This window comes from Hyla sarda, chromosome 9 (genome assembly GCF_029499605.1).
Source record: "Hyla sarda isolate aHylSar1 chromosome 9, aHylSar1.hap1, whole genome shotgun sequence".
Classification (NCBI taxonomy): Eukaryota; Metazoa; Chordata; class Amphibia; order Anura; family Hylidae; genus Hyla; species Hyla sarda.
The window spans coordinates 167,483,588-167,627,766 of record NC_079197.1 but is presented as its reverse complement, the minus strand read 5'-3'; the positions used below and the strand labels follow the sequence as shown (position 1 = coordinate 167,627,766).

The 144,179-nt window shown below is 46.3% G+C and overlaps 2 protein-coding genes across 15 annotated transcripts in view; one reads left to right on the top strand and one right to left on the bottom strand.

The window, feature by feature from the left end:
* BAG6 (BAG cochaperone 6) overlaps nt 1-26,288 on the top strand; it is an 88,801-nt gene extending 62,513 nt beyond the window's left edge. For 12 of the 13 annotated variants that reach the window (XM_056540939.1, XM_056540934.1, XM_056540935.1 and 9 more), the window contains 4 exons: nt 12,466-12,615; nt 21,274-21,381; nt 24,428-24,574; nt 25,549-25,760. In XM_056540939.1, coding sequence (XP_056396914.1) covers nt 12,466-12,615; nt 21,274-21,381; nt 24,428-24,574; nt 25,549-25,644 — 501 coding nt within the window. In that variant the 3' untranslated portion in view covers nt 25,645-25,760. Of the gene's footprint in view, nt 1-12,465; nt 12,616-21,273; nt 21,382-24,427; nt 24,575-25,548; nt 25,761-26,029 lie in introns of those variants that run through there. The other variant, XM_056540928.1, reaches the window with a different exon arrangement.
* A 19,048-nt stretch (nt 26,289-45,336) lies between these two features.
* On the bottom strand, nt 45,337-130,802 carry PRRC2A (proline rich coiled-coil 2A). 2 transcript variants are annotated; one of them, XM_056541040.1, is made up of 32 exons: nt 130,608-130,802; nt 122,490-122,627; nt 103,990-104,167; nt 99,932-100,031; nt 92,461-92,533; nt 91,105-91,248; nt 90,836-91,020; nt 88,130-88,209; nt 87,864-88,003; nt 86,523-86,607; nt 85,912-86,134; nt 84,356-84,641; nt 84,024-84,253; nt 82,911-83,214; nt 81,523-81,724; nt 79,457-81,415; nt 77,757-77,968; nt 76,844-76,935; nt 76,603-76,714; nt 69,699-69,784; nt 69,456-69,617; nt 61,133-61,255; nt 59,220-59,294; nt 58,991-59,114; nt 57,431-57,471; nt 57,246-57,313; nt 56,916-57,144; nt 55,351-55,446; nt 47,866-48,027; nt 46,853-46,935; nt 46,711-46,774; nt 45,337-45,723 (listed from the first exon to the last, which is right to left on the bottom strand). In XM_056541040.1, the coding sequence occupies exons 2-32, from the start codon at nt 122,599-122,601 to the stop codon at nt 45,598-45,600; spliced, it is 6,156 nt and encodes a 2,051-aa protein (XP_056397015.1). In that variant the 5' UTR covers nt 122,602-122,627; nt 130,608-130,802; the 3' UTR covers nt 45,337-45,597. The 2 variants fall into 2 exon arrangements, with proteins under 2 accessions (XP_056397015.1, XP_056397016.1); XM_056541041.1 differs by lacking the exon at nt 122,490-122,627.
* Nucleotides 130,803-144,179: the final 13,377 nt, after the last annotated feature.

The window sequence follows — 144,179 nt, the reverse complement described above, 5'->3', positions numbered from 1 at the left end:
TAGCAGTATATAGAGAAGAGGGTTGCATTGACAATCCAACACAATGGGCAGCACATTGAACACATTTTATAAGTGGTCAGAAACTTGTAAATAACTCGTGAAAGAATAAAGTTACGTTAAAACCAAGCACATCATTGTTTCTCTTGTGAAATTCTCAATAAGTTTAATGCGTCACATGACCCTTTTCCTATTGAAAAAACAAAAGTTGGATTCAAAATGGCCGCCATGGTCACCACCCATCCTGAAAAGTTTCCCCCTCACATATACTAATGTGTCACAAACAGGAAGTTAATATCACCAACCATTCCCATTTTATTAAGGTGTATCCATATAAATGGCCCACCCGTGTGTATGTATGTGTGTGTGTGTGTATATATATATATATATATATATATATATATATATATATATATATATATATATATATATATATATATAATATTATTATATACACACACTGCTCAAAAAAAATAAAGGGAACACTTAAACAACACAATGTAACTCCAAGTCACTGACATGCTTCCTGGCTGATGTTTTGGTCGCTTTTGAATGCTGGAGGTGCTTTCACTCTAGTGGTAGCATGAGATGGAGTCTACAACCCACACAAGTGGCTCAGGTAGTGCAGCTCATCCAGGATGGCACATCAATGCGAGCTGTGGCAAGAAGGTTTGCTGTGTCGGTCAGTGTAGTGTCCAGAACATGGAGGCATTACCAGGAGACAGGCCAGTACATCAGGAGACATGGAGGAGGCCGTAGGAGGGCAACAACCCAGCAGCAGGACCACTACTTCCGCCTTGCTGCAAGGAGGAGCAGGAGAAGCACTGCCAGAGCCCTGCAAAATGACCTTCAGCAGGACACAAATGTGCATGTGTCCACTCAAACAGTCAGAAACAGACTCCATGATGGTGGTATGAGGGCCCGACGTCCACAGGTGGGGGTTGTGCTTACAGCCCAACACCATGCAGGACGTTTGGCATTTGCCAGAGAACACCAAGATTGGCAATTTCGCCACTGGCACCCTGTGCTCTTCAGAGATGAAAGCAGGTTCACACTGAGCTCATGTGACAGAGTCTGGAGATGCTGTGGAGAACGTTCTGCTGCCTGCAACATCCTCCAGCATGACTGGTTTGGCGGTGAGTCAGTAATGGTGTGGGGTGGCATTTCTTTGTGGGGGGCTTTACAGCCCTCCATATGAGGTAGGTAGCCTGACAGAGGTAGCCTGACTGCCATTAGGTACCGAGATAAGATCCTCAGACCCCTTGTGAGACCATATGCTGGTGCGGTTGGCCCTGGATTGCTCCTAATGCAAGACAATGCTAGACCTCATGTGGCTCAGTTCCTGCAAGAGGAAGGCATTGATGCTATGGACTGGCCCGTCTGTTCCCCAGACCTGAATCCCATTGAGCACATCTGGGACGTCTCGCTCCATCCACCACAGACTGTCCAGGAGTTTGCGGATGCTTTAGTCCAGGTCTGGGAGGACATCCCTCAGGAGACCATCCGCCACATCATCAGGACCATGTCCAGGCATTGTAGGGAGGTCATACGGGCACGTGGAGGCCACACACATTACTGAGCCTCATTTTGACTTGTTTTAAGGACATTACATAAAGTTGGATCCGCCTGTAGTGGGGTTTTCCACTTTGATTTTGGGTGTGACTCCATATCCAGACCTCCATGGGTTGGTAAATTTGATTTCCATTGATAATTTTTGTTCGATTTTGTTGTCTGCACATTCAACTATGTAAAGAAAAAGTATTTCATACGATTAGTTCATTCCTTCAGATCTAGGATGTTATCTTAGTGTTTCCTTTATTTTTTTGAGCAGTGTATATACAGTTGTGGCCGTAAATGTTGGCACCCCTGAAATTTTTAAGTATTGAAAGTATTTCTCCCAGAAAAGGATTGCAGTAACACATGTTTCGCTATACACACGTTTATTCCTTTTGTATGTCTTGGAACTAAACCAAAAAAGGAGGAAAAAAAAGCAAATTGGACATAATGTCACCAAACTCCAAAAATGGGCTGGACAAAATTATTGGCACCCTTAACTTAATATTTGGTTGCACACCCTGTGGAAAAAATTACTGAAATCAGTGGCTTCCTATAACCATCAATAAGCTTCTTGCACCTCTCAGCCGGAATGTTTGACCACTCTTCCTTTACAAACTGCTCCCGGTCTCTCTTATTGGAAGGCGCCTTTTCCCAACAGCAATTTTAAGATCTCTCCACAGGTGATCAATGGGATTTAGATCTGGACTCATTGCTGCCACTTCAGAACTCTCCAGTACTTTGTTGCCATCCATTTCTGGGGGCTTTTTGACGTATGTTTGGGGTCATTGTCCTGCTGGAAGACCCAAGATCTCGGACACAAACCCAGCTTTCTGACACTGGGCTGTACAGTGCGACCCAAAAGCCATTGGTAATCCTCAGATTTCATGATGTATTGTACACATTCAAGGCCCCCAGTGCCAGAGGCAGCAAAACAACCCAAATCATTATTGACCTCCACCATATTTCACTGTAGGTACTGTGTTCTTTTCTTTGTAGGCCTCATTCCGTTTTTGGTAAACAGTAGAATGATGTGCTTTACCTAAAAGCTCTATCTTGGTCTCATCTGTCCACAAGATGTTTTCCCAGAAGGATTTTGGCTTACTCAGGTTAATTTTGATAAAATGTAGTCTTTCCTTTTTATGTCTCTGTCAGCAGTGGGGTCCTCCTGGGTCTCCTCCATAGTGGGGTCCTCCTGGGTCTCCTCCATAGTGGGGTCCTCCCCCGTCTCCTCCATAGTTTCATTTCATTTAAATGACGACGGATAGTTCGCGCTGACACTGCTCCCTGAGCCTGCAGGACAGCTTGAATATCTTTGGAACTTGTTTGGGGCTGCTTATCCACCATTCGGACTATCCTGCGTTGACACATTTCATCCATTTTTCTCTTCCATCCATGCCCAGGGAGATTAGCTACAGTGCCATAGGTTGCAAATTTATTGAAAATGTTGCGCAATGTGGACAAAGGCAAATCTAGATCTCTGGAGATGGACTTGTAACTTTGAGATTGTTGATATTTTTCCACAATTTTGGTTAAGTCCTCACAGTTCTCTTCTCCTCTTTCTGTTAGTGTGGCACACACAGACACACAATGCAAAGACTAAGTGAACTTCTCTCCTTTTTATCTGCTTTCAGGTGTGATTTTTATATTGCACACACCTGTTAGTTGCCCCCAGGGGAGTTTAAAGAAGCATCACATGCTTGAAACAATCTTATTTTTCCACAATTTTGAAAGGGTACCAATAATTTTGTCCAGACCATTTTTGGAGTTTGGTGTGACATTTGGTGTCCAATTTTTCCTCCCCTTTTTGGTTTAGTTCCAATACAAAGGGAATAAACATGTGTATAGCAAAACATGTGTTACTGCAATCCTTTTCTGTGAGAAATACTTTATTTTCTTGAAAAAATTCCGGGGTGCCAACATTTATGGCCATGACATGGATAGATAGATAGATAGGATAGATAGATAGATAGGATAGATAGGATAGGATAGGATAGGATGGATAGGATAGGATAGGATAGGATAGATAGATAGATAGATAGATACAAAGAATAAGTCAGCCAGCACTTTAGTTGATACCAAATTATTATATGGACCTGGCCTACAGGTGCACGCTACTAGGCTAGATATACAGCAACAAAAGAATACAGCAGCACACTGCCAGCACAAAGATATAGATGAAACATGAACATGCAGATAAAACATGGAGAGCTATACAGCTATGGTGTAATAGATGCAAATGTGAAACTATAAAATAGTGAGGCACTTAGCTCGCAAATTTGTCTCCGCCGGCGGTCAAATAGCTTGGACCGTCCCACCGCGATAAGGTGGCCTCATTGCGACGGACCCTACACTGTGAATATGCCTCTGTGTGAACAGTTCAGTAAGCATGGCAGGGTCTGGAACATCCAAGACACCTTATATACACACCTGATAGCTGGCTGACTTATTCTTTGTCTGTATTGCACATACGGGGGAGTGGCTACCTCCATGTTGGCCTTGCACCCCACCCACCTCTATCAGGTGTGTACATAAGGTGTCTTGGATGTTCCAGACGCTGCCATGCTTATTGAACTGTTCACACAGAGGCATATACACAGTGTAGGGTCCGTCGCAATGAGGCCACCTTATCGCGGTGGGACGGTCCAAGCTATTTGACCGCCGGCGGAGACAAATTTGCGAGCTAAGTGCCTCACTATTTCATAGTTTCACATTTGCATCTATTACACCATAGCTGTATAGCTCTCCATGTTTTAACTGCATTTTCATGTTTCACCTATATCCTTGTGCTGGCAGTGTGCTGCTGCATTCTTCTGTTGCTGTATGTAATATATATATATATATATATATATATATATATATATATATATATAATATAATATAATATAATATAATATAATTTTCTTTTCTTTTCTTTTTTTTTTTCTACAGACTTAAAGGGGTACTCCACTGGAAAACGTTATATTATTTTAGTCAGCTGGTGCCAGAAAGTTAAACAGATTAGTAAATTAAAATGTGGGTTTGGAGAGGCTCTTGTCAATCAAATAACCATACGACCTGGGCTACCCAATTGAATCACCTATACCCAAGTTGATGAATTAGTTAAATGTAAAAAGAAGGTAAATTGGGGCTCAAGGTCTTGAACAAATGGCCATAGAATATAGTTTGATAAAAAACAGTTTATTAAATATATAAAAAGAATTAGTGGAGATGGGTGTACCACAGGGCCCTTGTGATAACACCACTCCAACAAGTAAAACAATAAAATGGTATAGTAAATGAAAATGTAAAATATAAAAATGTGTCCACTGTAGGAAGGTATCTAAATTCCTCTAAATAATGCGCTCGTTTTTTTCTATTGGCGCAATACTATAAAATAGCAACTTGATGGCTGTAACCCGTAGCAACCATATGCGAGACTGTCAGCCGGCAATAGTAATTATTAATAAGTTCCTTCAGTCCTTAATCAACGATAGATATGAGGAAATGGATATATAAAAAAAAAAGGATATAGAAAATGCTGGCCAGCATAAATATTTCGTTTCAACACGTACTTTAAGTTCAAGTCTCTCGCATAGTCAATTTGTGACAAGTTGTGCAGACTTAACCTGCTGCAGCAAATGAAGTCTATGATGTTTGTCAATTATGCATGAGATACTGGCAGTTTATGACAGGTAATTTTGTATCTCACCACTCCCGGGTATGTTCGGTGTCGATCACCTCTGCGATCCCTTCTAAGATGCAGTCCTTGCAGTGTATTGTATACGCATCAGTGACGGCGGATGCCGGGTCGCGGACCTGCAGCGCCTGCAAGTGGCGTCAAAACAGCGGTCTCACAGCTCCCACGTCCGGACAGCAGAAGGTGGCGGAGATCGCCAGATGGTGAATCTCCAGATGGTGAATCCGCAGCACCGCCGACAGCAGGTAAGTGGCAATGCTGGTAGCGTCCTCGTGGTAGCGAGGCGCGCGTGGAGATAGTGGTTTGATTGACAGGTATCTCCGCTACTCTCTGGTTGCTTTAGAGATGGAATGTAGCTTTATCAATTCCATATACAAATGGTCTCAGTGGTCTCAGGGGGACGCTGGACGCGTTTCAGGACTGTCTCAGTCCTTTCTTCAGCAGCTATGTATATCTAATCTAGGTACTAAGTGTCGGAATATATACCTATAGCTCCTCCTCTACCGTTCTATGACGTCAGATCCAGAGTAAACATTATAGTATTTAGTAGATTTATCAATGAAATTTGTCAATGATATTGTTAGAGACTATACAGCTTCAGTTACAGACAATATAATGTATATATATAAATAAATAAAGCGTGACAGATGAGATTATGTTTTTTCTTTGAAATATAGAAAATAATGAAATATATAGAAACATAAAATTATATAAATTATATAAACTATGTTAAATAGTGGTTGTGATAGTGTGTACATATTACTATTAATATAAAATGAGTTTTGGTTGTGATTGTATACGTATATAATCAAATGTGTAATCAGATCTGTCTATAGAGAATGTTATGGCCTAAAAATTAAACTTTACATATATTAGACTAAGGGGTAATTTTATGTGAACATACAAATAATATTAAATTAATATTAAAAGGAGTCTATGCATTTTCATGATATCAAATATCTTCTATGTGTATATAAAACCCACATACATTCCTGAAGAATAAGTTGGTATCGGAATGTGAACTACAAATCATAAAAATCCGAACTATCATTAAAAAATTTTTATAAAATAGAATCCAAGTTGGGGATGATGAATAGGAGAGAGCCCGATAAAGGGTCCGTCGAGGTGCTGATAGACAGCCAGACCTCGACGGACCATCCAAAGGGACCTCACACATTTTAGTCCAAGAAGCCAAACAGTTCAAGATCATTATTCAGGCCCCTGGGTGCCAACGAGCCAAACTCAAAAATCTTGCGGGATTCTGCTCTTGACATCCTGCCAATAAAATTGCCGCCCCTCCAGTCTTGATGTATCCGTTGCAGTGCTACATATTTTAATAGGTTAGGATTGCCCTGATGGAAAAGTTTGAAGTGTGCCGACAGGGGATGTTTCTCATTTTGCTTTTTAATGTTGTATCGGTGTTCAAGGATCCGTGTTTTTAATGCACGTGATGTACGCCCTATATATTGTTTATGACATGGGCATTCTATGAGATAAATCACACCCTTGCTGGCACAATTCAGAAACTCTTTGATGGAAAAAATATAGTCATTTGATGTGGATTTGATGGTCACTGTTCTTTTTCAAACCTAGTGGATTTACAATTTGGACAGTGGCCACATCTAAAAAAGCCCTTTAGATCCACCAATGTTGAATCTGATTGTGTGTTTTAAATTGGAACGTACCGTGGGGGCTATTTTGATGCCTAGATTTGGAGCCTTAGTGTAAACTATGGGGGGCTTATCCGGAATAAGGTTGCCTATTATTTTGTCTTGTTGGAGTAGTGGCCAGTATTTATTGATAATTAGATCTATTTTGCGGTATTGGGTATTATACGGGATAATTAGTTTGGCATTGTCTGTGTTTGTGGAAGTGACCGATATTGGGGTCTTGGGCTGAAAAAACATAGATCGGTCAAGTTGTCGGACTTTCTCAAGGGACTGCTTTAGATGTTCAGACGGATATAATTTATCTACAAATTGTTGTGTTAGGGCTTCAGCTTCTAATTCAAATTGATCATTGTTGGTACAATTACGTTTGAGTCTACGATATTGACTAGTTGGCACATTGGTCAGCCATTGTGGTAGATGACAACTAGTATGGAGAATGAACCCATTTTTAGCCACCGGTTTATGGAATGTACTACAAATTAGTTTGTCAATATTAGTGGTTATTAGTAGATCTAAAAATTCCACTGAAACAGTGCTGATGTTGGGGGTAAATTTCAGATTTAGATTGTCATTAAGTGAATTGATGAAGGTCTCTAGGTTTGCTTGTGTCCCTCGCCAAATGAAAAAAATGTCATCTATGTAGCGATGCCATGACACCAGGTCCGCCCCCAGCTGTGGTGTGGATTGGTCACAGGTCATATCAACCACGATACCATCACAATTCCAATTTTTATCCACAAAGCCCTCGGTCACCATACCCATCACACCCTAATTGGAGACAACCCAGAGCTTATGCCCCCATACAAACCACGATATCCACAACAAAAATACTCACACCAACACTCAATCCCTCAACACTACCACAACAACAAACTCCAGGAACTAATGTCAATTCCGAATCGCAACCAAGCCCTAGAACCACGCAAAATTATAAAGACAGTAGAGACAGTAGCTCAAATTCACCCGACACCATCCAACAATCTGGTACTACCAACCCCCAACAGAAAAAGAGAACACGCAGAGGACACCATAGAAGAAATAGAGATACCAAAGTCCAAAGTGAGCAAAATATAAAAACAACTGACAGTGCCATTTTTAATCTCAGCTCCAAAACTCTGAACCCAAATCAATTGAAATTACTAGATAAAGGTTTAAAATATGCACCCAGTCAGCCCTTAGATAAATTTGGGGTATATATAGGAATAGAGAAATACATACGAAAATTATGTTTAAAAAAATATTTCATAAAAAACCCCATCCCAATATCCAAAAACAATAAATCAATCTTTAAACATACATCTCTAAAAAGTAAATCCAATTTTTTTCCTCATCAAGAAACTAGTATTGATATGTTATCTTTTAAGAAGGCTATTGAGAGTGAACTAAGGAAAATAGAAAAACCTAAAAACACATGGAATAATCTTTCACAGGGAGAAATTAGAGCTATAAGACAATTTCAAGAAGAATTGTCCATCACCATAAGGCCAGCCGACAAAGGGGGTGGTATAGTGGTGATGGATACCCCCATATACACAGCCGAATGTCTTTCACAACTAAATTAAAAGGTGATCCCACGTCTGAATATTTTGAGGAACTACAAATATTTTGCACAAAAGCGAAGGAGCAGGGAATTTTAACCAATCAGGAGTTTGAGTTTATCACAAATACACCAAAACGTCTTCCGGTATTTTATACCATCCCCAAGATCCACAAAGATCCCACTAAACCTCCAGGCCGCCCGATAGTATCGGGAATAGGGTCAATTACAGCAAATTTGTCTCAATATATTGACCAATTTCTTCAGCCCTATGTTAAACAAACACAATCTTATATACGAGATACCACTCAGATTGTGCAAATCATTGAAAATATCAGATGGGAACAATCATGGATCTTGGGGACACTTGATGTTAGCTCACTTTACACAGTTATCAATCACAAACAGGGAATAACGGCTATTCAATCCATTCTGAGCACGAAACCTGACCTACAGCCAGAACAAATTCAGTTCATTCTTGATGCAATATTTTTTATACTGTCACATAATTATTTTTTATTCGAATCAGATTACTATGTACAGACAAATGGGACTGCCATGGGCACCAGGTTTGCCCCCAGCTATGCCAACTTGTTTATGGCAAGTTGGGAAGCTGATACCATCAATCCACAGCTGGGGGCGGACCTGGTGTCATGGCATCGCTACATAGATGACATTTTTTTCATTTGGCGAGGGACACCTAGAGACCTTCATCAATTCACTTAATGACAATAATCTAAATCTGAAATTTACCCCCAACATCAGCACTGTTTCAGTGGAATTTTTAGATCTACTATTAACCACTAATATTGACAAACTAATTTGTAGTACATTCCATAAACCGGTGGCTAAAAATGGGTTCATTCTCCATACTAGTTGTCATCTACCACAATGGCTGACCAATGTGCCAACTAGTCAATATCGTAGACTCAAACGTAATTGTACCAACAATGATCAATTTGAATTAGAAGCTGAAGCCCTAACACAACAATTTGTAGATAAATTATATCCGTCTGAACATCTAAAGCAGTCCCTTGAGAAAGTCCGACAACTTGACCGATCTATGTTTTTTCAGCCCAAGACCCCAATATCGGTCACTTCCACAAACACAGACAATGCCAAACTAATTATCCCGTATAATACCCAATACCGCAAAATAGATCTAATTATCAATAAATACTGGCCACTACTCCAACAAGACAAAATAATAGGCAACCTTATTCCGGATAAACCCCCCATAGTTTACACTAAGGCTCCAAATCTAGGCATCAAAATAGCCCCCACGGTACGTTCCAATTTAAAACACACAATCAGATTCAACATTGGTGGATCTAAAGGGCTTTTTTAGATGTGGCCACTGTCCAAATTGTAAATCCACTAGGTTTGAAAAAAGAACAGTGACAATCAAATCCACATCAAATGACTATATTTTTTCCATCAAAGAGTTTCTGAATTGTGCCAGCAAGGGTGTGATTTATCTCATAGAATGCCCATGTCATAAACAATATATAGGGCGTACATCACGTGCATTAAAAACACGGATCCTTGAACACCGATACAACATTAAAAAGCAAAATGAGAAACATCCCCTGTCGGCACACTTCAAACTTTTCCATCAGGGCAATCCTAACCTATTAAAATATGTAGCACTGCAACGGATACATCAAGACTGGAGGGGCGGCAATTTTATTGGCAGGATGTCAAGAGCAGAATCCCGCAAGATTTTTGAGTTTGGCTCGTTGGCACCCAGGGGCCTGAATAATGATCTTGAACTGTTTGGCTTCTTGGACTAAAATGTGTGAGGTCCCTTTGGATGGTCCGTCGAGGTCTGGCTGTCTATCAGCACCTCGACGGACCCTTTATCTGGCTCTCTCCTATTCATCATCCCCAACTTGGATTCTATTTGATAAAAATTTTTTAATGATAGTTCGGATTTTTATGATTTGTAGTTCACATTCTGATACCAACTTATTCTTCAGGAATGTATGTGGGTTTTATATACACATAGAAGATATTTGATATCATGAAAATGCATAGACTCCTTTTAATATTAATTTAATATTATTTGTATGTTCACATAAAATTACCCCTTAGTCTAATATATGTAAAGTTTAATTTTTAGGCCATAACATTCTCTATAGACAGATCTGATTACACATTTGATTATATACGTATACAATCACAACCAAAACTCATTTTATATTAATAGTAATATGTACACACTATCACAACCACTATTTAACATAGTTTATATAATTTTATGTTTCTATATATTTCATTATTTTCTATATTTCAAAGAAAAAACATAATCTCATCTGTCACGCTTTATTTATTTATATGTATACATTATATTGTCTGTAACTGAAGCTGTATAGTCTCTAACAATATCATTGACAAATTTCATTGATAAATCTACTAAATACTATAATGTTTACTCTGGATCTGACGTCATAGAACGGTAGAGGAGGAGCTATAGGTATATATTCCGACACTTAGTACCTAGATTAGATATACATAGCTGCTGAAGAAAGGACTGAGACAGTCCTGAAACGCGTCCAGCGTCCCCCTGAGACCACTGAGACCATTTGTATATGGAATTGATATAGCTACATTCCATCTCTAAAGCAACCAGAGAGTAGCGGAGATACCTGTCAATCAAACCACTATCTCCACGCGCGCCTCGCTACCACGAGGACGCTACCAGCATTGCCACTTACCTGCTGTCGGCGGTGCTGCGGATTCACCATCTGGAGATTCACCATCTGGCGATCACCGCCACCTTCTGCTGTCCGGACGTGGGAGCTGTGAGACCGCTGTTTTGACGCCACTTGCAGGCGCTGCAGGTCCGCGACCCGGCATCCGCCGTCACTGATGCGTATACAATACACTGCAAGGACTGCATCTTAGAAGGGATCGCAGAGGTGATCGACACCGAACATACCCGGGAGTGGTGAGATACAAAATTACCTGTCATAAACTGCCAGTATCTCATGCATAATTGACAAACATCATAGACTTCATTTGCTGCAGCAGGTTAAGTCTGCACAACTTGTCACAAATTGACTATGCGAGAGACTTGAACTTAAAGTACGTGTTGAAACGAAATATTTATGCTGGCCAGAATTTTCTATAATCCTTTTTTTTTATATATCCATTTCCTCATATCTATCGTTGATTAAGGAGTGAAGGAACTTATTAATAATTACTATTGCCGGCTGACAGTCTCGCATATGGTTGCTACGGGTTACAGCCATCAAGTTGCTATTTTATAGTATTGCGCCAATAGAAAAAAACGAGCGCATTATTTAGAGGAATTTATATACCTTCCTACAGTGGACACATTTTTATATTTTACATTTTCATTTACTATACCATTTTATTGTTTTACTTGTTGGAGTGGTGTTATCACAAGGGCCCTGTGGTACACCCATCTCCACTAGTTCTTTTTATATATTTAATAAACTGTTTTTTATCAAACTATATTCTATGGCCATTTGTTCAAGACCTTGAGCCCCAATTTACCTTCTTTTTAGATTAGTAAATTACTTCTATTAAAAAAAAATCTTAATCCTTCCAGTACTTACCAGCTGCTGTATGCTCCACAGGAAGTTATTTTCTTTTTGAATTTCCTTTGTCTGACTACAGTGCTCTCTGCTGACACCTCTGTCCATTTTAGGAACTGCCAGATTAGGAGCAAATCCCCATTGCAAACCTATCCAGCTCTGGACAGTTCCTGACATGGGCAGAGGTGTCAGCAGAGAGCACTGTGGGCAGACGGAAAGGAAATTCAAAAAGAAAAGAACTGGCAGGATTACATTTTTTTAAATAGAAGTAATTTACAAATCTGTTTAACTTTCTGGCACCAGTATTTTAAAAATAATAATAATAATAATGTTTTCCAGTGGAGTACCCCTTTAAAGGGTCCAGACACATAGCAATGAATGTTCCATAATGAATTTTATATTTATCCATAATGTGATGTCATTCTTTTTCACCACCTCATGTTAGTGTCTCTATCTGTTCATCAGCCAAGTGCCTCCTCTCCAGCTCCCGCCACCACAGTGGAGGAGGTCCTTTTCTTGCCTGCCCAGAGTTCTGCACCAGCTCTTTGCCCAGACTCGGAGATTCCCCCACAAGAAGAGGCTGGATCTGAGCCTTGGGCCGCGGCGGTGCCCCCTGTGAGTGCCACTTGCATGATACCTTCTACTAGTCTCTAACTCTTCCTCTTCTACTCTTTGTTCTTTTATGGATCTATGTTCCACCAATGTCATCACTTTTATGCTCCCTGAACTATGGGCAATTATAACAAAAAATACCCCAGTGGAGAAACAGTTTCCAAATGTAAACATCACAAGGTCCCTAACCAGGGATCATTTATACACTTTTTTTTTTATGACACTAAAACTTTTATTTGTGTTTTAGAAACATTAGTGATATAAGCAAAAAATGTAAAACACCAGTACCGCCAGTTACTGATAGCTATGTATTATCACTGTACAGTGATCCCTCAACTTACAATGGCCTCAACATACAATAGTTTCAACATACGATGTTCTTTTCTGGACCATTGTAACTTAAAACCAAACTCAACATAAACAATGGAAGGTATCCAGCTTCACAGCAAACTGTTAAAAGGTTCAAGCTTTAATTTATTCCATTAAAAAACATGGTGATACGTGGTAAAAAAAACTGTGCCGACGCGTTTCGGACCTATAAGTCCTTAATCATGGCTATGATTAAGGACTTATTATAGGTCCAAAACACGTCGGCGCAGTTGTTTTTACCACGTATCACCATGTTTATTAATGGAATAAATTAAAGCTTGAACCTTTTAACAGTTTGCTGTGAAGCTGGATACCTTCCATTGTTTCTCCAGTTTGATACACGGGCAGGTGACCCGCTTCTCCGAGCTCCAGCGCTTCTGAAACTTGGCATCTCCCTACAAGAACTTTACTGGGCTATGTGGTGAGTGAGCTTTTTTTCTTCTTTCAAACTCAACATACAATGCTACAGACAGTCCAGATCTGTGAAACGTGTCAATGGCTGGAAGAACCGACCAATCAGAATGGACATTCACTGGTAAAACCCCTGTATTACTGAAGTGTATGCACTGACTGGTGTCTGGTAGCGCCCCCTACAGTACAGGGAGGTATTACATGTTCTGTACTCTTTACCTGTATTACTGAAGTGTATGCATTGACTGGTGTCTGGTAGCGCCCCCTACAGTACAGGGAGGTATTACATGTTCTGTACTCTTTACCTGTACCATGGTTAGCTGCTCCTTAGGACACCAGGTGAGGGGCCACTCCATGTTAGGCTGCTTTCACACTATGAAAAGTACCCGTTATATAATGCCCGTTATAAAATCGTGGGCGATCGTGGGGTTAAATGGCCATTACAGAATCCCTAACGGACTGTAGAAAATCCCATCATAGTCTATGGGTTTTTCTAATAGCCGATTTAACCCGTTGTCACCCGTTATTAATAACGGACGTTATGCATGCACCATTTCTTCCGTTCAATCACCGTCACAAAATAACGTCCGTTATTAATAACGGGCGATAACGAGTTAAAACGGCTATTAGAAAAATCCCATAGAATTTAATGGGATTTTCTAACGTCCGTTAGGGATTTTGTAATGGCCATTTAACCCTGCGATCGCCCGCGATTTTATAACAGGCGTTATATAACGGGTACTTTTCATAGTGTAAAAGCAGCCTTACTTTTTTAGGACACTGTGTGTTCTGTACAGGACCCTGAAGAAGCTCCTGTCCTCTACATAGACAGTGATTACAGCTCCCAGCAGATCTTTATTACTTTTATATGTAAGGACTTGCTTTATCTATATTAGTTATCTACTTAATATTGTTTTATCCTCACTTTCTCGGTCGCTCTTCATTGGGGGAGACCTATACTGATGGGTATATAAAAAAAAAAAAGTCTGCTCCTCCCTGGCAGGATAATCCCGCCCACTGGAAGTGAGGTAATCAGTTTTAGCTAGTGTCAGTAGGAGGCAGACACAGGTGTGGGAGCTCCCCATACCATGTCTTTTTTTAAATTATTTTCTAGTAAGGGATGTTTAGTTTTTTTTTTTTCTCCTTTTTTGCCTTTTTCAAGTGGGGGTTCAGGAGCATGATGCTAACTGTTCCCCCATATGCGACAAAGGAGCACGGAACATAAGAGTATGGGCCATCAACCCCTTATCGCCAACGTCCAGTGCCTGGAGGTTGTACCCTAGGTCCGGGTCCGCCACTTGCCCCTGCTCGCCCCGCTATCTTAGCCTGGTATGATGCAGCGTGGCCATAAGCTGGTTGAAGACTTCAGGGTGAGTATAAGAAGATGGAGCCGAGGGTGAGTATGTTCTACAACCCCCCTTCCCCCTCTTGCTCATCCAGGGGTCCCCTTCCTCTCATGTGCCCAGCTCCTCAGCCGCCATTACACGGGGCTGTGCTGGGCCAGACCCCTCATGGCCTCTGGCGCCATTCTGGAGGGGACAGTCCGGTGACCCTTCCCTCCCCCTCTTTGGGCCATGCATTTCCAGCCCACATGTATTGCGGCCAGGCGCAGTGCCCTAGCCACGTTATTTTCACTACCGGTCGGAGACTCAAAGCTGCTGCCCCAGCGGGGCAGCGGGTCTCCGGTCCCGCACTGCTGCCTGCTTACCACTTTGTGCGGCAGTGTCCTGGCCGTGTTATTTCTTAGGCTGACTGGAGACCTACAGCTGCAGGCAGCGGGTCTCCGGTCTCACTTGGCTGTCCCCCTTCTCAGTGCGGGCACACCAGCCCGCTTACTCCTATCTGTTGCGGCCAGGCGCAGTGTCCTGGCTGCATTTTTATAGACTGACCGGAGACTTTACAGCTGCAGGCAGCGGGTCTCCAGTCCCAGGCTTACTCCATCCTTGCGGCCAGGCACAGTGTCCTGGGTGCGTTCTTTATGGGCTGACCGGAGACCTACAGCTGCAGGCATCGGATCTCCGGTCCCACGTGGCCAACTGAACTCAGTGCGGGCACATCAGCCTGCTTACTGCTCCCTATGCGTCCGGGCACCAGCCCGTCTTTCAGCCAGTTCCCCAGCCCCCTTCCTGTAATGGCTGCAGATCGTGCGGCCGGCGCCTCGGTCATGCGGCCAGGTGCCGCATCCTACCACAAGTCTGGTCGGGTGCCCTTGCAAGAGTTATTTTTTTTTTTTTTCTGCATTCCTGGCAGACGCTTTGTCAGGTCCACCGGTCACCCATCATGGGGGTGTTCTGACATGTCATACAATATGATTCCCTCCTCTACAGGCTGCCGCTTCTGTGGCTAGGGCTCTGGATCCTCCCGTCTAGTGTGAGGTCTATATAGGTGGAGTACCTGGCTGGGCCCTTGTTTTTTGCTGAGAGTAATCAGCGGGGCTACGCACTTTTGCAGCCTGGCTCTCTTCCTTTTTCTTGGTTATCTACTGCTGCACATACAGACTTGGGACTCTCCTCTGTTGGAGGAGTTTATGCTCTCATGTATGGCTCGGCGACAGCCAGTCTAGCACTTTCTGTTGTTTGGGTCCTGCCATTGCTCTCCTCCTCCCTCGGTGCAATCTCCCTGGAGGGGTTTGTTCCTCCTTCCTTGTCTGTGTCAGTTGCGCTACACTGACACTACAGTCTTCTGGAGTAACCTTCCCTTTTGTTTCCACCTCCGTTCCGGTCCTGATGGGATGTTGCTTCGGTCCGCTCAGACCACTGGGGTTCATGTCTGGTTAGTCTCCGTGTCTTGGACACTATCCTAGGATGTTGTGGCGTGTCTTCTTTTCTAGTTTGGCCTTTCTGGTTCTTTGGGCCTTAGTGATGGTTTTGGTCTCGGGCAGGTTCTCCGCGGTCCCGTTTGTGGGGTGGTCATTCTGTACCGTACTACTTTATCTAGACGTAGAAGTTTGTCACCGGAGCGTTTCGCGGACGTTGGGTTTACCTACTCTTCAGGTGTAGGTCTTCCAGGTGACTCGGGAACCTCAGTTTCCCATATCGGACGTGCCGGTGTTCCGAATGCTCCCTTTTCAGGGCATTCTGCTCCCTTTTTGGCTCAAAGAGTAAGTTATGTGCCATCCCTTGTGAGGGGGAACTTTTGTTTGGTTCAGGCCTCTCTGATGTATTAGAAAAGGCAGGGGATAGGAAGAAGGGGTTCCCAGCTTTCCAACCCCCTAGACAAAATAGGCCTTTCCAGTTTAAAGGGAAGAGAGGTGGTGAAAATAAAAGTAAGGATCACTCTTATGAGTGGAAGTTTTCTCGTAAGGGGAGTGGTCTTATGTGTAATCAGCCTAGTACTTCCACCAAAAAGTTCTCACCTGACCAGTCACCTCCCCTCTGAGTGGTGTTGGGCGTGCCCTGGCTTTCTCTAGAGATCAGGTCATTTGTTATTCTGGTATAAAAGGTGCAACATGTATCATAATAGTTATCTCCATGACGAAAACTTGTTAAGTCGAAACACGTCGGAGGTTTTTTCTTTTGTGCATGTGTACTTTTAACCTATTTTTGTGTTTTGGATTTTAATCATGGATCAATAAAATGTTACTATTTTTTTCTCTTATGGGAGCCGGACTTTTTTCACCTTCCTTTTTTCTGATCCTTCCACCAAAAAGCCTGACCCCCCCCAATGACTGGATCCACGAGTAGGTGGCAGTTTTAAGAGTTTTTTTTCAAGAATGGGGAAAAAAAATCTGGTAGTTCTTGGTTAATTCAAACTATCCGTGACGGTCTCCGTCTGGATTTTGTTAGTCTGCCGCCTACTCAGTTCCTGGTCACTAGATGTCTCCCAGGACCTTCAGGTCAGTCTTCTTTACAGGGAAAAGTGTTATCCCTAATAGAGACCGGTGTTTTGGTCCCTGTGCCTCCACAAAAACAGGGTTCAGGATTATATTCAACTCTTTCTTGTGGGGAAACCAAATGGAACGTTCAGGGTCATTATTCATCTCAAACCTCTGAATCGTTACTTGATTTATAATCGTTTCAAGATGTAAACCATAAAATCCACCGTTAACCTGTTTAAAGAGTAGCTCCCACCATCACTTTTTGTATATTTTTTTTTTTTTTTTTCCTGTCCCTGCCTATTACCCATCTATCCCTAACCCCCTCCCAGCCTTTAATTTATTTTTTTTACATATTAAAAACGCCTTTTGTCTGCCTGGCAGTGTGCTCACTACCAGGCAGACCTCCCCAGCAGGCACCACGTCACTGATGCCTGCTGGGGCCGGCACTTCCGCCCGTAGTTCACCTATACAGGGTGCCTCCAGCTGTTTCCCCACTGCAACTCCCAGCTTGCCCTGACATCTACTGGCTGTCAGGACATGCTGGGAGTTGTAGTGGTGAAACAACTGGAGGCACCCTGTATAGGTGAACACCGGAGCACATACCGCTCCCCGCCGCGCAGCGTATTAAGTGTTTTAAAATCACTTTTTTTAATCAAACTATATTAGACATATGTTGTAGTACTTAAGTACTACAACATATCAATTTTTTGTTTTCATGACAGTGCCCATTTAAGGATTGTTCCATGTCGTCTCTAGATTTGAAAGATGCTTTCATGTCCCTATTCACATAGATTATCAGAAATATTTAAGGATTGCAGTTTTTGTAAATTCTCAACTCCTTCATCTACAGTTCTGCGCCCTGTAGGGCTGGGCGGTATGACCAAATGTGTGTATTGCTGTACTTTTTAAACTTTTGGCGGTTCCACGGTATATAACAGTATTTCCTAGATATTTCCTACTCTCATATCACCTGCAAGCGCTGCCCTCCCCGTCCTGTTTGTTGTGGCCGCCGGCGCTGGCACTCTATACTGTGCAGTATCCCTATGCCCGGGCTGCAAAAGGTAAACAAAGTAAACTTTAACACATGTTCCGACGTCGGCCTTACGCTGGGGACGGGAACGATGTTCCGGCTTCTTACATGACAGTGGGCTCAGCCTGTCACCGGCCAAGGCAGAACATCGCTGCGGCCCGTGATAGGCTGACGGCTGTCCAACGTTCCTGTCCCCAGGAAGCAGATGAGGCCAGTACCGGACCAACGGCAGGAGAGTTAGTTTATTTTGTTTTTTTTGCAGCCCGGGCATAGGAATACCGCACAGTATAGAGCAGTGGTCTTCAACCTGCGTACCTCCAGATGTTGCAAAACTACAACTCCCAGCATGCCCGGACAGCTGTTGGCTGTCCGGGCATGCTGGGAGTTGTAGTTTTGCAACATCTGGAGGTACGCAGGTTGAAGACCACTGGTATAGAGTGTCGGCGCCGGTGGCCGCAACAAACAGGACGAGGAGAGCAGCGCTTGCGGATAACATGTGAGTAGTACCCTGATGGGGAGAGAGCAGCGCTGGGCTGATAATTAATGGGGGGGGCAGAACAGCACTGGGCTGATAATTAGAGATGAGCGAACTTACAGTAAATTCGATTCATCACGAACTTCTCGGCTCGGCAGTTGATGACTTTTCCTGCATAAATTAGTTCAGCCTTCAGGTGCTCCGGTGGGCTGGAAAAGGTGGATACAGTCCTAGGAAAGAGTCTCCTAGGACTGTATCCACCTTTTCCGGAGCACCTGAAAGCTGAACTAATTTATGCAGGAAAAGTCATCAACTGCCGAGCCGAGAAGTTCGTGACGAATCGAATTTACTGTAAGTTCGCTCATCTCTACTGATAATACATTCATTCCCGAGGGGGAGGGGCCAAACTGGTATTGCGGTATGGGTTAAAATTCATCGTGAATATTGGACTATAATATCGGCCAAACGGATAATCGGTCGATCCCTAATATGTTATGTGTATAGTATTGTTTTTGCAACCTTACGTAGGATGCTTCTTAGGTCTCGGCAGAGGGGGATGTGCATCCTTTTTGTACTCTGTTTCCTGTTCCTGGAGGAGGAGTCCGTCTCTCTGGCGGTACGGTTGTGACTACGAGGAAATAGAATTAGCGGTGAATAATTACCGGCTTTTTCCTAGTGTCAGCGCCTCCTAGTGGCAAGAGCATATACCCATCAGAATAGGTGTCCCGTTCCCCCCCCCCCCCCCCCCCCCAATGAAGGCTACGAGAAAGAGATTTTACGGTAAGTTCAATGACCTTTAGGTGGCTTCAGAACCAATTACCAGGTTTCCATAGAGTTCTGGTCTCAACATACAATGGTTTCAACTTACAATGGTCGTCCCGGAACCAATTAATATTGTAGTTTGAGGGATCAATGTATTTGCTATCACTTGGACTCACGGCCCAAAGATATAAAAAACGTGCCTTTACATTATATATCACCATTTTTTGGATGCAGTCTAAACAGTTGATAAAAATGGACCGGCGACGCAGGCTCATTAAAAGCTCCGACACGTAGCCCCCCCCCCGACATGTTTCAGTCCTCGGAGCTTCATCAGAGGTCTGGGCAATAATATTGGCTCTGAGGAGTGAAAACATGTTGGTGATATAAGGGTGGGGTTTACACCACAATTTTACTATACGGTTTCGGCATACGGTTTCATAAAAAAAAAAAAAAAAAAAAACGTATGCAACCGTACAGAAAACCGTACTCTTAGACTTCCCATTCAAAGCCGTATGCACCATAATGTATACGGCTGTCGCCGTTTTTCAAACCATACATTTTTTTTGCCTTTTTTTTTTTTTTTTTTCCAGACAGAGAACCGTGGCCTACCACGGTTTTTGGTCCGGGTCAAAAACTGTATTTAAGGTTGTCAATGGGAACCGTACAGAACCATATGCGTATGGTTCCATACGGTTTTTGGCTTTGCTTAGTTTTTTTTTTCTTGGAATTTCAATCAAACAAGTAAAACTTTATTCATAATGGAATTAATTTTAGTTCTACTGGTACTGTTTCTAAAACACAAGTTGTTTTACTGTGGGGATATAAAGAACTGAACCATGGGCAGCATAAAAATGGGACAGGCTCCCTTGTTACAATGGTTTATAATTCACTCATAGTTATCAAAACTGACAAGAAACAGGTTATTGGGGTGGTCCCCAGTGCCATCTTTTTGCCTCACCGGCCTTAAAGGAGTACTCTAGTGGAAAACTTTTTTTTTATTTTTTTTTTTTATCAACTGATGCCAGAAAGTTAAAACAGATATGTAAATTACTTCTATTAAAAAAATCTTAATCCTTCCAGTACTTATTAGCAGCTGTATACTGCAAAGGAAGTTGTTTTCTTTTCTGTCTGACCACCTTGCTCTCTGCTGACATCTCTGTCCATGTCAGGAACTGTCCAGAGCAGGAGAAAATCCCCATTGGCAAACATGCTGCTCTGGACAGTTCCTAAAATGGACAGAGGTGTCAGCAGAGAGCACTGTGGTCGTGACATAAAAGAAATCCCAAAAGAAAAAGAATTTACTTTGTAGTATACAGCTGCTAATAAGTACTGGAAGGATTAACAATGTTTAACAGAAGTAATTTACAAATCTGTTTAACTTTCTGGCACCAGTTGATTTAAAAAAAAAAAAAAATTAAAGTTTTCCACAGTAGAATCCCTTTAAGTGATAGATCGATCAGTCAAAGCTGACTGGGTGGGGAGAAGGTGGGGACCATCCCAATGACTTGAGTCCTCTAAAATTAGTGTTTCCCAACCAGGGTGCCTCTAGGTGTTGCAAAACTGCAACTCCCAGCATGCCCGGACAGCCTTCGGCTGTCCGGGCATGCTGGGAATTGTAGTTTTGAAACATCTGGAGGCACCCAGGTCGGGAAACACTGTCTCAAACGCTGCAGTGTTTCCATTTTAATAAAATTTTAATAAAGTTTTGTTGTTCGGGCAGTATGAAAGTGATGACAGGATCCCTTGAACTGGGCCCCATGCTTCATTCTTACGGTTTATTCTCTTCTCTATGACAAGGAATGGGTTCCTGTTATCAGGCAGGACATACAGAGCCAAAGGAAGATTAAGCAGCAGCCCCCTCTGAGCGACGCCTACCTGAGCGGGATGCCGGCAAAGCGACGAAAAGTGAGTACAGAGAGAGTACGGCGGCCCCCACTGACTCCATACGCATACAACATAAGATTGTTATTTATGTGAGTACGGTACAGCTGTATTCTCTATGCACACTATATGGCGGCATTATTTATTCTGTTAATAAAGTCACTGTGTCTGTTCAGTGCGTGTACATCTGTATGTGTGTGTAGGATGACAAAAACAAAAAACATCTGTATACAGGATCGTTTCTTTTATTTTTCAGAGGCCTTTTTAAATAATAAAGAAGCGATCTGATTGGGTGCTAAACTATGCTCTGCACAGGTTTTAATAAAAGGGGTTCTCGGGTGGAAAACCTTATTATTATTATTTTTTCCTTTTTTTTTTTTTTTATTTATTTATTTTTAATTTAATGAACTGGTGTCAGAAAGTTAAACAGATTTGTAAATGACTTCTATTAAAAAAAATCTTAATCCTTTTAGTACTTTTTAGCAGCTGTTTGCTACAGAGGAAATTCTTTACTTTTAGAATTAATTTTTTTGTCTTGTCCACAGTGATCTCTGCTGACACCTCTGTCCGTGTCAGGAACTGTCCAGAGCAGCATAGGTTTGCTAATGGGGATTTTCTCCTGCTCTGGACAGTTCCTGATATGGGCACCAGGTGTCAGCAGAGAGCACTGTGGAAAAGACAGAAAAGAAATAAAAATAAAGAATTTCCTCTGTAGCAAACAGCTGCTAAAAAGTACTGGAAGGGTTAAAAATTTTTTAATAGAAGTCATTTACAAATCTGTTAAACTTTCTGGCACCAAAAAAAAAAAAAAAAAAAAGTTTTCCACTGGAGTACCCCTTTAATCTTTCTGTGTATAGGTTGTATAAAATGTATGTATTTTTCTGCTCTTAAAGGGGTACTCCGGTGGAAAACACTTTTTATTTTTTTTAATTATTATTATTTTTTTTTTTATATCAACTGGTGCCAGAAAGTTAAACAGATTTGTAAATGACTTCTATTTCAAAATCTTAATCCTTCCAGTACTTATCAGCTGCTGTATAATACAGAGGAAGTTCTTTTCATATTTGAATTTCCTTTGTCTGACCACAGTGCTCTCTCCTGACACCTCGACCATTTTAGGAACTGTCCAGAGTAGGAGCAAATCCCCATAGCAAACCTCTCCTGCTCTGGACAGTTCCTGACACAGACAGAGGTGTCAGCAGAGAGCACTGTGGTCAGACAGAAAAGAAATTCAAACAGAAAAGAACTTCCTCTATAGTATACAGCCGCTAATAAGTACTGGAAGGATTAAGATTTTTTTAATAGAAGTAATCTAATAAAGAAAGATTGGTGCGGCTTACAAATAGATAGTTAAACAGTCTATATAGGGTGAAGTGATATTGGTTAAATGTCCATAAAAGTTATTGTAATATTATTTGGATATTACCCCTTCCTGATTTTGGTCTCATGCTGTGATGGTGATGTAGCTGAGGAAGGGGTCGGGAGTGAAGTACCTTGAAACGCGTTTAGCTCACCACCACTTTGAATATTCTGCCAGCCTACAGTGTGTGCCAGCTACTGTGAGCCAGGAATCTGTATATTTTATTTTATCATCATTCACCGTTCCTGCAATCCACCTACTTGGAGATCCACTTGCCATGAGATCCTCCGTGCTGATCTGTCTCTTCGCTACTACCAGTGATCCTGTGATCCATCTCCTGTGATCCATCAACTGCGGCGAGCACCTCCCTGGCTGATGTCAGATGCCGCCGCCACGAGCATAGCTACTGTGTGGCATATACCGGGTCCAGCGCAGTCCGGACCAGCCACACTCAACGCCTGCCAGCGCTCACCGATCAGCGAGAGTACTGTACGGACATCACCATTAGAGATGAGCGAACTTACAGTAATTTCGATTCGTCACGAACTTCTCGGCTCGGCAGTCGATGACTTTTCCTGCATAAATTAGTTCAGCTTTCCGGTGGGCTGGAAAAGGTGGATACAGTCCTAGGAAAGAGTCTCCTAGGACTGTATCCACCTTTTCCAGCCCATCGGAGCACCTGAAAGCTGAACTAATTTATGCAGGAAAAGTCATCAACTGCCGAGCCGAGAAGTTCGTGACGAATCGATTTTACTGTAAGTTCACTCATCTCTAATCACCATCACAGCACGAGACCAAAATCAGGAATGGGTAATATCCAAATAATATTGCAGTAACTTTTATGGACATTTAACCAATATCACTTCACCATATATAGACTGTATTAATGGGGTACTCCGGCCCTGAGACATCTTATCCCCTATCCAAAGGATAGGGTATAAGATGTCTGACCCCTGGGGACCCCCGCAATCTTGCATTCGGTGCCGACCACGGGCCGGAGTATTGGGACGTCACGACTCCGCCCCCTGTGATGTCACGCCCCGCCCCCGTTATGCAAGTCTATGGGAGGGGGCGTGACGACAGTCACGCCCCCTCCCATAGACTTGCATAGCGGGGGGGGGGTTGACGTCACACGGGGGCGGAGTCGTGACGTCACGATACTCCGGCCCGGTGGTCACCACCCGGCTGTTTGTGAGCCGGCACCGCGGCGTGCAGCTCAAACAGGTGGGTGGCGAATACAAGATTGCGGGGGTCCCCATCCTTTGGATAGGGGATAAGATGTCTCAGGGCCGGAGTACCCCTTTAACTGTCCAGTAGCTGAACCTGCAACACACTTTTTGTTTTATTTGGTTGATCTTTTATACTTATTTTATCATTGTTATATGTTACATCTGCCAGTAATTTTTCCTCCCACAAGGGCTGTGTGTGAGGAATATGTGCAATTTAAATGACTTTTTATCAGAATAAAAAAATATAAATATATATATATAAATATATATATATATATATATCTCTATATCCCAAAAATACATTACATCCTACTCTCCTTGAAGTTTGGGCTATTTTTTTTTGTACAAAATTTTATCATTTACAAATCTGTTTTAACTTTCTGGCACCAGTTGATTGAAACAAATTTTTTTTTTTCCCAGCGGAGTACCCCTTTAACCTTTTTATCCTCTTTTTTTTATTAATTTTTTTATTTTTTTCCAGACTATGCAAGGTGAGGGTCCCCACCTCGCCCTCTCAGAGGCTGTAAATCGAGCTATGAGATATACGGGAGCCAAACCTGAGACCAGTGCAGAGAGTTTGCGGAGAGAGCTGGACAACAGTGAGGTGCAAGTGCGTTATAGAGACCAGGTAAAGAGACCGTGAGGTCATGTGTAGTTGATGCATCGATCACCTAAAGGGGTCTCCCGAGGTTCGTCTCCTGCCGGTCCTTTACTGACGCCGCTTAATGACTATTCATATGTGATGCCGCTGACCTATTTCCTTTAATATGCAAGCGGAGAACCTGTACATATCACAGCTCAGGTTTTGTACATATTACCGTATTTATTGATGTAGAACACGCACCCTAATTTTTCCAAGGAGATTTGGGGAAAGGTTTTTTTTACCCAAACATCCATGTTAAAGTGAGGGTGCGGGTAAATACAGGTATACCCCGATAAATCTTTCTAGCCCCCCCCCCCCGAAGCCGCTGTTGTTCAATAATTTAAAACGCCCATTTTAAATCCTGTAACTGCAGCAGCTTCTTTGTGCCCAGGGTCCCGCCGCCCCCGATTCCCGTGTCCCTCCCCCATCCCTGGCTTTCATATTTACCTCTCGGCATCCTGCACTGTCGTGTGATGTGGCATTGAGGATGTCACTCGTCAATAAGCAGCGCCCAGCGACAGCGCAGGAGCCTGCAGGACGCCGCCACCAGGTAAATTTGAAAGCCAGGGATGGGGGAGGGACATGGGAATCGGGCGTTGGCGGCGGGACACTCTGGGCACACAGAAGCTGCTGCAGTTACATGATTTAAAGTGGCCGCTTTATATCATTGAGCCAGAAAGAGTTTATCGGCGTAGAACACACAGGCTTTCAGCTTAAAATTTTAGTTTAAAAAAAAAAAAATGCGTGTTCTACGCCGATAAATACGGTAAATTCAATGAAATGGGGGCTTCAGGCTGAGAAGTTGTTGTTTTCTGCACTGATACAATGTGTCTTGTTACATTGTATCAGATATTTGCGCTGCTGCTGATGTATTTAACTTTCATTTGCTTTGTATACTCTGCCTGTCTGTAGAAAGCTTCTTCCCCTGGTTAAATGATATGTCGTCTTTTTTCTTGTAGCTTTGTCAAGATATTCAGAAAATCCTTCAAGATAATGAGTCCTACAGTCCCCAAAGATTCCCGAACACACAGAGAGCATTTCAGGAAGACCCCTAGACCCCTCATACTCCTCACTGTGAGCCTGAACGTCCCCCCTTAAAGGGGTATTCCGCTGCTCTGCGTTTGGAACAGGGAGTCGGGAGCTCGTGATGTCATAGCCCCGCCCCCCTCATGGCGTCACGCCCCGCCCCTCAATGCAAGTCTATGGGAGGGGGCGTGACGGCCGTCACGCCCCCTCCCATAGACTTGCATTGAGGGGCGGGGCGTGACGCCATGAGGGGGCGGGGCTATGACATTGTTTTAAACGCAGAGCAGCGGAGTACCCCTTTAACCCTGTGTATTTGGTTTCTATGTCAGATTCATTGTATGGATATTCCTTCTATGACTGTGTATTCCAGATGTGTCTCCTGGAGACTGATATATTATCATTGTGTTGCCCAAGTAAATGTCACTGTCATGAGCTCCGCTGTGCCGCAGGGATGATGGCGGCCGGAGCCGGGATCCCAAAGCTACGACACAAATCCCATAAGTCTGTCTCTTGCTTGGAAATCCTATCTAGTTATGGAGGAAGCCGTCAGGAATTGTCTCGTCTAAGATAAAGCAAGTTGTATCCGCCCTTTTAAACCGTAAGCAACGCACAGTCCTGCTGCACCCCCCAAACTCTGATATCTTTAATAAAAGTCTTAGACCAACCAATCGGACGTGTGACATCTTGTGCTGTCTTTACTGTCAACTGCGACATGAATAAACCCGTATGGCTTAACCCCTTAACGACGCCGGACGTAAATGTACGTCCTGGTGAGCTGGTACTTAACGCACCAGGACGTACATTTATGTCCTGTACGTTACCGTGAGCATCGGAGCGATGCTCGGGTCATGCGCGGCAGGTCCCGGCTGCTGATAGCAGCCAGGGACCCGCCGGTGATGGCGGACATCCGCGATCACGCGGATGTCCGCCATTAACCCCTCAGATGCCGTGATCAATACAGATCACGGCATCTGCAGCATCGCGGTCACTAAATTGGATGATCGGATCGCCCGCAGCGCTGCCACGGCGATCCGATCATCCAGCACGGCAGCCGGAGGTCCCCTCACCTGGCTCCGCTGCCTTCCGCGAGTCTTCTGCTCTGGTCTGCGATCGAGCAGACCAGAGGAGAAGATGACCGATAATACTGATCAGTACTGTGTCCTATACATAGCACTGAACAGGATTAGCAATTGAATGATTGCTATAAATAGTCCCTTATGGGGACTATTAAAGTGTAAAAGTACATACAAGCGACTTCGCCCCTTACCTCAGACGCCTGGATGAACGGACTTGCTTGGGTAATATGGTTTTGTTTTTCTCCTGTGCCACTCCCGTTTTTCTCTTAGTGGTCGGGACGCTTTCCAGTTTACAGAGCCTCTACTGACTCTTCTTGTTTTGCTTAACGAATCCCATTAGCATTATTGTTGCCTATACAAAAGCTTTAGTTCGGGACTATGTTTATACATCTTACCAGATCTCCCGGGAGGGAGTTATATGCTAACTGTACTCTCTCTCTCATATTTTCGGGACTACCGTGGTATCCACCTTTCCTTTATTTATTGCATAGTGACTCTCACCACGGTCTCTCCTGATATCGGTTACCTTATTTTCTATTTTTTGTTTGTTTTTTCACTAGTGTAACGGGCTAGCCCGACGGTGGATTAACATGTTGCCCTACGTTCTGAGGCTCTGGTGGTTACGGGGGACTATGAGCCCACTGGGGTCCTCCCTGACTACCTGCCTTAGACATGTATTGTTTTTTTGTCTGACGGTTTATTATTTTGTTCCCCTTGGTGATGTCCCCTGTCGTTTCTAGGTCCATACGTGGTGTGTTCCCTTGTCTTCTTCCTAACCCTCCTTCCCTTCTTCCTGCACTCTGTCTCATCTGCCTTGCTTTCCTATCTGCTTTCCCACTGCTTGCCTCAGCCTTCCCCTCCTTCTTTACCATGTGTCGTGTGATGTCCCACAATGTCTGGGGATTCAACTCCATCCCCCCCCCCCACCCCCCCCCCCCAAAACGCAAGAAGGCCATGATTGACTACCTCAAACACAAACCTGATGTTCTGTGCTTACAAGAATCCCGCTTGATCAGGTGGGGTTCATAGTAGGACGCCAAGCCCCAGACAATATCCGTAAGGTACTGAATGTGATTCCTTGGGCATCCACTACTAATACCCCCTTGACGCTGTTAGGTCTTGATATTGAAAAGGCCTTCGACACGGTATCATGGCCTTACATGTTTGGAGTCCTCCGGACGATGGGATTCAGTGGCCCATTTGTTAATGCGCTCCATTCCCTGTATTCCGCCCCTCAGGCATATCTCGTATTACCTTCCCCTACCCCATTACCTATCTCAATAGAAAGGGGTACTCGCCAGGGATGTCCTCTCCCTCCTGCATTATTTGCATTAGCTATGGAGCCCCTGGCGAGTATCCTTCGTGGGAATCCAAATATATCGGGGGTTGATATAGCTGGTGGAACTTACAAGGTAAATCTCTTTGCCGACGATCTGTTATTGACACTAACTAGACCTGTTACCTCTCTCCCTAACCTTCTCTCTGTTCTTGATAGCTTTTCGGCGATCTCGGGCCTGGTGGTTAATAGGAACAAGTCGGAGATATTATTTTGCAACACCCCCCCCCCCCCCCCCCCCCTCAGTACAAAACCTGATTCAACTTAATTTCTCTCTCCAACCCTCTACTTCACATCTTCCCTATCTGGGGGTCTCTCTTCCTACTCAACTCACTTCTCTCTACAAACTCAACTATCACCCTCTCTTCAAATCTGTTCGGCAGATCTAGCTCGATGGAACCAGCCTCATATTTCCTGGTTGGGACGCCTTCATTCAGTTAAAATGGTGATACTTCCCCGCCTTCTCTACTTCTTTCGTACCCTGCCTGTTCCTGTTCCCGGTTGGCTGACATTAAGGCGCTCCAAGCGGACTTATTCAAGTTTATATGGCGTGGTCTGCATCCTAGAATTCCCCGGAATATAATGTATTTCCATAAAGGTGTAGGGGGTATGTCAGTACCTAACCTGAAATATTATAGAGCTGCCCGCATAGCTCAGTTGGTAATCTGTAATATGGGTTCTTCAGGTCCATGTTGGTTGACCCTTGAAAATGACATGTTGTCTCCCTATACATTGAGCGCTCTTATGTGGTCGTCCAGTCCAGTTTGCTCCTTCCTCCCCCCTTCTGCTTTACTGTCCCGCTACTCTCTTCTGGTATGGCGCTCAGTACGTTTTAAGTTAGGACTCCGGTCACCACTCTCTCCAGCGATCCCTATACTTGGTTACCCCTCCTTCCAACCAGGCCTCTGCCCCTCACAGTTTAATTGGTGGTACACGAATAAACTTACACGACTCAACGACTTCCTAGTGGGTAGGAAAATTATTACTAGGGATGCATTCTTATCTACTTTCAGGCCCCCGATTTCAGAAACTTTTAGGTACACACAGATTTTTTTCTCAATTCCTTCCCCCTTTCTCCTTCTACCTTTAACTCCACTCCTATAGAAGCTATGGCAATCTATACCCCTATGCGCCTTGGGGCGCTATCTTGGATTTACTCCTTACTCAACAGTCCCCCCCCCGCTGATGTCAAACTGAAGTTCATGACTCAATGGGAGGAAGATCTCCGGATATCTATGCCTCTGTCCGACTGGCACGAAGGCCGTTCTCAGCTTAGTAAAGAGAGTTATCAGGTATCTGTGGTTGAGACAGCCCTGAAAGTATTGCATAGAACCTATTATGTCCCTAGCAGACTGCATGCCATATATCCGGAGGTCTCTCCTCTCTATTTTAGGGGGTCTATGTTACATACGTGGTGGTCGTGTCCTAAGGTAACAGCCTTCTGGTCTGAGATCATTACTATAGCTTCTACGGTTATTGACCGTGAGTTACCTCTGACCCCAGAGGTTTGTTTGTTGGGTCGCAGACCTCCGGGTCTACCCTTTGCACCCTTTAAATTAGTCCAATTCATCTTACTAGCGGCACATATACATATTACCTCTAAGTGGCGTTCCACAGATTTATCTATTCCTATGGTAGTGACTTGGATTAATAGGATCATGGTCTCTGAAAAACTGAATGCACTTAGGGCAGAGACCATGGAAACATTTACTACAGTGTGGGACCCTTGGCTCTCTTCTTCGTATGCCCCAAACATGTCTCATTATTTATCCCTATGATATGGCCTAATAGTCTAACTCAGGTGAAGGTATAACACTATGTGAGAAAAAATAGTGGTAGGGGAGGTGCTAAATAAAACTTAACATTTATTAATGTCCTGATAAAATATAAAATCACGTGATAGTGATGAGTAATTTGATCAGCTGGGTACAGTGCCAACAATGTTTAATAGAAAGACACTGTTAATATCACAAGTTATCTCCTAGGTTTATCCAGGAGAGTAGAACCCCTATTGAAACCACACTATTCCCAACGCGTTTCAAGCCGGCATTTCTGCTACTGCAGGACGCTGCGCTCCCGGAATGTAACCAGGAGAAGATCAGCCTAATCGTACAGCACTTCAGGGCTGAGTACACAGCAGTAATTCTGAAGGCGCTGGCTGGATCTTGTAAAATATTTGGAGCCCAACACACATGTAGCAAACTAGATACAACTGAATATTCTGTTTGGCTGCAAAGTAGATGGTGTATGGGCATGTGATACCCCCCTTTAAAATTCCCCTGAGGAAAGCGCTACACCAATAGGGGCGCCAGAAACGCGTTGGGAATAGTGTGGTTTCAATAGGGGTTCTACTCTCCTGGATAAACCTAGGAGATAACTTGTGATATTAACAGTGTCTTTCTATTAAACAGTGTCGCATTGTTGGCACTGTACCCAGCTGATCAAATTACTCATCACTATCACGTGATTTTATATTTTATCAGGACATTAATAAATGTTAAGTTTTATTTAGCACCTCCCCTACCACTATTTTTTCTCACATAGTGTTATACCTTTGTTTATATTGCGGGGAGTACCACCTAGTGGGCCGGTACCAGGCATTATTACCAATTGGTACACATTATATTTTTTTGTACTAATAGTCTAACTCCCCTAGTCTATGATATATGAAGGTTTCACTTTATCCTTTTTATTTTCCACTTGTAATTTTATTATACCAAGAGGTAACCCGTCCTTTGACTCCCCTGCCCCTACCCCCCCCCCCCCCCCACTCCATGTACCCCTACTTACATGTCCAACCGTCACCCTTGGAAACTGTGGTTCAGTTTGGCTTTGATGCTTGTTATATTTGACTACCTTTTTCTAATGGTTGTTTATCATTTTTTTTCTTGTTACTATTAGAGATGAGCAAACTTACAGTAAATTCGATTCGTCACGAACTTCTCGGCTTGGCAGTTGATGACTTATCCTGCATAAATTAGTTCAGCTTTCCGGTGGGCTGGAAAAGGTGGATACAGTCCTAGGAAAGAGTCTCCTAGGACTGTATCCACCTTTTCCAGCCCACAGGAGCACCTGAAAGCTGAACTAATTTATGCAGGATAAGTCATCAACTGCCGAGCCGAGAAGTTTGTGACGAATCGAATTTACTGTAAGTTCGCTCATCTATAGTTACTATCACCCTGCGTGGTGTACTGTACCTATTGTTACTGTACTGCTTACTTTTGCTGTCAATAAATATATCTTTTGACACTAAAGTGTAAAAGTGAAAAAATTTGAAAACCCCCTCCCCAATAAAAACGTAAATTGTCCCATTTTCCCTATTTCACCCCCAAAATGTGTAAAAAAAATAAATAAAAATGTTTTATACATATTTGGTATCGCCGCGTGCATACATATCCGAACTATTAAAATAAAATGTTAATGATACCGTACGGTGAACGGCGTGAACGTTAAAAAAAAGAAATAAATAAAAAAAATAAAAAAAAATATCTGCTTTTTAATAACATTTTATTCCCAAAAAAATTTATAAAAAATGTATTAAAAGCTTTATATAAGCAACTATGGTATGAATAAAAAGTACAGATCATAGCGCAAACAATGAGCCCTCATACCGCCGCTTATACGGAAAAATGAAAAAGTTATAGGTCTTCAAAATAGGGGGATCTTAAACGTACTATTTTGGTTAAAAAGTTTGTGATTTTATTTTTTTTTTTAGCGCAACAGTAATAGAAAAGTATATTATCACAGGTATCATTTTAATCATATTGACCCAAAGAATAAAGAACATGTCATTTTTACCATAAATTGTACGGCGTGAAAACGAAACCTTCCAAAATTAGCAAAATTGCGTTTTTTCTTTTTAATTTCCCCACACAAATAGCATTTTTTTGGTTGCGCCATACATTTTATGGTAAAGTGAGTGATGTCATTACAACGGACAACTGGTCGCGCAAAAAACAAGCCCTCATACTAGTCTGTGGATGAAAATATAAGAGTTATGATTTTTTAAAGGCGACGAGGAAAAAACGTAAAAATAAAATTGTCCTTATAAATCCCAAATGGCCTGAGTTCTTAAGTGGTTAAAGGGGTACTCCGGTGGGGGAAAAAAAGCTGAGAGCACTGTTGTCAGACAGAAAAGAAATTCACAAATTTCTCTGTAGTATACAGCAGCTGATAAGTACTGGAAGGATTAAGATTTTTTTAATAGAAGTAATTTACAAATCTGTTTAACTTTAAGGCACCAGTTGATTTGGAAACATTTGTTTTCTGCTTGTTTACACCGGAGTTCCCTTTAACCCCTTAAGGACCGGGGGTTTTCTGTTTTTGCATTTTCGTTTTTTGCTCCTTGCCTTTAAAAAAATCATAACTTTCAATTTTGCACCTAAAAATCCATATAATGGCTTATTTTTTGCGCCACCAATTCTACTTTGTAATGACGTCAGTCATTTTGCCCAAAAATCTACGGTGAAACGGGAAAAAAAAATCATTGTGAGACAAAATTGAAAAAAAACCCTCCGTTTTGTAACTTTTGGGGGCTTCTGTTTCTACTTTAATACATTTTTCGTTAAAAATGACACCTTCTCTTTATTCTGTAGGTCCATACGGTTAAAATGATCCCCTACTTATATAGGTTTGATTTTGTCGTACTTCTGGAAAAAATCATAACTACATGCAGGAAAATGTATACGTTTAAAATTGTCATCTTCTGACCCCTATAACTTTTTTATTTTTCCGTGTATGGGGCGGTATGAGGGCTCATTTTTTGTGCCATGATCTGAAGTTTTTAACGGTACCATTTGGATTTGGATTGATGGGACTTATTGATCACCTTTTATTCATTTTTTCATTATATAAAAAGTGACCAAAAATGCACAATTTTGGACTTTGGAATTTTTTTTGCGCGCACGCCATTGACCGAGCGGTTTAATTAACGATATATTTTTATAATTCGGACATTTCCGCACGCGGCGATACCACATATGTTTATTTTTATTTACACTGGTTTTTTTTTATGGGAAAAGGGGGGTGATTCAAACTTTTAATAGGGAAAGGGTTAAATGATCTTTATTCACTTTTTTTTGCAGTGTTATAGCTCCCATAGGGACCTATAACACTGCACACACTGATCTTTTATACTGATCATTGTTATCCCATAGGGACCTATAACACTGCACACACTGATCTTTTATACTGATCATTGTTATCCCATAGGGACCTATAACACTGCGCACACTGATCTTCATCATTGATCACTGGTTTCTCATAAGAAACCAGTGATCGATGATTCTGCCGCTTGACTGCTGATGTCTGGATCTCAGGCACTGAGCAGTCATTCGGTGATCGGACAGCGAGGAGGCAGGTAGGGGCCCTCCCGCTGTACTGTAAGCTGTTCGGGATGCCGTGGCTATCCCGAACAGCCCACTGAGCTAACCGGCATACTTTCACTTTAGATGCGGCGTTCAACTTTGAACGCCGCGTCTAAAGGGTTAATAGCGCGCGGCACCACGATCAATGCCGCGCGCTATTAGCCACGGGTCCCGGCTGTTGTTAGAGGCCAGGCCCGCATTATGGATCAGGAGCGGACACATGACGTTCCAGTACGTCATGTGTCCTTAAGGGGTTAAGCTACTTGGCCAATCACAGAAGTCAAATCACTTGTGATTTTTAAGGAGTTCACAATTATGGTCTTAATAAATTGTAATTACATTTAGGATACAGAAGGCATGTAACCAACGTGGGCAAATATACCCTAAAAGAGGTTGTGTATGTATTCATTTACTGAATAACCTTCTAAATAGATTACTATTACTGATCCTGAGTTGCATTCTGTATTATACTCCAGAGCTGTACTCACTATTCTGCTGGTGAGGTCACTGTGTACATACATTACATTACTTATCCTGAACTGATCCTGAGTTATATCCTGTATTATACTCCAGAGCTGCACTCACTATTCTGCTGGTGAGGTCACTGTGTACATACATTACATTACTTATCCTGAGTTATATCCTGTATTATACTCCAGAGCTGTACTCACTGTTTTGCTGGTGAGGTCACTGTGTACATACATTACTTATCCTGTACTGATCCTGAGTTATATCCTGTATTATACTCCAGAGCTGTACTCACTACTCTGCTGGTGAGGTCACTGTGTACATACATTACATTACTTATCCTGTACTGATCCTGAGTTATATCCTGTATTATACTCCAGAGCTGTACTCACTATTCTGCTGGTGAGGTCACTGTGTACATACATTACATTACTTATCCTGTACTGATCCGGAGTTATATCCTGTATTATACTCCAGAGCGGCACTCGCTATTCTGCTGGTGAGGTCACTGTGTACATACATTACATTACTTATCCTGTACTGATCCTGAGTTATATCCTGTATTATACTCCAGAGCTGTACTCACTATTCTCCTGGTGAGGTCACGGAGTATATACATTAGTGACCCCCCCCCGAGACGATGGCCCCGACATACTATATATATATATATATATATATATATATATATATATATATATATAGTGACCCCTCGACCTATGATGGCCCCGACATACGATCATTTCAACATACGATCACTCTCAGAGGCCATTGCATGTTGAAGGCAGCATCAACATACGATGCTTTTGTATGTCGGGGCCATCGCATAAACAGCTATCCAGCAGCACTGACTGCTTCAGCTGCCGCCGGATAGCCGTTTACGGTGCCCCGTGTGCTCTGTTGATGGTCTCCTACCTGTCCTCGGGGCTCTGGCGTGTCCTCTTCGGGATCCCCTGCATCGCCGGCGCTCTCCATTGTCGTCATCACGTTGCCGCGCACGCTGTCCCGTCATGCAATAGGAGCGGCGTGCGTAGTGAGGTGATCCCGGGCAGCAGAGACATTCCGGAGCGACGGGGACGCGGTGACAGCGATGGAGTGCAACATCCAGGGCAGCGGTGACGGTCCAGAGCGGCGGGGACAGGTGAGTATGACTTCCTATTCTTTACATTGTTGAAACCATCGTATGTTGAGGGATCCATGCAATCGATGGTTCATTTGGAACGGATTACCATCGTATGTTGAGGGATCACTGTACATTACTTATACTGTACTGATCCTGAGTTATATCCTGTATAAACTCCAGAGCTGTACTCACTATTCTGCTGGTGAGGTCACTGTGTACATACATTACATTACTTACCCTGTACTGATCCTGAGTTATATCCTGTATTATACTCCAGAGCTGTATTCACTATTCTGCTGGTGAGGTCACTGTGTACATACATTACATTACTTATCCTGTACTCATCCTGAGTTATATCCTGTATTATACCCCAGAGCTGTACTCACTATTCTGCTGGTGAGATCACTGTGTACATACATTACATTACTTATCCTGTACTGATCCTGAGTTATATCCTGTATTATACTTCAGAGCTGTACTCACTATTCTGCTGGTGAGATCACTGTGTACATACATTACATTACTTATCCTGTACTGATCCTGAGTTATATCCTGTATTATACTCCAGAGCTGTACTCACTATTCTGCTGGTGGGGACACAGAAATCATGGGTTTATGCTTCTGCCTCTAGGAGTGGGAGACACTAAAAGAAAAAAGTTTGGCTCCTCCTCAGCAGGATATACCCGGCCACTGGCACTGACCTAAACCAGTTTTAGTGTAAACCAGGAAGATGATGAATGAAAGGATGCACTCACCGGGAAGCTTGATAGCAGAATACTTTATTCAGAAGCCGGTACAACACATGGGCGGGTAGACGCAGAGGAGCGACCTCGCAGCAACAGGCTGTTTCCTGCGCACAAGGCGCACTTCTTCGGGCTGCCGATCTGTGCCACCGATCACAGGTGCGTATTTAATAGACAATCACGGGGTTACCATGGGGATTAGAGATGTCGCAAATTGTTCGCCGGTGAACAGTTCCCGGCGGATTTAGCATGCTCGCGCTCGCATCGCCGGGCGAACATATGTGAAGTTCGATCCGCCCCCTATACTTTAACATTGCAGCAGAGTCTGTGAGTCAGAGTCAGCAGACACATTACAGCCAATCAGCAGCAGTCCCTCCCCTTCCAGACCCTCCTACCTCTTGCACGGACGCCATTTTACCCTCATTCGGCATGCTGCAGGCTTAGGAAGTGGATGGTCAGAGAAGCTGCTCCTGCTGTATAGGGAAAGTGATAGCTAGGTTGCTGCTAGGTGGTGTATTCAGGGTCCAGTTTACTCCTAAAGCACTAGTGTAACATCTGATTTAAGGACAGCACCCAAAAAAGCCCTTTTTTAGGGCTGAAAGATATCAGTCCTGGTTGGGAGGGAACCACTGGTTAAAAGGGGTACTCCAGAATCAAACTTAAGTTCCTTCAAGCAACTAACTACTACAGTATTCAAAGGGCAGAAATATATCAGTCCATGTGTTTTGCAACAGCTGGAGGCACCCTGGTTGGGACCACTGCTTAAAAGGGGAACTCCGCTGGCAAGCTTTTTTGCTCATTGTCACACTAGTGCAAATCACATTAGGTGTGACAGTTGTGCAAAAAAAACAAAACAAAACACTGTTAAATAAAACCAGTTGTCACTGTCAGTTCACGTCACAGTTGCCAGTTGTTGCTTTTTTTTGCCTGCAGGGCAAATTGTGTCACCCTAGTGCAAATCACATTAGGTGTGACAGTTGTGCAAATAAAAAAAAAAATACCTTTTTTGGCTGTTAAATAAAACCAGTCATCACTGTCAGTTCACGTCACAGTTGCCAGTTTTTTTTTTTTTTTTGCCTGCAGGCAAATTGTCACCCTAGTGCAAATCACATTTGGTGTGACACTTGTGCAAATTTAACCCAAAAAATGACAGGCAGAGGAAGGCCACCCCGCAGGGGCCATTGTGGTGCTGGGATTCCCTTTGGCCCTAGAATAGCCAGTGTTCAGAGGCCACGTACCCTGAACCCCCAAAGTTCTGAGGACTTAGTTGACTGGCTATCACAAGACACCCAATCTACTACAGCTTCTGCTCGGAACCTTGACGCACAGTCCTTCTCCTCTAGTTTAGCTTTGGGCACCTCTCATGCTACCACTTGACCGCCTGCCGCCACCACCAACACTATCACCGCAGCAGCTTTACTTGATCCATCAGAGGAGTTATTTACACATCAGTTTGAAGACATGAGTGATGCGCAACCATTATTGCCAGAGGATGTAGTTAACAGGGATATGTCTCAGTCAGGCAGCATTACACACATGGACGTATGGTGTGATAATGATGTTGTACCTGCTGCTGCTTCCTTTCTTGAGGTGTCAGATAGCGGTGAAGGTGATGATGATGACGACAATGTGTCCGTGAATGCCACGTGGGTGCCCGCTAGAAGAGAAGAAGAGGGGGAAAGTTCAGATGGGGAGACAGAGAGGAGGAGGAGACGAGTTGGAAGCAGGGGGAGGTTGTCGCATGGAGCTAGTGGCACAGTCAGACAGCATGCATCGGCACCCGGGGTCAGCCAGACGGGACGCCAATCAATGCATGCTGTTGCCATCATCAGAATGCCGTCATCGCAGAGCTCAGCAGTGTGGCATTTTTTGTGTGTGTCTGCCTCTGACAACAGCGAGGCCATTTGCAACCTATTCCAGAAGAAACTGAGTCGTGGGAAGTCCAACACCCACCTAGGCACAAATGCTTTGCGAAGGCACATGATGTCACATCACAAACGCCTATGGGATCAACACGTCAGTACAAGCAGCACACAAAGTCAAAGCCGCCATCCTCCTCCTGGTCCAGCATCTTCAGCCAGGTCAACCACTGCTGCCCTCCTTGCCCTCTCTCAACCATCCGCCTCTCCATCTCTCGCCTTGAGCAGTTCCTGCTCATCTGCCCACAGTCAGGTGTCTGTCAAGGAGATGTTTGAGCGCAAGAAGACAATGTCTCAAAGTCACCCCCTAGCCCGGCGTCTGACAGCTGGCTTATCGGAACTGCTAGCCCGCCAGCTTTTACCATACAAGCTGGTGGAGTCTGAGGCCTTTAAAAAATTTGTAGCCATTGGGACACCGCAGTGGAAGGTACCCGGCCAAATTTTTTTTGCACAAAAGGCAATCCCCAACCTTTACTCCATTGTGCAAAAGGAAATTATGGCATGTCTGGCACACAGTGTAAGGGCAAGGGTCCATCTGACCACTTATACCTGGTCTGCAAAGCATGGTCAGGGCAGGTATATCACCTACACTGCGCATTGGGTAAACCTGGTGACGGCTGCCAAGCATGGAATGTGTGGCTCTGCAGAGGAGTTGGTGACACCGCCACGACTCGCAGGCACGCCTGCTGCCACCTCCTCTACTCCTCCTACTCCAACATCCTCGGCCGAGTCCTCTTCCACTGCTGCGTCTTGCTCCACATCACCGGCACCCCCCCAGGTGCTATTCCACATCCCGGATACGGCAGTGTCACGCCATCTTGGGGTTGACTTGCCTCAAAGCGGAGAATCACACCGCACCAGCGCTCCTGTCGGCCCTGAATGCACAGGTGGACCAGTGGCTGACTCCGCACCAACTGGAGATCGGCAAGGTGGTTTGTGACAATGGAACAAATTTGTTGGCGGCATTGAGGTTGGGCAAGTTGGCACATGTGCCGTGCATGGCACATGTGTGTAATCTGATTGTACAACACTTGCTGCTCAACTACCCAGGCTTACAGGATGTCCTGAAGCAGTCCAGGAAGGTGTGTGGCCATTTCAGGCGTTCCTACACGGCCATGGCACACTTGTCAGATATCCTGCGGAGATTCTTTTGCCACGTTACTGGAGGCTCATGCGCAATGCCTGTAGGCTCATGCGTCCTTTTGAGGGGGTGACAAACCTGGTCAGTCGCACCGAAGGCACCATCAGCGACATCATACCGTTTTTTTTCTTCCTGGAGCGTACCCTGCGAAGAGTGCTGGATCAGGCAGTAGATGAGCGTGAAGAGGAAGAGTTGTGGACACCATCACCACCAGAAACAGCCTTATCAGCATCGCTTGCTGGACCTGCGGCAACGCTGGAAGAGGATTGTGAGGAAGAGGAGTCAGAGGAGGAATGTGGCTTTGAAGAGGAGGAGGAAGACCAACCACAACAGGCTTCCCAGGGTGCTCCTTGTCACCTATCTGGTTCCTGTGGTGTTGTACGTGGCTGGGGGGGGGGGGGGGGGGGGGGGGGTTACTGCATTACATCATTACAGCAAGGCGGAAAGGATTCAGCAGGTCCAAAATAAATTAAGTGAAGTATGCTGTACACAGCGTATAAGGGTCATGTCACAGCACAACAGCGATCTAACAGGAGAAGAGGTGAAAGTAATCCTCCTCCTCCTCCTCCCACGAACACGCCGGTAAGGACAGGAAGCTTTACAGACATGCTGTTGATGGAGGACATGCAGAGCTTTTTAAGTCCTATACATCGCCACAGCCCTTCGGGGTCCACCATCAGAGAACGACTTGACCGACAGGTAGCAGACTACCTGGCCTTAACCGCAGATATCGACACTCTGAGGAGCGATGAACCCCTTGACTACTGGGTGTGCCGGCTTGATCTGTGGCCTGAGCTATCCCAATTTGCGCTCAAACTTCTGGCCTGTCCCGCTTCAAATGTCCTGTCAGAAAGGACCTACAGTGCAGCAGGAGGTATTGTCACTGAGAAGAGGAGTCGCCTTGGTCAAAAAAGTCTGAATTACCTCACCTTAAGATGAATGCGGGATGGATCCCAAAGGGACTGACACTGGGCGATACATTTGACTGAACAAGGCCTGATCAGATGAGCTGCCTTGGCCTAAAAATGGTCCACAAGCTGCTGTATTTAAACTCTGAATGCCGGATGACTTGCGTGACTTATCCCCCACCAAGTAGGGTTCAAGCCGCAATGTTTTAGGGCACTTTCTGCATGGCGAAACAAACAGAAATTTTTCTGGCCGCTGCTACAATACCAAATTTTTCATCCATGTGTACATGCCTAATTTTTCTGGCCTCTGCTGCTGCACTTGTTATGGTGCTGTAATTTTTCTGGCCGCTGCTACAGAAGCGGCTGCAACAATACCAAATTTTTCAGGCATGTGTACATGCCTAATTTTTCTGGTACTCTCTGCTGACATCTCTGTCCATTTTAGCAACCGTGGATATTAGATGTATGCTAAGGGTAGCATGGTGGCTCAGAGGTTAGCACTGCTTCCTTGCAGCACTGGGGCCTTGAGTTCAAATCCCAATATGTGCTGCCTAATATGGGGGAATCTATGTGCTGCCTAAAGGGGGGCTCTAACTATGTGCTGCCTAATATGGGGGAATCTATGTGCTGCCTAAAGGGGGGATCTAACTATGTGCTGACTAAAGGGGGCTAAAGCACGTTATTCCAAACCTTTTAGGAATAATAGGTGATTTATGCCCTTTATGGATTAAAACCAGACTCTGCATCAACTATGTAATTTTCCATGGGAGTTTTGCCATAGATCCCCCTCCGGCACACCACAGTCCAGGTATTAGTCCCCTTGAAACAACTTTTAAATCACTATTGTGGCCAGAAAGAGTCCCTTTGGGTTTTAAAATTCGCCTGCCCATTGAAGTCAATGGTGGTTCGCCCGGTTCGCAAACTTTTACGAAAATGTTATGTTTGTGACATCACTAATGGGGATGTCTAAACAAATACAAACGGCAGTGCAAACCGAAATAAAAACCAATCACAGGAATGGACTGAGATCATTCCAATCATTCAGACCGGCTGGTCCCAGAGCCTCCAACCTGAGTATCCAGCGTGCTTCGCACTGAATATGCTTTTTGTGACTGTCCCCTCCATTTTTAGGACACTCCACTTTTTCTAGTCCAGCAAACTTTAAAACTGTTCCATCGCTGCCGTGGGATTCGTTTATGTGAGAAATAAGTCTCGGGGCACCTTTTCCAATCTGAATGGATCTAAGATGCTATGAAAAGACCTCTGATGGTTTTGCCTACATAGACGAATCCACAGGGACACACTAGAATAAACACTATGGGGTCCTGGTCCCCCTCCTGCTTGCCTTAGCCCTGGTATCTGGCATGATGCAGCGCAGCCTCAGCTCCCTGAAGTCTTTGTGGGTAATTGTGCATGACCCTCTCCTCTCCTCCCCCCCCCCCACTTCTCTGGATCTTCTCCCAGGACCCCGCTTGCTCATGGGCTCCATCCTTCGAGGGTTTCTGTTACTCGTGGGCTTCTCTTCTGTGGGTCTCCTCAAACTCCCTAGGAGACTGGTACCTCGCTAGGGGTCTCCTAGGTGTAAGTGCTCTGGAGTGCTGCAGTTAGCGATTACTTCATCATTATGCAGGCAGCCACAAGAGGCCGAACATCCCTTCCTCTGCAATCCAACACATGATTTAAGTTATCATCAGAAGAGAGGCCGCTTCCAAACACATGACTTTGCTTGGCCATCCAGAATTCCCGCAGGGCAGTTCCTCCTCCTGGTTACCTGTGATAATGTAGAAAAAGAGTAGACCACGTACGGCGTCTCGTGTATTACCCAATGCAAAGGTGGTTCTACAGTAGTTACGTATTCAGGTCCCTTCTAGGTGGCCGCTCACCTTATAGCAGAAAGTTAGGAGCACATCACCTCCTGCTGCTCAGCCGGAGGGTCTTCAGGGGTCAGCGAGAGCTGTCCTGTGGTAGGATGCAAGGTAGATAGGTAAAATAGACCATGGGCTCCAGGCGCCGCTGGCTCAAACATCAGAGTCACAAGCTTTCTTGTAAAAGATCCACATGTGGATCACTTATTGTATTAAAAAGAAAATAAAAACATTATAGAGTGGATGATGCATTTTGAGGGTATCCACCTCTTTTTTGATACAATAAAAGTGATCCACACATGGAAATCTTGTGACTCTGATGTTTGAGCCAGTGGCGCCTGAAGCAGACGGTCTATTTTCCCTATCTACCTTGCATCCTCCTGGTTACGGCATTGGGCTACTAAGGGTGCAACTACAGTGGGGTCGCTCATGCATGTGGATAGAAGGTGGCTTACAACCGGGGAGATGCTTAGTTCTTAAGGGCTCCCACAATCTCATGTCCTCTATGCCAATCAGGTATTCCCATTCTGCTCTTCCAGGCTCGGGGATCTCCCTCGGGAGGCACCACACACACACGTTAGATGACATTAAAGGTGAGGAACCACGGAGAGCATCAATCTCTCTGCTTTACTCAGCTTTTTGCAACCACTTCTTGAAAATTGACCCTAAGAAACTTCCATACCTGGGTGATGCTGACATTATTGAGGAAGGTTTGTAAAAATGTCATTTATGAGTGCTGCATTGTACGGTTTTAATATTCCACCCTTACCATCCTTCCCAGATAGGATCACTAGCTGCACCAAAAGTCAGGCACCACTTACAAATCTGTATCATGGGGTTTGGGACAGCTCACACACATCTGCATATTGGAGGATGGTGAGGACATACATCGGGGACCACGGGCAGGTACTCCCAGGAACAAGCAGACCGCCCTGACCTCAGCGATCCAAATTCTTCATCAGCCATCTCCAACCACCTTTGCTTTTGCATGAGAATGTTGGGCAGAATGGTTGCCTCCATGGAAGCAGTGTCGTTTGTGCAATACCATTGTTGTCCTCTTCAGCTGACCATTCTCTCTAACTGAAACAGGTCCCCCCCATTTCTCTCCTCCCTCGGGTCCATCACTCTCAGGATTCTTCTGCACGTTCTTTCCTGCCAATTAATAGTCAGGTCTTAACCACCAATGAGAGTCTCCTCGGCGGGGGGTCTTTTGTTCCAATACTGCTTAAGGATGTCTCAGGGAGCCTTCCTACCCACCAATGTTGGAGCTCAATCACCAAGGTAGTACTTGCAACAAATCTGCAATGGTGGAAGTGTAAAAGATCCTGGCCTGAGCAGAAATCCATGTCCTGACCATCTCCGCAGTTCACATCCCCAAAATGGAAAACTAGGAGGCAGATACCGTATTTATCGGGGTATACCACGCACCCTCATTTTACCAAGGATATTTGGGTAAAAAAAGTTTTTCACCCAAATATCCATGGTAAAATGAGGGTGCGTGTGTGCGCGTGTATACCCCGATACACCCCCAGGAAAGGCAGGGGGAGAGAGGCCGTCGCTGCCCGCTTCTCTCCCCCTGCCTTTCCTGGGGTCTAGAGCCCTGCTGCCGGCCCTTCTCTCCCCCTGGTTATCAGCGCCGCTGCTCGTTCTGTCCCCCTGACTATCGGTGCCGGCGTCCGATTGTCGTCGCCGATAGCCAGGGAGAGAGAAGCGGCGCCGACAAACAGGGGGAGAGAAGGGGCAGCGGCACCCATTGCCGGCGCCGCTGCCCCGTTGCCTCCCCCCATCCCCGGTGGCATAAATACCTGGGTCGGGTCCGCGCTGCTCCAGGCCTCTGGCGTGCATCCCCTACGTCATTGCTATGCACGGCGCGGCGCACTGACGTCATGCGCCGCACAGCGCATAGCAACGACGAAGGGGACGCACGCACGCTGGAGGCCTACAGCAGCGCGGACCCGACCCAGGTAATTATGCCACCGGGGATGGGGGGAGGCAACGGGGCAGCGGCACCGGCAATGGGTGCCGCTGCCCCTTCTCTCCCCCTGGCTGTCGGCGCCGGTACCGATAGTCAGGGGGACAGAACGGGCAGCGGCGCCGATAGCCAGGGGGTGAGAAGGGCCGGCAGTAGGGCTCTAGACCCCAGGGAAGGCAGGGGGAGAGAAGCGGGCAGCGACGGCCTCTCTCCCCCTGCCTTTCCTGGGGCGGTATCGGCGTATAACACGCACATGCACTTTTTAGGCTAAAATTTTTAGCCTAAAGTCGGTGTTATACGCCGATAAATACGGTACTCTGAGTCCAAAAAAAATGTACTCAATGAGTGATTACTTCACCCGAAGGATTTTGCTCAAATCTGTGATCGCTGTGTACTCCAGAAGTGGATGCTGTTTCCGCCCCTTCCCCTTTTTTCCAGGACCATGTCCCTGGTACGCGGATGTGGTCAACCTCTTTACAGACACACCCCCTGTGTCTTCTGGACCTGCTCTCTTAGGGTCCTCTCTTCCACCCGAATTCTCAGCTACTACATATAAGAGTTTAAACTGCAGTCTCCAGCACTATGCTCCTGCCCGTAAGCCTTCTTCCTCCAGAATGTTACTTCCAGTGGTGAGGACAGTAGCTTTTCTCCTACGTTATTTTCTTTCCAAAATCCTTTCTGTAGTTGGGAGAGCTGAAAAAAAGACTCTCTTCCAGTCTCAAGAGGCACTCTACATAGTCTTCTAGAGGCCTTTGGCTTCCATCTCCCATGTTTAGACCTTCTTATCCTTGAGGGCATTCTCTCCACCTTTCCAGCACTCTGACTCTTTTTTGGAAGGGCGGAAGGGTACATTACTTATCCTGTATCCTAAGTGCTGGTATTGTATAAAAGAACCTCATGGGTAGCACAGGTTTTCCTCTGAGGACAACCAAATAGGAATCACTACCTCAGTCATCCGGGGTTGATGACAATCTCCCAACGTGTTTCTGTCGCTTTTTTTTTTTGCAACGTCCTCAGGGGAGTTTAGAGCATAAGGAGTATATCATAAAATACAGTATCAGGGTCTGTGATTTAACACACTTAATAAACCTGGAACCAAAGATATAACTCAAGCAAAGTGATACTCAAGATAAGTTATTGTGTACAAATGCATAGTTAACTCTTACTCATACTAATAAATATATTTTATTTATTAGTATGAGTAAGAGTTAACTATGCATTTGTACACAATAAGTTATCTTGAGTATCACTTTGCTTGAGTTATATCTTTGGTTCCAGGTGTAAGGGTGTTAAATTACAGACCCTGATACTGTATTTTATGATATACTCCTCATGCTCTAAACTCCCCTGAGGACATTGCAAAAAGAGGCAACAGAAACACGTTGGGAGATTTGGTCATCCCCCGGATGACTTAGGGAGCGATTTCTATTTGCTGCTGCTTTCCTAATGAAGGTCAAAATCCCTATATTACCCATAACACTTTCCTTTTTTTTTTTTTTTTTTTTTTTGGAGCTATCGCTACAGTCCGCAGTAATACATTCAATCTTGTGGATGGCAACAGTCATTCAATTGTTTAAATTAATCTGATCATCGCTTCAAAAAGTCGCAGTGTAAGCCTTAGAAGGGAACTGGGATCTAGGCTATTACCTTTTTGATTCCCAAAGGTTGTCCGGGCATGCTGGGAGTTGTGGTTTTGCAACAGCTGGAGGCATCCTGTTTGTAAGACAATGCTGTAAGCAGTGAATCAACGAGTGCATATTACTTCTGCCTTCTTATTTCCAAAACCAGGAAACCGGGCACATACTGGGAGAAAATACTCTTTATTTTTCAGAAAAAAGGGGCAAAATAAAATAATAATAAGTTGCTTGAGGTTTTTGGGGTGAAAGAAAACAATAAATGAGGGACATAATTTTTTCTTTGTAACATAGATGGGGAATAATCGAATATAGGAATCCTTATTTAGCCAACGTCTGTTAGCTGCTCGCTTGCCCCCTCATCAGATAGGGATGGGGAAGTACACTGTAATTTCATATAGTGGGCAGTGAATTCATAAATAGAAAGGGGGCGGTCAGGGGTTGCGAGACGCTGTGCTCCCCTCACTGCGGGAATCTCTTGTATTCTGGGAATTGCCATCTCGAGTCTGTGGTCTGTCCCAGGATCTCGGAGTCCAGCGTGAAGTGTCAGGAACGACCCCCTGTGAAAACACACAACAGCGTCAAGTTCTTTTAAGAGATTTGAGTCTATCCCTCGAATTTTAAAGGTGTTTTTTAGCCAAATCTAACTTATCCCCTATAGACCGTAGCTGTTGGCGGGTGGTCCCCCCATCTCAGGAACAGAACCCCGGTTTTCAGCAAAGAGTGCATTCCGTAGACGTCACGCACTCCATTCATTCCTACTCGAGACCCGAGTACAACACTCCTACATCTCCGGCGCTCCCATGAGAAGATGTGAATATTAAAGGGGTACTCCGGTGGAAATCAATTTTTTTTTTAAATCAACTGGTGCCAGAAAGTCAAACAGATTTGTAAATTATTTCTATTAAAAAAATATTAATCCTTTTCAGTACTTATCAGCTGCTGTATGCTCCAGAGGAAGTTGTGTAGTTCTTTCCAGTCTGACCACAGTGCTCTTTGCTGACACCTCTGTGCACGTCAGGAACTGTTCAGAGCAGGAGAGGTTTGCTATGGGGATTTGCTCCTGCTCTGGACAGTTCCTGACATGAACAGAGATGTCAGCAAAGAGCACTGTGGTCAGACAGAAAAGAACTTTCTCTGTAGTATACAGCAGCTGATAAGTACTGGAAGGATTAAGATTTTTAAATAGAAGTAATTTACAAATCTTTAACTTTCTGGCACCAGTTGATTTAAAATAAATTGTTTTCGACCGGAGTACCCCTTTAATATGGTGATATGTTAAACATTGTGGAGAATAATAGAAAAACATGGATGCTTTCTTTCCAGTCCCATGTCTACTGCAGTGTTTTCCAGCCAGCGTGCATCGAGCTATTGCAGAACTACAACTCCCAGCTGTCCGGGCATGCTGGGAGATGTAGTTTTGCAACAGCTGTAGGCACGCTGGCTGGGACACACTGATCTACTGACTTGTATTCAAGTGAATTAGCAAAGATGATATACCAGACACAGCCCAGCCTGACGCTTTTTATTTAACCTTTGCGACGTACCTGCTGATAAACCTCAAAGCGCTGAGCTCTGGCAGCTCCGTAACTTGAATGTGGAGGTTTTGCCCTGGACAAAAAATAATAATGTATGAGATGTGGTAGAAGAACAGCGAGCCCCGTCACTCGTTCATGCGCTTTCACTTACCTTCCTCCTGATACTGGCATAGACGCTTCCGCTACACTTCTCTGATCTTCATGCTGCTTCATGTCAGCCGAAAGTGCAGGACACTGGGAACACAAAGTAGGACGTGTTGGTAATCCACCATCTTTATCCACTTAAATACATTGTTTTCCACCAAAGTACCCCTTTACATTGGTGGAAAACAATTTATTTGAAATCAACTATTGCCAGAAAGTTATACAGATTTGTAAATAACTTATATTAAAAAATCTTAATCCTTCCAGTACTTATCAGCTGCTGCATGCGCCACAGGAAGTTCTTTTCTTTTTGAATATCCTTTCTGTCTGACCACAGTGCTCCTTACTGACACCTCTGTCCATGTCAGGAACTTTCCACAGCAGGAAAAGTTTGCTATGGGGATTTGCTCCTGCTCTGGAAAGTTCCTGACATCCCAGCTTGTCCTTACTGACAGTAGCGGGACACAAGCTGACAGTGGGAGGATTTTTCCTCCAGCTCTGAGCCCTGCGCTCACAGCTGTCAATCAAGGAAGTGTGTCCATGACATAGGTGATGATGCATGGACACAGCAGGACTAGTATGTGTCCAAGCAGGCTGGAGGAATGGAGCACCGATAACACTGATCAATGCTGCTCTATGGAGCAGCATTGTTCAGTGTTTGCAATCAAAAGATTACATGTCCCTATGGGGACTAAAAAATTGTGAAAAGAAATGAAAAAAGCAAAAAAATTTATCATGTGAATAAGGCCCTCCCCTAATTAAAGTTTGGTTTTCCTTTATGTTTTACGCCATTACTTCATTTAAAAAAATGGGAATTGCGTAAATTTTGATCACTTTATATACCAGAAAAAAATAAAATAAAAAGCAATCAAAGAGTCCCATCAAAATAAAAATGGTACCGATAGAAAATACAGATTACGCTCTCATACAGCCCCGTATACGAAAAAATAACTGTTCTGGTTAATTTTTCAAGTGGCAAAAAAAAAAAAAGAAAACTATAAAAATATCAAATAACCTTACCTCATTTCGGACATTGTGCGAAAGTGCTCGGCCCGCGGCAGAGAGCTGGTGAAGCGGCTGCAGTGTTTGACCTACTGGGACGAGTGAGGGCTGCGGAGCTGCAGATGACAGGGATCCAAATCCCATTATTGGGAGCTGGGTGTCCACCATTGAAAGAAGAACCTGACAAAGAAAATGGGTTCATCAAATAAGTGGTGAAAATGGAAAAGGCAAAAGCTTCAGCTCACCTGGTATCTAGTTTGCGCAGACCGTGCCCCAGATATACAACCAAACAACAAGAAAGAGTCCCAACACTTTAGGATGCAAATAAAATCCTAGAAAACGATTTCACAGCAAGATGCAAAGTACAGAACAGTGAAGCAAAGGGATAACAAAGCCAGAAAAAAAATTATACGTAGGGCAAAATGGAAAAAATATGGGATTGCAATTCCAATTATACTAAATTTGGATAATTTTTTTAGCTCGAAAAAAAAAACAAAAACAAAAAAAAACACAACTCAGAGACCACTAGGAGGCGCTGACACAAGGCAAAAAAGAAGCCTTTTCCCAGCAGGATATACCCGACCACAGGCACAGAGCTAATCAGTTGTGTCACAAAGCAGTAGGAGAAGCCAATGTTCCAAGGACACCAGAAAATAACGGGAAAGAGACAATCTGACCAGGAACCGTAAATGGGTGGGTGCTGTATCCCCCAATGAAGGCTATGAGAAAGAGATTTTACGGGGAGTACAAAAAAAAAATCTTTTCTCGGTCACCTCATTGGGGAACACAGAGACCATGGGACGTTCCAAAGCAGTCCCTTGGGTGGGAAAAACAACCGCCAGAGAAGGGAAGGTCAGGCTAGAGACTGAGCAATAACCAGTCGCCCAAGAAAGTGGACGAGGCCAAGAGGAAACTGGAACTCGGCAACCAACCATCCGGAAGCCCCGTAAAACATGAGGGGCGAGGCAGGACCCAAAAGGAAGGAACTGTGCTGAGACTGGGGTCCAACAGCCAACTAAATAAGACAACAAATGGTCACCCTGGAGGCCTGCCGGGCCAAACCCCGCCTGACAGGAGAGCAGAAAACACCTCTGATGAAAAGACATAATACTCAGGACCACCGAGGCCTGGCCCAAAGACGAAAGAGAAATAAGAGAACCCCTAATGCAGATATTTGTCTAAGCAAAGCAAACATGGCGAGGAAATGCCACTTCCAGAAGAGAAACATGCCGGGGAGGCATGAAGGGAGAGTCCTGAAAGGAGGCCAACCGCAACCGTAGGACAGAGGCTGAGGAGAGAAAATGACAATAGAAAAGCAGCTGAGCACGCTCAGCGAGAAGTCAAGACTCAGAAGGTGGATACCAGAGCCGCTAGAATGGGACGAAGAGAGAAATAAAGCAAAACTCATGTACAGTCCCGAGCGCATTAAGAAACCGGCCAGGAAGGCGGCTAGGGCAAGCTGCACCCGCCGACCACCCGAACCGAGTGCTCCAGACTCAATTCCTCAATCCTAAAACCACCCCGCGAAAAACTGGGTGGAAGATAACCCAAGAGTACGCCGCATAGCCAAGAGAGTGGGAAATAACATGCCAGACTGGGCAACCAGGACAACCGGAAGCCCCTATCCCAAGACCCTACTATGCGGGTCCCTCCCACTCCGGAGGGAGAAGGAGGAACGCAAACAGTCCGGAGGGAAGGAGCAGAGCTATCCACAACGCCGGAGTTGCCGCCCAGAGAAAAGGAGGATCCCAGATCCATGAAGAAACGGAGCGACCCTGGAGTCCCAAACCAAGAGAGGCAGAGAACCTCAAGGCCACCATGAAGAGAGCCCAAGGCAATGAGAGCCAAAAAGGTCAAAATACTGAGGGAGAGGGACCAGAATGACTCTGGGGCTGCCAGGGAAGGGTGACATACCCTAGGAAAGAACAGCGGCCATGAGAAAAAGGCACCTCAACCCCTATGGGCCAGCATGCCACCCGGCACTCGCACACACAAGAGACTAGGATATAAACAAGGCCAATCAGGGCATTCCAATGGCGGGACAGGCTGGATGACCAAGAGTGTAACATCCCAGAATGACAGTCGCCGAGAGCAAGACAGAGGGGACCCAGCAAGATGTCAACCTAACCGAAGCAACAAGGTGAGGTAAAGAAGACATGACCAGGGCAAGCACAGTACAATTGACATACTCCAAAAAGGAGGAGGGACTTGCCACAGTCTAGATTGTCGAGGAGCCCCAGGGAGCCAGAGGCAACCTGAACAAAAAGGCCATAAGTGGAAGACCTAGAGACACTAAGCAGAAAGATCGCTGAGAGTACGAGCAGAGAACAAAAGAGCCTCCACATCCAGAAGGAAGAACAAGGACCACCAGGATGACTTCCACGCTAGACGTACCCAGACAGGGAGAGAGGGCAGCGCGAGGGGCTGGAGAAGCCAGGGTATGGACCTGGCAAGAACCGAGAGAACCCTGCCCAGAGGAAGAGGGGAGAAAACAGGAACTGCCCAGGCAGGACCAACAAGTGCCCCAAAGAGGGTCAATGAGAAAGCTTGGATGGCAAAAGCTGCAACTACACCATATCCAGCAGAACTCCACCAAAAAGGGAGAACGAGGGCAGGAGCAAAATAAAGAAACCCTCTGATACTGGGAGGTCAGAGGGCAACGGTTGCTGCAAGAGCAGGAACCGTACAAGGGCCATACAACCCCTAGAAGAAAGGGAGGCGCGAAGGCTGAATCTCGATAGTAGACACCCACTAAGCTACACCCAAGCCAGTAGCAAAAGGGTTCAACGAGATGGCTGAGCCAGTCACAGGAGGACGTACAGAAAACTGACAGCACTCCGCCTAAAAGAGGAGGGGAAATTCAAAGACCGCCCGCGAAATAGCAGAAACCTAAGAAACTCCACCCAACTCCAGGGGGGGAGGGGGCGCCAAGACGGTATGAGCAATGAGAAGCATCCCATAGGAGGCAATAGTAGTGCATTGCCAGACCACTAATACCACCCATCCATAGTAGGAAAAATGAGCCGGATAAAGTAGGCTAGGCCTACCTAGCCCACTAAAGCGCCACCCCTAGAATGGGTAATGTAAACGTGCCAGAATTGGAACAACTAAACCTTGACACGAATGTACCTCAGCAATGGCAGGAACACTGCAAACCACTCCACCCAAATGGAGGGAAAAGAAACTGCTGTACTGATTAGAGCAGGGTCCCCGCCACTGACCCTGTGCTGTGTAAACTACAGCAGGTAACACGTGAACCAGTAGCACTGGAAGGCCAATGATACTCCCCCCATTTCAGAGAGTGCCCTAGTAATAAGAAAGGTCACCCACTGAATCCCTCGTACTAGAAGCCGATCCTACCGCAAACCAATGGGACATAACCCATGTAAGCGGATGCTGCTGCCATAGAAGGTCCATTGCACCTGCAGGGACACAATGTTTGGTTGTCTCCCACCGGAGGCAGGGTCCAGAATTCAGCCACAGATGTGGTGGAAAGCACGTTCCCTGGACGTTGGGGAAACCTGGGTGCATGGAGGGACACCCTCCTGACAACATCCGCATGCCGTGGTGCAAAAGGACTGAAGCCGTGGATGCAGCAGATATCACATCCTCCATGGGCATTGCAGAGGGTTTAAGAACAACAGTCTGATATATAGCAGGGATTGGAAGCGGCAATCGCGGATGCGGCAGACGTCGCAACCTCTAAAGGAGGGTGTAGAGGGTCCATGGTACAAAGGTTAACTCTCACTCACAGTGGAGTACCAGAATAGTAGCTGCGGTAGACGACCCAACCACTATGGATGATGTAGAGGGTCCATGGTACATCGGTCAACTCTCACTCACAGTGGGAGTACCGGAATAGCAGCTGCGGCAGACAGCACGTCCTCCAAGGGCGTTGAAGAGGACCACGACCACCGACGAGGAGTTCGCAGAGAGTCCATTGCCCACACAGGGGTACCCCCGTCAGTACCTTCACCCAGGAAGTGGAACAATGGGACTGCCGTCGCAGATGCAGCGGACGCAGTAAGGGTGGCCGGTGGAGAAGGGAACAGGCTTAATTTTACTCCCTGTGCAAACATGCAGAGAACATCCATGCTGATGTTGTCCTTGGTGGGATCTAAACCACAGACCCAACAGAGCCACCGTGCAGCCCCTGGCGAGCAATGCAGGTTACTGTCCCAAAGTCTGAACCTTCGTTAAAACTGCATACTAGTGATCGACCGATATCGATTTTTTTTAGGGCCGATACCTGATAACTTATACCGATATTCCGGTATATGGACGCATGCCGCAGGGGGTCCCGACACCACTGCTACACTGTCCAGCCACGCCGGACCGCTGACTAAAGAAAGTCCAGCCTGCAAGGTAACAGCATGTGGCCAGCTTACGGAGCCTAGCTGCAATCAGACAGATGCGGCAAGAGCAGGGAAAGGAGGAATTGCCGGAGGGGATAAAGCTGGCTGCAAAAAAAGTGTGGCAAGGGGATATTGGCCGGGGTGGGGGGAATGATGGACAGTCCACTAGGCTGTGCCCTCCATGTGGCGCCGGAGGCCATGAGGGGACCGGACAGCACAGCAACGTGCAATGGCGGTGCACTATGGAGAAGGGGGACCCCCTGGGATGAGTACAAGGGAGAGGGGGAAGGGAGAGAGAGGAGGGAGGAGGGGGCTGTGAGGATGAAGTTCATACTCACCCACGGACTCCATCTTCCTATACTATTCTAGAAGTCTTCAGTCAGCTAAAGGCCACACTGCATCACGTCAAGCTGGCAAAGCAAGTGGGGGACCCGGACCCAGGGTACTACTGCCAGGCGCTGGCGAGAAGGGGTTGACGGCCCATTCTTCTATGCACATGATGTGGGCGATCAGGTAGCGTCATGCTCCTGTTGCCCAACCTAGAAAAATAACAAAAGGGAAAAAAAAAAAAAAACAGACATCCCTAGCTAGAAAATAAACAGAAAAGACCAGGTCTAGAGAACTCCAGACCTGTGGCTGCCTCCTACTGACACTAAGCTAAAACAGATTAGCTCTGTGCCTGTGGGCGGGTATATCCTGCTGGGAGGGGCCGACTATTTTGCCTAGTGTCAGCCTTCTAGTGGCAGCAGCATAATACACATGTGGTCTCTGTGTCCCCCACTGAGGCGACCGAGAAAAATATATTTTCAGTGTTCTGACCCTTATAACCTTTTTAAATACATTGCATAGATCTATGTTATCTGCGCTCCATTGCTACAACCTGCCAAAGGCAAGCTGCAGCAATCACTTAGCCAGGGACAGGTAAAAACCCTAAGCAATCCATCGGAACCCTGCAATTACATGCAGACACCAGGGTTTACTGGCATTTAATGTTTAAATTACATGATCACTATTGATCACAGGATTCCACCATTTAAATGACGGAAACGGTAGCAATCTCTGATGTCTATAATTACCGGCAGACATCAGCTGCTGATAGCAGTGGTTTTAACATGGACCCGCATCATGTTTCCCTCACCGAGTCGGGAAGTGGTAATTAAGTTGTCACAACTATGTATATGCATCTAAACTAGAAATCATGACAGGATAAATCTGCACCAGGCTGAAGTCAACTTAAAGTGTAGCTGTGGTCAACAAAAACTTTTTATATAATGTAGATAATACTATTATATGTATATATTTGTAATATACATTGGTTAAAAAATTTGTATATTTTTGGGTACCAAAATGCTGTCCCTGCAGCTATTGTCTGTGTGTCTCTGAGTCCAAAAACAGGAAGTGAGGGTAGGAAGTGAGGATCTGTGCAGACACCTGGCTTGTCATTCATCCTGATGTATAAGCCAGGAGAATGTTATACCTTCCGTTCACCAGAGACCGCGCCAGACATATGGTCCATCCAGGATGTAGGTCATCTGGTGGGGCTTGTCCTCGGTGCACAGAGCCCCGCTTGTCCTCGGTGCACAGAGCCCCGCTTGTCCTCGGTGCACAGAGCCCCGCTTGTCCTCGGTGCACAGAGCCCCGCTTGTCCTCGGTGCACAGAGCCCCGCTTGTCCTCGGTGCACAGAGCCCCGCTAGTCCTCGGTGCACAGAGCCCCGCTAGTCCTCGGTGCACAGAGCCCCGCTAGTCCTCGGTGCACAGAGCCCCGCTTGTCCTCGGTGTACAGAGCCCCGCTTGTCCTCAGTGTACAGAGCCCCGCTTGTCCTCAGTGTACAGAGCCCCGCTTGTCCTCAGTGTACAGAGCCCCGCTTGTCCTCAGTGTACAGAGCCCCGCTTGTCCTCAGTGTACAGAGCCCCGCTTGTCCTCAGTGTACAGAGCCCCGCTTGTCCTCAGTGTACAGAGCCCCGCTTGTCCTCAGTGTACAGAGCCCCGCTTGTCCTCAGTGTACAGAGCCCCGCTTGTCCTCAGTGTACAGAGCCCCGCTTGTCCTCAGTGTACAGAGCCCCGCTTGTCCTCTGTACACTGAGGACAAGGGGGGCTCTGTACACCGAGGACAAGCGGGGCTCTGTACACCGAGCCCAGCTTGTCCTCAGTGCAGAGCCCCGCTTGTCCTCAGTGCACAGAGCCCCGCTTGTCCTCAGTGCACAGAGCCCCGCTTGTCCTCAGTGCACAGAGCCCCGCTTGTCCTCAGTGCACAGAGCCCCGCTTGTCCTCAGTGCACAGAGCCCCGCTTGTCCTCAGTGCACAGAGCCCCGCTTGTCCTCAGTGCACAGAGCCCCGCTTGTCCTCAGTGCACAGAGCCCCGCTTGTCCTCAGTGCACAGAGCCCCGCTTGTCCTCAGTGCACAGAGCCCCGCTTGTCCTCAGTGCACAGAGCCCCGCTTGTCCTCAGTGCACAGAGCCCCGCTTGTCCTCAGTGCACAGAGCCCCGCTTGTCCTCAGTGCACAGAGCCCCGCTTGTCCTCAGTGCACAGAGCCCCGCTTGTCCTCAGTGCACAGAGCCCCGCTTGTCCTCAGTGCACAGAGCCCCGCTTGTCCTCAGTGCACAGAGCCCCGCTTGTCCTCAGTGCACAGAGCCCTGCTTGTCCTCAGTGCACAGAGCCCTGCTTGTCCACCCTCATAGAGACACACCGGCAATAGCTGCAGGGACAAAATTATACACATTTTTTAACCAATGTTTATTACAAATATGGTAATAATGGTATTATCTAAATTATATAAAAAGTTTTTGTTGACGACAGGTGCACAATTTTTGCAGCCTACCTTCCGTTTACCAGAGACAGCGCCAGACATATGGTCCATCCAGGATGTAGGTCATTTGGTGTGGCTTCACCAGATGGGGAAAAAAAACAATCATGCAGTGTTTGCTTGACCTGACGGAAAGTATGCCGGATCACCGGACATTTTAGATCTTAGATGTACTTAAAAAGTAAAGAGCATTTGTAGTAAGTGTACTGGTGGCAAAGGTCACATTTTGGAGCACTGAAGGGACCTGCATGGCAAATTTCAGCTTTGCTAAATTCCCTCTATGTGTGAATAGACGGGAAGATCATCGCAATACTGTGCACAATGGCTTCAGGGTGTACTCACCTGCTGGGTGGGAGCGGTTGTGAGGTATCCGCTCTGTCCAGCATGATGAAGAGTAGTAGAGTAGTAATCGGATGCAGACGCCATATCCTGCCTGACCTGAGGGGAATAGTAATTGTTATGAGAAGATTGTAACTTTTCCACCACCATGACAGAAAGCAGTATAAATGCCAGGAACAAGTCATCTACTCAGGAGCTCCCAGGTCTGATGAGATTAATATACAGGACACCCTGAACATGGCGGACAGAGGTCCATGGCAACATGAACATAAGGAAACATCCGCCAGTTCAGTCTATGAAACAGTCCGGCTTAAATGCAGCCAAAACTAATTCCACAGGATAGGGGATAAGTAGCAGATCATTGGGGGGGGGGGGGTCTGACTGTTGGGACACCCCACAATCTTTGAAACGAGACCCAGGCTCTCAGTGAGGAGCGTGCACGGAATGCGCTCCATTAATTATTATGGGAGCGTGTGTAAATAAACACATTACGTTGGCAGAAGAGTCCAGTGAACGCCGGAATTCTTTTTCTTTCCAAGTTTACAGCTTTCCACATGCACCACACTGGGATCGAGTACCGACCCTTCCAATATTTTTTGTTTCCCAACCAGGGTGCCTCCAGCTGTTGCAAAACTACAACTCCCAGCATGCCCGGACAGCCGTTGGCTGTCCGGGCATGCTGGGAGTTGTAGTTTTGCAACAGCTGGAGGCGCCCTGGTTGGGAAACACTGCCCTATCCTGTGGATAGGGGATTAGTTTTGGCTGAAGTTCTCCTTTCATGGAGTTGATCATTCTCAAAATGAAGACCCTGCAGCCATCAGTATACTTTATTGTATCAGGTGATTTAAATATCTAGTCATAGACCAGTGTTTTCCAAACGGTGTTCCTCCAGCTGATGCAAAACTACAACTTCCAGCATGCCCGGACAGCCATGAACGCAGGGCTGAGCATGCACGTGTAAGGATGGATGGCAGAAGATAGTTTACAGTAGAGTTTCTCAACTAGTGTGCCTCCAGCTGTTGCACAACTACAACTTCCAACTTAGGGTGGGTTCACACTACGTTTTCTCCCATACGGCAGGGGGGAGCTAAAACCTCGCGCTCCCATATGCCACCGTATGCGCTCCCGTATGTCATTCATTTCAATGAGCCGCCCGGAGTGAAACGTTCGGTCGGCTCATTTTTGCGCCGTATGCGCTTTTACAACCGGACCTAAAACTGTGGTCAACCGCGGTTTGAGGTCCGGTCGTAAAAGCGCATACGGCGCAAAAATGAGCCGACCGGACCGAACGTTTCACTCCGTCCGGCTCATTGAAATGAATGACATACGGGAGCGCATACGAAGGCATACGGGAGCGCGAGGTTTTAGCTCCCCCCTGCCGTATGCGCTCCCGTATGGGGAAAAACGTAGTGTGAACCCAGCCTTAGGCTGTCCAGACACGCTGGGAATTGGGGTTCTGCAACAGCTGGAGGCACCCTGGTTGGGAAGCACTGGGTAAGAGGAAGGTATATTGCCTAATGCCCCCTCTGCTCTACAAGACAGGACGCACAGGATGATCTCAAGCATACCTGCAACATCTGCTGTTGTTGGTCAGTACTGACTTGTGCTGGGCAGTAATGGCCGCTGTAGAGGAACGTGGGTGCCTGGTACAGTAAGCTGCCTGCAGGCATTTTGCTCAAGTCGTTGAACTCCAAGTACTGGCCTTTAAGGGCGATGCCAGAGAGAAGAGCGGATGTCGGCAGCAGAGCAGGAGCTGAACCTGGAGACGGAGCAGCATGCAGGTACAGAGGCTGGGATCTGTCAGAATGGAAGACACCGTTTAATCTCACAAGGCAGAAATAATAGCAGAGGACAGAGCGGCAAAAGGAAAAAGATGTCTGGTCAGGAAAGTCTCTGACCTGTAGGGCTGCAGAGAAGGGGTCCCAGGTCTGTACCCACTGCCCGTGCTTGTGACATGGACATCCACCTGACACAGAATACAAGCAATGGAAATGATAAATCCATATTACAGAAAACCAATTCAGCTGATAACTGTGAGCGCCGCAATCTTCTCAGTGATGAGTGCAGTTAATGTTCTTAGTACCTGGTAGTATTGGTTTGGATACACTCTCTGACTTCGGTCATCTGCAAACAAACAGAAAAAAAAATTATTTATATAAAAATATATAAAAAATAAAAATGTACATATAATATAATAAGCTGTAGTTATTCCTATACAGAGCGTTATGTAACCAGGGTGCTTGCAGCTGTTGCAAAACTACAACTCCCAGCATGCCCGGACAGCCTTTGGCTGTCCGGGCATGCTAGGAGTTGTGGTTTTGCAACAGCTGGAGGCACCCTGGTTGGTAAACACTGCTATACAGTATTCACAGACTGCAGGGTTGCAGTCTGCCCCGGCCGCTCTGACATTGCAGGGGAAGCTCATTGAAAATGACCTGAAAATGTATAAAAAAATATATATAAATTTAAAAAAAATTAATAAATAAAATAAAAAAGGATAGTACCTATAGTATTGAAGGTGCAAAACATCTACAAGATGCAGACAATGGTTCACTACAACCAGTGGAATCTCAACCAGGGTGCCTCCAGCTGTTGCAAAACTACAACTCCCAGCTGTCTGGGCATGCTGAGAGTTGTAGTTTTGCAACAGGCACGTTGGTCGGCAAACACGGCTATAAAAGTTCTATGTGGTCACATTGTCGAGGCCAATTCAAGCTTCAGCTGTGGGCACTGAGTGATCTTCAGAGTGGAAGCATTTAAAGTTAAAGTGGTACTCCGGTGGAAAACATTATTATTATTATTATTTAAATCAACTGGTGCCAGAAAGTTAAACAGATTTGTAAATGACTTCTATATAAAAAATCTTTACCCTTCCTGTACTTTTTAGCAGCTGTATGCTACAGAGGAAATTCTTTTCTTTTTTTTGTCTTGTCCACAGTGCTCTCTGCTGACACCTCTATCCGTATCAGGAACTGACCAGAGCAGGAGAAAATCCCCATTGCAAACCTATGCTGCTCTGGACAGTTCCTGACACGGACAGAGGTGTCAGCAGAGAGCACTGTGGACAAGACAAAAAAGAGAAGAATTTCCTCTGTAGCATACAGCTGCTAAAAAGTACTAGAAGGGTAAAGAATGGTAGAATCTGTTTAACTTTTTGGCACCAGTTCATTAAAAAAAATAATAAAAAAAAAAGTTTTCCACAGGAGTACCCCTTTAACACTTTTTGGTACTTCAAGTTTTTGACCAGAGTTTTGCTTTAAAGGAGATCTGCAGTGTTAGACACTTATCCCCTTTCTGCAGGATCAGAATAAGTGTCTGATCGCGGGGGGGGGGGGGGGGGTGTCCGTCTGCTGGCCCCCCCCTGATCTCCCATACGGGAACCCCGCTCTGCCGCTATGGGAGAGGGGGGGATGCACAAATGCTGCATCTCTCCTAGAGAGGACGGAGTCATGCTGCAGCCCACACGCCTCCGTACAGGAGACCGCGGGGGTCCCAGCGTTCGGACCCCCCGATCAGACACTTATCCCCTATACTGCGGATAGGTGTCTCACACTGCAGATCTCCTTTAAGTTACCTTTCTTTTATTGGTTTTGTATATAACAATTTACATGACTGGCTGTCGGAAATCTCTACGTTGAAGTACCTGGCAGTTGCGATCTGGTTCCCTCTGGGTGGGCAGGTGACAAGTTGAGCTGTCGAGGGTCCATGTGGGGTTCAACCGTAGCCAAGCTGGGAGGGAGATCCCAGGACTGTGTTGAGGAGCCTGTCTAATAGTGAATATGAATGGAGGCAAAGTACAAATTGACAACATAAAAACAAAGGAGAGGTAAAGGGATAGCACTGCAGGCAAGAGCGGCAGCAAGTGTTCTTACCACGCAGGGAGGCTGGCTTGCTGTGCCTTGTGCGTCTCTGCCCTGCTTGGTGCCATCAGAGGAAACACACGGCCCCTTTATAAAAATACAAACAATTAGCAAAACAAGACCAAAAAGTGAAGGAAAATAAGATAAAAGAACAACCTAACGCTGAGTAAAAGTAAATAGTTAGGTCGGGTTCACATGGCCGAAAATGTGCACAATGTCCGCTCGGATGGACATTACACACATTTGTACGATCCGGCAGGCACTAGGACCGATCGGAATTGCGCTGTCTCATAGACGGCAATGCATTTCTGAGCAGAAGCCGCAAAAAGAATAATTTATATAGGGCACACAGAATCCGCAGAACTATACACTCAAATTAGTCCCTGTGGACATGGGGGCCCACAATGTAACCCTATCAGTATGTTTTAAAGTGTGGGAGGAAACCCATGCAAACATGGAGAGAACATACAAACTCTTTGCAGCAAACTCGCCACGTCTATCCTTTCTACGGACACCAGAACTTGGATTTTCCTCGTGTGCACAGTGCAGCAGAATCCCATTGAAAACTATGGGACTGCAGAATGTCCGTGCGGGATTCTGCACAGACATTCCACCGTGTGAACATAGCCTTAAGGCAGTGGTCCCCAACCAGGGTGCCTCCGGCTGTTGCACAACTACATCTCCCAGCATGCCCGGACATTTACACACGTGGCGATACCAAATATGTGTATTTTTTCATGTTTGTAGTGTTTTATTTACAAAATGGAAAAGGGGGGTGATTTGAATTTTTATTAGGGGAGGATTTTTTTTTTTATATTTTTAAACATCTCCCGGTCATGACGTGGACCCGACCCATGACTTACAATGTATGCCATGAGTTGGGAAGGGTTTAAAGGGGTACTCCGGCGCTTAGCCATCTTATCCCCTATCCCAAGGATAGGGGATAAGATGCCTGATAGTGGGGGTCCCGCCGTCACGCCCCCTCCCATAGGCTTGCATTGAGGGAGGCGGAGCGTGACAGCAAGGCTCCGCCCGTGTGACGTCTGGCCCCATGATCGACAGTAATCAGACCCGGAGTGAACACGCTCCGGGGACTAATTATAAACGTGGTGCGGCGTGCAAGATCACGGGGGTCCCCAGCGGCGGGACCCCCGCGATAAGGCATCTTATCCCCTATCCTTTGGATAGGGGATAAGATGTCTAAGCGCCAGAGTACCCCTGTAAAATTATGAACATAAATAGGTTTCAAATGTAATAGAAAAAACGGCCACTAGGTGGCTCTGTGCTGTTCCCTGTCACAATGAATACAGTGAGTTTGGTCTCCTCCCAACCTGGCAGGAGACCGAACTAAGGATGTGTTTCTCTGCACTGAGCTTGATTGACAGCTGCACAGAGCTGAAAGCTGAAAAGAGCCTGAGGTCTTCTATTCATCACAGCACTGCAACCATGTGAGGGCAGAAGTGGTCCCCCGGCAGGCTTCATTTATTTCATGCCTGCAGGGAAATGCCCACTTTCTCCTGCTGGAAGATTGGACTATGTGAGCAAGAATAAAGGTAAGATACACAGCTTTTTAAAGCTCGGAATTTTTTTTTTTTTTTTAAGGGTGGGAGGAGTGTTAGGAGTAGTTAGGAAACATAGCCTGAGTTAGTTTAGAAAAGTTTATTTGGTGACAAGTACTTTTTAAGTGTTGTAGTACATTATCATATTCTCCACTATGTGTATTTTTTGTGATTTTAAATGTGTATGTATCTAAATTTTAATGTGTATTGTTTTACAATCTATATGGGTATACATTATAGTTGCCAGCTTTATTTCTTTCTTGGATACTGTTATAATTTGACAATTTGTTGCATTCTTTTATTATTCGCAGTGCCCGTATTTTCGTCTGGTTTCAGGGTGTAACACTGTCATGCACAAAGGTTTACCTTAGAACTAGGGGATGGAGGAGGCGAAGAGAGGCAGGAGGTGGTGCTGGTCACACCAGGACATTCGGAGGAGGACTTCTGGGCCCGCTCCATTCCAATTGGATCAGGGGGATGTCCTACCAACTATATAAAACATAAAAGGGTACGTAATATATCTCTTTGCCACACGTCTGCAAATAACCTCAAGGTAAATACATGAGAAATAGAACTTAAAGGGGTATTCCAGGAAAAATTATTTAATTTTTTTTTTACATATCAACTGGCTCCAGAAAGTTAAACAGATTTGTAAATTATTTCTATTAAAAAATCTTAATCCTTCCAATAATTATCAGCTGCTGAAGTTGAGTTATTCTTTTCTGTCTGGCAACAGTGCTCTCTGCTGACATCTCTGCTTGTCTCGGGAACTGCACAAAGTAGGAGAGGTTTGCTATGGGGATTTGCTCTTACTCCGGACAGTTCCTGAGACAGACAGAGGTGTCAGCAGATAGCACGGTGGTCAGACAGAAAAGAACAACTCAACTTCAGCAGCTGATAAGTACTGGAAGGATTAAGATTTTTTTAATAGAAGTAATTTACAAACCTGTTTAACTTTCTGGAGGCAGTTGATATGTAAAAAAAAATACATATTTTTTTTCATGGATAACCCCTTTAACCCCTTAAGGACCAAGCCCATTTTCACCTTACGGACCAGAGCACATCTGACCACTCACTTTAATCATTAATAACTCTGGAATGCTTTTACTTATGAATTTGATTCCGAGATTGTTTTTTCGTGACATATTCTTCTTTAACATAGCAGTAAAATTTCGACGATACTTGCATCATTTCTTGGTGAAAAATTCCAAAATTTCATAAAAAAATTTGAAAACTTTGCAATTTTCGAACTTTGAAGCTCTCTGCTTGTAAGGAAAATAGACATACCAAATAAATTATATACTGATTCACTTATACAACATGTCTACTTTATATTTGCATCATAAAGTTGACATGTTTTTACTTTTGGAAGACATCAGAGTTCAGCAGCAATTTTCAAATTTTTCACAAAATTTTCTAAATCAGAATTTTTCAGGGACCAGTTCAGGTTTGAAGTGGATTTGAAGAGCCTTCCTATTAGAAATACCCCACAAATGACCCCATTATAAAAACTGCACCCCTCAACGTATTCAAAATGACATTCAGAGAGTGTGTTAATCCTTTAGGTGTTTCACAGGAATAGTAGGAAAGTGAAGGAGAAAATTCAAAATCTGCATTTTTTACACTCGCATGTTCTTGTAGACCCAGTTTTTGCATTTTTATAAGGGGTAAAAGGAGAGAAATCCCCCCAAAATTTGTATCCCAATTTCTCTCGAGTAAGCACATACCTCATGTGTCTATGTAAAGTGTTCAGTGGGCGCAGTAAAGCGCTCAGAAGGGAAGGAACGACAATGGGATATTGGAGAGTGAATTTTTCTGAAATGGTTTTTGGGGGGCATGTCCCATTTAGGAAGCCCCTATGGTGCCAGAACAGCAAAAAAAATCCACGTGGCATACTATTATGGAAACTACACCCCTCAAGGAAAGTAACAAGGGGTACAGTGAGCCTTAACACACCACAGGTTTTTAACGACTTTTCATTAAAGTCGGATGTGTAAATGATTCTTTTTTTTTTTATTTCACTAAAATGCTGGTTTTCCCCCAAATTTTACATTTTTACAAGGGGTAATAGGAGAAATTGCCTAACAAATTTTTTTGGGGGGGGCTTTTTCTCCCGAGTACGAAAATACCCCATATGTGGCCCTAAACTGTTTCCTTGAAATACGACAGGGCTCTGAATTGAGAGAGCGCCATGCGCATTTGAGAACTAAATAAGGGATTTGCATAAGGACGGAACCGGATGCAAGAATTACACTTCCGATACCAAAAATACCCTATGGCAGTGTTTCCCAAACATGGTGCCTCCAGCTGTTGCAAAACTTCCAGCATGCCTGGAAAGTCAATCGCTGTCCGGCAATACTGAGAGTTGTCTTGCAACAGCTGGAGGCTCCGTTTTGAAAACAGTGTCATACGAGAAATTTTTTATTGGGCTGTGTAGGGGTATGTGTATGTAGCGTATTACTTTTTAATTTTGTGTAATGTAGTATAGTGTGGTGTTTTTAGGGTACACCCACACGGCCGGGGTCTATAGCGAGCTTCCCGCTGAGAGTTTGAGCTGCGGCGGATAACTTGCTGCATCTCAAACTTGTAGCAAGAAGCTCGCTGTAGACCCCGGGTACATTCACATGGGGCGGGGGGGGGGGGGGGGGGGGGAGGGGCGCAAACCTCCAGCTGTTGCAAAACTACCACTACCAGCATGCCCTTTGGCTGTCTGTGCATGCTGGCGTTTGAAGTTATGCAACAGCTGGAGGCACACAGGTCGCAAAACACAGAGTTTGTTACTTAACTGTTGCAAAACTACAACTCTCAGCATGCAGTGACAACTGAGGGCATGCTGGGACTTGTAGTTATGCAACAGCTGGAGGCATACTACTAACACTCCCAGCATGCTATTTGGCTGTCCGTGCATGCTGGGGGTTGTATTTATGCAACAGCTGGAGGCACACTGGTTGCAAAACACTGAGTTTGTTACTTAACTCAGTGTTTCCCAAAAAGGGTGCCTTCAGCTGTTGAAAAACTACAACTCCCTGCATGCCCAGACCACCGAAAGACATGTTGGGAGTTAGTTTTGCAACATCTGGAGGGTCAGTGTTTGGTGACCACTGTGCAGTGGTGTCCAAGCTGTAGCCCTCCAGATGTTGCAAAACTTAAACTCCAAGCATGCCCAGACTGTCCAGGCATGCTTGGAGTTGTAGTTCTGCAACATCTGAAGGGCCACATGTTACAGAACTACAACTCCCAGCATGCCTGGACTGTCTGGGCATGCTGGGAGTTGTAGTTTTGCAACATCTGTAAGAGCACAGTTTGGAGACCACTGCACAGTGGTCTCCAAACTGTGGGCCTCCAGATGTTGCAAAACTACAACTCCCAGCATGGCCAGAAAGCCTTTGGCTGTCTGGGCTTGCTGGGAGTTGTAGTTTGGCAACTCCTGGAACGCAGCAGTGAAGATCACTTACCGCTGATCTTCACTGCAGCGTCCGCCGCTGCCTCCACCGGTCCCGCGCTGTCTGTCCGGATACCGCCGCGGGTCCGGACACGATCGCCAGTCCCGGGACATGATCGCTGGTCCCGGGACCATCCGACATTTTCCCTCCGCTCTGCCCCGACATCCAGGGGTGGGGCAGAGCGGGGATTTCACCTCTAACCTCCCGCCCCCCTCCTGCCATTGGTCGCTAGTCCTAACGACCAATGGCAGGGGTTTAGGAGCGAGGTGGCAGCTGCCACCTCGCTCCTATCACTCAGGATGGATCGGAGCGGTCTCTGACTGCTCCTATCATCCCTATTTTCCGGGCGATCGGGTCACCAGAGACCCGATCAGCCCGGAACTCCGCAAGTCCTTGTCATTAGTCAGTGACTAACTGACTGACTAATGACAATGATCTGCAGCAGGGAACCAGTCTGATTGGTCCCCTGCTGCATAGTGTCATCGGTCAGCTGTCCAGGACAGCTGAGATTACGTTTCTATCACCATGCCAACGGACATGGTGATAGAAAATGTATTGGACGTGTATACACGTCCATTTGCGGGAAGGGGTTAAAGGGGTAGTCCAGTGATGAAAAACTTCTCCCCTATCCTAAGGATAGGGGATAAGTTTCAGATTGCAGGGGGTCTGACCGACCGCTGGGGTCCCACGCGATCTCATGTACGGGGCCCCGGTCCGCTGGCCAGATAGCGGGTGTCAACCACCGCACGAATAGGCGGCCGACACGCCCCCTCAATAAAGCGCTATAGCAGAGCCAGAGATTGCCGAAGGCAACGCTTCAGCTCTGCCATAGAGTTGTATTGAGAGGGCGTGTAAGCCGCTGCTTCGTGCGGTGGTCAATACGCCCCCTTCCCGCAGGCTGTCAGGGCCCCATACAGGAGATCGCGGGGGCCCCCAGCGGTCGGACGCCCCCGAGATCTGAAACTTATCCCCTCTCCTTAGGATAGAAGATACGTTTTTCACCACTGGATATCTCCTGTAATGAATTGGCAGCTGTGGAATTCTGGGATCTATCTGAATATAAAAGTCACCTGGTGTCTGTAGTATACAAAACGTATGCTGCGCTCTCAAGAACTAGAGCATAGTTTCCCAACCAGTGTGCCTCCAGCTGTTGCAAAACTACAACTCCCAGCAAGCTATATATACACCAACAAAAAAGAACCAGTAGTGTAAAAGATTTATATTTTATTTAACATATATGCCGATCACAGACATTTAAAAGTACAAAAGAAGAAAATATAAAAACAAGGCACCACAAGAACAACTGTAGTTAGATGAAGGGGGCATGGCAAAATATAAATACATGGAATACAGGGAAACTATCCTTAAAAAAATAGTTAGATTGATATACAGGGTACAAAACCTCGAAGTATAGTAGCTACAGGACAATCAAATATATAGGATATACAAACAAGATGTAAACAAGTCCATATCAAGATGAGATATAAGGTGCAAATATGCAAACAAAGAACATCCTGCCATGCATTACCTGCCTGCCACCTCCTACCCCAACGTATGTTTCACCTGTGCTTCGTCAGGCTGTCTGGGCATGCTGGGAGTTGTAGTTTTGCAACAGCTGGAGGCACCCTGGTTGAAAAATACTCAACTAGAGTGTGACTAGAAGTCTGTTGGTAACAGCAGGTAATAGTGTTGGTCTTTCTTACATCAGGGACTGTATTGCCTTATGGGACATCACTTACCTGAACACTTTAGTGCTGTGTAAATTGATATACTCAAAGGGGTACTCCAGTGGAAAACTTTTTTTTTTTAATCAACTAGTGTCTGGGGGACACAGACCTTGGGTATATGCTGTTGTTGCTAGGAGACTTGACACTATGAAAACCAAAAAGTCGGCTCCTCCCAGCAGGATATACCCACCTACAGAGCCTGAGGTAATCAGTTTAGTCACCAAGCAGTAGGAGATGACCGAGAGGCAGAGAACCAAGACCAGTCCGAGGCAACCAGAACAAAAGATAACTGAACACATCCTCGGACAGGTAACCAAACACAGGAACACCAAAGAAAGGAAGAACCTGCTGTCTCAAAGGCAAATTTTTCCCAAGTCTCCACCTTCTTGTCCGCTGGATCCTTGAAGGCAGCCGCATTACCCAACGGCAGGACAGTCGCCTTAGAGAGGCGGGAGACCGGTAGATCCACAGTTGGAGAGGAGGCCCACCGAGCAATGAGGTCCTTTGCGAAGTGATACCGCGCTTGAACCTTCTTCGTTTCCTGAAACTTTGTCAGGGTGCCTTCAAGCGGACTCCAGCAGGGCATCAAATTCAACGCGAGAGCTGAAAGTCTTGGGTGCCGGTCGGGCACAAAGAAAGGAGACTCCTGGAGACACGTCCGAAGTTCCTGGATCCTTTAGCTGGAAGCTGTCTCATATGGCCGAAACCAATGAGTACACCACATCAGGCATATCTGTGCAGCCCTCTGAGTCTGAGGCCGAATCAGAAACCTCATCCACAAGTTCTTCCAGGTGAATGAGAACGAGGGGAGGCAGCCCTGGAAGAGGTCGGGCACGATGAAAGGCAACTTCTGGAGCCACATCCGAAGATCCTGGGTCCTCTAGATGAAAGGGTTCTCTTATGGTCGAAACCAATGAGTTCACCGTGTCGGCAGAATCCGAGCGGTCCTCTGAGTCAGATGCCGATTAGGAAACCTCATCCACAAGCTCTGCAGGTGAATGGGAACGTGTTGAGGCGGCCCTAGATGAGGGAGAGACTGACCCGGTACGCGGCTCTGGAGAGCCAGATCGGTGACTGCGGGAGCGTCCTATGGAAGAGCTACGCTTGTGATAAGCTGAGGTAGCGGGGCGAGACCTATGATGGGAACGCCCGTACCTGTCCGAAGACCCGGGGATGATTCAGAGGAAACACCCTTATTACGCTTGCGAGAAGCGTAGGGAGAAGGGGAGCGAGTCCCCCCGGAGGGCCGACGGAGGGAGGACCTCTCCAAGGCAGTCACCACAGAACGGGAAACCTGCGCCAAGTCGGATATAGACTATGAGAGGGAAGAAACCCAGGCTAGAGGGATGGCCGAGCCCACCGGGTCTGGTAGAACATCTGGGGTAGTAATATCTGGGGGGTATGGGGGAGCAGTGGTGCAGGTAGAACAAGGAGGTTCAGCAGAACCAGACATTTTTGTGATACAGTTATCACAGGTGTAAAAAGTAACTAAGGACCTAGCTATGTGTTTAGAGGAAGGAACAGTTCTGGGCACGGACATAGTAATAAAAAAGAACGGTCTCACCCAAATCTGTGTCCTTCAGGCTGCTGCTGTGAGAAGAACTCCGGCAAAGAGAGGGAGAAAAGAGAGCAAACGCTGGACCAATGGCCAGAGGGGGCGTGCTAGTAACAAGGGCACTGTTGAATGGCCCTGCAACACCCTGCGTACACACAGCGCTGATTGGAGAGTATTCGCGCCCTCCTGAAAAGCTTCTGCATTCCTGGGTAGGCGGAGCTAAAGCGCACCAGACCGCCAAAATAATAATAGCCCGATCCATGATGGCGCCCGCTCCCAGCCCCGAGCGCACATGCATATGCGCCTCGGGAGAACGGAGCGGGCGAACACAGTCGGCAGTTACACTGCCAAAGTGAAAGTAAAAACGGCGCTGTGTGGCCAGGCTGGAGGAGCGCCCGCAGTAATGAGAGACATGCCGCGGCTGCAGAAGCAGCCGCGTTATACAGTGCACCAAACACACACCTGCCCACACATATGTGTGCCACTGCTCACCCCATAATAAAACTTTCCCCCATAGAAGGCAAAGAGGAGGGAAAAAATCCTCCTGGTCAGTCCCATTAGCCCCCATACAAAAAAGGTGGGCCACAAACTTGGGGTCTACAGCTGTTGAGAATCTGGCACCTAAGGAAAAAAGGGGAACTATACTCACCTTAGTCTGAAGAACTTACCTAATGAAGTCTTCAGTCACGAAGTCTTCAGCCAGCTTTTGTCACCTGCATCATGCCGGGCTTGAGAAGCAAGACGAGTAGGGAAAGGTGGGGGACCCAGACCCATGAGGTACAACCCCAGGCACTGGTCGTTGGCGAGAGGGGGTTGACAGTACATCCGCGATGTCTGTGCCCCCTCAATCGCAAATGGGGAAACAGTGAACACTATGTTCCTGAGTCCCCACTTGAAAACAGGAAAATAAAAGGAAATAAACTAAACATCCCTAATCTAGAAAAATAAAAAAGTTAGACCAGGTCTGGGGAGAACCTCAGACCAGTGTCCATCTACTGCAGACACTAAGCTTAAACTGATTATCTCAGGCTCTGTAGGCGGGTATATCCTGCTGGGAGGAGCCGACTTTTTCGTTTTCATAGTGTCAAGTCTCCTAGCAACAACAGCATATACCCAAGGTCTGTGTCCCCCAATGGAGCCGATAGAGAAAATCTTAATGCTTCCAGTACTTATTAGCTGCTGAATACTACAGAGGAAACTATTTTCTTTTTGGAACACAGTGCTCTCTGCTGACATCACGACCACAGTGCTCTCTGCTGACATCTCTGTCCATTTTCAGAACTGTCCAGAGCAGCATACATTTTCTATGGGGATTTTCTCCTACTCTGGACAGTTCTTAAAATGGACAGATATGTCAGTAGAGAGCACTGTGCTCGTGATGCCAGCAGAGAGCACTGTGTGTCCAAAAAGAAAAGAATTTCTTCTGTAGTATTCAGCAGCTAATAAGTACTGGAAGGATTAATATTTTTTTAATAGAAGCAATTTACAAATCTGTTTAACTTTCTGGCACCAGTTGATTTAAAAAAAATAAAATAAAAAGCTTTCCCCCGGAGTACCCCTTTAAGCACAGACTATGTGTACACTGGCTCCCCTGAGGATGTCCACGTGTATAAACTTACCACATGAGGACAGAAACACGTAGGGATTGCATGCTTATATGCATAAATTTTTTTGGGTCAGTACCATTTGGATATACAAGTGTATATATATAGGTTCCTGTGTCTGCCATAGAACAATCTTTTCTTTATATTCTAATATTGAATATGTATAAAACTGTGAAATATCCTATTTTTAACAAATTCATTTTTGGGGAATGCACTTTTTTTCTCCTGGTGGATTTTACTTTGTATCAAAAAAGTTGGATTTTACGTCACTTTTAGTTCTACTTCTTTATAATGGTGTAAGGAAACGTAGAGCAAGACAACAAAGCGACCATAAAGAAGCTGAGGATTCCTACTACTTACCGGAATTCGTCCATGCTGTGGTTGACCTGTAGTCCCAGACCTTCCTGATCTCTTGCCTCCTTCAGGCTTCATTCCTCCATCAGGGGAGCTACGCTGACTACAGCTGCTGGAGGAGAGCTGGGAATCACTGCTTAGATCCACTCCGCTGTCCGACTGACTCATCTAGGATTCACATTAATCCACTGTCAGCCATTAACAGCCCCGCGGCCTTCACTACAGACTGACAAACACATTTCTACTTGCCTCAGTATGAATGGTGTCCTCGTAAGAATGCAGAGGGTCCATCCAGGAATCCATTGGGTAAGAGGAGCGGAGCTTACCTCTATCTTCTGACATTGGGTGTTATACCAAAGGAAAGAAAACGGTGATACACAAACAGAACCAACAAAGAACAAACACAAAAAGAAGACGTTAGAGGAGAGGACATCCTGGGGAAAAGTCTATAATGTCATCTAGAGCAGAAACAAGTATATTGTCAACTATAGGCTGAAAAAGATAAAAGCAGAAGGAAATCACATCCACGGCTCGTGTCCCTCACAAATACCATGTCTGAAAAACCAACCATCTGATAATGGTTTACAACAAGAATGCTGGGAGTTGTAGTTTGCAACAGCGGGAGGCACAATGCTTGGGAAACACTGGCCTTGGGACTCTCCAGGCTGAAACACTTGTATTAAAGGGATATTCCAGTGAAAAACAATTTTTTTCATATCAACTGGCTCCAGAAAGTTAAACAGATTTGTAAATTACTTCTATTAAAACATCTTAATCCTTCCAGTAGTTATCAGCTGCTAAAGTTGAGTTGTTCTTTTCTGTCTAATAACAGTGCTCTCTGCTGACACCTCTGTCTGTCTCAGGAACTGTCCAGAGCAGGAGAGGTTTGCTACGGGAATTTGCTGCTACTCTGAAAAGTACTAGAGACAGACAGACAGGTGTAAGCAGAGGGCACCGTTGTCAGCCAGAAAAGAACAACTCAACTTCAGCAGCTGATAAGTACTGGTAGGATTAAGATTTTTTTAATCAAAGTAATTTACAAATCTGTTCCACATTCTGGAATCAGTTGATACGAAAAAAATAATTTCACGAGAATAACCCTTTAAGCAGTGAGAATCCAGCATATGATAAGGGGGGTGTAAAACTGTTAACTACGATACACGTCAAGCATACTTTACTGCAGGGGTCCTCAAACTACGGCCCGCGGGCCACATGCGGCCCGCCGAGGACATTTATCCGTCCCGCCGCTGCCTGGGACATCCCTGTGTCCCAAAAGATGTTTTCGGGACACAGGGATGCGCTCTCGGAGACCCCGCGTTTACTTTAAAAACCGAACGGGGCGCGGAGGAGCGGGGCAGCGATGAGGACGTGCGCTGGCCAGCTAGGTAAGTGTTACCAGCGGCACGTCGGCTTCGGTGCTCCGACCACCCCGCTCCTTCGATCCCGAGACTTACTGCTATGTCCGGACCGGAGGAGCGGTGGTCGGAGCACTGAAGTGGGGCAGAACACAGGCATACAGCCTCCAGCCATACACTGGCTGGAGGCTGTATGTCTGTGGGGGAATATACTGCACCTAATGTGGGGGGGACTATACTGCACCTAATGTGGGGGGGGACTATACTGCACCTAATGTGGGGGGGGGGGGCGCGACTATACTGCACCTAATGTGGGGGGACGACTATACTGCACCTAATGTGGGGGGGCGGGGGGGGGGGAGACTATACTGCACCTAATGTGGGGGGGACGGGACACACACTATACTGCACCTAATGTGGGGGGGGGGACACTATACTGCACCTAATGTGGGGGGGGGGGACACTATACTGCACCTAATGTGGGGGGGACACTATACTGCACCTAATGTGGGGGGGGACACTATACTGCACCTAATGTGGGGGGGACGGGACACTATACTGCACCTAATGTGGTGGGGGGGGGGGACACTATACTGCACCTAATGTGGTGGGGGGGGGACACACTATACTGCACCTAATGTGGGGGGGACGACGACTATACTGCACCTAATGTTGGGGGGGGACTATACTGCACCTAATGTTGGGGGGGGGGGACTACACTGCACCTAATGTGGGGGGGACTACACTGCACCTAATGTTGGGGGGACTATACTGCACCTAATGTTGGGGGGGGGGGGACTATACTGCACCTAATGTTGGGGGGGGGGGGGACTATACTGCACCTAATGTGGGGGGGGGGGGACTATACTGCACCTAATGTGGGGGGGACTATACTGCACCTAATGTGGGGGGGACTATACTGCACCTAATGTGGGGGGGACTATACTGCACCTAATGTGGGGGGGACTATACTGCACCTAATGTGGGGGACTATACTGCACCTAATGTGGGGGACTATACTGCACCTAATGTGGGGGACTATACTGCACCTAATGTGGGGGACTATACTGCACCTAATGTGGGAAGCTATACTGCACCTAATTTGGGGGAACATACTGCACCTAATGTGGGGAGCTATACTGCACCTAATTTGGGGGAACTGTACTGCACCTAATGTGGGGGAATTGTACGGCACCTATTGTAGGGGAACTGTACTGCCAACCCTAATGTGTGGGAACTACAACCTAATGTGGGGGGAACTGTGCTGCGTACTTAAAGTGGTAGTCCACTAATAAGATATATGTGTGCATAGGAATTTGTTCACGTGAACTGGCCCCCCGTTTAAAAAGTTTGAGGACCCCTGCTTTACTGTATGGTCAAAATACTTTACTTTTGAAACTGTTTTACCCTCCTGTAATGTGCTGAAGTTTGGAGTGCTGGGTTCTCTCTGCTTCTGTCATCTGTCTTCACTAGGCTCAACACATGACCAAAGCAGTCATTGCTTTGGCCTAGTAAGAAAGGTGAATATGCTGCACCAATGTCCTGCTATGTAGGAAGGACTATTTAAAGGGGTACTCCGGTAGAAAAAGGAAGATTTTTTGTACTCCCCATAAAATCTCTTTCTTGTAGCCTTCATTGGGGGACACCTATACTGATGGGTATATGCTCTTGCCACTAGGAGGCACTGACACTAGAAAAAAAAAAAAAGTCGGCTCCTCCCTGGCAAGAGATACACGCCCACTGGAAGTGAGGTAATCCGTTTTGTCACAAAGCGTAGGAGAAGCCAACCAAGAGACAAGTCCGAAGGACCCCAGAAAGGAATCCCGGAAAACGACCAAGAACCGGAAAAAGCTATCCGGACAAGAATGAAGACATGGGTGGGTGCTGTGTCCCCAATGAAGGCTACGAGAAAGATTTTATGGTAAGCTCAAAAAAAAAATCTCCATTTCTCAGCCGCTCTTCATTGCGGGACACAGAGACCATGGGACGTTCCAAAGCAGTCCCTGGGGTGGGAAGAACAACCACTAGAGGAAGGGAGTCAGTCCGGAGACTGAACCACAGCCGGCAGTAAGACTCATGGATGAGACCCTGGGCTAAAAGGCAACAGAGGCCTGGAACTGTGCGTCCGGCAGGTCCCACTGTCCATGGAGATGGACTAGGACACCAAGGAAGGGACTGTCCTTAGAAGAGACTCTAAACCAACGTCCATATGGAGAGACAAGAAGGGGTGATGCAGAGACCCGATGGGCCAAACCAACCTGGAAGGAGGTAGGAAACCAACTCCAAGAAGCACAGAAAAAGACAGAGGGAGAGCCCGGTTGGGAACAAAAAAGGAAAAGGGAACAACAAGAGCACCATACAGAGGACCAACCGAAACCAGAGAACCTGGAGAGAAAACGCCAGGGAGAGCCGAAGGCGAGTCAGTCAAGGTGAAGACCAGAAACTTCTGGAAAAGAGAGACGGGAACAGTCTCCGGAGAAGCATAGTGCAGAAGATCCAAACGGGAAAGCTGTAGGCGCCAAAAAACACTGTCCCAGGGGCACAGCATGAGCACCCGGGAAGAAGAGTCTGAACAGCGGGAAGAACCATAGCCATGCTGCAGCCGAAAAGTGGCCCTACTGGAACAACCTGGTAGGCAGACTTGCCGTCCAAATCCAGAGTAAATGGACCCTGAAGGGGGAAAAGGAAAATAAGGAGTAACCCGGAAAAACGGAATGGCGACATGGAACTGGAGACTCTCGAGACACCAGGAGGTGAAGGGGGAGCAAAACCAACAACCGCGAAACACTCTGGGAAACATACTGCTATGTCGGGACAAGAAGAAGAGCAGTACAGAACAACCGCACCACAATGGAATTGTGGAGAAGCCTGGGCAGGGGCACTACACGTGCCCGGGACCGCAATCATCATGAAGGCCCGAAGGACCAGGAGGACCGACCCAGAGAATAAAAGGTACACCTCAGCAGTCTCGGAGACCAGGATTACTTGGTCTTGGACCCAGTAGTCGGAGTGAACCAGAGCACTCCCAGTAACGTCTCGTCAGGATGGAAATGGAGGGAAAAGCAAAAGGGGACACACCGACACTGACAAAGGGAAGGATGAGCACACCCTTCCCGGATATTGCACCATGGAAGGAAGAGAGCAATGGCAGACTGGCTGGCGCTGAGCTATGCACGTCTGCATAAACCCCTCCTACAAAGGAAAATGCCCTAACTGCATGAGCAGCAATAGACAACTAGAAACAGGAGGAGAGCCAGGCTACAATAGTGAGCAGTAAGCACAAAAGCAGAGCCACCGAAAAGCACTTCCGATCAATCCCAGCAAAGGCCCAGCAAGGTACCTCACCTTGAAAGGCGAGAAGGCTCCATCATAGTGGAGGGGAAAACAAGGGGAGGTGGAGACGAAACTCAAGCACTGACCGTGCCAAGCTTCCTGATCCCAGTACCCCCGTGGAAGGGAACTTCCCAAGAGTGCCCGGTTGGGAGCAAAGAAATGCCGCCCTACGGTAACGGATCAAAGCACTGGGTGGACGTAGCCCCAAGGGATCCTGCTAAAACACACAATTGCGTTGGAAACCGTGCAGACAGCAGTCTGGTTGAATCTCCAGGGACTGCATAAAGGCCCGCAACCGCCATTCGCATATGCTCCCTCACAAAAGTGATAACTCTGCAGAATTAGGCATGGCAGAAGCATAGGGCAAAAAACATTGTGGCGATAGCGCTATCTGGAAAAAAAGACGGACCTCATGTACAGTCCCAGAAAAGCATACAGCAGATATTAATCTGATAAAAACAGATATTACGGGCAAAAAACTGTAATAGTTATAAGCTGCCACAGAGGGAGCAACAACAAAAAAAAAACAATACCATTAACAGCCGCTAGAGGGCGTTTTCTAGTCAAAGAGACCAGAGGAAGACAATTTGCGCTGATCCTTGCCCATCAGGACGGGAGAAGAGAGGAACTGCAGGCTGTGAAAAGCACCACTGGTGCATAAGCAGCAAATCGCGTGCCCCGGCAAGTCCCCACACAGCTGCACTAAGCCAGCAGCTGTGTACAGCCAGTGGTGACCGTGAGCGCAGGGAGCCGCGAACTAAACAGGAGCGGTGATGCAGTGTGCTGTAAGAGCGCTTGCCGCTCTGAGGCCAGGGGGGATGACAGCGGTGCCCGGCTAGACAGGCTTCTGCTGAGCTGGAGGAGAAATGGCCTGGAACCAGGGAGTCAGAGGAGGGAGACAGCCTCTGACATCCCTGGTAGTGGGAACATCTACTGCAGCGCCTTAAGCCTGGAGGGCTCGCTGTGGGATTAGGGGCGGAGCTAAGCTCCATTCATGAGAGGTGCAGCAAGGCACTGGGGTTTTCCTGTCCGGCGCTCCCAAGACCGCGCCCACGCCGAGCAAAAGGAGAAAGGGGGGCGGAGCTACCTGCTGCCATTATGGGTCCCGCTGACCAGCAAGCGCCGGAGGAGATCCTACCAGCTGAAGTAAAGAAAATCAGTGGCCGCAGAAAGTACAGGGAGCTGCTGCAAAAGCCAGCTGGTTCCCTGAGACCGAAATGGCTGCCGTAACTGTGAGTCTGGCAGGCGGACAGGTGGAGGGGATGATATACTCACCCATGGTCTTCATATACTCACCCTGAAGTCTTCAACCAGCTTATGGCCACGCTGCATCATACCAGGCTAAGATAGCGGGGCGAGCAGGGGCAAGTGGGGGACTCGGACCCAGGGTACAACCTCCAGGTACTGGCCGTTGGCGAGAAGGGGTTGACAGTACATGCTCTATGTCTGTGCTCCTTGGTCACATATGGGGGAACAGGTAGCACCATACTCCTGAACCCCCACCTGAAAAAGGGAAACAAAAGGGAGCAAAAAGCTAACTAAACAGACCTTACTAGAAAATAATAAAAAAGGACCAGGTCCGGGGAGCTCCCACACCTGGGTCTGCCTCCTACTGACACTAGCTAAAACTGATTACCTCACTTCCAGTGGGCGGGTATATCCTGCCAGGGAGGAGCCGACTTCTTTCCTAGTGGCAAGAGCATATACCCATCAGTATAGCTGTCCCCAATGAAGAGCAACCGAGAAACATTTGCTTTAAATCAACTGGTGCCAGAAAGTTAAACAGATTTGTAAATTACTTCTATTAAAAAATCTTAATCCTTCCAGCATCGGCTGCTGTATACTACTACTACTACAGAGGAAGTTCTTTTCTTTTTGAATTTCTTTTCTGTCTGACCACAGTGGTCTCTGCTGACATATCTGTCCATGTCAGGAACTGTCCAGAGCAGGAGAGGTTTGCTATGGGGATTTGCTCATACTCCAGACAGTTTCTGACATGGGCAGAGGTGTCAGCAGAGAGAACTGTGGTCAGACAGAAAAGAACTTCCTCTGTAGAGCAGCTGATAAGTACTGGATGGATCAAGATTTTTAAATAGAAGTCATTTACAAATCTGTTTAACTTTCTGGCACCAGTTGATTTAAAAAATATATATTTATATATTTTCCATTGGAGTACCCCTTTAAAGGCCCAAAGCACAAAGCAAGCGGTGTTCTAGGGTAAAACTTGGTGACAGGTTCCCTTTAAAAATCTACAGAATGCACTTAAGCCCACGCAGATTTTATTTTTTCTTCAGAGCGTGTGAATGGGGTTTGTATAGCCCCATTTACATGCGGTATACTGTGCTCATGATAGTTTTTGACACTTCATTAGATTTTCTGTAGACCAGGTGAGCTGGGAGCCGCCATTTCTATAGATATTTGTAACTTCTAACATTCTGTGATAAGTGTATTAGCTGCTAACTTACTGCTCTGCTCTCTGTTCCAGACCCCTGAACCAAGTGAGGCTAACTGATGGCCTCCAGTGATGCGCTGTGTCCACACCTTGGCAGACATGGACATCCCTTCATGAGGTACATCCTACAAATAATAAATAAATAAATCAATAAATAATAAAAGAAAAAATTTACAAAGAACCTGACCATAGACAGACAGGAGACCTGCTAGGTATGATTTACAATGCATCACCACACAGTCATGTCACCATACCTCTCGTGCTCGTCGAGGCCGCATATTTCGTTTTGGTGCGGGAACTGCAAAATTGTTGCTAACTGATTCAGCGCGCTCGGCGAGGAGAGAATCTGTAAGATGAATTTAACAATTAATTATGCAGGAACATACAAGGTCACATCATCCCATAAGTCTTAAAGGGGTTCTGTGCTGGAAAAGATTTTTTTCTAAATGAACTGGTGCCAGAAAGTTAAACAGGTTTGTAAATTACTTCTATTAAAAAAAAAAAAATCTTAATCCTTCCAGTACTTAGCTGCTGTATGTTCTTTTCTTTTTGAATTTCCTTTCTGTCTGACCACAGTGCTCTCCCCTGACACCTCTGTCCATGTCAGGAACTGTCCAGAGCATGATAGGTTTTCTATGGGGATTTGCTCCTTCTCAGGACAGTTCCTAAAATGGACAGAGGTGTCAGCAGAGAGCACTGTGGTCAGACAAAGGAAATCCTAAAAGAAAACAACATCCTCAGCTGATAAAAAAATCTTAATCCTTCCAGTACTTATCAGCTGCGGTATACTACAGAGGATGTTATTTTCTTTTTGGATTTCCTTTCTGTCTGACCACAGTGCTCTCTGCTGACACCTCTGTCCATTTTAGGAACTGTCCTGAGAAGGAGCAAATCCCCATAGAAAACCTATCCTGCTCTGGACTGTTCCTGACATGGACAGAGGTGTCAGCAGAGAGAACTATGGTCAGACAGAAAGGAAATTCGAAAAGAACTTCCTGTGGATCATACAGCAGCTAAGTACTGGAAGGATTAAGATTTTTTTAAAAGAAGTAATTAAAAAATATGTTTAACTTTCTGGTACCAGTTGTTTTAAATAAAAAAAAAATGTAAAAAATTTTTTTTTTTTCCAGTGGAGTACCCCTTTAATAGATATGAAAGAAAACTCACCTGTTCTTGACTGAGCGCGGCCACTTGGAAGTTCCACGTTCTGTTTGACAGCTATGGCTTTGCCGTGTCGTTGCCCTAGTTCACTGAGCGCCTGTTGTATACCTGCAGGATCACTGTGAATCACCCGGTCCACCCGATAGACCGCGCTTGTGTTAGGAGGTGGATGAGACAGATGTACAGGTGGAGGAGGACGATCATCGTTCATCCGGCCACTGGAATTAAACAACAATCTATAAATCCTATACAGCATGGTGTAATCCTATCTCCAGCATTTATGACACAACCAAAAAACACTGTGTAGCTTGCTGTGCTATGCGGTTTACAGTCCCACTACCCTCTAAAACAGTGTATCCCAACCAGGGTGCCTCCAGGTGTCGCAAAACTACAACCCCCAGCATGCCTGGACAGCCAAAGGCTGTCCAGGCATGCTGGGAGTTGTAGTTTTGCAACATCTGGAGGCACCCTGGTTGGGATACACTGCTCTTAGGGTTTGTTCACACAGAGAATTCAGCGAAGAAAATTTCCTTGCTGGATTACTATGTGGATATGTCAAATGTTACAGATTACATCACCCCTTTAGGATAATGCTGCAATCAAAAGGGTTATTAAAGGGGTACAGCAGTCACGCCCCCTCCCATAGACTTGCATTGGGGGGCGGGGCGCGACGTCACAGGGGGCGGAGTCGTGACGTCACGCTCTTCTGCTCGCGTGGTCGGGCTCCGAAGCCTCCAGCGTTGCTGGAAGCCGTTGAGGTGGGTGCTGCAGCAGAGATCCCGGGGGTCCCCAGCAGCGGGACCCCCGCGATCTGACATCTTATCCGCTATCTTTTGGATAGGGGATAAGATGTCTAGGGGCGGAGTACCCCTTTAAGGAATAGAAAAACAGAGCTAATTTCTTCCAAAAAAAACAGCAGCACCTCAGTTCTCAGGTTGGGTGTGGTATTACATCTTCAAGAAGAAAAGATGTCCGGCGCTAGGAAGTGCACTTAAAACTTGCTTTATTTGCTTGACAGGAGTCACACACAGTACAGGTAAGGAACGTCCGACGCGTTTCGCACTCACAGGTGCTTAATGTCTACAATTAAGCACCCGTGAGTGTGAAACGCGTCAGACGTTCCTTACCTGTACTGTGACTCTTGTCAAGCAAATAAAGCAAGTTTTAAGTGCACTTCCTAGCGCCGGACATCTTTTCTTCTTGGATTGTTCTTGTGAAGCCGAGGCGGGACCGGCGGGTCCGATTACGCAGGTGTGCATTGGAGGTCGTTGGTGCAGAGCAGACAGCACTACTTGTTCACGGCATTACATCTTTACTTCAATGGAGTGGAGCTGCATTACCACATCCAACCTCAGTTTTTTCTATTCCTGGACAATCCCCGCTAGGGTACTTCACTGCCCCTGCGTTTGGAACATTTAAGGGTTGTGATGTCATGGTCACGCCCCTTGTGAAGTCACACCACGCCCCCTCAATGCAAGTCTATGGAGGGGACACGCCCCCTCCCATAGACTTGCATTGAGGGGCATGGCATGACATCACAAGGGGCGTGACCATGACATCACGACCCCCTCGCCTCCCACACCCAGCATTCTAAAGGAATGCCAGGTGTTGCACAGAGATAGAGGGGGTCCCAGCTGCAGGACCCCCCCGTGCTGAGTACCCCTTTAAGTGACTAAAAATCATCAGCTGAAAACACATGGACTTACCCTCTGTTTCGTGGAGAGGGCCAGCTTCTTTTCTCTCCAGACCTGCCGCCTCCTCCACCCCGTCCAGATCTCTGTCCACCAGGATGCATGGGTCGACGGTTTTGTCTCTCCATGACCGGTCTTTGGCTGGAGAAGCTTCTCTTTGACAGATCTTTTCTTTGGTCTCTTCCTACGGTAGAAGCAGGGGGGCCAACAACTAATCCTCCATTTTGGACAGGAATGCCGCCCTTTTCTTTTTTCTCTGTGAAGTCGCTGCTTTCAGATGCAGTCTCCCACTCCTCATTCGCCTGGTCAGAGTTGGCATTGCATGGCTCTGGTGACTTGGGTCCCCGTCTGGGTATGATGCGCTCCTCCTCAGGCTGTGCTGGACGCTGGTGCTGTTCCTGGATTGTGGGTATGGGCTGCTGGGGTGGCAGCATGCCAGCCCCATTTCCAGCTCGGGCAGCATTCTCCCTCTCCTGCTTCAGCCTCCGGAAGCGTGGAGGTTTGTCCTGCTGCTGCGATCGCCCGTGCCGTCTTCTCCTGGGTGGAGGAGGAACCCTTTCATCATTGAGCATTGGGGGACTCATTGGCACCATCAACTTCTCATTTTTCCTCTCAGACTTGTTAGGCTGAATTGGTGGCTGTGCAGGAGGGTGCGATACAAGTGGCTGCTGCCTGGGGAGTGGATTCCAGGACACCGGTACACTAGAGGATCCTCCTCTTCCCCTTCTAGAGGGAACTCCCCTAGGAGTGAAAATACGACCCCCTCTACCAGAGTCCCGACCCTTTTCTTGGTGTCGAGGATTAACGGTAGAAGATTCAGTGTGGTGGTGGTGGTTGTGGTGATGCTGCTGCAGGGAAAGTCCATTCTTTGCTGCCTCTTTTTCAGAGTTGACCGGCTCCGTTTCGCTTCCAGTTTCAGAACCACGCTGCCGTCTTCTTTTGGGAACTTCTTCATACTCTGAACCTTCACTTCTTGTTTCACTGGCATTACGTTCCCGTTCAACAGCATTTGGGAACGGCTTACCCATCGTATCAGCCTCCTCTCTATAGAAGGGGCTTTCTCTCCTGTAGCCACCACGAAACTCACGACTCCGGCCTCTGCCACCACGTCCACGGCCACTGTATGCCCCGCGAAAACCTCGTCCCCTTGCGAAATATTCCCCTCTGCCACGTCCACGAGATGATGAGACAAGTGCAGGGGAGCCTCGAGCATTGACAATGCTTACAGGTTCCTTCCTTCTACGTGAAGGAGACCCGGTGGATTGTTCTCCCTCTCTATTAGAATGATTGGTCTGTCTGGGCTTTAGAGCCTCTGTTGCTGTTACCGGTGTCTGACTCGTCTTACCGTCCTGGTGATCTCTGGCAGCAGACTCCTCTTTTCTAACACTCCTCTTGATAGGACCTGCACGTTTGTGACCAGATGTCTGAGATGGCGCTCCGCCTGTAACTGTATTATTTTCCTCCTGTCTCCGGCCCCCACCTCCAGGCCTGGGCCCCCAGCGTGTTTCAGTCTTGGATTCACGACGAGGTGGTCTGTGATACTCATTCCTGCCGCCACTTTGTCTTTCAGGTTTTGTCTCCTCTTTGGTCATTTCTTTCCTGTCCTCCTTGTGTCGTCCACTACCGACTTCCACTTTTGAAGAGGCATCTGGCAGGGATGCGGGAGCTGGAGGAGCAACAGCTGCTTCTCTGCGGAGTATAACTGGTTCATCATCTGCTCGACGGGGCTGTGTGGAAGGAGCAGACGCCGGAGTAGGCTGAGCAGGAGAAGGATCTGAACGTCTCTGCTCGATGGAAGGAGCAGGGTGTGGCTGCTGGGCAGCCTGGTGGTTCCGTTGCTGGTGCCATGATCGCTGCTCATCTACCGGATACCGGTGCCCAACAACATTTTCTTGATAAGTAGTAAAATTGCCCAAGTAAGGTGCAGGCTGAGACTGCTGGGGAGCAAGAGGACGAACAGGTGGAGTTTCACTTCTGAAAAGAAAGACAACAGAACAAGAATGAGGATCTTCAGCATCATATAGGAAGCATAATACAACTAAAACAAAGTCATACATGGCCATAACTGAAGTGGTACCCACCTCAGATCCCTTTCCTCCTCTTCTGTATTCTGCCTCAGAGGAGATGCCATCGGACGTGCATCTGGAGGGTTGTACATCTCTCCACCCCAGATTAGTTTGGAGTCTGCTGGAGGAGTTCCTCGTTCTCTGATCAGTGGTGCATGGCGCTCATATCCATCAGACCCTGAACCCCCACTATCTGATCGCTCCCGGGACATCAGTCCTAGAAGAAAACATAGACCAAGGCAGAACGTTCTGAATCACTTACTTAGAAAGGAAAATATTAAAAAGGATTTGCCCAAACCAGTAATCTAAAAAGTTAGTGTCATGAAAAACAAAAAAACATTTGATGTGTCATGCAGACATGTGACTAGTTTTGACTGCTCGTGGTCTCAGTGCCAAAATCTCCATCAATTACTAGATAGACGGGTAAAGCTGAGGAAAACTTGATTCACTCAATGCTCAGCATTCATTGCAGAAGACGGGCTGCATTATAGTCTAAGAAGCCAGTCATCTACAAGGTGACAGACTGAACACAGAGCTGAGAAGTGAGCCTGGTCGGGGTCCCTGGTGGCATAGTGGTGTGAGAATTTTTTAAAAGCACAAAAGAGGGAAACTATAAAAAGTATTGTTGTAATAAGTGCTGGGTGATATACCGGTTCATGCTGAATACCAGTATTTTTTTTTCTGTATGATCTCGTCCTCCTGTTGTCCGCCGACGCTTTAAATGAACCAGTTGCAGCCCGCCGGCACTTTAAACGATTAAACGTGTTTTAAATGATTAAGCTGCGGGCCGCCGGCGTTTTAAATGATTAAGCTGCGGGCCGCCTGCGTTTTAAATGATTACGTTGCGGGCCGCCGGTGCTTTAAATGAACAAGTTGCGGGTCGCCGGCACTTTAAATGATTAAGTTGCGGGCCGCCGGTGCTTTAAATGAACAAATTGCGGGTCGCCGGCACTTTAAATGATTAAGTTGCGAGCCGGAAGCTGTCACCTCCTCCTGCAAGCGCTAAAAGCCTGGCTTTTAGTGCTTGCAGGGGGAGGTAACAGCTTCCGGCTCGCAACGTAATCATTTCAAGCGATGTGGCCCACAACTCGTACATTTCAAGCGCCGGCAGCCTGCAACGTAATCATTTAAAGTGTCAGTGGCCTGCAACTCGTTCATTTAAAGCATTGCGGCCTTTAAATGAATGGGGGGGGGGGGGGGGGCAGGTTTAGAGAAGCAGATTAGTGCGGGAGGATGCCGCTAAACACTGTGGAACCGCCATAACTTGCAAAAATACTGTGATATGCATTTTTGGTCATACTGCCCAGCAATAGTTGTAATGGCACCGGCTTCAAGAATCCAGATAATATGTTAGGCATGGTGTAAGGGGACAAATGACAAACCAAAAAGCCTTCATCACCCACCTGTAGGGTGCACGCCTGCAGCTGGGGGGTAATAATCCATGGGCCTCCCCTGCATGATGCGTGGATCAATGAACGGTGGCACCATCACCCAGCGAGGATCATAATTAACATGAGGTGGTGGCAGAGGGGCAGGTGGTGGTTGAGGGGTAGGCACAGGTGTTGTCCTTCCCATGGATCCTCCACCATAGAGGGCTTTCTGAGATGGCTGAGCTGAAGGTGCTGCGAGAGCCTGTGAGGAAGGTGGTCCACCCGGGGAAGGAGGAGTGGGTTCCCTATTCTGCTGCCACTGCTTCATTAGCTGCTCCTATAGCAAAATAAGTAAAAAAAAGTCATAGCAATAAAATAAAAAATGTTGAATATACTTCCTGACCAGTCCAATATTATAGTGAACAAGAAAACTATAGCAGCACACTGCAAGTGTTCAGATATATGGTATAACAGGACATGTTTATTTGATATAGTGAAGCTGTAACATCAAACCTTTCATATTCTGCAGTGTAGTGTTTTGCAAACAATGGGCCTCCAGCTGTTGCAAAATTACAACTCCCAGTGTGCCTGGACAGCCAAAGGCTGTCCAGGCACGCTGGGAGTTGTAGTTTTGCAACAGCTGGAGGCGAACTGTTAGTAAAACACTGCTGTAATGGTTTTAACATCTGATAGCTTAAAAAGGATCAATAGTAGGAATTATAAAAAAAAACAAAAAAAAAAAACACAAGCTATGTGTTCCATTTTATAGCCCCTGGTTGGGTGCCCTGGCTCAGAGGGGGTCATGAATGAGGCTACCACCACCCCCCTTAGCCAAGCCCCCGACCATCTGAATAGTCATGGAAAAGGGCAGATAGTCAATCTGTCAGTAAAACCCCGATATCTCAGGATAGATGGGGCATAGCAAAAAAAAAAAAATAAATAAATAAAAAAAAAACATAAAAAAGCTTCGGAATCATGTTACCTGAGGCTACATATAATCTTTCCCACTAGGCTAATCTATTGGTGAAAAAGCCGTAGAAAGCCTACGCAAAAAGAGCAAACCAAAAAGGGGGTGGGAGCTGTGTCCCCACCTCTACGAACACTGCAGACATTTCATTATAACTGCTCACACATGCTACATATTACCTGCTGCTGACGCTGGAAACGGGGAGGCAGACTTTTCTGAAACTTGCTGTATCCTCCCTGGGGGGGCCCTGTAGTCTGTGGCCGGCCCACAGCTGGCGCTGGCTCTTGTTTAGGCTCTTGTCTGGGTGGGGGGCTCTGTTCTCCTTTAACCTGAGGAACTTCAGGAGGAGTTTGAGGTGGAGTTACAGTGGGCTCTGGAGGAGCTTCTACAGGTGGAGCTGGTTCCACCACTTCAGGTAAAGAAACCATAGATTAGGATATGTATTATAAATATACACAAAACATACAATCTGGTCAATATATATATATATTCTCCATACACTGTGCCATACCAGGAGAATGTTCTGGAGTCTCTGTCCCCTCGCTGGCCCCACTCCTTGTACTGGCCACAGGTTGTTCTGCCTCTTCTGGGGCTGTTCGTCGCTTCATATCCAGGCGTTTGAGCTTCTCTGCACAAGCAGCTCTCCTCTCCTCTTCCATCCTGCGTTCCTCCTCTTCTCTTCTTCTCCTTGCACGCTCCACCGCTTGAGAGATTTCAGAGGACGACTGTTTTCTACGCTGACGCCATGCCTCGTCCTCATCTTCCATGGGTGCAGCTAAAGGTGCCGCTGGCTTTTCCTGGACAAAGAGATTGATATGAAGTCTGAGGCCCTATTACCTAGGACACCGGTCCAGACAAAATCTGAATTGTCAGATGCTCCAGGGCAAACAGCAAATATACAGTGATCCCTCCACTTACAATGGCCTCAACATACAATAGTTTCAACATACAATGTTCTTTTCTGGACCATTGTAACTATAAACCAGACTCAACATACAATGTACAGACAGTCCAGATCTGCGAAACGTGTCAATGGCTGGAAGAACCGACCAATCAGAATGGACACTGTACTGTAACGCCCCCTACAGTACAGGGAGGTATTACATGTTCTGTACTCTTCACCTGTGTCACAGTTAGCTGCTCCTTCAGACCAGGTGAGGGCGGCTCCATTTAACTTTTCTCAGTTGCTCTTCTTTGGGGGACACCTATACTGATGGGTATATTCTCTTGCCACTAAGAGGCGCTGACACTAGAAAGAAAAAAAAAAATCGGCTCCTCCCTGGCAGGATAATCCCGCCCACAGGAAGTGAGGTAATCAGTTTTAGCTAGTGTCAGTAGGAGGCAGACACAGGTGCGGGAGCTCCCCAGACCTGGTCTTTTTTTAAATTATTTTCTAGTAAGGGCTGTTTAGTTAGATTCTTTACTCCCTTTTGTTTCCTCTTTTTTTCAGGTGGGGGTTCAGGAGCATGGCGCTACCTGTTTCCCCATATGCGGCTAAGGGGCACGGGACATTCATGAATGCACCGTTAACCCCTTTTTAGGACTGTGTGTACTGTACAGGACCCTGAAGAAGATCCTGTCCTCTACATAGACCAGTATTTCTCAAGCAGGGTGCCTCCAGCTGTTGCAAAACTACATCTGGGGGCTGTCTGGGCATGCTGGGAGTTGTAGTTTTGCAACAGCTGGAGGCACCCTGCTTGGGAAACACTGTGCTGAGGCAACTGTGCCGTTTGTTGTGCAGCAGTCGTTCTCTTACTCAAATGTCAGATCGGGAGCTGGCAATTGTAATTCTGCAACAGCTGGAGGCTCCCTGCTTGGAAAACACTGACATAGACAGTGATTTACAGCTCCCAGCAGATCTATATTACTTTTATATGTAAGGACTTGCATTATCTATATTAGTTATCTACTTATTTTTCTTTAATCCTCAATTTTTCCTATTTTTGGATGACATTTTGGGGCTTCAGAACCAATTACCAGGTTTCCATAGAGTTCTGGTCTCAACATACAATGGTCGTCCTGGAACCAATTAATATTGTAACTTGAGGGAGCACTGTGTTCCTCTACCTTATTTTCCGGGGTAGGTCCCCGATGTGCAGTCGGTGCCCTCTGAGCAGTTGCAGTACCGGCAGCAGGTGCCTGCAGAGGTTCTGTAGCCCGGGGCGCCTCTGACCATGCTGCCTTGACTTGAGGAGGTTTCTCTTCAGTAGGGGAGACCTTCCTTGAATCTGTGGTCTCCACAGCATCCTGAGGAGCAGCTGTCTTTTCTGTGCTGGGAGACTGATTCTCCCTGGATAAATAAAGACAGGTTTTCATTAAAGAAATCCTAGACCAAAAATGTGGAACGTGCCATTATTCATACTGCCAAAACTATGGGCAGCCTGAAACAGGGACAGGCTTCCTTATTTCAACCATTTAAAGAGGGCTTCGAGTCACCTGGGTGGCCCTAGCTGGTTCACCCCACTCTGCTGGGCTTAGATCTATGAATCGAGCCCCCCAGGGAGGGAAGATGCTGTCTGGGACGACCAAAGTGACTCTTTTTTCATCTGTTTTTAAACCATTTTGCAGCATTTTAGTGTGAATTAGCCAGTTGTTATAAGGAAGCCCGTCCCTGTTTCATGCTGCCCGTTATTTGAGCAGCATAAAACAGATTCCATTTAGCCTTTTCACTAACCAACCTTTTTTCTTCGCTGTCTGTGTCCTTCCCATCCTCATCATCACTGAACTGTAGTTTTTCAGTGTAATCGACCTCTTCATGTGCTCCTAGGGGGAGGGGAAGTTATTTTGGAAGGGAGAGAAGGGAAACAAAGAGGAAGGACGTTAGGCAAAGAAGAAATTAAAGGAGATATCCAGTGCTGAAAAACGTATCCCCTATCCTAAGGATCTCCTGTACGGGGCCCCGGCAGCCCACAGAAGGGGGCGTGTTGACCACTGCACGAAGCAGCGGCTGACACGCCCCCTCAATACAACTCTATGGCAAAGCCGGAGCGATGCCTTCGGTAATCTCTGGCTCTGCCATACCGGTGTATTGAGGGGGCGTGTCAGCCGCCGCTTCGTGCGATTGTCGACACCCGCTATCTGCCCAGCAAGCCGGGGCCCGTACAGGGGCTCCAGCGGTCGGATCCCCCACGATCTCAAACTTATCCCCTATCCTTAGGATAGGGGATACGTTTTTCAGCACTGGACTACTCCTTTAAAGGAGCTTGAAGCCCAACAACATAAAAAGTTAGGGCCCTTTTAGATGAGTCGACTTTCAGCCGTAAATGTGTGCTGATCTCTGTGAGTGGCGCTCATCCGCAAAGTTTTCACAAGGCTTGATCGGTCGAGCGGCCTTCAAAATCTTAATTATGGGACACACATCACGTGGTTACACTGAGAAACATTTGGCCGATAGCTACAACTTTATTAGCCACACAAAGATCAAATCAGCTAATAAAAAATAGGCCGTGGGCTGTCCGGGCATGCTGGGAGTTGTAGTTTTGCAACATCTGGAGGTCCGTAGGTTGGAGACCACTATCCTATAGGAAACAGATTTGTAAATTACTTCTATTAAAAAATCTTAATCCTTCCAGTACTTAGCTGCTGTATGCTCCACATGAAGTTCTATTCTTTTTTTAATTTCTTTTCTGTCTGACCACAGTGCTCTCTGCTGACACCTCTGTCCATTTTAGGAACTGTCCAGAGCAGGAGAGATTTTCTATGGGAATTTGCTCCTGTTCTGGACAGTTCCTGACATGGACAGAGGTGTCAGCAGAGAGCACTGCGGACAGACAGAAAGGAAATTCTAAAAGAAAAGAACTTCCTCTGTAGTATACAGCAACTGATAAGTACTGGAAGGATTAAGATTTTTAAATAAAAGTAATTTACAAATCTGTTTAACTTTCTGCCACCAGTTCGTAATTCCCCCCCCCCCCCCCCCCCCCCCCCAGTGGAGTACCCCTTTAACTACACTACTGCAAGGAAGAGGGGGTGTACAACAACGGGAAAGTTGCCTTTGCCACAGTCTCTCATGCAATCACCTGCCCATCCATCATCTGCTTCTTGATCTAGTTCATCAAATTCTTTCAGATCATCTTGCTTCAAGATAGATGGGCGACTCACAGGTTCAGGCATCCTAGGAGCACTCTGCGAGGTACGTGGAGGAGCCAGACGTGGGAACCTGCATTAGGAGACAGGAATTTACTTTTCTTTGACCTAAAAACATTGAGGTGTAGCAAGTACATTACAACAGCAAGCCTCTATCACAGTGTATGGAACTAAAGAATAGTAAAAAGTGTTGCATTACCTGGGAGCTTCAGGGCCATGAAAACGAAAGGCTCCTTGTGGCCCATACGGAGGAGGGAAGGGCAAGTACGGGGGATACATCTAAGGGAGGAATAGAAACGAAACACCGCGGTGAGTAGAAGTAGCAATAGAAGTATTTCCTATACATTCTACAGCTTGGAGACTGTTCTAATACAGGACACCAGAGGGCAAGAAGCTCCAAAACTAGATAAAAGCTAAAGTGTCATTTTTATGTAACTATATTTAATTTAAGTAACTATATTACTTCTGATCCTTTGTTACAACCTGCATTACAGTGCAGAGAGGCATTCGCTACATTACGGCTTTAATGGTGTACTTTGGTGCCAAAAAGTTCAACAGATTTGTAAATAACTTCTATTAAAAAATCTTAATCCTTCCAGTACTTATCAGAGGAAATCCTTTCTGTCTGACCACAGTGCTCTCTGCTGACACCTCTGTCCATTTTAGGAACTGTCCAGAGCAGCATGTTTGCTATGGGGGTTTTCTCCTGCTCTGGACAGTTCCGGACATGGACAGAGGTGGCAGCAGAGAGCACTGTGGTCAGACAGAAAAAATTATTCAAAAAGAAAATAATTTCCTCTGGAATATACAGCAGCTGACAAGTATTAAAAGTATTAAGATATTTTAATAGAAGTAATTTACAAATCTGTTTAACCATCTGGCACCAGTTTTCCACCGGAGTACCCCTTTAAAGCTGCGATCTCTCAGCATTACTTTATAGCAAAGTCTGCACCAAAATAGTAAGTGTAGTTCTGGAGTAGAGTGAGCCGCCACAAATGTTCTTTATCGCTAGTACTAGTGCTGGGCGGTATGACCAAAAATGCATATCACAGTATTTTTGTAAGTTATGGCGGTTCCACGGTATTTAACTGTATTCCTCCCCCCCCCCCCCTGAGGAACTAATATGTGACCCCCAGGCACTGCTATATTTCTCTAAAACACCCCCCTTCCACTGTTCCCTAGACCGTGACGCTGGAAATGATCAAGTTGCTTTAAATTAGTGAGATGGGGGCAGCCGGTGCTTTAAATGAGTGAGATGGGAGCAGCCGGTGCTTTAAATGATTGAGATGGGGGCAGCCGGCGCTTTAAATGAGTGAGATGGGGGCAGCCGGCGCTTTAAATGAGTGAGATGGGGGCAGCCGGTGCTTTAAATGAGTGAGATGGGGGCAGCCGGCGCTTTAAATGATTGAGATGGGGGCAGCCGGCGCTTTAAATGAGTAAGATGCAGGCCGCCGGCACTTTAAATGAGTGAGATGCGGGCCGCCGGCACTTTAAATGAGTGAGATGCGGGCCGCCGGCACTTTAAATGAGTGAGATGCAGGCCGCCGGCACTTTAAATGAGTAAGATGCGGGCCGCCGGCACTTTAAATGAGTAAGATGCGGGCCGCCGGCACTTTAAATGAGTAAGATGCAGGCCGCCGGCACTTTAAATGAGTAAGATGCAGGCCGCCGGCACTTTAAATGAGTAAGATGCAGGCCGCCGGCACTTTAAATGAGTGAGATGCGGGCCGCCGGCACTTTAAATGAGTAAGATGCAGGCCGCCGGCACTTTAAATGAGTGAGATGCGGGCCGCCGGCACTTTAAATGAGTGAGATGGGGGCTGCGTTCACACGGCCGTCTAGACCCGTCGCGTTCTTCTCCAGTCAAAAAAATAAATAAATAAATAAATAAAGGACAATAACTGATGCAATGGATGTTATCCATTTGTATCCGTTATTGTTCAATTAATAAACAAACAAAAAAGAAAGGATAAAAAACACAGATGCAAACGGATGACATTAAAGGCTCATCCCTTTTCCATAGACTTCAATGTTAAATTTATTGCATCTGTTTTTTTCTCCCGTTTTTTTTTTTTTTACAGGAGAAAAAAAACAATACTGCATGCACCGTCTTTTCTCCCGTAACAAAAAACGGAAATGAGCGCAGACGGGTGCAAACGGATGTGAGAGTATTGTAAAAAAAAATCCCATTGACATCAATGGGATTATTTTACAACCGATTGTAATCCATTTACAAGCAGCAACAACGGAACCTAAACGGGGGGAGGGGGTAAACGGGGACAGACGGCTGTGTTAACGCACCCTAATACGTTTCTTTTTTTTAAAGTTTAGTGCACCAATGACTTCTATACAGTGGACTGTGTCCGGCATTGAAACAAATGAATGCACTTAATATAATGAAAAGCTACACTAACTAAATGTGTTGTAGCATGCTTTTCTTCCCTCCCGATCTGACATTTGGGAAAGCGAACGACTGCTGCACGACAGCACAGTTGCCTCAGCACAGTGTTTCCCAACCAGTGCGCCTCCAGCTGTTGCAAAACTACAACTCCCAGCATGCCCGGACAGCCAAAGGCTGTCCGGGCATGCTGGGAGTTGTAGTTTTGCAACAGCTAACAGCTGGAGGTTCACAGTTTGTAGTAGGGTGATCAGGGGAGCTGTATAACTCTGCATCTAATTATTGCATGCTGGGAGTTGTAGTTTTGCAACATCTGGAGGCACCCTGGTTGGGAAACACTGCCTCAGCAACTGCACCACTCACAAGCAACAGAGTCTCTCCACCCCCTATGCCAGAGAAAAAGAGGGGTTGTGCAGTGCCTCTTACGTCTGATCTGTCAGAAGGGAAACCCAAGGCTACTGGAAAACTACAGGGACAAGAAGAACTCCAATATCCAATGATACTCACAAATGGTGTAAGCATCCCCCGATATGGAGGGAACTGTTGGGGAGCAGGGGGAGGCAGCCCCGGCCGGAGGGCTGGCTCACTGCTGGGGGTGTGTGCCGCATCAGAGGGAGGCTCGCGGCTCTCACCATCCAGTGAGCCTGGACCAAGCCCCCCCCTCCCACCCCCGTCCCTCCAGCTGGTTACATCTGGAGAATGGAAAGTATGGACAATAAGTTATACAGGCCAGAAATATCAAAAAAATCAATCTTACAGATAAGCATGCTCCTTACTCTGGGGGCGGAGGCTTGGTCCGGGCCCATACGACACAGCGGAGGTGCTCTGGTCGTGCCCACTTTTGTCCTGGTCCCCAGCCGCCTGCAGGGTTGGAAATTCCTCTCGAGAGAATGGCGACAGTCGGCTTGATGCCTTTCCACCTATGGCAGATGGGAAGAAAAACAAAAGCGCTAAGACAGACAGATAAAGTGCAATGGCATTTCAATGGACACTAGGTGGGGCTATTATACTATCTGGCTAAGGCTGGGTTCACACCACATTTTTGCAATACAGTTCCAGTATACATTTTCAATTTGAAAACTGTACGGAACCATATAGAAAACCCTATGCATTGACACTCCATAGAAAACCGTATTCATTGACTCTCCATAGAAAACCGTATTCATTGACTCTCCATAGAAAACCGTATTCATTGACTCTCCATAGAAAACCGTATTCATTGACTCTCCATAGAAAACCGTATTTATTGACTCTCCATTGAAAACCGTATGCCAAACGATGCATCCGGCTGCATCCGTTTTGCGTCTTGTACGGTTTTGTCCATTTTTTTCCCATACCCAAAACTGTAGCTTACCACGGTCTTTGGTCCGGGTGGAAAAACCGTATTAAAATCGTACACTTTTTTTTAAACATGCGAGTCAATGGGAACCGTACAGAACCGGATGTGCGTATGGTTCCATCCGGTTTGCACCACACAGTTTTTGACATTGCACCGTTTTTTTCTTGGAATCTCAATCAAAACAAGTGAAACTTTATTCATAATGGAGTGAAAAGTTAAAAACGTATAAGTTTTTTTTCTTTAAAAACGGATGCAACCGGACATAATTTTTAAAATCGTATACGATTTTTAACTGTATACGGGTTAAAATTTGTACACACGTTTTGAGGAATACGTTTTTCATGAAAAACCTGATACGGAACGGAAACTGTATTGCAAAAACGTGGTGTGAATGCACCTTTACATGCAGTTGCACTTTACTTAGTGAACACTAGGTGGGGCTGCTATATTAATTTGATGATCCCCCATCTAAATGCAGAGCAAAAAAAGCAAGCACAGCAGTCAGACACTTACCCCCTATCCTTGGTTAGGGGATAAATTGTCCTACAATGCAGTACCCCCCTTAAATATTTTTAACTGTATTGCGCATGTTTTGGTTTATTTAAGTCATGTGATTCCATGTCTAACCATATGCCGCTCTCATGACACTAACATGTCTATATGTTTCTGGTTCTTAGTATTATTGGTATCTGACCTGATTTGGAATTGATTGGTTGTGCAGCCAGGGTATTTGGGAATGGAGAATTTCTGCAGTTACATTTAGTTTGCTATAAAGGTTTAGCAATTCTCATACCATCTCCTTGTGCTCCATGTGTGGTACTGGCCTGTGCCCAGGTCTTTACCACGGCGGCGGCTGGTTGGGGGGGCTGAACAGAAAAGAAAGGAGAAATAATTATAATGGAAATGAAATGTAAGATTTTTAATTTTTTTTAAATTTTATAATACAACATTTAGAATAAGCGTTGAGGGCTGATGTACAGCTAGTCACTGCTGGAGTCCAATAAGGAGATTTTTGTTTGCTTACCGTAAAATCTCTTTCTCGGAGGATCCATTGGGGGGACACAGACAGTGGGTGTATCTTGCTGTCTCTAGGAGGTGTGACACTATGGTAATAAAAAAAGTCGGCTCCTCCCAGCAGGATATACCCGCCTTCAGGCTCTGAGCTAATCAGTTTAAGTTCCAGAGCAATAGGAGGAGACCAACAGATCAAAGAAAAACCCCAAACTGTCCGAGAACCAGAAGAAAAAAACATAACTGAACACACCCTCGGACAGAGAACCAAAGGAAAAACCCCAAAAGGGCGGGAGCTGTGTCCCCCAATGGATCCTCCGAGAAAGAGATTTTACGGTATGCAAACAAAAATCTCCTTTTCTCTATCGGCTCCATTGGGGGACACAGACCATGGGACGTACCAAAGCCGTTCCTTGGGTGGGCAGATAAGCAGTCAGGAAGACGGTCGATCCACTGCCGCCTGCAACACTTTACGCCCCAGACTAGCATCAGCCGATGCGAAAGTATGAACTCGGTAAAACCTCGAGAAAGTGTGCAAAGACGACCAGGTAGCCGCCTTGCAAATCTGCGAGGCCGAGGCTCTATTCTGGAGAGCCCAGGATGCCCCAACAGAACGGGTAGAATGAGCCACAACCTTGAAAGGAGGAATCTTCCCCTTACAGGGATAGGCTTCCAAAATGGCGGACCGAATCCACCGAGAAATGGTGGCCTTGGAAGCAGGTTGTCCCTTGCGATGACCTTCCGTAAGGACGAAAAAGGAATCACACTGCCGAAACGAAGAAGTGATGGAGAGATAAGACCGAACAGCCCGAACTACATCCAGCTTGTGTAGTAAAGCGCTCCTTAGGATGAGAAGGAGCAGGACAAAAGGACAGAAGGACAAGGTCCTCATTGAGATGAAAGGCCGAGACCACTTTAGGCAAAAAGGAAGGATCTGGCCGTTAAACAACCTTGTCCTGGTGGATCACCAGAAACGGAGAACGGCAGGAAAGAGCTGCCAATTCAGACACCCGCCGGATGACCACAAGAAACGCCACTTTCCAAGAAAGGAAGCGGAGAGACACCTCTCTAAGGGGCTCAAAGGGTGCACCCTGGAGGGCACTCAGAACCAAATTCAAGTCTCAAGGGGGAGAGGGTGACCGATGAGGAACAGCAAGCGCCACTCCTTGAAGGAAGGTCCGGACATGAGAATTAGAAGCCAGAGGCCCCTGGAAAAGAATAGCAAGGGCCGAAAACAGACCTTTAAAGGGAACTGAGAGACAACCTCAGTTCCAAACCCGACTGCAAAAAGGAGAGAAGACGGGGAACCGAGAAGGTTACAGGGGATAAGTCCTGAGCTTCACACCAATGAAAATAAGACCGCCTAGTACGGTGGTAAATTCTTGCGGAGGAGGGCTTACGAGCCCTGAGCATGGTGTGAATGACTTGGGAAGAGAACCCGCAGGCCTTCAAAACCGCGGTCTCAACCGCCACGCCGTCAAATGCAGCGACTGAAAATTGGGGTGGCAAAGAGGACCCTGAGAGAGCAGGTCCTGGCGGAGTGGAAGGTGCAGTGGAGCGTCGTCCAGGAGCCTGACTACATCGGCAAACCACGACCTTCGAGGCCAATCTGGAGCTACCAGAATGGCGGGGACACCCTCTGTTTTGAGCTTCCTCAGTACCTTGAGAAGGAGCGGAAGGGGAGGGAACAGATAGGGTAGGGAAAACCACGCCCAAGGAATCACTAGGGCGCCCATGGCCAGAGCCTGAGGGTCCCGGACTTGCTTTCCGCCCAGAGGAGAATCTTGGTCACCTCGGCCATGGCTGCCTAGCTGCGAGAGCCGCGTTGTCGTTTTATGTACGCCACGGCCGTGGCGTTGTCCGACTGGACGCGGACAGGATGGGACTGAAGCCGGGACTCCCAATGAAGAAGACAAAGAATAAATTGCCCGTAATTCCAATAGGTTTATCGGAAGAAGGGTCTCTCGGGGAGGCCAGAGTCCCTGAACCTTCCAATCCCTGACATGCCGCCCCAGCCCGACAGGCTGGCATCCGTTTCAACTACCTGCTTCGCCAGAGAAGGCGACCGGGGGACCTGGGATCGAAAAAAAAGCTATCCCCCCGGAAGGAAGGCGAATTCGATTCGGTAACCGTTGGACACCACGTCCCTGACCCAAGGTCCAGATGTCTCGAAAAAGTAAGAGACGACCTCCCACCCGAGAAAAAAGCCGCGGGTGGGGGCCTCACTTCATCCCGAAGTGGGTTTGCGGTTTCCTGATTTGGGAGCAAAACGGTTGGACCGGTTGGAGTCCGACTTCCAAGACGGGCGCGCCCAGAACGAGGGAGCCTTCTTGTCCCGCGAAGGCGCCTGCCCGGACCCTTTGCTGGAGCCAAAGGTCCGAAAGGAAAAGGACTTCCCTTGGGAAGTAGGGCGAGCCTTATTTTGAGGCAACAAGGAACTCTTACCACCCGTCGCCTCAGAGATAATCTCATCAAGGCGCTTGCCGAAAGGACGGCCACCCGTAAAAGGAAGCACAGTGAGAGACCTTTTGGAAGCACCATTCGCATTCCAAGCTTTAAGCCACATAGAGCGGCGGAGAGCCGCTAGGTGACCCACAGCAAAGGAAGGACAACGGGCTGACTGCCTGGAAGCTGCGCACAGGAAGTCCCCAGATTTAGAGCATTGGAGAGCCAGAACAGATAGATACTCTGGGGGGGGGGGGGGGGGGGGGGGATCCCGCTAAGATATCCTAATAGAGCTCTTGGAACCACTCCGACAGGGCCTTGCCCAGGTCGAGGCGAAGATGGGAAGAAGAGAAGAGCCAGCTGCTTCAGAGGCAAACTTCGCTAAGGATTCTACCTTCTTGTCCGTGGAATCCTTGAAGGCAGCGGCATCTGCCAGTGGCAGTGTAGTCGCCTTAGAGATCCGGGAGATTGGTGGATCCACAGTGGGAGGGAAAACCACCTAGGTGACAAAGTCCTTGTCAAATGGATAACGTTCTTGAATCGTCTTGATACCTGGGAACCTCTTGTCTGGATGTTTCCATGCAGATTCCAGAATGTCGACAAAGTCCGCGTGAGAGCTGAACTTCTGAGGTGCTGGCTTAGTACGATGAAAGGATACTCCTGGAGTGACATCCGAAGATCCTGGGTCCTCTAAGTGAAAGGTGTCTCTTGTGGCTGTCACCAATGAGTACACCGTTTCAACTGAGTCCGAGCGGTCCTCTGAGTCAGATGCCGGCTCGGAAGCCTCGTCCGCCAGTTCTCCAGGAGAATGTAAACGAGTAGAGGCAGCCCTGGAGGAGGGCGACCCTGACCGCATACGCGTGGCAGAGCGGCGACTCCGAGAACATCCTCCGGAGGAGCGACGTTTGTGCCCAGATGACGGGGGGGGGGGGGGGACCCACGAGGGGAACGCTCATTTCTATCTGAAGACTTAATGGAAGAGTCAGACGAGGCACCCCTAGTACGCTTGTGAGAGCGTGAAGTATGAGAAGACGAGGAGCGGGCCCTCTCAGAGGCCCTGCGCAAGTAAGACCCCCACAAGGCGGACACCACTTCCCGGGAGGCCTCAGCCACTGAACGGGAGACTTGGGTCAAGTCAGCCATATACTGGGTCAGGGAAGAAGCCCAGGCTGGTGGAGCGGCTGAAGCCACCGGAACCGGAAGGGCATCACGGGGTCTCGGGGAGCAGTGGAGCAGGCAGGGCAAGTGGGCTCAGTAGAGCCAGGCATCTTGGTATTACAGTGCTTACAGGCAAAATAAGTCACTGACGTTCCAGGATTCTGTTTAGAGGGAGGAACAGTTCTGGGTACTGACATATTGAGAAAAAAAAAGACAGGGACTTTCTCACCCTAGTCTGTGACCCCAGGCAGCTGCAGAGAGGAGAACTCGGCTCCGTGCAGCTAGAGTGCCAGCCAATAGGGAGAGAGGGGCGTGCCTGAAGCAGAGGCACTAACTAATTTGGCCCCTCCTAACTGAAATTGGCGCCCACGGCGCTGATTGGAGGCTACTGTGCGCCTCTGAAGAGCTCCGACCGCCTTGCGGGCGGAGCTATGGACTGCCGAGAAGAAGCTGTAATGGCGCCCGCTCCTTGTCCCAAACGCACATGTCAGCCGCATATGCGCTCGGGGAATAGAGCGGGTGGCCTGTATGCCGGCAGGGACTGCCGGAGAAAATTAAAGTAAGCCGGCGCTGGGAGCACCCGGCCCGTACCAGCGCCTCAGCTGTCAGCCGCATATAAGGCGATGCAGGAGAAGTGAAAATGAGCAAGTGCTGAGAGTGTCCGGCCCGAACCAGCGCCGCGGCTGTAGCCGCATTTAAGGCACTGCCGGAGAAGAGAGAGAGAAGTCGGCGCTGAGAGAGCACGGCTGGTACCAGCACCGCGGCTGACAGCCGCATATAAGGCGCTGCACACACATACAGTGAAGTGCCCAATAAATTACATGCCCCCTGAAATGCCACTGCTCCCCAGAATAAAAATCCAGCCCCTGTATAAGTTAGTCCCATAACCTGAAAGGTGGGCCAAAAACAGGGGGTCTCCAGAGGTTGCGAGTCCTTACCTAAGGAGTAAAGGGAGGAAAAGTACTTACCTCAGTCAGAAGAACTTACCTAATGGAGTCTTCAGTGAAGTCTTCAGTCAGCTTTAGTTACCTGCATCACGACTGGCTGCTATGCGCGAGTGAGACGAGCAGGGAAATAGGGGGACCCGGACCCATGAGGTACCAACCCAGGCGCTGACCGTTGGCGAGGGGGGGGGGGGGGGTGAACGGCGTATATACGCAATGTCTGTGCCCCCTTACTCGCAATGGGGAAACAGGGAACCGGAGTCCCTGAGTCCCCACCTGAAAACAGAAAAGAAAAAGGAATAAAAAACTAACACGTCCCTAACTAGGAAAACAAAAAATCAGAAGACCTGGTCTGGAAAATTCCAGACCATGTCCACCTCCTTCAGACACTAAGCTTAAACTGATTAGCTCAGAGCCTGAAGGCGGGTATATCCTGCTGGGAGGAGCCGACTTTTTTTTATTACCATAGTGTCACACCTCCTAGAGACAGCAGCATACACCCACGGTCCGTGTCCCCCAATGGAGCCGATAGAGAAAAGATGATTGTCAACAAATTCTTCATCAAGAAAATGTTACACAAAACCCTTTACAATGAAAGTATAAACTACAGGCTGAGCGGCAACCAATGAAGTCATGTAAGATCACGGCAGGAATAATAACATAATGACACATTTGTTCTGCAGATTATACAGGCCTGCACCTTGTTCTAGCTGTCAAACATGTATGAGCCATTTCTAGTAATTCAAAGGATCTTGCAGTTGGATTTCTCCTCTTTAAAAAAATTCCAAATCAGACAACCCTATTTTGCTTAAAAGGGGTACTCCGGCCCCAATACATCTTATCCCCTATCCCCTAGGGGATAAGATGTCTGATCGCGGGGGTACCGCCGCTAGGGAACCCCACAATTTAGCATGCAGCACCCACCTGTAAGCACTGCTGGAAGCTCTCAGTATTATGCCTCCCAACCACGTGGACAGGGAGTTGTGACAGGTGGGTGATGCATGCAAGATTGCGGGGGTCCCCAGCGATCAGACATCTTATGCCCTATCCTTTGGATAGGGGATAAGATGTCTTGGGGCCGGAGGGTTACGGAGGGTTATGCGTGCAATTGGGTAGGGGAGTCTGCGCAGTGCACTTTACGGTTAAAATGAGACATATATTTATGCTGTAGGTCTATACAATTACCCAATTTATATAGGTTTTGTGTTGTTATACTAGTTTTGGAAAAAAAAATTTTGGAGTGCTTAAAATGTCCTATTCTGATCCCTATAATTCTTATTTTTCCCTATACGAGGATGTACAACGTTTTATTTTTTGCACCGTGATCTGTAGTTTTTATTGGTACCAATTTTTTTTAGATGGGACTTTTTGATCACTTTTTTTCCTGGTATATGAAGGGGACAAAATTTAGCAATTTAGAAATTTTTTTTACGTGTTGAGGGAGGCGTAACTATATTTTAAACAATGTATAGCCTGGACTGCAGATGCCGATAGTCTATAGCATTTAAAGGGGGTTATCCAGGAATAGAAAAACGGAGCTACTTTCTTTCAAAAACAGCTCCATGTCTGTCTCCAGGGTTGTGCATGGTATTACAACTTGGCTCCATTCACTTCAATGGAACTGAGCTGCAGAACCACACCCAACCTGGAGACAGACGGGGAGAGGTTTTCGATAAAAAGTAGCTTTGTTTTTCTATTCCTGGATAACCCTTTTAATACCGGCTATCAACTGTTCGTAATAATACAGATGCAGACTGGATTCTTAATATGTATTCTGGATCATAGAAATTTAACATAATTAAAAGTTATTTTTTCAGAAAGGGCGTCTTAAATAGGAGTTGTAGTTTTGCAACAGCTGGGGAAGCACTGATCTAAAGAGATGCCAGCTAAGGATCTAATCTTCTCAGCAACATTTATGAAACTAACAGGTTGTTATTGTACTTTATGATCATGAAGTGCAAGCCCACTAGCCACGTCACGGCCACCTGTAAGGAGCGGGTCCCTAACATTCCTAGCATAAAATGGCACAGCACTGAGCGGCAGCCACCAATGCCACAACACCAGTGCCCACAGGGGGAACAGCCCACTGGCAGAGCCCCAATGCCACCCGAACCAGACCCTGGGCCGCACCTCCCCAAAGACAGGTGCTGCGCTGTACGGCGTCCATAGCTGCTGCGGCGTTGTGTCTGTGGGGAGGTGCAGCCCAGGGTCTGAATCGGGTGGCATTGGGGCTACTCTGCCAGTGGGCCGTTCCCCTGTGGGCGCCGCTCAGTGCTGTGCCATTTTATGCTAGGGATGTGAGGGACCTGCTACTTACAGGTGGCTGTGACGTGGCTAACGGGCTTACACTTCATGATTATAAAGTACAATAACGACCTGTTAGTTTATTAAATGTTGCTGAGAAGATTAGATCATTAGATCAATGTGCATGTTGTAGCTGTGCGACCATGTCTGTTTTTTTCTCTATTTGAACTTACACTAGTTTTTCCCAATCCCTAGAACCAACATTCAAAACTAGACGATAACTATGAAGATGGCAAACGTTATTGGTGTGTATGTATATGTATATATATATATATATATATATATATATATATATATATACACACACACACACACACACTGAAGGACACATTGGTTGTTTTACAATCCAAAGAGATAAGTGATGAGCAAATTCTGATTTCATCAAGTGATCTGCCATGTTACCTCTTGTGGAACTGGGGGACGCTTCGGCTGGATTGATGCAGGCGTCTGTGAAGCCGGCTGTGGCTGCGACTCCGGCTGCGCTGCTGGAGAGACATCGGTACTGAGGGTGAACGGAAAGAAAGCAAACAATGAAAAAAGGAGATTTTTTCTTTTGTACTCACCGTAAAATCTCTCTCTCTCTCTTAGCCTTCATTGGGGGACACCGATACTATTGGGTATATGCTCTTGCCACTAGGAGGCGCTGACACTAGGAAAAAAAGTTGGCTCCTCCCTGGCAGGATATACCCGCCCACTGGAACCAAGGTAATCAGTTTTGTCACCAAGCAGTAGGACAAGCCAGCAAAGAAATATGACCCTAGAAAAGAAACCTGGAGAGAAAAAAAACTCAACAGGAAAAGAGGATCCAGACCAAAAATGAAGAAATTGGTGGGTGCGGTGTCCCCGAATGAAGGCTACGAGCAAGAGATTTTACAGTGATTACAAAGAAGAAAAAAATCTCCTTTTCTTGGTCGCTCTTCATTGGGTGACACCAATTCTATTGGGAATAGAAAAGCATAATGCATAAGATCGATGACCGAAATTGAAAAGCTGCAGGCTCCAAAACCAAAGCACAAACAAAGGGAACCCAGTTGGGACTCATGATCTGGGTACATGAAGGTTACTCCAGAAGACTGTTGTGTCAGTGGGAAGGATGAACACACCCCTCCAGGGAGAATGCGTCAAGGAAGGAGAGCAATGGCAGGGCCCAAACAACAGACAGTGGCTAGACTGGCTGACGCTGAGCCCTTCGTGATTGCTTAAACTCCACCAACAGAAGAGAGTGCCATGACTGTATGAGCAGCCGGAGAGAACCAAGAAACAGGGGGAGAGCCAGGGTGCAATGGTGGGCCGTAAGCACACAGGCATAGCCGCTACAAAGCTCTTCTAAATGCTGTCAGCAAAAACAAGGGCCCAGCCAAGTACCCCACCAATGTAGGGGGAAAGAGGGAGATGACTCCATATCAGCAGTAGAAGCATTCAGCAAAACAGTCCCCCAGAGGAGGGGAAGACAAGGGTCATCGGCACTGTGGTGAGAGGAAACTCAGGTACTGACCGTGCTGAGCTTCCTGATCCCCGTACCTCCTGCAAAAGGAGATAGCCAAGTCCGAAAAGTACTGTAGGAACAGGGCACGAAGCCTTGCGGCAACGGGTCAAAGTACTGGGAGAACGCAGCAACCCTGGGAACCCTGCAGCAACAAAGCGAGGTAGGGAGGAACCATTTGTGTCCACAGAGGGATCTGAATCCTGGACACTGGTGCTGGGTACAGCGATTGCAAGTAAGAAGCACATGCAGTAACCTATAGCGTGTGGGAGGTACCCTTTGGGGTGAAACCCTGGTGCCTGAGAAAAAATAAAGGAGGGGACCGACAGTGCGTCAACAGAGCCAATCTGGTTGCTGACTGAGGCAGTAGAGCAGGCGACTGAGCCACCCTGCACCGGAATCCGGGAAAGATACCTGGAGGCATATGGGGGCTGTGGAACAGACTGTGTCGCCGTGTGCAACACCCGATTTTTTTTTTTTAACACACGGCTGATGACTGTGCCGATGACAGCGTCGGCTGGAGGAACCACTGACCCCTCAATGCCACACTGCAGGAGAGAAGGAGGGGGAGCTATGCAGACTCCACTATGCCATAATGACAGCCAGCTGGGGAGGGAAGAGACCTATAACCCCCAGTTCCTGCGCTGTAGGGGTGGGGGCGGAAGACGGAGTTATGCTCCGAGTCCCCAGTACAAGTGGTCGCTGGCATTTGTAAAAGCGACAGCTTCCCCATGACTGACGCACCCACTGCAGGCGAGTCTGTGGGCGCTGAAACAAGGCAGCTGCGACAGAGTGGGGAGTGAGTCCAGTCCGTGCTTAGCTGATCTCCAGTCCCGCGCAGAGCCCAGGAAGAAGGGGGGAGCTACATACCGCCATTATGGCTCCTGCCAGCAAAAAGTGCCGGAGGAGAACAGAACAGCCGGGGCGAAGAGGAGAAAAGTCTGTGGCCGCAGAAAGTGCAGGGAGCGGCAGCTAAAGTGTGTAGCTGACCTGAAGAGAAGTGGCCACCATAACTCCTGAGCTTTATACTGAGTCTACGGGCGGGGGGAGAATATAATAGATATAGTTTGACTCACCGATATTGGGACCTTAGCCCCCGAAATTGTTCCGTTGTGGACCGAGTCCACAGAGTAGCAGAGGAAAGAGAGACCCAGGGAGATAATTAAAGGAAAACTGTCAGATATTTTCTCCCGCACTTTCCACAGGCACTGATGGATAATGCGGGAGACGCTGATTCCAACGAGCCCTACCTTCCCTGGATCCGCCCGACCAATCGCCAGCAATTGTAGTTTTATTCTATGTGTATATCTTGCTGTAACTGGCACGGGCGGGGCTTCTGCAGCTAACTGGCACTGACGTCAGCGCCGCTTATGAATATTCATCCCCCCTCCCCCTAGCTCTCCCTCTCTTCACCGCTCCTAACTAGAGGGAGGCGGGATGAATATTCATAAGCGGCGCTGACGTCAGTGCCAGTTAGCTGCAAAAGCCCCGCCCGTGCCAGTTACAGGAAGATTTCCACATATAATAAAACTATGATTGCGGGAGAACGTCCGGGCGGATCAGGGCAAGGTAGGGCTCATTGGAATCAGCGTCTCCCGCACTACCCACCAGTACCTGTAAATATCTGACAGTTATCCTTTAACTCCTAAAGTCCCACCATAGTGCTGCCAGAGGTTCAGTAAGTGAATACCTACCTAGCTCTTGGCTATTCTCCCCTCCTGATGTCCTCAGCCAGCTAAAAGCCATGCTGCATCATGCCAGGCTGCCATAGCAAAGCGAGCAGGGGCAGTGGGGAACCCAGACCCAAGGTATAACCCCAGGCGCCGGCCTTTGGCGAGAAGGGGTAAATAGTACATATTCTATGCACCGTGCCCCTTTGTCGCATGTGGGAGAGCAGTTAGCGCCATGCTCCTGTCGCCCAATCTAGAAAAAAAAAAAGAACCTAACTAAACGTACTTAACTAGAAAATAATAGAACAAGAGAACAGGTCTCGGGAGCTCCCAGACCTGTGTCTGCCTCCTGGTAACACTAGATAAAACTGATTACCTCACTTCCTGTGGGCGGGTCTATCCTGCCAGGGAGGAGCAGACTTTTTTTTCCTAGTGTCAGCGCCTCCTAGTGGCCAGAGCATATACCCATCAGTAAGAAGAGCGATCGAGAAAGGAAGAAAACTGGTTTAAAGCAGAAAAAAGCTTCACTGCAACTAAAGCTACAAAATGTAGAAAAAAGTACTATGGATTCCACATCAAATTAAAACCCAATAGACTTCAATGGGATTCCGCACAACCATCCACACTTCAGAATTTCAGCATCTGGATTCCACACAAGTCAGAAACCACACAAATAAATGCGGACGTGGAATTGGTGCTGATGTGCGCAAATCCTGCCATGTAAATGTAGCCTAACAATTGCTAATTTAAAGGGGTACTCCATCGCTCCAGGTTCTGAACATTTTGTTCAGAATGCTCGGAGCCTGAGGCATCATGGTCATGCCCCCTCCATTCATGTCTATAGGACACGCCCACTCCCATAAAAATGAATGGAGGGGGTGTGGCATGTCGGCACAAAGGGGTGTGGCCATGATGTTACAACCACTGCCCCAGAAGCCTGGCATTTGTTCAGAAGACTCGGTGCTGCAGGAGATTGCGGTGGGGGCCCAGCAGCGGGACCCCCGCGATCAGACGTCTTATCCCCTAACCTTTGGGGATAAGCGGAGTACCCCTTTAAGGGAGTCCCCTATTTAGTAACACCACTGTCCATTTGCCAGTTAGGGTGCCCCACTGTGCTGTACTGGGTGCAATATAACATTACATCAGCTGGCAAAAGATTAAGTGATAATAAACGCCAACATACCGATACCTCAGACACCCTATCTTACAGTTTTCTCTGTATTCTCCTGTAAGTCCATCCCGTCACTCAAAATTCACATTTCAAAGTCCCAACCTTCACTACATTAATGTCACAGCTGCTTCCTCACCTCTTTGGCTCGGGTGTATCCTGCTTGCTTGCCCATCCTGATCCGTCTTTGGGAACTAGTGAGACGTTTGGGTCATTCCCTTTGTTTTCTGCTTTCAGGCTTGGAAGGTTGGCTGGGGGGGGCATACGCCTGGCAATAGCAACTTTACCGAGACTTTGCAGGCCATGGCGGGTTGTGACTGGAGAAGAAGAAACAAAAAACAATAAGCTCCTGACCAAATCCTCGTTCTGTTCAGCACAAATTGGCAAGTTGTAAAGATACATGGCAAGACAAAGGTTACATGTACCACATCACAATCGTAGGCTACAGCACCTCATTATAGCAACATAGCTACATGTACCACATCACAGCTGTAAGCCATTACATCCCTCAGTATAGAGACAATACTACATGTACCACATCACAGCTGTAAGCCATTACATCCCTCAGTATAGAGACACTACTACATGTACCACATCACAGCTGTAAGCCATTACATCCCTCAGTATAGAGACACTACTACATGTACCACATCACAGCTGTAAGCCATTACATCCCTCAGTATAGAGACAATACTACATGTACCACATCACAGCTGTAAGCCATTACATCCCTCAGTATAGAGACACTACTACATGTACCACATCACAGCTGTAAGCCATTACATCCCTCAGTATAGAGACACTACTACATGTACCACATCACAGCTGTAAGCCATTACATCCCTCAGTATAGAGACACTACTACATGTACCACATCACAGCTGTAAGCCATTACATCCCTCAGTATAGAGACACTACTACATGTACCACATCACAGCTGTAAGCCATTACATCCCTCAGTATAGAGACACTTCTACATGTACCACATCACAGCTGTAAGCCATTACATCCCTCAGTATATAGACACTACTACATGTACCACATCACAGCTGTAAGCCATTACATCCCTCAGTATAGAGACACTTCTACATGTACCACATCACAGCTGTAAGCCATTACATCCCTCAGTATAAGGACACTACTACATGTACCACATCACAGCTGTAAGCCATTACATCCCTCAGTATATAGACACTAGTACATGTACCACATCACAGCTGTAAGCCATTACATCCCTCAGTATATAGACACTACTACATGTACCACATCACAGCTGTAAGCCATTACATCCCTCAGTATAAGGACACTACTACATGTACCACATCACAGCTGTAAGCCATTACATCCCTCAGTATATAGACACTACTACATGTACCACATCACAGCTGTAAGCCATTACATCCCTCAGTATAGAGACACTACTACATGTACCACATCACAGCTGTAAGCCATTACATCCCTCAGTATAGAGACACTACTACATGTACCACATCACAGCTGTAAGCCATTACATCCCTCAGTATAGGGACACTACTACATGTACCACATCACAGCTGTAAGCCATTACATCCCTCAGTATAGAGACACTACTACATGTACCACATCATAGCTGTAAGCCATTACATCCCTCAGTATAACGACACTACTACATGTACCACATCACAGCTGTAAGCCATTACATCCCTCAGAATAAGGACACTACTACATGTACCACATCACAGCTGTAAGCCATTACATCCCCCAGTATAAGGACACTACTACATGTACCACATCACAGCTGTAAGCCATTACATCCCTCACTATAGAGACACTACTACATGTACCACATCACAGCTGTAAGCCATTACATCCCTCAGTATAGAGACACTACTACATGTACCACATCACAGCTGTAAGCCATTACATCCCTCAGTATAGAGACACTACTACATATACCACATCACTGTAAGCCATTACATCCCTCAGTATAGAGACACTACTACATGTACCACATCACAGCTGTAAGCCATTACATCCCTCAGTATAAGGACACTACTACATGTACCACATCACAGCTGTAAGCCATTACTTCCCTCAGTATAGAGTAGGGGTGTGAATGGCCAAGAATTTGGCGATTCGATTCGAATCGCGATACCAGTGTGGCGATTCGATATATCCCGATATATCGCGATACCGTCTAGGTGACGATACATCGCGATATATCCCGATACATCGCCCACCTGGGAGCATTCATAGATCCCAATAGACGCCGCTGTCAGCTTTGACAGCGGCGATCTAGTACTCCGGTGCTCACTTTTCTCATGTTATCCCGTCCGGGCTGCAAAATAAAAGAAAACGCACTTTATCTTACCTGCAAACGAGCCCCCGGAGCTCCGGTACAGGTGTTCGGTCCCCGGGCTGTATTCTTCTTACTTCCTGTTAGGCTGAAGCTCCATGTGATGTGCCGGGCTAACAGGAAGTAAGAAGAATACAGCACGGGGAGCGAACACCTGTACCGGAGCTCCGGGGGCTCGTTGGCAGGTAAGAGAAAGTGCGTTTTCTTTTATTTTGCAGCCCGGACGGGATAACATGAGAAAAGTGTGCACCGGAGTACTCCTTTAATAGCCAGCCGCGGCGATCGCCGCATGCTGGCTATTAGCGGCGGCCCCCGGCTACTAAAATAAGCCGGGGGTCGCATAGTACGAAGTGGGCACGAGTCGGAGCCCGCTCCATACACCCAGAGCGGCGCCGTGTCAGATCCGGCCTGTCCGGCTCCACAAAAGTGGAACTTTTATCTCCTGATGCCCAGGACACGCTGTTCCGGGCGTCAGGAGATAAAAATTCCACATCCCTAAAAGAATCGATTCAAGAATTTTTGGAATCGATTCAGTATCGGCAAATGAAAAAAATCGCGATTATCGCAAGTATCGATTTTTTCTTACATCCCTAGTATAGAGACACTACTACATGTACCACATCACAGCTGTAAGACATTACATCCCTCAGTATAGCGACACTGCTACATGTACCACATCACAGCTGTAAGACATTACATCCCTCAGTATAGCAACACTGCTACATGTACCACATCACAGCTGTAAGCCATTACATCCCTCAGTATAGAGACACTACTACATGTACCACATCACAGCTGTAAGCCAATACATCCCTCAGTATAGAGAGACTACTACATGTACCACATCACAGCTGTAAGCCATTACATCCCTCAGTATAGAGACACTACTACATGTACCACATCACAGCTGTAAGCCATTACATCCCTCAGTATAGAGACACTACTACATGTACCACATCACTGTAAGCCATTACATCCCTCAGTATAAGGACACTACTACATGTACCACATCACAGCTGTAAGCCATTACATCCCTCACTATAGAGACACTACTACATGTACCACATCACAGCTGTAAGCCATTACATCCCTCAGTATAGAGACACTACTACATGTACCACATCACAGCTGTAAGCCATTACATCCCTCAGTATAGAGACACTACTACATGTACCACATCACTGTAAGCCATTACATCCCTCAGTATAAGGACACTACTACATGTACCACATCACAGCTGTAAGCCATTACATCCCTCACTATAGAGACACTACTACATGTACCACATCACAGCTGTAAGCCATTACATCCCTCAGTATAGAGACACTACTACATGTACCACATCACAGCTGTAAGCCATTACATCCCTCAGTATAGAGACACTGCTACATGTACCACATCACTGTAAGCCACTACATCCCCCAGTATAGAGACACTACTACATGTACCACATCACAGCTGTAAGCCATTACATCCCTCAGTATAGAGACACTGCTACATGTACCATATCACAGCTGTAAGCCATTACATCCCTCAGTATAGAGACACTGCTACATGTACCATATCACAGCTGTAAGCCATTACATCCCTCAGTATAGGGACACTACTACATGTACCACATCACAGCTGTAAGCCATTACATCCCTCAGTATAGAGACACTACTACATGTACCACATCACTGTAAGCCACTACATCCCCCAGTATAGAGACACTACTACATGTACCACATCACAGCTGTAAGCCATTACATCCCTCAGTATAAGGACACTACTACATGTACCACATCACAGCTGTAAGCCATTACATCCCTCAGTATAGAGACACTACTACATGTACCACATCACAGCTGTAAGCCATTACATCCCTCAGTATAGAGACACCACTACATGTACCACATAACTGTAAGCCATTACATCCCTCAGTATAGAGACACTACTACATGTACCACATCACAGTTGTAAGCCATTACATCCCTCAGTATAGAGACACTACTACATGTACCACATCACAGCTGTAAGCCATTACATCCCTCAGTATAGAGACACTGCTACATGTACCACATCACAGCTGTAAGCCATTCCATCCCTCAATATAGAGACACTACTACATGTACCACATCACTGTAAGCCATTACATCCCTCAGTATAGAGACACTACTACATGTACCACATCACAGCTGTAAGCCATTACATCCCTCAGTATAGAGACACTACTACATGTACCACATCACAGCTGTAAGCCATTACATCCCTCAGTATAAGGACACTACTACATGTACCACATCACAGCTGTAAGCCATTACATCCCTCAGTATAGAGACACTACTACATGTACCACATCACAGCTGTAAGCCATTACATCCCTCAGTATAGACACTGCTACATGTATCACATCACAGCTGTAAGCCATTACATCCCTCAGTATAGAGACACTACTACATGTACCACATCACAGCTGTAAGCCATTACATCCCTCAGTATAGAGACACCACTACATGTACCACATAACTGTAAGCCATTACATCCCTCAGTATAGAGACACTACTACATGTACCACATCACAGCTGTAAGCCATTACATCCCTCAGTATAGAGACACTGCTACATGTACCACATCACAGCTGTAAGCCATTCCATCCCTCAATATAGAGACACTACTACATGTACCACATCACAGCTGTAAGCCATTACATCCCTCAGTATAGACACCACTACATGTACCACATCACAGCTGTAAGCCATTACATCCCTCAGTATAGAGACACTACTACATGTACCACATCACAGCTGTAAGCCATTACATCCCTCAGTATAGAGACACTACTACATGTACCACATCACAGCTGTAAGCCATTACATCCCCCAGTATAAGGACACTATAACATGTACCACATCACAGCTGTAACCATTACATCCCTCAGTATAAGGACACTACTACATGTACCACAACACAGCTGTAAGCCATTACATCCCTCAGTATAAGGACACTACTACATGTACCACATCACAGCTGTAAGCCATTACATCCCCCAGTATAAGGACACTACTACATGTACCACATCACAGCTGTAAGCCAATACATCCCTCAGTATAGAGACACTACTACATGTACCACATCACAGCTGTAAGCCATTACATCCCTCAGTATAGAGACACTACTACATGTACCACATCACTGTAAGCCATTACATCCCTCAGTATAGAGTAGGGGTGTGAATCGCCAAGAATTTGGCGATTCGATTCGAATCGCGATACCAGTGTGGCGATTCGATATATCGCGATATATCGCGATACCGTCTAGGTGACGATACATCGCGATATATCGCCCACCTGGGAGCATTCATAGATCCCAATAGACGCCGCTGTCAGCTTTGACAGCGGCGATCTAGTACTCCGGTGCACACTTTTCTCATGTTATCCCGTCCGGGCTGCAAAATAAAAGAAAACGCACTTTATCTTACCTGCCAACGAGCCCGCGGAGCTCCGGTACAGGTGTTCGGTCCCCGGGCTGCATTCTTCTTACTTCCTGTTAGGCTGAAGCTCCATGTGATGTGCCGGGCTAACAGGAAGTAAGAAGAATACAGCACGGGGAGCGAACACCTGTACCGGAGCTCCGGGGGCTCGTTGGCAGGTAAGAGAAAGTGCGTTTTCTTTTATTTTGCAGCCCGGACGGGATAACATGAGAAAAGTGTGCACCGGAGTACTCCTTTAATAGCCAGCCGCGGCGATCGCCGCATGCTGGCTATTAGCGGCGGCCCCCGGCTACTAAAATAAGCCGGGGGTCGCATAGTACGAAGTGGGCACGAGTCGGAGCCCGCTACATACACCCAGAGCGGCGCCGTGTCAGATCCGGCCTGTCCGGCTCCACAAAAGTGGAACTTTTATCTCCTGATGCCCAGGACATGCTGTTCCGGGCGTCAGGAGATAAAAATTCCACATCCCTAAAAGAATCGATTCAAGAATTTTTTGAATCGATTCAAGAATTTTTTGAATCGATTCAGTATCGGCAAATGAAAAAAATCGCGATTATCGCAAGTATCGATTTTTTCTTACATCCCTAGTATAGAGACACAACTACATGTACCACATCACAGCTGTAAGCCATTACATCCCTCAGTATAAGGACACTACTACATGTACCACATCACAGCTGTAAGCCATTACATCCCTCAGTATAAGGACACTACTACATGTACCACATCACAGCTGTAAGCCATTACATCCCTCAGTATAAGGACACTACTACATGTACCACATCACAGCTGTAAGACATTACATCCCTCAGTATAGAGACACTACTACATGTACCACATCACTGTAAGCCATTACATCCCTCAGTATAAGGACACTACTACATGTACCACATCACAGCTGTAAGCCATTACATCCCTCAGTATAGAGACACTACTACATGTACCACATCACTGTAAGCCATTACATCCCTCAGTATAAGGACACTACTACATGTACCACATCACAGCTGTAAGCCATTACATCCCTCAGTATAGAGACACTACTACATGTACCACATCACAGCTGTAAGCCATTACATCCCTCAGTATAAGGACACTACTACATGTACCACATCACAGCTGTAAGACATTACATCCCTCAGTATAGAGACACTACTACATGTACCACATCACTGTAAGCCATTACATCCCTCAGTATAAGGACACTACTACATGTACCACATCACAGCTGTAAGCCATTACATCCCTCACTATAGAGACACTACTACATGTACCACATCACAGCTGTAAGCCATTACATCCCTCAGTATAGAGACACTACTACATGTACCACATCACAGCTGTAAGCCATTACATCCCTCAGTATAGAGACACTGCTACATGTACCATATCACAGCTGTAAGCCATTACATCCCTCAGTATAGAGACACAGCTACATGTACCATATCACAGCTGTAAGCCATTACATCCCTCAGTATAGAGACACTACTACATGTACCACATCACTGTAAGCCACTACATCACCCAGTATAGAGACACTACTACATGTACCACATCACAGCTGTAAGCCATTACATCCCTCAGTATAGAGACACTGCTACATGTACCATATCACAGCTGTAAGCCATTACATCCCTCAGTATAGAGACACTACTACATGTACCACATCACAGCTGTAAGCCATTACATCCCTCAGTATAGAGACACTGCTACATGTACCACATCACAGCTGTAAGCCATTACATCCCTCAGTATAGACACTGCTACATGTATCACATCACAGCTGTAAGCCATTACATCCCTCAGTATAGACACTGCTACATGTATCACATCACAGCTGTAAGCCATTACATCCCTCAGTATAGACACTGCTACATGTATCACATCACAGCTGTAAGCCATTACATCCTCAGTATAGAGACACTACTACATGTACCACATCACAGCTGTAAGCCATTACATCCCTCAGTATAGAGACACCACTACATGTACCACATAACTGTAAGCCATTACATCCCTCACTATAGAGACACTACTACATGTACCACATCACAGCTGTAAGCCATTACATCCCTCAGTATAGAGACACTACTACATGTACCACATCACAGCTGTAAGCCATTACATCCCTCAGTATAGAGACACTGCTAAATGTACCATATCCCAGCTGTAAGCCATTACATCCCTCAGTATAGAGACACTGCTACATGTACCACATCACAGCTGTAAGCCATTACATCCCTCAGTATAGACACTGCTACATGTATCACATCACAGCTGTAAGCCATTACATCCCTCAGTATAGAGACACTGCTACATGTACCACATCACAGCTGTAAGCCATTACATCCCCCAGTATAGAGACACTGCTACATGTACCACATCACAGCTGTAAGCCATTACATCCCTCAGTATAGAGACACTGCTACATGTACGACATCACAGCTGTAAGCCATTACATCCCTCAGTATAGAGACACTACTACATGTACCACATCACTGTAAGCCATTACATCCCTCAGTATAAGGACACTACTACATGTACCACATCACAGCTGTAAGCCATTACATCCCTCAGTATAGAGACAATACTACATGTACCACATCAATGTAAGCCATTACATCCCTCAGTATAAGGACACTACTACATGTACCACATCACAGCTGTAAGCCATTACATCCCTCAGTATAGAGACACTACTACATGTACCACACCACTGTAAGCCATTACATCCCTCATTATAAGGACACTACTACATGTACCACATCACAGCTGTAAGCCATTACATCTCTCAGTATAGAGACACTACTACATGTACCACATCACTGTAAGCCATTACATCCCTCAGTATAGAGACACTGCTACATGTACCACATCACAGCTGTAAGCCATTACATCCCTCAGTATAGAGACACTACTACATGTACCACATCACAGCTGTAAGCCATTACATCCCTCAGTATAAGGACACTACTACATGTACCTCATCACAGCTGTAAGCCATTACATCCCTCAGTATAGAGACACTACTACATGTACCACATCACAGCTGTAAGCCATTACATCTCTCAGTATAGAGACACTACTACATGTACCACATCACTGTAAGCCATTACATCCCTCAGTATAGAGACACTGCTACATGTACCACATCACAGCTGTAAGCCATTACATCCCTCAGTATAGAGATACTGCTACATGTACCACATCACAGCTGTAAGCCATTACATCCCTCAGTATAGAGACACTACTACATGTACCACATCACAGCTGTAAGCCATTACATCCCTCAGTATAGAGACACTGCTACATGTACCACATCAAAGCTGTAACCATTACATCCCTCAGTATAGAGACACTATTACATGTACCACATCACAGCTGTAAGCCATTACATCCCTCAGTATAAGGACACTACTACATGTACCACATCACAGCTGTAAGCCATTACATCCCTCAGTATAGAGACACTACTACATGTACCACATCACAGCTGTAAGCCATTACATCCCTCAGTATAGAGACACTGCTACATGTACCACATCACAGCTGTAAGCCATTACATCCCTCAGTATAAGGACACTACTACATGTACCACATCACAGCTGTAAGCCATTTCATCCCTCAGTATAGAGACACTACTACATGTACCACATCACAGCTGTAAGCCATTACATCCCTCAGTATAAGGACACTACTACATGTACCACATCACAGCTGTAAGCCATTACATCCCTCAGTATAAGGACACTACTACATGTACCACATCACAGCTGTAAGCCATTACATCCCTCAGTATAAGGACACTACTACATGTACCACATCAAAGCTGTAACCATTACATCCCTCAGTATAGAGACACTATTACATGTACCACATCACAGCTGTAAGCCATTACATCCCTCAGTATAAGGACACTACTACATGTACCACATCACAGCTGTAAGCCATTACATCCCTCAGTATAGAGACACTACTACATGTACCACATCACAGCTGTAAGCCATTACATCCCTCAGTATAGAGACACTGCTACATGTACCACATCACAGCTGTAAGCCATTACATCCCTCAGTATAAGGACACTACTACATGTACCACATCACAGCTGTAAGCCATTTCATCCCTCAGTATAGAGACACTACTACATGTACCACATCACAGCTGTAAGCCATTACATCCCTCAGTATAAGGACACTACTACATGTACCACATCACAGCTGTAAGCCATTACATCCCTCAGTATAAGGACACTACTACATGTACCACATCACAGCTGTAAGCCATTACATCCCTCAGTATAAGGACACTACTACATGTACCACATCACAGCTGTAAGCCATTACATCCCTCAGTATAGGGACACTGCTACATGTACCACATCACAGCTGTAAGCCATTACATCCCTCAGTATAGAGACACTACTACATGTACCACATCACAGCTGCAAGCCATTACATCCCTCAGTATAAGGACACTACTACATGTACCACATCACAGCTGTAAGCCATTACATCTCTCAGTATAGAGACACTGCTACATGTACCACATCACAGCTGTAAGCCATTACATCCCTCAGTATAGAGACACTACTACATGTACCACATCACAGCTGTAAGCCATTACATCCCTCAGTATAGAGACACTACTACATGTACCACATCACAGCTGTAAGCCATTACATCCCTCAGTATAAGGACACTACTACATGTACCACATCACAGCTGTAAGCCATTACATCCCCCAGTATAAGGACACTACTACATGTACCACAGCTGTAAGCCATTACATCCCTCAGTATAGAGACACTACTACATGTACCACATCACAGCTGTAAGCCATTACTTCCCTCAGTATAGAGATACTGCTACATGTACCACATCACAGCTGTAAGCCATTACATCCCTCAGTATAGAGACACTACTACATGTACCACATTACAGCTGTAAGCCATTACATCCCTCAGTATAGAGACACTACTACATGTACCACATCACAGCTGTAAGACATTACATCCCCCAGTATAGAGACACTACTACATGTACCACATCACAGCTGTAAGCAATTACATCCCTCAGTATAAGGACACTGCTACATGTACCACATCACAGCTGTAAGCCATTACATCCCTCAGTATAGAGACACTGCTACATGTACCACATCACAGCTGTAAGCCATTACATCCCTCAGTATAGAGACACTACTACATGTACCACATCACAGCTGTAAGCCATTACATCCCTCAGTATAAGGACACTACTACATGTACCACATCAAAGCTGTAAGCCATTACATTCCTCAGTATAAGGACACTACTACATGTACCACATCACAGCTGTAAGCCATTACATCCCCCAGTATAAGGACACTACAACATGTACCACATCACAGCTGTAAGCCATTACATCCCTCAGTATAGAGACACTACTACATGTACCACATCACAGCTGTAAGCCATTACATCCCTCAGTATAAGGACACTACTACATATACCACATCACAGCTGTAAGCCATTACATCCCTCAGTATAGAGACACTACTACATGTACCACATAACAGCTGTAAGCCATTACATCCCTCAGTATAAGGACACTACTACATATACCACATCACAGCTGTAAGCCATTACATCCCTCAGTAAAGAGACACTACTACATGTACCACATCACAGCTGTAAGCCATTACATCCCTCAGTATAAGGACACTACTACATGTACCACATCACTGCTGTAAGCCATTACATCCCTCAGTATAGGGGACACTGCTACATGTACCACATCACAGCTGTAAGCCATTACATCCCCCAGTATAGAGACACTACTACATGTACCACATCACAGCTGTAAGCCATTACATCCCTCAGTATAGAGACACTACTACATGTACCACATCACAGCTGTAAGCCATTACATCCCTCAGTATAGAGACACTACTACATGTACCACATCACAGCTGTAAGACATTACATCCCCCAGTATAGAGACACTACTACATGTACCACATCACAGCTGTAAGCCATTACATCCCTCAGTATAAGGACACTGCTACATGTACCACATCACAGCTGTAAGCCATTACATCCCTCAGTATAGAGACACTGCTACATGTACCACATCACAGCTGTAAGCCATTACATCCCTCAGTATAGAGACACTACTACATGTACCACATCACAGCTGTAAGCCATTACATCCCTCAGTATAAGGACACTACTACATGTACCACATCACAGCTGTAAGCCATTACATCCCCCAGTATAAGGACACTACAACATGTACCACATCACAGCTGTAAGCCATTACATCCCTCAGTATAGAGACACTACTACATGTACCACATCACAGCTGTAAGCCATTACATCCCTCAGTATAAGGACACTACTACATATACCACATCACAGCTGTAAGCCATTACATCCCTCAGTATAGAGACACTACTACATGTACCACATCACAGCTGTAAGCCATTACATCCCTCAGTATAGAGACAATACTACATGTACCACATCACAGCTGTAAGCCATTACTTCCCTCAGTGTAGAGATACTGCTACATGTACCACATCACAGCTGTAAGCCATTACATCCCTCAGTATAGAGACACTACTACATGTACCACATCCCAGCTGTAAGCCATTACATCCCTCAGTATAGAGACACTACTACATGTACCACATCACAGCTGTAAGACATTACATCCCCCAGTATAGAGACACTACTACATGTACCACATCACAGCTGTAAGCCATTACATCCCTCAGTATAAGGACACTGCTACATGTACCACATCACAGCTGTAAGCCATTACATCCCTCAGTATAGAGACACTGCTACATGCACCACATCACAGCTGTAAGCCATTACATCCCTCAGTATAGAGACACTACTACATGTACCACATCACAGCTGTAAGCCATTACATCCCTCAGTATAAGGACACTACTACATGTACCACATCACAGCTGTAAGCCATTACATCCCCCAGTATAAGGACACTACAACATGTACCACATCACAGCTGTAAGCCATTACATCCCTCAGTATAGAGACACTACTACATGTACCACATCACAGCTGTAAGCCATTACATCCCTCAGTATAAGGACACTACTACATGTACCACATCACAGCTGTAAGCCATTACATCCCTCAGTATAGAGACACTACTACATGTACCACATCACAGCTGTAAGCCATTACATCCCCCAGTATAGAGACACTACTACATGTACCACATCACTGCTGTAAGCCATTACATCCCTCAGTATAGGGGACACTGCTACATGTACCACATCACAGCTGTAAGCCATTACATCCCCCAGTATAGAGACACTACTACATGTACCACATCACAGCTGTAAGCCATTACATCCCTCAGTATAGAGACACTACTACATGTACCACATCACAGCTGTAAGCCATTACATCCCTCAGTATAGAGACAATACTACATGTACCACATCACAGCTGTAAGCCATTAAATCCCTCAGTATAGAGACACTACTACATGTACCACATCACAGCTGTAAGCCATTACATCCCTCAGTATAAGGACACTGCTACATGTACCAAATCACAGCTGTAAGCCATTACATCCCTCAGTATAAGGACACTACTACATGTACCACATCACAGCTGTAAGCCATTACATCCCTCAGTATAAGGACACTACTACATGAACCACATCACAGCTGTAAGCCATTACATCCCCCAGTATAGAGACACTACTACATGTACTACATCACAGCTGTAAGCCATTACATCCCTCAGTATAAGGACACTACTACATGTACCACATCACAGCTGTAAGCCATTACATCCCTCAGTATAGAGACACTACTACATGTACCACATCACAGCTGTAAGCCATTACATCCCCCAGTATAGAGACACTACTACATGTACCACATCACTGCTGTAAGCCATTACATCCCTCAGTATAGGGGACACTGCTACATGTACCACATCACAGCTGTAAGCCATTACATCCCCCAGTATAGAGACACTACTACATGTACCACATCACAGCTGTAAGCCATTACATCCCTCAGTATAAGGACACTACTACATGTACCACATCACAGCTGTAAGCCATTACATCCCTCAGTATAAGGACACTACTACATGTACCACATCACAGCTGTAAGCCATTACATCCCTCAGTATAAGGACACTACTACATGTACCACATCACAGCTGTAAGCCATTACATCCCTCAGTATAGAGACACTACTACATGTACCACATCACAGCTGTAAGCCATTACATCCCTCAGTATGGAGACACTGCTACATGTACCACATCACAGCTGTAAGCCATAACATCCCTAAGTATAGAGACACTGCTACATGTACCACATCACAGATGTAAGCCATTACATCCCCCAGTATAGAGACACTACTACATGTACCACATCACTGCAAGCCATTACATCCCTCAGTATAAGGACACTGCTACATGTACCACATCACAGCTGTAAGCCATTACATCCCTCAGTATAGAGACACTACTACATGTACCACATCACAGCTGTAAGCCATTACATCCCTCAGTATAGAGACACTACTACATGTACCACATCACTGTAAGCCATTACATCACTCAGTATAGAGACACTACTACATGTACCACATCACTGTAAGCCATTACATCCCTGAGTATAAGGACACTACTACATATGTACCACATCACAGCTGTAAGCCATTACATCCCTCAGTATAAGGACACTACTACATGTACCACATCACAGCTGTAAGCCATTACATCCCTCAGTATAAGGACACTACTACATGTACCACATCACAGCTGTAAGCCATTACATCCCTCAGTATAAGGACACTACTACATGTACCACATCACAGCTGTAAGCCATTACATCCCTCAGTATAGAGACACTGCTACATGTACCACATCACAGATGTAAGCCATTACATCCCCCAGTATAGAGACACTACTACATGTACCACATCACTGCAAGCCATTACATCCCTCAGTATAAGGACACTGCTACATGTACCACATCACAGCTGTAAGCCATTACATCCCTCAGTATAGAGACACTACTACATGTACCACATCACTGTTAGCCATTACATCACTCAGTATAGAGACACTACTACATGTACCACATCACTGTAAGCCATTACATCCCTCAGTATAAGGACACTACTACATATGTACCACATCACAGCTGTAAGCCATTACATCCCTCAGTATAAGGACACTACTACATGTACCACATCACAGCTGTAAGCCATTACATCCCTCAGTATAGAGACACTACTAAATGTACCACATCACTGTAAGCCATTACATCCCTCAGTATAATTACACTACTACATGTACCATATCACAGCTGTAAGCCATTACATCCCTCAGTATAGGGACACTACTACATGTACCACATCACAGCTGTAAGCCATTACATCCCTCAGTATAAGGACACTACTACATGTACCACATCACAGCTGTAAGCCATTACATCCCTCAGTATAAGGACACTACTACATGTACCACATCACAGCTGTAAGCCATTACATCCCTCAGTATAGAGACACTGCTACATGTACCACATCACAGCTGTAAGCCATTACATCCCTCAGTATAGAGACACTGCTACATGTACCACATCACAGATGTAAGCCATTACATCCCCCAGTATAGAGACACTACTACATGTACCACATCACTGCAAGCCATTACATCCCTCAGTATAAGGACACTGCTACATGTACCACATCACAGCTGTAAGCCATTACATCCCTCAGTATAGAGACACTACTACATGTACCACATCACAGCTGTAAGCCATTACATCCCTCAGTATAGAGACACTACTACATGTACCACATCACTGTAAGCCATTACATCACTCAGTATAGAGACACTACTACATGTACCACATCACTGTAAGCCATTACATCCCTGAGTATAAGGACACTACTACATATGTACCACATCACAGCTGTAAGCCATTACATCCCTCAGTATAAGGACACTACTACATGTACCACATCACAGCTGTAAGCCATTACATCCCTCAGTATAAGGACACTACTACATGTACCACATCACAGCTGTAAGCCATTACATCCCTCAGTATAAGGACACTACTACATGTACCACATCACAGCTGTAAGCCATTACATCCCTCAGTATAGAGACACTGCTACATGTACCACATCACAGATGTAAGCCATTACATCCCCCAGTATAGAGACACTACTACATGTACCACATCACTGCAAGCCATTACATCCCTCAGTATAAGGACACTGCTACATGTACCACATCACAGCTGTAAGCCATTACATCCCTCAGTATAGAGACACTACTACATGTACCACATCACTGTTAGCCATTACATCACTCAGTATAGAGACACTACTACATGTACCACATCACTGTAAGCCATTACATCCCTCAGTATAAGGACACTACTACATATGTACCACATCACAGCTGTAAGCCATTACATCCCTCAGTATAAGGACACTACTACATGTACCACATCACAGCTGTAAGCCATTACATCCCTCAGTATAGAGACACTACTAAATGTACCACATCACTGTAAGCCATTACATCCCTCAGTATAATTACACTACTACATGTACCATATCACAGCTGTAAGCCATTACATCCCTCAGTATAGGGACACTACTACATGTACCACATCACAGCTGTAAGCCATTACATCCCTCAGTATAAGGACACTACTACATGTACCACATCACAGCTGTAAGCCATTACATCCCTCAGTATAAGGACACTACTACATGTACCACATCACAGCTGTAAGCCATTACATCCCTCAGTATAGAGACACTGCTACATGTACCACATCACAGCTGTAAGCCATTACATCCCTCAGTATAGAGACACTGCTACATGTACCACATCACAGATGTAAGCCATTACATCCCCCAGTATAGAGACACTACTACATGTACCACATCACAGCTGTAAGCCATTACATCCCTCAGTATAAGGACACTGCTACATGTACCACATCACAGCTGTAAGCCATTACATCCCTCAGTATAGAGACACTACTACATGTACCACATCACTGTAAGCCATTACATCCCTCAGTATAAGGACACTACTACATATGTACCACATCACAGCTGTAAGCCATTACATCCCTCAGTATAAGGACACTACTACATGTACCACATCACAGCTGTAAGCCATTACATCCCTCAGTATAGAGACACTACTAAATGTACCACATCACTGTAAGCCATTACATCCCTCAGTATAATTACACTACTACATGTACCATATCACAGCTGTAAGCCATTACATCCCTCAGTATAGGGACACTACTACATGTACCACATCACAGCTGTAAGCCATTACATCCCTCAGTATAAGGACACTACTACATGAACCACATCACAGCTGTAAGCCATTACATCCCCCAGTATAGAGACACTACTACATGTACCACATCACAGCTGTAAGCCATTACATCCCCCAGTATAGAGACACTACTACATGTACCACATAACAGCTGTAAGCCATTACATCCCTCAGTATAAGGATACTACTACATGTACCACATCACAGCTGTAAGCCATTACATCCCTCAGTATAAGGGCACTACTACATGTACCACATCACAGCTGTAAGCCATTACATCCCTCAGTATAGAGACACTGCTACATGTACCACATCACAGCTGTAAGCCATTACATCCCTCAGTATAGAGACACTGCTACATGTACCACATCACAGATGTAAGCCATTACATCCCCCAGTATAGAGACACTACTACATGTACCACATCACAGCTGTAAGCCATTACATCCCTCAGTATAAGGACACTGCTACATGTACCACATCACAGCTGTAAGCCATTACATCCCTCAGTATAGAGACACTACTACATGTACCACATCACTGTAAGCCATTACATCCCTCAGTATAAGGACACTACTACATATGTACCACATCACAGCTGTAAGCCATTACATCCCTCAGTATAAGGACACTACTACATGTACCACATCACAGCTGTAAGCCATTACATCCCTCAGTATAGAGACACTACTAAATGTACCACATCACTGTAAGCCATTACATCCCTCAGTATAATTACACTACTACATGTACCATATCACAGCTGTAAGCCATTACATCCCTCAGTATAGGGACACTACTACATGTACCACATCACAGCTGTAAGCCATTACATCCCTCAGTATAAGGACACTACTACATGAACCACATCACAGCTGTAAGCCATTACATCCCCCAGTATAGACACTACTACATGTACCACATCACAGCTGTAAGCCATTACATCCCCCAGTATAGAGACACTACTACATGTACCACATAACAGCTGTAAGCCATTACATCCCTCAGTATAAGGATACTACTACATGTACCACATCACAGCTGTAAGCCATTACATCCCTCAGTATAAGGGCACTACTACATGTACCACATCACAGCTGTAAGCCATTACATCCCTCAGTATAGAGACACTACTACATGTACCACATCACAGCTGTAACCATTACATCCCTCAGTATAAGGATACTACTACATGTACCACATCACAGCTGTAAGCCATTACATCCCTCAGTATAAGGGCACTACTACATGTACCACATCACAGCTGTAAGCCATTACATCCCCCAGTATAGAGACACTACTACATGTACCACATCACAGCTGTAACCATTACATCCCTCAGTATAAGGACACTACTACATGTACCACATCACAGCTGTAAGCCATTACATCCCTCAGTATAAGGACACTACTAAATGTACCAGTACAGAACCTCAGTCCTAACAGGAGACTGAACTTGGCCCTTACCAGCTGGTTTTTGCACCTCTAAGGACTTGCCCTTGTATGTATCAAACAGGTTGAGGGACGAGTACTTCTTGCCATCCTTCCCTTTTGCAGTCTGCCCCGGCCGCTCTGACATTGCGGGGGAAGCTCATTGAGTACGATCTGAAAATGAAAAAATGAAAAAAAAAAAGGGATAAGACCTATTGTATTCAAGGTGCAATATATCCACAAAATGGAGACAGTGGTTCACTACAACCAGTGGATGACAATCTAATCCAAACCAGGGTGCCTCCAGCTGCTGCAAAACTACAACTCCCAACAACCGATATTCTGGTATAAGTTATCAGGGCCAGAGACCATCACTAGTGATGGGCGGTATGGCCTAAAATTAATATCACAGTATTTTATTTATTTTTATCGCGGTATCACGGTATTACTGCCTGATCCCTCCCTCCCCCTCCCCACGCGAGCGGGGTCCTTGTGCCCACTAGCGGTGTCAAATGTGCCCCCCGTGAGTGCGACCATCACCTCTAGCGGGGTCCCTGTGCCCACTAGCGGTGTCACAAGAATGCTGAGCACGGCTCTGTTCCCCGTCAGCTCTCAGGGTACGGGAACAGATTTAAAAGTAAATAGCATAGGGCTAACGCTAGGCTCCTGTAGTACTACGTTAGCCGCGCACGAGGCTTTTAAATCTGTTCCCGTACCCTGAGAGCTGACGGGGAACAGAGCCGTGCTCAGCATTCTTGTGACACCGCTAGTGGGCACAGGGACCCCGCTAGCGGTGATGGTAGCGATCGTGCTCGCGGGGGGCACATTTGACACCGCTAGTGGGCACAGGGACCCCGCTAGCGGTGATTGTTGCGATGGCAGGAGGCATTCTTGTGACACTGCTAGTGGGCACATGGATCCCGCTAGCGGTGGGGATTGATCATGCTCGCGGGGACCCTGGCTGAAAGGCGCAGCGGGGGGACACAGTAAATGGATTAGCTTCTGTGGCCTGATTCCGCTCCCGGAATCGGGCCAGAGAAGCACACCGGGACAAGTGAGGGCGCCGTGCTGGGCTCTACAATTCATCCGGAGGGTGGGGGAGGGGCCCGACCGGTATAGCGGTATGGTCAAAAATCCATACCGTGGGAGGGAAAAAAAACGGTATCCGATTCATTCCGGTATACCGCCCAGCACTAACCACCGCAGCTACCTGCTTCTCTCCCACTGCCTGTCCTGGGATCCTCCTGAGTCCAACCACCGCCCCCCCGGCCTATCCTCTGGCCAGAGACCGCCACGCCCGCTTCTGAGTCCAACCACCGCCGTTGCCCCATTGCCTCCTCCATCCCCAATTTTATAATTACCTGTTCCCGGGGCCCACGCTACTTCTGGCACCGGCGGCGTCCTGAGCTGTCACTGTGTGCACTGACGGTGACATAGCGTTGAGGACGTCACTCGTCATTGCGCTGTGCAGCGCAGGACGTCGCAGGAGCCAGAGGTAGCACGGACCCAGGGAACAGGTAATTATAAAATGGGGGCATAAGGCTATCCTTCATATAAGATAGGGACAGACATAAGGCTATCCTTCATATAAGATAGAGATAGGTATAAGGCTATCCTTCATATAAGATAGAGATAGGAATAAGGCTATTCTTCATATAAGATAGGGATAGGTATAAGGCTATCCTTCATATAAGATAGAGATAGGTATAAGGCTATCCTTCATATAAGATAGGGACAGGCATAAGGCTATCCTTCATATAAGATAGGGATAGGTATAAGGCTATCCTTCATATAAGATGGGGATAGGTATAAGACTATCCTTCATATAAGATAGGGATAAGCATAAGGCTATCCTTCATATAAGATAGGGATAGGTATAAGGCTATCCTTCATATAAGATAGGTATAGGCATAAGGCTATCCTTCATATAAGATAGGGACAGACATAAGGCTATCCTTCATATAAGATAGAGATAGGGATAAGGCTATCCTTCATATAAGATAGGGACAGGCATAAGGCTATCCTTCATATAAGATAGGGACAGGCATAAGGCTATCCTTCATATAAGATAGGGACAGGCATAAGGCTATCCTTCATATAAGATAGAGATAGGGATAAGACTATCCTTCATATAAGATAGGGATAGGCATAAGGCTATCCTTCATATAAGATAGGGATAGGTATAAGACTATCCTTCATATAAGATAGGGATAAGCATAAGGCTATCCTTCATATAAGATAGGGATAGGTATAAGGCTATCCTTCATATAAGATAGGGATAGGTATAAGGATATCCTTCATATAAGATAGGGATAGGCATAGGGCTATCCTTCATATAAGATAGAGATAGGCATAAGGCTATCCTTCATATAAGATAGAGATAGGCATAAGGCTATCCTTCATATAAGATAGGGATAGGCATAAGGCTATCCTTCATATAAGATAGGGATAGGTATAAGACTATCCTTCATATAAGATAGGGATAGGTATAAGGCTATCCTTCATATAAGATAGGGATAGGTATAAGGCTATCCTTCATATAAGATAGGGATAGGTATAAGGCTGTCCTTCATATAAGATAGGGATAGGTATAAGACTATCCTTCATATAAGATAGGGATAGGTATAAGGCTGTCCTTCATATAAGATAGGGATAGGTATAAGGCTGTCCTTCATATAAGATAGGGATAGGTATAAGGCTGTCCTTCATATAAGATAGGGCCAGGTATAAGGCTATCCTTCATATAAGATAGGGCCAGGGACTATTGATAGGATTCAGATTATTGGGCACTAGATGGGCCAAATGGTTCTTATCTGCCGACACGTTCTATGTTGCTATGTGTGCCCAGGCACTCAGTTTGTGTGCCCTTCCATCCTCTATAAGGACCCAGGGAAGGGATGCCACCAGCATAAGGTGGCCAGAGGAGAACGCCATGTACTGTCTTGGTGCTGCGGGCACTTCCATATGTGTGTGCGCTCCTGAGTGACATATAGTGCTAGTCATGAAAGAGACGAGGTGCATTACTAGGCTGATCAGTGAGAAATCAAAGAAGGCTAAGTGACAACCCCTAAACTTTGACTTGATTTGCAACCCAGCTTTCTAAGACCTCTGAATGACACATAAGTCTCATTACGCAGAAATATGGCAAAGAGGGGAACTGGGTCGGCCCTAATGGTTGTCACTCAACTCTCGAAAAGTCGGTGCAAACGCCTGTGTGAACCCAGCCTTAATAGATCAACTTTTATTCATTTATTTTCCTTTAACCTCTTAAGGACACAGGGCATACCTGTACACCCTGCGCTCGGTCCCGGTCTATAATGCGGGGTTATGCCATGACCTCGCATCATAGCGGGTCAGTACCGGCGGCTAATGAAAGCCGGGACCTAATAGCTGATCGCCGCATCTAAAGTTGAAAAATTGTATCCTGGCAGCCCAGACGGGTTGATTGGGAACATCGCAGTGAAACCACAGTGTCCCGTACAGCTAGGATGGCGATCAGCTGCTTCCTCAGCGTCCGATCTGCAATTGACTTCTCCATGCCTGAGATCCAGCCAGGAAAACTCAAGCCCCGATAAGGCTGGGTTCACATACGATTTGAACTACGGTTCCCGTATACGGCTGGGAGGAGGGGGGGGTTGGCTTAATTGCGGCACCCGCACTCAGCCGTATAGGGGAACCGTATTTAATGTATGTCTATGACCGGAGTGAACCGCAGCCTCCGGTCGGCTGCTTTTTCGGCCGTATGCGGTTTCCCGACCGCAGGCAAAAACGTGGTCGACTGCGATTAAGCCCCGCCCACCCCTCCTCCCAGCCGTATACGGGAACCGTAGTTCAAATCGTAGTGTGAACCCAGCCTAACACTGATCATCCGCATGTAGTTCTATGCCAATGATCAGTGTTAGGAATCAATGTAATGCAGGTTATAGCCCCTAGAGGGAGCTAAAACAGCAAAAAAAAAAGTGAAAAATAAAAAGTTACTAATGATGAATTAACCCCTTCCTTAATAAAAGAATTACCCCCCTATTCCCATTATAAAAAAACACAAAAAAAAATGTAAATAAAAATAAACATATGTGGTATCGTCGCGTGCGGAAATGTCCGAACTATAAAAATATATCGTTAATTAAACCGCACGGTCAATGGCGTACGCGCAAAAAGATTCCACAGTCCAAAATGGCGTATTTTTGCTCACTTTTTATAGCACACAAAAAAAAAATCATCAAAAAGTCCAATCAAAACAAAAATGGAATAAAGATAAGGGGTCATTTTTACCGAAAAATGTACTGCGTAGAAACGGAATCCCCCAAAAGTTACAAAATTGAATTTTTTCCCCAATTTTGTCGCACAATGAATTTTTTTCCCGTTTCGCCGTAGATTTTTTTGTAAAATGACTGATGTCACTGCAAAGTAGAATTGTTGGCGCAAAAAATAAGCCATCATATGGATTTTTAGGTGCAAAATTGAAAGAGTTATGATTTTTAAAAGTAAGGAGGAAAAAACGAAAGTGCAAAAACTGAAAAACCCTGAGTCCTTAAAGGGGTATTCCAGGCAAAAACTTTTTTTTTATATATCAACTGGCTCCGGAAAGTTTAACAGATTTGTAAATTACTTCTATTAAAAAATCTTAATCCTTCCAATAGTTATTAGCTTCTGAAGTTTTCTGCCTAACTGCTCAATGATAATGTCACGTCCCGGGAGCTGTGCATGATTGGAGAATATCCCCATAGGAACTGAACAGCTCCCGGGACGTGAGTCATCAGAAAGCAGTTAGACAGAAAACAACAACTCAACTTCAGAAGCTAATAACTATTGGAAGGATTAAGATTTTTTAATAGAAGTAATTTACAAATCTGTTTAACTTTCCGGAGCCAGTTGATATATATAAAAAAAAAGTTTTTGCCTGGAATACCCCTTTAACCCCTTAAGGACGCAGGACGTAAATTTACGTCTTCGTGCGGTGGTACTTAACGCACCAGGACGTACATTTACGTCCTAAGCATAACCGCGGGCATCGGAGCGATGCCCGTGTCATGCGCGGCTGATCCCGGCTGCTGATCGCAGCCAGGGACCCGCCGGCAATGGCCGACGCCCGCGTTCTGTTCTCGCGGGCATCCACCATTAACCCCTCAGGTGCCGGGATCAATACAGATCCTGGCATCTGCGGCAGTGCGCGATTTGAATGAATGATGGGATCGCCCACAGCGCTGCTTCGGGGATCCGATCATTCAGAACGCCGTACGGAGGTCCCCTCTCCTTCCTCCGTGCGGCTCCCTGCGTCTCCTGCTCTGGTCTGTGATCGAGCAGACCAGAGCAGGAGATGATCGATAACACTGATCTGTTCTATGTCCTATACATAGAACAGATCAGCATTAGCAATCATGGTATTGCTATGAATAGTCCCCTATGGGGACTATTCAAGTGTAAAAAAAAATGTAAAAAAATGTAAAAGTAAAAAAAAAGTGAAAAAAAAGTGAAAAATCCCCTCCCCCCATAAAAAAAGTAAAACGTCCGTTTTTTCCTATTTTACCCCCAAAAAGCGTAAAAAAAAATTTTTATAGACATATTTGGTATCGCCGCGTGCGTAAATGTCCGAACTATTAAAATAAAATGTTAATGATCCCGTACGGTGAACGGCGTGAACGAAAAAAAAAAAAATCCAAAATTCCTACTTTTTTAATACATTTTATAAAAAAAAAAATTATTAAAAATGTATTAAAAGTTTTTTATATGCAAATGTGGTATCAAAAAAAAGTACAGATCATGGCGCAAAAAATGAGCCCCCATAACGCCGCTTATACGGAAAAATAAAAAAGTTATAGGTCATCAAAATAAAGGGATTATAAACGTACTAATTTGGTTAAAAAGTTTGTGATTTTTTTTAAGCACAACAATAATAGAAAAGTATATAATAATGGGTATCATTTTAATCGTATTGACCCTCAGAATAAAGAACACACGTCATTTTTACCATAAATTGTACGGCGTGAAAACGAAACCTTCCAAAATTAGCAAAATTGCGTTTTTTGTTTTAATTTCCCCACAAAAATAGTGTTTTTTGGTTGCGCCATACATTTTATGATAAAATGAGTGATGTCATTACAAAGGACAACTGGTCGCGCAAAAAACAAGCCCTCATACTAGTCTGTGGATGAAAATATAAAAGAGTTATGATTTTTAGAAGGCGAGGAGGAAAAAATGAAAACGTAAAAATTAAATTGTCTGAGTCCTTAAGGCCAAAATGGGCTGAGTCCTTAAGGGGTTAAGAAAAAAAAATTCCCATTGGAGAACCCCTTTAAGGAAATGCAAAACTAATACTCCCAGTATGCCCTGGCTGTCAGGGCTCGCTGAGAGTGGCAGTTTTGCAATAGCTGGAGAGTGTGCTAGTACAGAAACCTTGTACCATGACACACAGCATCCTCCGTTACTCCTCCTGGAAATGTTAACATTCCTCTATCCCAGTGTATCCCAACCAGAGTGCCTCCAGCTGTTGCAAAACTACAACTCCCAGCATGCCCGGACAGCCGAAGGCTGTCCGGGCATGCTGGGAGTTGTAGTTTTGCAACATCTGCAGAGTTACAGGTGGCTGAAAGCTGTCAGGGCATGCTGGGAGTTGTAGTTTTGCAACATCTGCAGAGTTACAGGTTGCTGAAAGCTGTCAGGGCATGCTGGGAGTTGTAGTTTTGCAACATCTGCAGAGTCACAGGTGGCTGAAAGCTGTCAGGGCATGCTGGGAGTTGTAGTTTTGCAACAGCTGGAGGCTCCCTGATTGGGAAACAATGCTCTATCCTGTTTACATGACTCCATCCAATCAGGGCTGACACTACCAGATTGTGAATGGACACACAGAATCCTCAGTTACTCCTCCTGGAAATTAGTTATAAATAAAGAAATACTGGGAGATGTAATTTTGTGGCTGACAGAGCTAAATTCTGGGCATGCTGGGAGTTGTAGTTGTAACCGTGGTAGCCTGTCAGGAAACACTGGGAGCTGTAGTCTGGCGACTGAAGGCTAGTCAGCACATACTGGTAGTTGTAGTCTTGCAACTGCTATCAGAACATGCTGGGAGCTGTGGTTTTTATCAGAGCTGCAGGGTGTCAGGGAATGCTGGGAGTTGTAGTTTTAGCAACACTGCAGGGAATTGTAATTTTGCAGTCAATACAGTCGTAAGCTTCTCAAAGCATGCTGGGAGTTGTAGTTGTGACCGCCAAAGCCTGTCAGGGAACACTGGGAGTTGTAGTCTTACCACTGCTACAGCTTTAGGCTTTCAAGACATGCTGAGAGTTGTAGTTCTACAGCAGATGCACGTTGTTAGGTAAAGCCGGGAGTTGTAGTTTTGGGTCCACTACAGCCATAGACAGGGCATGCTGGGAGTTGTAGTTCTGAGATTGCCGCAGCCGGCCAGGGAATGCTGGGAGTTGTAGTTTTTCAATTGGAGAACCCTTTGGAGCGGCGTTTACCAACCAGGGTGCCTCCAGCTGTTGCAAAACTACAACTCCCAGCATGTTGGACTATATAGTAGTATATAGTATAGGTCGGTGTTTCCCAACCAGGGGTGCCTCCAGCTGTTGCAAAACTACAACTCCCAGCATGCCCGGACAGCCAACGGCTGTCCGGGCATGGTGGGAGTTGTAGTTTTGCAACAGCTGGAGGCACCCTGGTTGGAAAACAACGCTTTGGGGAGACGAAACGCGTGCGTCCACAACTTTTGCGCAAAAGCAAACGCTGATGTCACTTCCAATGACTGGCGGTCACCAACAGGTTAATATATAATAGAAATGGCGCAGAACACGCGCAAAAAAACTGCAGCTTACGGTTGACTACGCTAATGTGAATGGCGCCCAGAGATAATCGCAGTCAAGAGGGAAGAAATAACGTATAAAAGGGGTCGATAAGCATCATTTTATCATCACCACATATATGGGGCCCCCAGGGGGAGGGGCCACAGGAGCCAGGGGTGGGGGAGGGGCCCCAGGACACACACAGGTCGGGGCCCCGGGGCTCAGGGGGGTGGGGGCCCCGCACAGCCCGGGGTGAGGATATAGGTGACTGGGAACGGAAAACAAAATGGCGACACTACGTCTCGTACGACTACAAACAGCAGCACCGGCCCGGGCGGACAGCGAGCACTCTACCCCCCACGGACCCCATACCCACCTGGGCTCGACGCGCCGGGTGAGGGGGTTCCGATGAGCGGGTGTTCGGGATGGGGAGAGGCTGCCGGGAGGAGGATGGCGGCGGATTGTCTTTTTTTTCCCCCCCTGTTTGCCTTGTAGCTCGATGGGGGAGGGGGAGTAATGACAAGATGGCGGAAGGAGCCCGCAGACCGTTGGGCACAACGTCACAGCATTCCAGGCCTTCTGATTGGGTGGGCGGGAGTTTGGGCCTTCCTCGACGCTGATTGGACGACAGGACTGGAGAGAAGGAGCGTTTATTGGTCGCGAACCAATTAAATAACAGTCGGTCTCTCTTTGACCAATCAGCGTCATTGTTGTCATTAAACGTGTCCTACTCACAAAGAGGTTTGAAACGCACGTTGGGATGGCTTGTGGCTATATGACGTTACGTTTGTACGTGAAGCCTAGTCGGCCATGTTGGTATTTACCCCACTCATAGGTGCAGAATGGGCTATAGTGCTGGCAAAGCGTCTAAACCTGTGTAGAGGAAGAGTAGGCAGATTGCTCATAGCAACAAATCAGATTGCCTTAAAGAAAAAGAAAGAAGCAATATGGTTGCTATGGGCAATAACACTACTTTTTCTCTACACAGCTTTTGATAGATCTCCCTTTTAAGATGTGATATTGATGCTTAACCCCTTAAGGACCACGGGTTTTTCCGTTTTTGCACTTTCGTTTTTTTCCTCCTCACCTTTTAAAAATCATAACTCTTTCAATTTTGCACCTAAATATCCATATGATGGCTTATTTATTGCAAAGGAAGGATTGTCCGGCACCAGGTATTCTCTAAAAGATCACTTTTTATTCATGCCATAGCAAGGAAACAGACATCACAGGACTGGTAGTAATCTGACGCATTTCGCTCTCTCTTGAGCTTAAACGTAGACTACGTTCAGTCTACGTTTAAGCTCAAGAGAGAGCGAAACGCGTCAGATTACTACAGTCCTGTGACGTCTGTTTCCTTGCTATGGCATGAATAAAAAGCGATCTTTTAGAGCATACCTGGTGCCGGACAATCCTTACTTTTCATACGCTGTTGAAGCCGGGGCGGGACCGGCGGGTCCGTGGCAGCACAGGTGTGTTGGGGATCTGCCTCCGGAGGTGAGCGGACACCACTGCATTTGGACTTATTTATTGCACCACCAATTCTACCTTGCAGTGACATCAGTCATTTTACCTAAAAATCTACGGCGAAACGGTAAAAAATAATAATTGTGCGGCGAAATTTAAGAAAAAACATAATTTTGTAACTTTTGGGGGCTTCCGTTTCTACGTAGTACATTTTTCAGTAAAAATTACACATTCTTCTTATTCTGTAGGGTCCATACGATTAAAATGATCCCCTACTTATATAGGTTTGATTTTGTCGTACATGTGGAAAAAATCATAACTACATGCAGGATAATGTATACGTTTAAAAGTGTTATCTTCTGACCCCTATAACTTTTTAATTTTTCTGCATATGGGGCGGTATGAGGGCTCATTTTTTGCACCGTGATCTGAAGTTTTTAGCGGTATCATTTTAGTATTGATCGGACTTTTTGATCGCTTTTTATTCATTTTTTCATGATATAAAAAGTGACCAAAGATACGCTATTTTGGACTCTGGAATTTTTTTTTTCACGTGTACACCATTGACCGTGAGGTTTAATTAATGATATATTTTTATAGTTCGGACATTTACGCACGCAGCAATACCACATATGTTTATATTTATTTTTATTTACATGTTTTTGTTTTTTTCATGGGAAAAGGGGGGTGATTGGGCCTTTTATTAGGGAAAGGGTTAAATCACATTTATTAACTTTGTTTTTTACACTTTTTTCTTTTGCAGTGTTATAGCTCCCATAGGGACCTATAACACTGCACACACTGATCTTTTACATAGCTTTGCATTGATCAGTGTTTTATTGGCGGTCGATTGCTCAAGCCTGCATCTCAGGCTTGGAGCAATTAATCGCCGATCGGACGCACCGGAGGAAGGTAAGAGGACCTCCGCATTTTCACTGCGGTGGTCCCGATCAGCCCCACTGAGCAGCCGGGAAGCTTTTACTTTAGTTTTAGACGCGGCGTTCAACTTTGAATGGCGCGTCTAAAGGGTTAATAGCGTGCGGCACCGCGATCGCTGCTGCGCGCTATTAGCCCAGGGTCCCGGCTTCAGTTACATGCCGGGACCGACCCGATATGACACGGGGTCACAGCGTAAATATACGTCCTTGGTAGTTAAATAGTTAAGAACTATGTTGTATCCCTATAACAGTGGTTGCCTAACTGTGTACCTCCAGCTGTTGCAAAACTACTACTCCCACCATGCCCGAACAGCCGTTAGAGGTCAAAGTCCAAAGTTTGGAGACCACCACTCTATAATCATAACTTATATGAAGTATGGTGCACAGTTTTTCCTAAGCTGCTGCAGAACCTCTTCCAAATTACTTTTGATAAGTGGCATCAAATATTTATATTTGAATACAGGTGTATAATATCCAGCCCTGACTAATGTATTCACTAGAGATGAACGAACTTACAGTAAATTCGATTCGTCACAAACTTCTCGGCTCAGGGGTTGCTGACTTTTCCTGCATAAATTAGTTCAGCTTTCCGGTGCTCCGGTGGGCTGGAAAAGGTGGATACAGTCCTAGGAAAGAGTCTCCTAGGACTGTATCCACCTTTTCCAGCCCACCGGAGCACCGGACAGCTGAACTAATTTATGCAGGAAAAGTCATCAACTGCCGAGCCGAGAAGTTCGTGACGAATCGAATTTATTGTAAGTTCGCTCATCTCTAGTATTCACCATTATAGACATTAGTGATACAATGGATCGCTCTACAGAGCCTCCCGATACCACTGTTCTGTAATAGGAGTCACCGTCGTAGTAAGTCACATCCTGAGATGTCTTCCCTCCATCAGCTGTGACACAGGGACTCAGCCACGAGGTGGTGACCACGTAAAGTTATAGAGCAGGGTCACCAAGCGCTGAGGCGTATAGTGCATAAAAGTCACCGACGCTCAATAACTGCAGAGACCAAATCTTATCTTCCATAAAAATTAGGGATGTCCCGATACGATTCTCTTTTAAGACCGGTACCATTTACTGATACTTTTTTTTAATGTCATGTGACTCCAGAGGTTCCTCTAGACCTTGTGATGCCTTTGGTGAAAATCAAACATGAGGACCTCACTGACACTTATAATGAAGATATGCCCCCCTGTAGTAGGTAGGGAATCCCCCTATTAGGTAGAAGCCCCAAGAACAGTGGTCTTCAAACTGTGGCCCTCCAGATGTTGCAAAACTACAACTCCCAGCATGCACGGACAGCCAACGGCTGTCCGGGCATGCTGGGAGTTGTAGGTTTGCAACATCTGGAGGGCCACAGTTTGAAGACCACTGCCCAAGAAGATAGGTAAGTAGAGAATCCCCCCTAATAAGTAGAAGCCCCAGCAGATAGGTAGGTAGAGAATCCTCCCCTTTTAGGCAGGAGCCCCCCAGAAGATAGGTAGGTTGGGAATCCCCCTAATGAGTAGAAGCCCTGAAAAGATAGGTAGGTAGGAGACCCCCGTAATAAGTAGAAGACCCCAGCAGATAGGTAGGTAGGGAATCCCCTTATTAGGTAGAAGCCCCCAGTAGGTAAGAAGTTAGGGAATCCTCTTCTTTGAGGTAGAAGCTCCCAGAAGATATGCAGATAGGGAAACTCTTTATTAGGCAGAAGCCCCAGTAGGTAAATAGATAGGGAGTCCTCTTCTTTGAGGTAGAAGCTCCCAGAAGATATGCAGGTAGGGAAACTCTTTATTAGGCAGAAGCCCCAGTAGGTAAATAGATAGGGAGTCCTCTTCTTTGAGGTAGAAACCCCTAGAAGATATTTAGGTAGGGAAACTATTAGGTAGAAGCCCCCAGTAGGTAAGTAGGTAGGGAATCCTCTTCTTTGAGGTAGAAGCCCCTAGAAGATATGTAGGTAGGGAAACTATTAGGTAGAAGCCCCCAATAGGTAAGTAGGTAGGGACTTCCTCCCTCAATTCATCGTGTTTCAAACAATGTGTATAAGATGTCGCCCGAACGGGGACTACACCCAAGATGATAAGACCACGTGCTGAATGAGTAACGCCTACAGATGGAAGAAACCAATCACAAGGACAGTTATTCATGATGTGTTACAGACTATAAAAATCCTTGTAAAGCTGCTTTCACACTATGAAGTTCACCCGTTATTAAATGTCCGCTTTCTGCGTAAAAAAACGGACGTTTAATAACGGATGAAATAACGGGTGCTAACGGCTGAATAAATATTCAACCATTAAGACCCGTTATCCCTCATGTATGGCCGAACACCTCTGCCTACAGACTCTCACAGACGGGACTACTACTACTCCCATCATGGAACAGACTTGTTTCTATGATGGGAGTAGTAATTCCCCAGCTGCGGGAGTCTGCAGACAGCTGGGGAGGCTACATTAGTGTTTGTACTACTACCCTCATCATGGAACAGAGTCTGTTCCATGATGGGGGTTGTAGTACAGGGGCTGAGGGATTGATCGCACCGGGTTTCACTTCTGAGACCCAATGCGATCAGAAGTTATTGAGCAGGGGGGCGGGCGGCATGGTCCGCAACGCTACGATGTATCAGTGTATTTTAACTTTCATTTTTAAATCCCCCGCAGGGAGCCCTGAATGGCCGATACTGAGGAGCCAATCAGAGCTCTCAGCGGGAGATTTAAAAATTAAAATTGTGAGTTGCAGGGGGGCCATATCTATATTAAAAACACTGTGGGGGCAAGATATATAGCGCTGCAGGGGGGGAGGCAGACATATAGCCTATATATCTAGCCCCCCCCCCCCCCCCAGCAGCACATTAGATATGACCCCCGACGGCGCATTAATAAATATATACCCCCTGCCGGCGCATTAAATATATATCCCCCGCCAGCGCATGTATAATGTAGCCTCGCAGCACTTCTATATACATATGCCACTGCAGCGCTATATATGAAAAGCATTATTTCTATAAGGAGCGCATAGTGCCAGGAGACGGCGTCCGGCACTATGCGCTGCTAATAGAAATACTTTCCATCAATCCTCCACCCAATAGACCCTGCCGCGCACCTTTGAAAAAGCCAGTTCATAGTGAAGCGTTAGAAGGGAGGAAGAATTTTAGCTCAACACAGTGTCATTGTTCCAAAACCTAAATGGACTGCTGGAAATACTAGTCTGTAGAAAGTATAAAAGCGCGTCCAGCACTCTATTTTTAAAGTAGTCTGTGATACAGACACAAGTAGTTTGTTCTATAGGAACGTGCATGCACACAGTGTTGTAATTTTAAACACCAACGCCATCTACTGGCTATTGAGCACTAATTCACTAATTTTAACCATAGAAATAAAGGCTACGATATATACAGTGATCCCTCAACATACGACGGTAATTCCTTCCAAACGAGCCATCGTTTGCCGAATCCATCGTATGTTGAGGGATCCGTGCAATGTTAAGTATAGGAAGCTGTACTCACCTGTCCCCGCCGCTCCGGACCGAGTCCCGGCCCTCCCGATGGTGACCCCGAGCCTCCGCTGGGCTTTCCTGGTCTTCTCCAGTCCTCTGCTGTCTTCCGCAAGGCTTTACTGGGCCTGCGTAGTGACGTAATTACGCCGCTGCGTACGCCATTCCTATTGGATGACGGGACGGCGTGCGCAGCAGCGTATTGATGTCACCGGAGAGGGCCGAGAAGACACCGGAGGACCAGCGCTGGACCCGGAGGGCACCCCGGAGCATCGTGGAGGGGTAAGTAATACTCACCGCACCACACGGGGAACATTAAGCTGCTATCCGGCAGCAGCTTAAGCTTTTTGCGCTGTCGGATAGCACTTAATGCGATGGCCCCGACATAAAAAAGCATCGTATGTTGATGCTGACATCGACATGCGATGGCCTCTGAGAGTCCATCGTATGTTGATTTGATCATATGTCTGGGCCATCGTAGGTCGGGGGGGTCACTGTAATAATATTGTAGGGGGTCTTTAGTCATGGTTATCCCTGAGGGGATATTCTCCCCAAGGAGTTTTTTGTATTTTCATAGAGGAAGTTTGTGCACCCCTTACACCCGTTCAAGAGCCACTAGGGGCGGTAGCCATACTTATACCACCACCGTCACCTGTCCCTGCCCCAGTGTCCTCTACTTTGCCAGTCGCTGCAGCCTCAGACTTACAGACTGTTAGGCAGGACATTGAAAAACTGACCAAGCCCTTAAGGCCTCTGAGTCACTGGTCACCTCCGTGGGCCTGGCTGCACTTCCAGGCCGGTCCAGCTCTTACAGAGCACACATTCCTTCATACTTATATTGTGCTAAGGCGTATCTGTGACTTTAACCTCCTTTAAATTTAATTTTTTGCATTTTAATTCATTTTCCTCTTCACCCTTTAATTTTTCCATCCACAGAGCCATATCAGGTCTTGTTTTTTAGTGCAACAAATTGTAAATTTTAATGACACGAAATGGAGACGAACCCCCCCCCCCTGCAATATTGCTAATTTTGAAGTTTAGTTGTTATGCAGTTCACTGTACAGTAAAATTGACACGTTGTCTTCATTCTGTCGGTCAATACAATTTCACAGACACCCATAATTACATAGCTTTTGTATTATTGTACTCTTGTTTTATGACCTCTATAATTTTTTTTCCCCGCTGTTTTTATTTTATTTTATTGTGTAGATGGGTCTTTTGTTCTTGATTCCCCCCCCCCCCCCCCCCCCCCGATATATCATGTAACCAAAAATCAGCAATCCTGGCATTTAGTCATTTTTTGTGCTTTACCATTTTTGCCATTCATCGTAGGGGATCATAAACATAATATTTTAATAATTTGGATATTTCTCCATGCGGTGATAATAAAAAAAAAATTTCATTTAATTATTTTTATTTTTTGAAAAATGGGAAAAGGTGATTTAAAATGTTATTTGGGAATAAGCTTTTTTCTTATTTTACAGATCATTGTTCTGTGTAATCGGCAATCTACAGATAGAGTCTGATCATTCTGTGACCCACATGCAGCTGTTGAGGAGACTGTGGTGGCCCAGTACAGGAGTTCCACCCCTGTACCCTTGCTGCCCTGTCAGGCAGCCTCCATACAGTGTCCCCTGGGCCCCCCTGCACATATTCCATTGTCTATTCATTTATATGCCTGTTATATAATGTATTAAACCTGAAATGTGTTAAGACTTTAAGACCAGTTGTCATGTGATTAACCTGTTGTCATGTGATTGTAACCCAGTGAGGTATCAGTGACCATGTGACCTAAGGGTGACCTATGGGACCCCTCCTTGTCTCCCCCATATAAGCCCTGGGTGGAGCTAGCTCATTCTCTTATGCTCTTCCTGCTTAGCTGAGTTGCAGTGAGGTCAAGTCCTAGGTGTCTGGAGTCCAGAGGAGGCCTAAAGTCAGTCAAGCAGCCACGGATTCTCAAGTCCATTGACCCACAGGTCAAGTCACAGCCTGGTAAGCTACAGAAGGGGTGAAGTCAGTCATAGTCTGTCATAGTCAAGTCAGTCCAAGTCATCCTGTCTCCAGTCAGCGTGGCCTGCATCCAAATTGTCCAAGTCCACTATAAGTCCCAGCAAGCCCTAAGGTTTCTGAAGTCACTGGTCACTTCCGTGGGTCTAGCCAAGCTGTATAGACTGTTATGTCTGTCTGACTCAGTAAAGCTGCCGTTGTTCCGTAACTTGGCGTCGGAGTCATTATTTGCCCCCTGTCACGATTCGGCTAGCTGGATGTGGATCCTCTGTGTCAGCGAGGGATTGGCGTGGACCGTGTCGGTGGACCGGTTCTAAGATGCTACTGGTATTCACCAGAGCCCGCCGCAAAGCGGGATGGTCTTGCTGCGGCGGTAGCAACCAGGTCGTATCCACCGGCAACGGCTCAACCTCGCTGACTGCTGAGAAGGCGTGGGACAGAAGGACTAGGCAGAGGCAAGGTCAGATGTAGCAGAAGGTCGGGGCAGGCGGCAAGGTTCGTAGTCAATATGGATAGCAGAAGATCTGGAAACACAGGCTTTGGACAACACTAAATGCTTTCACTGGCACAAGGCAACAAGATCCGGCAAGGGAGTGCAGGGGAAGTGAGGTATTATAGCCAGGGAGCAGGTGGAAGCTAATTAGGCTGATTGGGCCAGGCACCAATCATTGGTGCACTGGCCCTTTAAATCTTAGAGAGCTGGCGCGCGCGCGCCCTAGAGAGCGGAGCCGCGCGTGCCAGCACATGACAGCCGGGGACCGGGACGGGTAAGTGACTTGGGATGCGATTCGCGAGCGGGCGCGTCCCGCTATGCGAATCGCATCCCCGCCGGCAATGTCAGTGCAGCGCTCCCGGTCAGCGGGTCTGACTGGGGCGCTGCAGAGAGAGAGAGACGCCGTGAGCACTCCGGGGAGGAGCAGGGACCCGGAGCGCTCGGCGTAACAGTACCCCCCCCTTAGGTCTCCCCCTCTTTTTGTCTCCTTGTCCCTTCAAAAGAGATGACAACATTGGGGACGCCTCGAGTCTCCTTCTGAAAAAAGAAATTCTGGGTAGCTATACCAGCGGCAGGTAGTTCAGAAGAAGTGGGAATGGGGAGGGGGGGCAGAGGGTGAAGCTTGTCACGGGGCAGAGTGTCACCAGGACGGGGGCTATGAGGAGGCACGGCACAGTCCAGATAGGCCTTGGGGAGGATAGGCACAGGAGGAGACACTGAGGCCCGACAGACGGGACTGGAAGCCGATGTGAGGCATCTCTTACGGCAAGCAGGGCCCTAATTCTTGATCTCCCCGGTGGTCCAGTCAAGGGTGGGAGAATGATGCTGGAGCCATGGCAGACCGAGGAGGACTTCAGAGGTACAATTGGGAAGGACGAACAATTCAATCTTTTCGTGATGGGGTCCAATGCACATTAAGAGGGGTTCTGTGCGGTAACGCACGGTGCAGTCCAATTTAACTCCGTTGACCGAGGAAATGTAGAGCGGCTTGACGAGACGGGTCACAGGGATGCAGAACTTATTCACCAAAGAGTCCAGAATAAAATTTCCAGAGGTACCAGAGTCCAAGCAGGCCACGGCTGAGAGGGAGGAGTTGGCAGAAGGAGAAATCCGCACGGGCACCGTGAGACGTGGAGAAGCAGATTTCGTACCAAGAGACGCCACACCCACGTGAGCTGGGTGCGTGCGTGCGTTTCCCAGACGTGGAGGGCGAATAGGGCAATCCACCAAGAAGTGTTCGGTACTGGCGCAGTACAGACATAAATTGTTATCCCTACGGCGAGTCCTCTCTTCATGGGTCAGGCGAGACCGATCCACTTGCATAGCCTCCTCGGCGGGAGGCACAGGGGTAGATTGCAGAGGATACTGTGAGAGAGGTGCCCAGAGATCACGGTCTTTTTCCTGGCGGAGCTCCTGGTGTCTCTCAGAAAAACGCATGTCAATGCGGGTGGCCAAATGAATAAGTTCTTGCAGGTTTGCAGGAATCTCTCGTGCGGCCAGCACATCCTTGATGTTACTGGATAGGCCTTTTTTAAAGGTCGCGCAGAGAGCCTCGTTATTCCAAGATAATTCGGAAGCGAGAGTACGAAATCGGATGGCATACTCGCCTACTGAAGAATTACCCTGGACCAGGTTCAGCAGGGCAGTCTAGGCAGAAGAAGCTTGGGCTGGTTCCTCGAAGACACTACGGACTTCAGCGAAGAAGGACTGGACTGTGGCAGGATCATTGCGGTCCCAGAGCGGTGTGGCCCAAGACAAGGCCTTTCCAGAAAGAAGGCTCACTACGAACGCCACCTTAGACCGTTCTGTAGGAAATTGGTCCGACAACATCTCCATATGTAGGGAACATTGAGATAAGAATCCACGGCAGAGTCTAGAGTCCCCATCAAATTTGTCCGGCAGGGACAAGCGGAGGCTAGGAGCGGCCACTCGCTGCGGAGGAGGTGCAGGAGCTGGCGGAGGAGATGGTTGCTGTTGTAGCAGTGGCAGAAGTTGCTGTAACGTGGCGGTCAACTGCGACAGCTGCTGTCCTTGTTGGGCAATTTGCTGCGATTGCTGAGCGACCACCGTGGTAAGGTCAGCGAGACTTGGCAGCGGCACCTCAGCGGGATCCATGGCCTGATCTACTGCCACGATTCGGCTAGCTGTGGATCCTCTGAGTCAGCGAGGGATTGGCGTGGACTGTGTCGGTGGACCGGTTCTAAGATGCTACTGGTATTCACCAGAGCCCGCCGCAAAGCGGAATGGTCTTGCTGCTGCGGTAGCAACCAGGTCGTATCCACCGGCAACGGCTCAACCTCGCTGACTGCTGAGAAGGCGTGGGACAGAAGGACAAGACAGAGGCAAGGTCAGACGTAGCAGAAGGTCGGGGCAGGCGGCAAGGTTCGTAGTCAATATGGATAGCAGAAGGTCTGGAAACACAGGCTTTGGACAACACTAAATGCTTTCACTGGCACAAGGCAACAAGATCCGGCAAGGGGGTGCAGGGGAAGTGAGGTATTATAGCCAGGGAGCAGGTGGAAGCTAATTAGGCTGATTGGGCCAGGCACCAATCATTGGTGCACTGGCCCTTTAAATCTTAGAGAGCTGGCGCGCGCGCGCGCGCCCTGGAGAGCGGAGCCGCGCGCGCCAGCACATGACAGCTGGGGATCGGGACGGGTAAGTGACTTGGGATGCGATTCGCGAGCGGACGCGTCCCGCTATGCGAATCGCATCCCCGCCGGCAATGTCAGTGCAGCGCTCCCGGTCAGAGAGAGAGACGCCGTGAGCGCTCCGGGGAGGAGCAGGGACCCGGAGTGCTCGGCGTAACACCCCTGTGCCTAGCCCAGGATCTAGCGGTATTCCTTCGCGTGGTGTAGAGGATAAACCACACCCTGGCATCACGAACACAAGGGGGTTAATACCATCTGCCCCTAGGGTAATTCCATTAACCCTCATCACACCCTCTCCACAACACCTATGGCAGTGTGTAAACCAGGGGTGCTGATCAGCATTGGGGCTTTCATTGAAGCTCTTAAAGTGTACCTGTCAGATCCAACCAAAACATTTTTATGCCTCTATCATCTATATTTATTGTGAAAATACCTCTTTTCCTTAGCTCACAGTGTTAGAAATCCTCTCAGAGGAAGGGGGGGGGGTGTCCCTCCCTCCCTCCCTCCCTTGTGGTGGTGGGAGGTGATTGGTGTGTCTGCTCATGCAGCCTTGTCCATCACTCATCTCTTGTCCATGACTCATGGACAAGCCTGATGTTGCTTCAGCACCCAGTAGGTATGGGGACCCCTAGTGATGTTTTTTTTAGGCGTCGTTTTCTTTATTAAATATAAAAAATAAAAAAAAACATATTACAAAAGGTCTTACATTTTCATCAGTAACAGCATATAAACAGATTTTGGGTCTGACAGTGCCCATTTAAGTGAAGTTATCCCTATTGATCACAACACTTAAGGGGTACTCCTCCCCCCTAGACATCTTATCCCCTATCCAAAAGATAGGGGATAAGATGTCTGATAGCGGGGGGGCCCCAGCAGCAGGACCCCCACAATCACACCTCCTCCCATAGACTTGTATTGAGGGGGCATGGCCGTGACGTCACGAACGGGGCGTGACTGTGACGTCATGAGCCTCTGCCCGCATCGTCAGTTATCCGGCATGGAACGAAGTTTGCTCCGTGCATCGGATGTCTGTGGTGCCGCAGACGAAATTGTAGGGGTCCCCAGCGGCGGGACCCCTGCGATCAGATAAGATGTCTAGGGGCAGAGTACTCCTTTAAGGATGGATATCGCTAGACTGCTGATGGAAGCTGTCACTCACGTTATGAGAAGCAAGCACAGCTTTTGCACTTGCTTCATAAACATTAGGCACCAGGCTGCCAGGGCGTACAGGTATGCCTACGGGTTAAAAAACTTTTGACATGTCCTAGGGAGTGTTCAGACCCCAACCAACGATAAGAACAAGCGGGGAGAGCAGTGGGTGACCGTGTGCTGCTCTCCACACTCTGTGTCAATTAGACCAATACAGCCCCATAGACTTACAGGTCATGTGACACAATGCTCTGAGAGAATGCGCTCATGGCTCGTCTGAACACTCAGTTTTTGGTGTTCAGACCCCCAGGATTAATGTGCATGTGCCAGGAGATGGACCTATAGACCTTCTATAGACCCTGACCAATCAAAACTTTTGACATGCATCATAAAACTCCTATCACAGGACTTATAATCACTTTCTAATTAGTGATTATGTAGCATATAATGAAATAAAATGTATAATGAAAATGTATAATGAAAATGTATTTTATTAGTTTTAATAATTTAAAACAATAAAATGGTTCAATAGGCTGGTAATAAAGTGGTTGAATTAGCTCTGGACAAGTAGGGACACCTAGGGTCTGACACCTAGTGGCAGTAAAACATAGAAAACTAAATTTTTTGTTAAACAAAGTACATTAGAAATATTTTTTATTTAGCATAAGGAGTGCAATAGCTAAAATTAGTTTTAACCTCTTAAGGATGCAGGGCGTACCTGTAGGCCCATGTTCCCGGTTCCGGTGTTTAAAACGGGGTCACGCCGTGACCCCGCATGACACCGGGTCGGTCCCAGCTGCTATTCATAGCCGGGACCCTGGGCTAATAGCGCGCGGCACCGATCATTGTGCCGCAAGCTATTAACCCTTCAGATGCTAAAAATGAAAGTAAACACTTCCTAGCAGCTCAGTCGGGCTGATCGAGGCTATCGCGATAAAATCGCGATGTCCCGATCAGCTAGGACGCGAGCGGAGGTCCCCTTACCTTGCTATGTTGCGTCCGATCAGCGTTTGATTGCTCCAAGCCTGAGCTACAGGCTTGATCAATCGAGCCCCTATCTCACTGATCCATGCAAAGCTATGGCTTTGCAGGGATCAGGGTAAAAGATCAGTGTGCGCAGTGTTATAGGTCCCTATGGGAGCTATAGCACTGCAAAAAAAAAAGTTAAAAAAAAAGAAGTTAACAAAGGTCATTTAAACCCTTCCTTAATAAAAGTTTGAATCACCCCCCTTTTCCCATAAAAAAAACTGTGTAAATAAAAATAAACATATGTGGTATCGCCGTGTGTGTAAATGTCCGAACTATAAAAATATATCATTAATTAAACTGCATGGTCAATGGCGTACGAGCAAAAAAATGTAAAAGTCCAAAATAGTAATGAATGAATGAATAAAAAGCGATCAAAAAGTCCGATCAATACAAAAATGGTACCGATAAGAACTTCAGAACACGGCGCAAAAAATGAGACCTCATACCGGCCGTACGCAGAAAAATAAGTTATAGGGGTCAGAAGATGAGAATTTTAAACGTATACATTTTCCTGCATGTAGTTATGATTTTTTTCGGAAGTACGACAATATCCAACCTATATAAGTAGGGTATCATTTTAAATGTATGGACCTACAGAATAAATATAAGGTGTTATTTTTACCAAAAAATTTACTGCGTAGAAACGGAAGCCCCCAAAAGTTACAAAATGAAATTTTTTCTTCAATTTTGTCGCACAATGAATTTATTTTCCGTTTCGCCGTGGATTTTTGGGTAAAA

What these genes read in the sequence shown, in the direction of transcription:
- PRRC2A (XM_056541040.1), bottom strand. Translation starts at nt 122,601, where the DNA reads ATGTCAGAGCGGCCGGGGCAGACTGCAAAAGGGAAGGATGGCAAGAAG. An exon ending in ACCAAGCCTCCGCCCCCAGA is followed by an intron (nt 91,021 to 91,104) that starts GTAAGGAGCATG and finishes TCCATTCTCCAG; the next exon opens with ATGTAACCAGCTGGAGGGAC. An exon ending in CAACCGCTCCCACCCAGCAG is followed by an intron (nt 48,028 to 55,350) that starts GTGAGTACACCC and finishes TTTCTTTGTCAG; the next exon opens with GTTCTTCTTTCAATGGTGGA.